Raw genomic sequence first — 127500 nt, 5'->3', positions numbered from 1 at the left:
TGCAATCATGTTCGTTATTTCCCAGCTTCTAATACAGTCTTTGGTGGCAGACTTATATTTCTCATATTACCTTGTTCCAAATGTGAGCTGGGGCAGCTGGCTCTTTTTCTTTCCTTACATTTTCATGATTTATATAAATACTTTTGCCGCTGTATTGTATTTTATTTTTATCCTTTGCATTTTATTGGTACCAAACTACTCGTGCATTTCCAGGGCTCCCATGCGAATATTCCTATTTATTCCATGATTATTTATTGAAAGCTATCTCATGCTCGGTTACTTTGCCACTTTCTTTTGCTTTAAACATTAAACAGATGCAGTATATTTTCAAAGAATTTAAACAATACTTGATGAGTGAATTTTCCCTTTTGCCCTAGCAGGATTTTGTTCCTTCTGGTCAAAATTGTAGCCTCTCTGTCTTTGCTGTCAGATTGGCTGCAGATTGAGAAACTCTCCCATCTCCCAGTTGCTTGCTGCTAATGAACCAAGCTCTGTTTTTGACCCAAAGAAAATTTCTGCACATGGAGAAAAAGGTGGAGCTGAGAGGAGGGCTCAGAATTGTCCAATAGAACTTTCGGAGGCAATGGAAATGCTGTATTATCCAATACAGTAGCCATCAGACACAAGTAGTTGGTGCAACTGAATTTTTAACTTGATTTCATTTTAATTACACATGGCCACGTGTAACCAGTGTTCATAATATTGACAGTACTGGTCTAGATGATCCTGCCGATTGGTTTGTTAGGCTCTGGGAGTAGTTTGGTGAGGAAAATGAACTTCGGATGCACACTGAAGATCCGAGGTGGCTCTGCTGGTGTAGAGGACACTGGGGTCATCGCCAGCTCCACCCCCTGCTGCCTTGGTGACCACAAGTAAGTTAAGGGACCTCTTGGAGCCCCAATTTCCTCATCAGTAAAATAGTTATAATAATTACAAACTCATAAAGTTACCATGAGGATAAAATGTGATTAACACACAAGTGAAAGTTCTTCAGAAGGGAAATAACAAAATATATTGAACACGTAGTATTTGCTGGGTAATTTACATGGATGATACCATTTAATCTTTATGAGGACCCTATGACAAAATTGCGCCTCTAATTATCATTATCACTGGTCCCATTTTAGAAATAAGGACACTGAGCTCTGAGGCCAGTGACGTTCCCAGTCTCCACAGCTAGCAAGTGGCAGTGCTGTCCCTCGGGCCTGTGGGCTTTGCCACTGTGCCAAATGACCTCAGCAGCAAACCCTTCAGATGTCAGGAATGATTAATCACAACAATCATTTCCAGTTGCCATAGCGCCTATTGTCTTGAAGGAGACAGGAACCAAATCCACCACTGGGGACGCTACAGCTCCTGGGGCGAACAGGGCTGCCAATGGCACCCACCGACCAAGTGCGGCACCAGGGCTGGAAAACCCCTCAGCAGAAACCCCCACCCCAGAGTCCTTCCTTCTGTTCCATCTCCCCTTCTGCTGGGAAAAGGGACCTCCTGCTTTCCGCTCCCAGGTTTCTTTCACTGGCCTATGGTCATATTTCAACAACAGCATTTCTGTAAACTGGATGGCTCTCCAGAGTGTCCAATAGGACTACGGTCTGTGTTCCCTCATGTCTCCAGTGGCCCCCGATCCCACTGAGTGGCATCTGAAGGAGTCTCTGGTAAGTTATGTCATTCCCCAAACAAGTTATCATTATTCACGCCAAAGAAGAAACAAGCTGCGTGCACAGCAGGGGAAGGTAATGGAACGTATGTAGAATCTGCAAATGATGGCTAGGTGACCGCAGCTCCGGAGCAACTCCAGGTGGCAGGTGGGTGGGCACCCGCTGATGGCAAAGAGGGCCATGGCCTGTATGCAGTGCCCCCTTTCTTTAAGGACAATGGCCCTGTCAATATGCATGCGTATATTAAACCCGAAATGATTCTGTGATGTCCGAGGCCACTGATAAATCCACGTGGGCTGAGAATTCCACGGCACGTTGAGAACAAGGCTCCTGACCGGAGACCCCTTGCGTGTTGTGACTGCTTGCAGTGTGGAACCTGAGATCCTGCCTTCTTCTCCAATAGGGGTCAGGCTCAGATTTAAAGAAGGAGGAGACATCCATGCAATTAGCAGTTTAAGATCTCTATTTATAGCAAATCTCTATTTAACTCCCTAACTGTTTTTCAAAATGGCTGTGGGTCAATCAGTTCATTCAAGAAATATGTACTGAAGGCTTATTATGTGACTATTATATAAAAGGTTTCACCAAAAGCCTTCGTGGTTGATTTCTATGAATCACCTACCATGTGACTGAATTTTGCCTTTAAATGAAACACAGAGGCTGGATTGTGCAGGTGGTGGCTCTGTGCCCCATGCATTGGGCTTTCTGAACTATCCATGTCACAGGTCTGCAGTCACTCACAAGAACTGAAAATGGAGATGTCACGATGTTTGTTCCGGGGGCCCTAGAGGGCAGTGAGGCTCCTGAAATGGGAGGAGGAGTGTTGGGGTGTTCAGGCAGAGGGCAGAATGGAATGCCTGCGGTGGAGGATTCAGCAGTCTCGGGCAACCAGGCTTTAAATCCTCCAGTTCATTCTCCAGGAGAGGCTGGGGCTCTCAGCAGTGTATCCGGCCCTTCTGGTTTGTAAAGGAGGTTTCCTTCCGTCATCTCATTTGATCCTCACAGCTGTGCTAGGAGGCTTATATTGTTGTTATCCCCATTTTACAGAGAGGGAAAACAAAACTCACGAGAAAACTGACTCACTCAAGACCACACTTCTGGTTAAGAAGCAGAGCCAGGACTCAAATCTAGGTTTCCTGACCCCAACCCACCCATGTGGAGTCAAGTAGGTGAATTTCCTTGTTCATTCTTGGGGGATAACAAAGAGAAGGGGTTGATGGGGGCCCCTGAAGGTGTACTTTGGGAGCTGCCGATCTTGTTGCTTTATGTAAGGTTTGTGTCTTCTTGGTGCGGTTCTGGTTGTGCTGAATTCAATTATTTGTGACGAAGCATTTTCCCAGCCCCTAGTAAAAATACGTGTAATTATGATGTGTAATGGTGTAAGAATCCCTGAAAGTCCTCGCAGTAGCCCCTTCTGTGGGAAGGCGAAACTTCCTGACTGAAGCAGCCCACTGCTTCTTTACCAAAACATTCCCCATAATTAGGTCACATTAAGGATGCAATGCCCGTAAAATTGGATTGTTTAAAAAGAATGAAACTTTAAGCAGCAAAAAAAGAGTTTTAACAATTAAAGATTTTCAGAGGGTGATTAAGGGAAGATTTCCTTCCAGTTCGAACTGACTAAAATGTCACAAAGGGAAGCAGAAGCTGGGAAGAAATGAAAGGGGCATCTTCATCCCTATGATGTGGGTGAGACTGTGGTGAGTTCCAGCTTCAGGAGAGGGCAGCCATGGTGAGTAGTGTGGATGGAGTCTCAAGCTTAGAGGCTGTTGGGCATCACCAGTTATGGTGGGATTATGGATTGAAATATGGCTGCCATTTTTTGAAAGAAGCCCAACTACATGCCTTTTGGGCTTTGATTTAGACACTGGAAAAAAACAGTGAAGTACACCCAAGATGCCCTATCCGGATCCATCTCTCCAGCCACCATCCTCCATGGCCCTGTGTGACCCCCCAGGCACAGCCAGTATCATAACCTGCCTTGCATTACAGTGGCATCTGAGTGGTCTCTCTTCCTGTGGATTTCAAGCTCGGGGTCCGAGAGAGAGAACCTTTCTCACTCCTCTGTTTTGGAAGCTTCTGGATAGCTCTCTAGAGAGTCCTGAAAACCAGTCCAATGAATGCTGAATCAGGAAGAAGGGGGGTCATGTCTGCTGGCTCAGGGAGGGGCTTCACTTTCTGGCTGAGGTTTCATCCTGATTTGGAGGTCTCCTTCTTGCCATCTGTGGAAGATTGTTCTGGGTCTTGAGCGCCCCTCTCATTCATTCACTCATCCACTCACTCACTCGTTCAGTCTTTGCTGAGGGGCTTCTCCGTGACAGAGACTAAACACTGCGGGCACAGCCTTGTGTCCTCCTTGAACTTACATTCTTACAGGCAGGGGCAGACAACAAACCAGGAAAAAATACATAATTTCGGGCCGTGATAAGTGCTGTGAAGAAAGTGAGTGAGGATGATGTGGGCGAGGGTGGGATCCAGGTTGGAGAGGACCAAGGAGGTAGGGGTGACAGAACCAGGAGAGGAGCCCAGGAGGTTTCCCTTTCTGAGAGCACAGGTGCATTCACAGTTAGAGTCTCCTTCACCAGGTTTGAAAACCTGTCTGTTTCCTGGTCGGAATTGCTCGCAGGGCTGGAGGCGAGCGGCGTCTGGAGCAGCCTGCTCCCCTGAGTGGGGGCTGCCCGGAGGCCCCTCTCGAGGATGAGGCCTCCCCACCTCCTGGCAAGCCCACCCATGTGCACACACCCCTCGCTCTCCCACTTTCCTTTTCCTTCCGGAGCCTCAGTCCCTCACAGGTGGGGGCCTTGGGCTGGAGAGAGCAATTCCTCCCCTGAATGGAGCTCTCAGGTGGGAGGGACATCAGTGCTGCTCATCACCTCGGGTGAGACCAGGGGACAGTTCTCTGGGGACAGGTCATTCAAGGCAGCCTGCAGCCTTTTGGAGGGGAAATACCGTTTTCATTCTTTCCTCCTGCCTCAGCAACATCTAATTGTCAGGGCCCTTCCAGGCCAGTGTTCCTGGGGCCTCCATGTCTATTATTGAATTGGGTGGAAGAAATGAGAAAGCCTGAGACTCTCTTTCTTGCCTTGTCCGGCTTCAGGCGGCTGCCACCGTTCCTTGGCTTGTGGCCACATCATTCCCATCTTCAAGCCTAGCATCTTCAAATCTTTCTCTTCTCTGTCTTCACATTGCCTTCTCTGTGGGTATAAAATCTCCCTCAGTCTCCCTCTTATAAGGGTACATGTAATTGCATTTAGGGCCCACTGGGATAATCCAGAATAATCTCCTCATCTCAAGATCACATCTGCAAAGACCCTTTTTCCTTCTAAGGACATTTTAGACATTCCAGGCATTAGCACCAGATATCTCTGGGGCTATTACTCAGCACAGTACACTCTCCCACACCACGGAGGCTGCAATGTCAGCTAAGAGCTTCCAAAACATCTTTCAACTTGACCTTGGATTTGAGCTTAGATCAATTTCCCCAGCAGTCATCCAGTCATATGGATTAGGGCCCACCCCAACGACCTCATTTAAAGTTAATCACCTCTTTAAAGACCCTCTCTCCAAATACAGTCACATTCTGAGGTACTGAGGGTTAGGACTTCAACACATGAATTTGAGGGGACACGATTCAGCTCATAACATGCCCATAACATGCCCTCCCTTTCCCGTGTGGCATTTTCCCACTTGTCTTTCAAGGCTCAGTTCCATCTGGGCACCTCTGTGAAGACTTCCTAGAATTCCTTTCCCCCCAGTAGAGGTCCTCATGGCAGAATAGTGTCCACACTGCTGACACGGTTCTTACAGTGCATCTCACAACTGGTCACATACCTGCCTGTTCTCCCCCTAAAGCTCGGGGACTGGGCCACTTCACCTTGGCCTCACCTCAGTGCTCCTGGCTCAGGTCTGGTGTGGAAGACATGCTCACGAGACATTTGACAAATGGAATTAAATGGCAGAATCCTCTCCTCTAGACTCCAGGCTCTGAAGTCTTTTTCCTTCCTGCTGGTGGTTCTGGGTGGAAGTTCTTACAACTTCCAGTCTCCGGTGTACCCCTGCGACCCTCCAGCTTGACCTTGGGTCACAGGGGATCTGAGAGCTAACAAAGAGTAGAACATTTAGGGGAACTCACCATCTTGTCTATCAGCTGCTTCTGTGTCGGGGCATTCTGATTCATTGATGATTCTGCTTAACTGAAAATTAATCACCACAGGTGCTTCAGTCTAATTGTTCTGAAAGAGGGGACACAGTGACATTCCCTTATGTGGAATAAAGCACCGACCAGACCCAAATCCTAATAATGTGATGATTCAGAAGGTTCTTTAGGGCCTGACAGCTCTGCAAGGCCACCGTGGTGCTCCCTGGTTATCACTGAAGCCAAGATGAGTCGACTTTTGTGCTAATGCACCTGCCTGGCAGGTAGAACGCCAGCCAAGTCCCATCTCCCTGCAGTGCTTGGACTTCCTACCCACCGCCTCCTTCCACTTCTCCTCCCAGTTAGTGGACAGTGACCTGGCTCTGCTCTTATGTCCTAAGTGACCTCAGGCCAGCCTAACCCTTCTGTGCCTGGAACATTTTCCAAATGGAGGTCATCAAACCTGCCTTGAGTCTCTCCTGGGCTTCTTGTGAAGGCCCAATGGCTAACACACGCAAAGAGCTTCGAAAATAGTTAAGTATGTAATTAAAAATCATCATGATTATTAAAAATCCCCACTTAGGATGAGCCACATGGTTGTGAAATGGAGGGGGATGGTCTGTGCTCACACCCCAGGGACACACAGGGTGCAGAAGAGAATCCTGCCCTCTGAGCCCGGGACCAGGCTGCAGGAAGATGTACTTCTGGCTTTCAGCCTCCCTGGCCACTTTGCACAGTCCATCCCGAGACGAGGGCTGGGCCAGGCAAGCTAGGACCAACTGTCACTTACCCGCAGGCCTGGAGCCGAGCTCTCGGGTAAGGCCATCTGCATGAGAGCCTGAGGACAGATGAGGCATTTAAATTTTACCAGCTCTCAGTTATGGGCTTGACATAGAGAAATGGCTGCAATTCTTTTTATCAGCTGAGAGAACAGACATTAAATGGCAAAATATTAGCCAGGGCCTAGATTCACGAAACCTGCAAGTTCTGAAGTGGCTTCATGAATTTAAACCTGGGACGAGGCCAGAGAGAGAGCGGGCTGGGCCTCGCTGTCCAGACAGGGCTCTTCAAGCCCCTTGCCTACTCTTATATTTATTGTTTCACACACCACTTTATTCATCCATCTGTTTGTCTGTGTCAGCCCATTTTTTAAAAATTTTAATTCTTATTTATAGACTGACCTTAATAAACTCTGTTCAAGTACCTCGGGTTTGTCACTGTCACGGATGAAAACATTATTAATGGCAGGCTGGTTGACTGGGGACAACAGCCGCCCTTTAAACTCCTTGCAGCTGATCAGACTGCAGAAACTGGGCTGGGGCCCTGGTCGATGAGGCCAGGGGTCAGCTGCATGACCCATCATTAACGCCCTTGCCCATTATCACAGCCAACCACACCCGCAGGTGGAGCGTTCTGCTCCCACACTCATGACCCGTCCCCAACTCTCAAATGCACCGGAAAATCCACAGCAGTGGCCCTGGCCTATTTGTTTAAAATAAAGACAAATAAATGGGACGGGAGGCAGCCAGTGAAGGAGAATGTGTCTGATGTCATCCAGGGGTGGGGAGCCATGGAGGAGGCACGGGGACCAATCTGGGCCAGGCTGGGGGAAGTGAGATGCTCGTCACCTAAGCCCCTCCAGTGAGCTGTCACGGCCAGGCTGTCCTGGCCTTAAACGAAAGAAACTCCCAGGGCCCGGCCCCATGGCTTAGTGGTTAAGTTCGACGTGCTCTGCTTTGGCAGCCCTGGGTTCCGTTTCCGGGTGTGGACCTACACCACTCGTCAGTGGCCATGTTGTGGCAGCAACCCACATACAAAATAGAGGAAGATTGGCACAGATGTTAGCTCAGGGCCAATCTTCCTCAGCAAAGAAAAAAAGAAACTCCTGGAAAAAGATTTGAAGCTTGGATCCTGCAGCCCAAGTCGGGGAAAACATACCCATAAGGTAGAGTGCCTGGGGCCCAGAGGAACATTTTAATTCTCATTTCTTTTAAAATCAGAAGGAAAATTGGGGCCGGCCCGGTGGCGCAAGCGGTTAAGTGCACACGTTCCACTGCGGTGGCCCAGGGTTCTCCGGTTCGAATCCTGGGCGCGCACAGACGCACTGCTTGGCAAGCCATGCTGTGGCAGCATCCCATATAAAGTGGAGGAAGATGGGCATGGATGTTAGCCCACAGCCAGTCTTCCTCAGCAAAAAGAGGAGGATTAGCAGATGTTAGCTCAGGGCCGATCTTCCTCACAAAAAAATAAATAAATAAATAAAATAAAATAAAATCAGAAGGAAAAAATTTAATATAACAGTAAAGACTAATAATGAATCCAGCCTAGATTTTATTTGTCTTAATATCAATGCATCATAAAATATAATTTAAAAAATATATAACATATATACTATATATTTCTTTATATATTTAAATTTTTATATATACGTGTATATTATTTTTTATGGAGGAAGGAGCCCACAAAGGCAAAGCACCCAGGACCCATGCAAGTCCCAGTGCAGCCACTGGTCCAGGCTCCCAGGTGGTTCTAAACTACATCCAATACTCTTCCCGTATGGACAATCCATAATTTCATTGAAAGGCACACCCAGGCTTTGTGGCCTTTTCTTGTTATCTGAGATAGCAAACATTCCATAGATGCTGGCTTTACAGGGTAGAAAATTATTACATCAAATTGTGAATTGAGGCTGCTCCCACTAACCTTAAAATTAGACATTTCTACATGAAATCTTGGTCTCATTCTTAGCAGACCATAGTCACCAGCCTGACCAGGAAACGGGCTGAGTCCTCTCTGTCGGTGGAGGACTAACCTGCCTGGAATACACAATTTTTTCCTGATGACTTAAAACAAGCTTAACAATTATTTGGCAGAGTATCTCAAACACTGTTTATTTTCACCTCAGGAGAGGCCTGCCACGTTCGAGGACATGGTTTGGGTGTTAAAGGCAGAGCTGAAGGGCCGAGGTGGCCACGGCTTCCCCAGGCACGAGGCCACTTGCAAGTGGGGAGTCCTCCCTGGCCACCGGGCCCAGAGCCGGCGAGGTAAATCACGACACGTCCCCATTAACGTCTTATGTTGTTGCAGGGCGGTAATTTTGACAGCAAAATAAGCCACAAAACTGCATATGCTATTGGGTGACATGTAATTTTAACTTCATTCAGGAGCGAGACTTTTGAGACATTGTTACCTGCGGGAGCAAGCAATAAAACAAGGATGTACAGGAATGTGTCAAATAGAGGACCTTCCTAAATTACGCTGCGAGGCCCAGATTAATACATTTAATATATTCTGGTCATGAGTGAAGTGCTCAGAGCAGAACAACTGCTCCTTCAGCGATATCATTCATGAGAATGAACTACAGTCGCACTGACAGGCTGGAAAAATGCCCCCACTTTTCAAACTGTACAAATGGTGGTTGGATACAGTAACTCAAAACTGGACACTTCATTTCAAGTTTAAAGCTAGTGGCCCAGCCACAAACTATTACTCCATCTTCTTTATTCGTGGTCCATGGTTTTGTACTCTTTAAGAATCAAATAAATACTGGTGTAATGGTTAGCAACTGCCAGTTCAACGAAAAATACTGCTAAATTCACCAATAAGTCTTTTTTCCACACACACAAATTTATGCCCCAAGAACAGAGCCCATTCCTGCCACAGGGCCTGGATAGTTTTTTAATGTAGAGGGAGACTCACTTTAGTGATAAGAGTTTAAACCTGAACTCCTTTTTCCTTTCTTCTCGCTCATAGATCTGGCGCTGGGAACAGAGGGAGGTAAACGATCAATATATGTAAGTGGAGGCGCATTAACTCCAGCCATTCACTGCTCCCCAGGAGCCAGGCAGGACTCTCCCCACCCCGTTCCAGCTGGACTCAGCATCTGGAATTCCAGTCCAGTCGATGTCAGGAATTTTCCAGGTTGGCAGACGCTGAGAGCTTCCTGGGCGTCCACAACACCATTGTCAACATGTTGTTGGTATTGTTGCCATTGATAAAAATATCTCCCATTTTCAGAGGGCTATTTTTTAAAACTTTTAAAAATAGCATTATTGAGATATAATTCTCGTATCATACAATTCACCCATTTAAAGTATACAGTTCATATCTGCAGATACGTGCAACCATCACCAGAGTCAATTTTAAAACACTTTGTCACCCCAAAAAGAAACCTCGTGCCCATTAACTGTCACCTGTCATTCCCCATTTCCCCTCAACCCTCCAGCCCTAGGCAATCACTTATCTGCTTTTTGTCTGTGTAGATTTGCCCATTCCGGATATTTCATGTAAATGGAAGCAAACAATATGTGGTCCTTTGGGACTGGCTTCTTTCGCTCAGCATAATATTCCCAAGGTTCATCCATGTTGTACCATATATCAGTACTTTATTCCTTTTTATGGCTGAATAATATTCCATGGCATGGCTATACCACATTTTATTTGTCCATTCATTAGTTGATGGACCAGAGTGCCTCCCAAGCCCCTGCCCCAAGTCTTCATAGCAGGCCTATGTGACAAGCATGCAGATCCAGCAAAGCATGTATTTATCCAAAGCTTCAATATCTTGTGACATACACTGAGCACTACACCAGGTACTGTTACTTTCTGGTTGGTTGACAGCTGGGGACACTGAGGCAGAAAGCCAAGCGAGCTGCCCCGTCATCTTATCTGAGACAGCAGCTCAGAATGTGTTCAAGGATCTTTCTTCCACACGGGTTGATACACCCTGGGTGGGGGCTAGCCCAGTGACTTGGGAAATGTAAGATCCTCTCTATGAGGGAGGGAAGGAGCTAGACTGTGTGTTGCTTAGAGAGGCGGCCTCAGAAGTCCAGGGGTTAAGCACCCTGGCAAAGACCATGCAGGGGTTCGGCGGGGCTCCTCTCAATACCCAGCCTTGGGTGAGGGGTTGACTGTGACTTACTCAGGGTTCTAAGGGTAGAAATCCCATCAGGAGGCTGAGTGAGACCAGGAGGGGCTGGTTCCAACAAGGAAGCCAAAGCAGAGCTTCAGGCACTGCAGCCTCTGCCTTTCTGTGTGCTGTGCGGAGAGAGCTGAGAAATCGTGCCCTGAGCAAAGGCTGTGAGTTCCTGCCTGGCATCCATGCTTTTCTTCCTCACTGACAGAACCTGATTATATGCAGGCATCAGTATGCCCAGCTCAAAGACTACATTTCCCAGCCTACCTTTCTGCAAAGGTTGGCCAATGAGAAGAAAGCCAAAGTTGTTGGGCAAGGATGATGGGAGATCTCTCCTTTAAAAAAAACAAACTTTTTATTAAGAACATTTTCAAGAATAAAGAAAGGTAGAGAGACTAGGGTAATGAACACCCATATATACCCATCACTTAGATTTAATAGTTGTTAACATTTTGTCATATTTGCTTCTTTTTTGTCCCAGAATAGTTAAAAATAATTAGGGACATGATGACATTTTATACCTAAATATTTTAGGATGCATGTCCAAAAAAGAAGGACATTTTCTTACATATCCACAATACCTATCATATCTAACAAAATAAACAATGACTCCTTGTTATTATCAAAGAACCAGCCCATATTTAAGCTAGGAAATTTCTTTAAAAGATTCTGACTCCTATGGGAGGCAGGTGTCTTTTTGATCCTCTTCCCTTTATCCTTCTGCTTTCCTAAATCACAAATATAAAGGCTGGAGCTCCAGCAGCCATCTTGTGACTCTGAAGTCATCATGAGGACAGAAGCCAGGGATAAGTATGGCACAGTGGAAAGAGCAAAGGGTAGGTTGCCAGATTAGCAAAAAACAAACCAAAAAAGCCTAACAAAATAAGATACAAAAAACAAAGACAAAGAGAAAGAAGCAAATAAATAAACAAAAACCCCAAAACACCAATTTAATTTGAATTCAAATAAACAACAAATAATAGGTTTAGGATAAGTATGTCTCATGCAATATTTGGGACATATTTATATTTAAAAATTACTCATAATTTATCTGAAATTCAAATTTAACTGGGCATCCTGCATTTTGTACAGCAACCCTGTAATGGGCCTAGGTCTCTGGTGCCTCTGGAGCTGCCATACGAGCACTGGACTGTCCATCCTCTTCCCTTCCCACCATACCAAATTAGCTCACTTAATGAGCATCTGTTTAAGCACCTACTATGTGCTCGGTCTTGGGAAAAGTCTTGTGGACACAGTCAGATGGGCACATGGGACTCACAGTCTGGTTCGTAATACAGATATTAAGGCAAATACTCAAGTACCAATGAGATGAGCAATGAAAAGGGGGCATAGGGTTTTCCCCGCTCCGACACTTGTCCATACTGATTACCCCGGGTCCCTGAAGACTAGGCTGTTTCCCACCTCGGGCCCTTGCCCACACTGCCCCTCATCCTGGAATGTCCTCGTCCCACACACCTGCTCATTTCACTTCTTCCACTCATTCAGCCATTCATTCATTCAGCAAACTTGGGTTAAGAGCCTGCTGTATTGTGTACTGGGAAACAGAGGGCCCTGCCCTCAGGGGCTTAGAGGCTCACTGCCCATTGATGAAGTCTTCCTCATGCAAGCATAGAGGTATGGACTGTGTGATGATGGTGGTGCAGGCACAGGAAGAGAAGGGCTTTATTCTCTGGGAGGGGGTGGTGGGCAGCAGGGGCAAGCCAACCACAGAGTGGGGTCTTGAGGGATAAATAGGAGCTACTAAGCACGTGAGGTATGAATGCAGCCATGAATGGGTAGACAAGTGTATGAAGTCGACCATGCATATGAGGCTGCCCCACTCCGTGACTGGTCCCAGCCACCGCCCCTCCTCTACTCTCAGTGGGGAGCAGGCCAGATCGAGGGAGGCTTCGGGGTCCCCAGAGGGTGGGCAGAGCACTGTCTGGGAGCCAGATGGCATTTCCCTGCCCCTGGTTACACTGCAGTCATGCCCTGAGCCTATTCCAGCAGGAGAAGCCCGCATCTGGGCATTTGAGTCACGTGGTCCTGCTTCCTCAGAGTATATGGACTCTGTAAGACGAGGCTGGAAGGCCCCTGAGTTGGCACATTCTCCAGTCCCCTCTGGCATTTTTGGAGTCCTCTAGGTCAAGGCTGGAAGGCTTCTTATCCATGATCTGGTTCAACCACTCATTTAACTGATTAATAAACCGAGCCCCAAAAGGGCAAAGAACTTGGCCAACGTCACATCCCTCAGCCTCGTCCAGTTCAGCTCTGCTGGAGCCCAATCTCCTGGCCTTCCTGGCCTGTCATGGGGCTTTCCTGTGCAATCGACAACAGAAATCATACCCAGTGAGAGTTATAAATAACACCTTGTGTTTGGAGCACCCTGGCCCTGGTCAAATGCCCTTACACGCAGACCCCAGCCCTCCCAGGCAGCTCAGCTTGGCAGCTGCCCACAAGCACCAGCCACCTTGCAGGATACAAGCTGCAGCTCCAGGAGTCGGCTGACCTCAGAGGGAGCCCCCTGGGGACCCCGTTACAAGGGCAGGGGGAGGATCCTTTTCCCAGCCTCCTCTCCCTTTCCTTCCCCTGGGGACTCTGCCCACACAGGGAGGAAGCCAAGGCCAATTTCTCCTACTGCATGAAGCAGGGAGGCTGCCAAGACTGAACAGATTCAGGATTGTAGCCTCCTAGGGCCAGAGTTTTCAATTACGTGTGGTGGGAGCCATGAGGGAGCCTGTAGGAGCCTGGGGTTGGGTTTGTGGCTGGTTCTCCCGGGCTGGGGGCGGTAAGGTAAGGACAGGGTTGGAAAAGGCTTTCTGGGAGGGCGGTCCTGGACCCAGGGCTTAGAGGACCTTTAAGACCTGCTGGGATGACCCCTGTTTTACTGATGGGGCCAAAGAGGACAAGAGACCCGCAGACAGCGCACAGAACCAGCGAGAGGCCAGGCCTCCTGACTCCAAACCCAGAGATCCTTCCTCACCCCTGTCTCCTCTTGGGGTCCACCTTTGCCCCAACCCCTCAGTAAACACCAGCTCCCCCAGACATGGTTGTGGCCTGCATGGCACACTGAGGATGCTCCAGGGTCTCATGACGTGGCCGTCCTAGGTAAGCATGTCTTCTCAGGAGTGTTGGCATTACCCTTCATGGACTCAAAGGTTAGGTGTCGATTCCACCTTGCCGTTGGTAATGAAGAACACAGAAGACAGATGGAGGCTGCTCTCACGCACAGTATGCTAATTCCGCTAACCAATGGACCAGGAAATGGCTGGTCATTTGTGCCGCCATCAAGACTCAGAGATGCTGCTTAAAGCTCACTTGTCTTTAACGCTGTCCCCCTGTTGAGGCTCCTCAAAGCGATCGCTCCAGCCAATTTCCAGAGTTGCAGTCAGCAGAGGAATGGGACAAGTGATGGATGTGCAGGCCTTCGAGGGAGCCCTCCGCATGCACTCAGACTGCCCTGGGTCCCAGCACCGACTGGATGCCCTTGAGCCAGTCCAGCACCTCTACCTCTGTTTCTGTGCTCACCGGGCCTTCCTCTTAGGGCTGTGGCCACAACCAAGAGGCAGAGGGGCTGCAAGAGGGCCATGAGGTTCCCAGAAGAGAACAGAATTGCTGTGTGGCTAACGGGCATTTCTAGACTCTCTGCTGACTCTCCATTGCTCAAGGGTGGTGGGTGGGGAGGGGGGCAAGAACGCTGCCCGATATTTGCAGAGCTAGGTGTTCAGATTTTGTGATGTGCCCAAGGCCAAACCTGGGGCTGCATCCTTGGCTGCCATTCAATTCCTCATGTCCCAGCTTTGCAGCCCCAGGACTTTGGACTCAAGTCCAATCCTCCTGAGCCCCTTTCCTTCCGACCACCAGCCATAGAGATTTATGCCCTGCTTAGCCATGGAAGCCCACCCAAACTGGGAAAGCTTTCCCTACGGGATAACACAGACCTGGAGAGCCTGGCCCCACCTAGAACCTGGAGGAGAAAGCTCAGGAGAACTAATTCCTCTGTGTGTGTGTGTGTGTGTGTGTAGGGGTGTGTGTGTGTGTGTGTGTGCGTGTGTCTCCCCCACTCATCACGGGCAAAGGTATGTGAGTGATGGAGCTCTGCAGCTCGGAGCCCCTAATACAAGAATGCACGCCTTTTGTCCTGAGAATTTCCAGATACCACCTGGGGTACACAAGGTCCATGTCATCCTAGGAAAATTGCTGCTGGAAAAAGCCCACTTTAAAAGGATCTGTTTAAAACAGGGACCTCTTTCCTAGTAAAGGATGGAAAATAAAAGAGGCTTGATGTGAAATTTGTCTTAAAACTTTGATTTGTCTTAAAACTTAAAATTTGTATTATAATTTATTAAAATAAATCAATCCTGTTTTTTAAGTTAAGGCTATAGTGCATCAATAATCTTAGGCTGAGCAAAGAATGAATCAAGTGTTGATTTGGGGGTACAAATTTTTCAACACGAAATTGTATGATGGCTCACTCTGTCGGCCATTTTTTTGTGGTTGATTTTCACAGCATGGTGTCACAAAGTGTCAATTTTTGCAAAATTATCTGAAGGCTTCATGCATTTTCACAGGGACGTTATCTTAATCCATGGCACTCAAATCACTCTCATTTTTTTCGTCAAATCAAGAATGGCCAGACCCTCATTTGTCAATGGCTTTGCATAGAATTTGAATGCTTCTCCAGCATTATTTTCACAACTCCATGAAGTCCTGCAACTTTGGCACAATTTGCAGTTTCACTTTGCAATCAATTTATACTTTGCAGTTGATTTATGTGGGTTTGCATAGGTGAGCAAAGACGGACACTATAGTTTAGCTGAAGGGGATGTTTGGGTGGGCACTACTTTTATAGATGGTCAGTTCTTTAGTGAATAGAGTGTTATGATGACTTTCGCTGCCCTAAGGAAGCTACATTATCAGGGGACTCAGGTACTGAATCCTAGGATAATGAGGACCTATGTGTGGTGGTTTTCCTTTTATGTATCCGGATCCTTCTCCTGACAAGGAGCAGCGGAGGCAACATGCTTCATCCTGTGTTGTCTCTGCTGGTTCTTTCTGGATCGTATCTGAGACTCAGATAGTGAACATGGGCCCCTGAAAAGGACCAGGCCAAGTCTGACACAGCAGAGCTCTGTCAAAAAGAGCTCCAGACCTAACTGTGACCTCCTTAAATCGAGTTCCGGTAGGCTTCTCATCTCTGGACAGGAGTCAATCTGAGACGACAGGTCCCGTCCCATTTTCCCAGGAGCAACAGGCTGCAGGACTCAGGGAGGTGGTGAGCGGTATTTTGGGAAACCCATTTCGTTAAACACCTGTGGTCTCCCCGGCCTTAAATAATAATAGTACTAAGTAAAATTTATTGAGTCTTACTGTGTGCCAGGTGTTGTTGTAAACATTTCACAAGTATTATCTTATTTAAGTCTCGCTACCCTTTTAGTGCTACCCCCATTTTACAGTTGAGGACATGAAGACAAGATGATTTTGTTCCAGGTCACACAAGTGGCAAATTGAGGGTTGAGATTTGAACCCAGGCAGTGTGACTCTAGACCTCATACTCATAACTGATGTTGTATCGGAAACTAATTTGACTTTTTTCTTCTGGGTTTGAATAATGTAGGGGGGCAGGATTGAGGTGTTATAGGGTCGTCTAACGCCTCACCCACATTTGATAAGTGAGGAAATAACTTGCCAAATGCAGCCTCCAAAATCAATAGCAAAGTGCAGTAAAAATCCAGGGTCCTCCTAAACTAACGAGGTACTTTGTTTAATCAGGAACTCATTTGGAATCACGCATAAGTCAAGAAACTGTCTGTCTTTTAGGAAAGAGGATCCCAGAAAAGCTGTTGTCACTCAGTCTCAACAGGCATGGGAAGTATTTTCTCAAAGATACCTCATTTCTTGAAACTAATAAAATAATTGGGTTGAACATGCTCAAATGCAGACTTTCCCCACCAGTGAGCTCTTTTATAGCCACTGAAAAGTCACTTTTTGGGGGGCTCATTATCCCTCAAGATCTTGTGCCGCTCATTTGCATATGAAAGAGGAAGTTCATAAAAGCCCTTTCTTATTTTTGAACACGAGTTCAAATCAGGGGCCATTATCACCCTATAGAAAGACCCAAATGGCATATGGATCATTCTGGAGAAGGGGGTGAGCGCCTTTTAAGAGAATTGTTTTAGTTTTTGCAGGAAATTAATCAGAGAGATGGGCTTTGTGGAGCGGGAGCAAATCTAATCTGTCCTTTGTTCGAATTTGCCTTGCTCCAATTCCTAGCAATTGTAGACAACATGCTCTTTTGTTCGGGAGACACTTGTTACATGCATAATTAGAGACTGCAGTAGCTGTGTTTAAAGAAAAACTGTTTTCCAATGTAATGTGTGATCTTGATAATAGTATTTTCATCAAAGGTAGCAATTACATTCATTAAGCTGGGACTGGCTTGTTGGCAAGGAAATTAAGTGGAAAGTGAATAAAAAGCTCCCCTCCCCCCTTTGTTATCTCCGTCTCTTTATAAGTTGAAATGCACCATGGTGAGATGGGACCAGGAAATACATAGTGAATATGAAAAAATAAAGTCCTCCTTAACCTTTCTGAATAATGACCCTGCAGATATCCTAGGGACGCAACTATAGACGCACTTTTCAAATTAAAGGGCTTTATTCTCCCTTAATTTCCTATGCAAGTTTTAAACGAGCTCAACATATGATTCAGGTCTTTAAAGGCTGCAGGGCCTTTCAGGATTAATTCACTGTTCTTTGCACACATAAATTAATAGTTTTGTGTTCTCAAAAAACCCACAACAAGGCATAAATCAACCAGTTTAGGAGAGAAATAAGGCCATTTGCTGATTTTTAATTACCCCTTTAACTATTCATTCAGGCTTCCTTATACTTTAATTTTGAGGATGTTGTAAATGAAGTCCACACACTAAGGTGGAAACCTAGCACAGGAAAAGAGCCTCCAGGTTCTTGAATCTCACTGTGCTGCTGTGAGAAATTTATTCTGGAAAACACACAGACACAAACATATATATGTGCGTGTCTCTCTCTCGATATATACATAGCTACAATTGCTATATATGCATATATATATGTACATGTGTGTGAGTGTGTGTGTATGTGTGTGTATCTCCTCCAGGCAGATGCTCTGTCCCCCCTCCCAGCCCCCCAGATTAAAAGTCCTGCTTGAAAAATGTCCTTGCAATGCCTCAAAGGGCTTGATGATTTCAATTTTATTCAACAGAGCACAATGATAGCCAGACATTTCTGGGCAAACGTAGATGGAAATATGCCAGCTCCTATCAGCACCCCAGCTCCGGCCAATGTTTGACCTGAAAAGCTTTCTGAGAAAATGAAACCAGTCCACAAAAATCAATCGGGGACCCCTATTTCTTGTGATTGGACATGCACGGCTCTGCGGCAAGAATCATTATCTCTAAATTGATTGACCCAAATGTCATGCAGATCATCTTGGAGCGGCAAAGCAAAGTGCTTGAACAGGCTCCGCATTTTCTGCTGGCTGCACAGCCAGATGCGGTAGTGGCCTTGACGGCCAACCTCTAACCGAGCGGGTCAAGGTATTTTACCCTTGGCCAAGGGAGTTGCTGTAATTTGAGAGAAAGTGGGACTTCAGAAGTTTTTCAACTTTACTTTCTGACCTGCTCATTAGCAGTTGGCTTGACTTTATGAGACGAGAACAATGAATGAGGAGCCAGGAGACTCAGCTTGTGGTCCCAGCTGGTAACAAGAGCTAACATTTATTGAGTGGCTTCCCATAGGCCTGGTACGTGGCTGGGGGTTTACTCCCATTGTATACTTCATTCCTTACAGCCAGCCTTTGAGGTGGACATTAGTATTATTATCATTTCCATTTTACAGTTAAGGAAATAAAACCTTAGAGAGGTCAAGGAAGTCAGCCCAGGTTGTACAATTAAGAAGGGGGGAGCAGACATCCATACTCTGGCAGTTTGATATCAAAGCCCAAGCTCTTGGTCATCTGCTGTGTGACCTTAGGAGCAAGGGCTTTTGCCTCTCTGGGCTCGAATTCCCTCGGCGTAAACTAGGGGGTAGCTGACAAGTCCCTAGTGTCCCAAGCAGCTCGACATTTCTGACCACAAGATCTTTCAGGATACCTTTCAGATTATCTTGTCGAAGCAGCTAGTTAGCTTTGGGGGCTTCTGTTGAAGAGCCATATGTAGCCCCCAGAACAGAGAGAGCCAGGCGCCCAAGGATCACAGGGAGCTGAAGATCCCAGGAGGTAGCCCAATGACAGGGTGGTGGGTATGGATCTCGGTCCACCAACACAGGTGACCAAGAAGGAAATAGTGTGTTTCTTTAGTTTTGGTTGCAACAAGCTTATTGAGTCACAGTGTTGGGAGATGTTTTCTAATAATCATCCCCAATTATCCTCTACCCAAGCCCTTTCTCCTGCTAGGTGGTGGCTCCCATGGCAATAATAGACCTCAGCTCCATATGACAGCTTCTTAGTCACCTTTGGCTCATCGAACAGCCTCAGTTCAGTTCTTAGGACTTAGTCCCATTCTTTTAAAAACTGCAGTCTCGGGCCGGCCCCGTGGCTTAGCGGTTAAGTGCGCGCGCTCCGCTGCTGGCGGCCCGGGTTGGATCCTTGGCGCGCACCGACACACCGCTTCTCCGGCCATGCTGAGGCCGCGTCCCACATACAGCAACTAGAAGGATGTGCAACTATGACACACAACTATCTACTGGGGCTTTGGGGGAAAAAATAAATAAATAAAATTATAAAAAAAAAACTGCAGTCTCATGTCCATTTTGAAGCTCCTCTGCCCCGACCCCCGGCCCTGGCCCTGCCTATCTCTGTGCAGCTTATAGGGTGTGTGTGTGTGTGTGTGTGTGTATGGGTGTGGTGGAGGGGGAACAATGCAGGGTCTCTGTTGACTTTTTCCTTTCTACCTTTGGTGTTGGGGCTGGTCGTGGGGGCGGAGAGGGAGGAGGGAGAGCAAAGAGACCTCTGCCTCCTTAAATGGCTGGGTGAGGTGCTGTTCCCTCCTCGACTTTATTGTTCTAGCTCCTTCCCTTTGCACACGTTATGAATGAGAGTTGGCTACAGCAAGTCCCACTATCAAGGGGACTTGCTTCCTGGGCCTTGGGGGTCTCTTGCCAGAGTGGCTACATTTTACTGCTGGCTCTTTGCATTCCTCTTCGGTGCGTACCTCTTGGTCTTCCAGATAAAAGATTCCTGGAAGATCATATGACACAGTCTCATCTACCTCCTGTGCCAACTCTCAAGCCTGTGAGCGCACACAGGACCCACCTTCCTTAAGTTTTTGAAACCAGGAATTCGAGATGGGATGGTCCTGGCCCCCTCTCTGGGAGTTCCCATGTCATCGTTTCCTGAGTCTCTTTCCCCCTGCTATTATGGGAAAAATCAACAATCCACTGGCTAAGTAAGGTGTCCAACTGGGAACAAAGTGCCAGACGGCCTTCCTCGTAGGATACTCAACCTTGGCTTCGGGAGGTAAAGCACCCCCTCCTCCACTCTGGTGGGTGGTGGTGAACTCTCATCTCAGCCCGTCCTCCCCCATGTTGAAGATGGTTTACTGAACTGGTGCCTCTCTGAGGCCTGTGGGGAGGTAGCTGGTCCTACTCCTGGTAGTTTTCTGAACTTAGAATATGAGATATTTAGGTATGGTGGCCTTATAATTTATTGCCCAAATTGGAAGGCCCTTTTGGAAGTGAAAGATGGAATTATTAATAATTATTCTGAGACAACAAGCATAAACTGGGGCTGTCTGGGGAAACTGAGACGTACAGTGCCCTGATCCTTGAGCACCTCTGGACTCTAGCTCCAGTTCTGCAAAATGGAAATATCATATCCTACACCCTCTATACCATCGATCAGCGTGAGCATTTCCAATAATGGAAATGCTCTATATCTGCGCCTGAATTCCATCCCAACAATGTGATGGGGTAACCAACTTTGTTCAGGGCTCCTTTTCCAAGGAGTTCTGTCTGGGTTCTGGGGTCTTACGCAGTGCCAGAGCGCCTCCATCCTCTACCACACTGCCTGCCTCCACTAGAGAGAGGTGGTCTCCTGGCCCCAGGCACTTCCTTCAGGTTGGCTTCTCTGCTTCATCTGGGACGTGCTTGAGGTTCAGCATCTTTTCAAGGCCAGAGGGCTCTGCCAGGATCCAGCCTCCTGGTGTCCCATACGCCTTTTCCTCTGGCACACCTTCCCAGGGTGCTAGTCTAGGTTACATGTGGGACATGAAGGCCTCTCTCTCTTCTCCCAACCCGGAGAAATCCCTCTTTAATTTGGGAAAATTCGCTTCCTCTCAAGCCTTGTTCTCTACATTGATCTTAGATTTCCCCTTTCCTTCAAACCCTGTTTTCAATGGAACAAAAGTCAGGAAGTGCTGGCACCAGCCTTGTGGGAGGCAAGGAGCACAGTGCTTGCTTGAACGGGGAGCAGAGAAAGGAGGAAAAGAAGAAAAAAAAGTAATAGGTCCAAAAATTAATCTTGTCATATTGCTTCAAAGCCAAACGTTCTTGGTCGCTTGCTTGGTCAAGTGCTCTGAGCACCACTTGTTCTCTTGAGGGAGCAGCTGCTGTTTCTTCTAGAGCAGCACAGACTTAAAGAACTTCTTGCAATAACGGAAATGCTCTATATCTGCACTGCCCCATATGGTAGCCACTAGCCAAACATGGCTAATGAGCACTTGAGACATGGCTAGGGCAACTGAGGAATTACATTTTTAATTTTATCTAATTTTAATTAATTTAAATAGCCACATGTGGCTAGTGGCTATCGTATTCGACAGCACAGTTCTAGAAAATCTTTGAGAGGAGTGATTTGATCCAACTTACATTTAAAAGAATGTCTCAGGCTGCTAGGTGGGAAATGGATTGAATAGCAGAAGAGTGGAAGCTGGAAACCAATTAGGAGGTGACTACACTGTTCCCAGAGAGAGATCATGCCTTACATCAGACTAAGGTGCTAGCAGAGACGGAGACATAGACACACACACATGAGGAATCACTTTGGAACAAAAAACAGCAAATGTTGGAGAGGATGTGGAGAAAAGGGAACCCTCATGCACTGCTGGTGGGAATGCAAACTTGTGCAGCCACTATGGAAAACAGTATGGAGATTTCTCAAAAAATTAAAAATAGAACTACCATATGATCCAGCTATCCCACTACTGGGTATTTTTCCAAAGAACTTTAAATAAATGATCCAAAGAGATTTATGCACCCCTATGTTCATTGCAGCTTTATTCACTATAGCCAAGACGTGGAAGCAACCCAAGTGCTCTGCTATAGATGAATGGATAAAGAAGATGTGGTATATATATACAATGGAACACTACTTAGCCACAAAAAAAGACAAAATCGTTCCATTTGCAACAACATGGATGGAACTTGAGGGTATGATGTTAAGTGAAATAAGCCAGACAGAGAAAGACAAATACTGTATGATTTCACTCATATGTGGAAGATAACAAATACATGGATAAAGAGAACAGATTAGTGGTTACTAGAGGGGAAGGGGGTTGGGGGGTGGGTGAAAGGGCTAAAGGGGCACATATGTATGATGATGGACAAAAATTAGACTATTGGTGATGATCACAATGAAGTTTATTCAGAAATTGATAAATAATAATGTACACCGAAATTACACGATGTTATAAATGATTATGATCTCAAAAAAATTACTGGAAAAAAAAAAGAATCACTTTGGAGGTAGAACCACTAAAGGAGGTCCACTGGTGACTGGGCTTCCACATGCCACTCTGAAAACCACATTTACAGTTAAACAGATCCACTCTCTTTAGAGGTCATTTTTGAACCATTCATTAGTCATCACAAGAGTCCCTTGACAGAAGATATGTCTTCTTTCAGTGGTGGACACATTTGGGTAGCACATGAACTGGGTTGAACAGTGTCCTTCAAAATTCATGTCCACCTGGAACCTGTGAATGTGTCCTCACTTAGAAATAAGATCTTTGCAGATGTGATCAAGTTAAGATGAGGTCGTACTGGATTAGGGTGGACCGAAATCCAATATGACTGGTGTCCTTATAAGAAGAGGGAAATTTGGATACAGAAACACATACACAGAGAGAAGACCCTGTGAGGATGGAGGCAGAGATTGGAGTTGTGCTGCCACAAGCCAAGGATTGTTGGCAACCACCAGAAGCTAGAAGAGGCAAGGAAGGATTCTTCCCTAGAGCCTTTGGAAGGAGTATGGACCTGCGAAACCTTGATTTCAGACTTCTAGCACCCATAACTGTGAGAGAGCACATCTCTGTTGTTTTAAGCCTCCCAGTTTATGGTGTTTTGTTATAGCAGCCCTAGGAAATGGACAAACCAAGGCAGCATCCACTCCCTATTTCCTTCCTGGCAGACCTAGACTTTGTTCTTGTAACTACCCCTCCTCCAGCAGCCATGTACCTAAGGAAGCTGACCTTTTCCTGCGTGGGTACTGTTGATGTAAAGATAATCCTAACCTCTTGCCAGGGATGATTTTGGAATGGGTGTATAACCTAAAATTGGCCAAGAAGATGTGAAGTCTGTGGAGGACATCTGGGAAAGGCTCCACTACTCTTGAGAAGCTCTTCTTCCCTTGGACATTACTGTGTCTATGGGTAACGCCTGCAGCTGCTGCAGCTCCTTGAGGCCCAGCCTGAGGATGACATCCGTGGACGGACGGCAGAGCACAGAGATGGAAAGAACCTGGGCCTGATGACCTTGCTAAGCTGCTGAATCAACCCTGAGGCCCCCAGCTATGTGAGGCAACTGAGACAAGGATTGTACCTCCTCCATCTAAATGGTTCACCAAACTACAAACCCACTGAGAGGAGTGTCAGCAAATAGCATTGTCACCATCTGGTTGATTTTCCAAATGATGTTTTAATGCACCCGAGCAACTCCCAGCTGGCCCCCACTTGAATGAAGACAATGAGTAAAAGAAAGGAGAAACATTTACTAAGATTCTACTCTTTTAAGAAAAAGCACCAACCAAACAGTGCTTCCTCTCTGGCTATCTATCCCATAGATACATTTTCTCAGCACCTGTTCTCAGCTTTTTTAGAGCCTGGGGCAGGAGTGGTGTCTTAGTTTGTTCAGGTTAAATTGGGTGGCTTATAAACAACAAACATTTATTTCTGGCTATCTCAAACGTTTTTCTCATCGAGAAAAAAAATACATCTCCTAATTTTCAGAAGTCCCCACAACCTACCTGGCTTTTAACTCCCGAACTCATTTTGATATATTTCCTCCTTTTTTCCTCCCTAATAAGAATAACTCAGTTCTCCTGTGGTCTAAATGTACTCAGCACCCTTATGAACTCAGGCTCAGCTGCAGGCAAACCTTCAGATCACTGCCTGGGGTCTCCCGCAGACCCTGCTCCCAGGGCCATTTTGCTTCTCCAGGGCCAGCACTGCTGGAGGCCTTCCCTTTGAATGTTTTTGCTTCCCTCTCACCTCACTGTCAGCATCACTGGGCATTTCCAGACTCTTGCTCGCTTTCTGAGGTTGCCTCCTTGCTTGTTCTTAAGATTTTGGTTCCCTTTTACCCCACACCTGGAAGCCAGTACCTAACAATCCTTGGCTCCAGGCCTCATCTCATCTTTCCCATGTCAAGAATAAAAATGTTTGACTCCTTTCCTGGGCTCACCTTCACCCCTCTCCAAAGGATATCAGCTGCTTTTAGGGTAAAGCTGGAAGGAAAAATCGGGCAGAGCCTCCCCCTCCTCTCCGGTCTTGACCCTGAGCACCCACTCCAGGCTGAGAAGCAGAAGCGTGCCTCTGTGCTGTAGACGTCACGTGTCTAGTTCACACATCGGGAATGGCCGGGGTGGCATCTAGCTCTGATTTCCTCGAGTCGGGAACCAAATCTTAATTCAGAACTAACAAGCTATATGAAGATGCGGCAACAGAAGCAATTTTAAAACTGGATAAAAGACAAGAGTTTAACTTATTTCATCACAGTTTCAAGAATTTGGCAAAGTGTCTCGGATCATTTCAGAATAACGTGTTCTGCAAGTGTTGTACGGATATTCTCAAAGTTAGCACTGCACTAGATCTATCTGGGCGCAGGGGCTGCTGCCCCGGGGCCTGCATTTCATGAACATACAACAATCCCGTATTCACTGGGACTCGGCACTCAGTGCTGGCAGTGTGGCCTGAGCTATCAGCATCTGCTCTCACAATCAACACCTTTCAAGCCACAGGAGACTTCTCCATCCCTTCTGCCCTAAGTGGCTGAAACCAAAGGAGCCTGCATGCAAATGCAGATAGTATCAGAGAAAGACAATATCAGAGAAAGACACTGCTCTGGAGGTGAGGAGGATTTGCTTAGGGAAAAGACAGATTCACTAACTTTTCAAATCCTTCCTCTCAGATAATAAGCGTGCGATAGATTCCTGCATAACCAGTGGTCATTTCCACAGTGCTGAGCTTCCCTTTTCTGGCTCCTCTTTGTGTTCCAGTGGGCAGTTCCAGAGGTTCCCATGAACTGACATCGCTTGCCGATGGTTTGACACGGTGGCTGACAAGACTTTGCAATATTAATAATTCACATGACTTTTAACTTTGACTATCTATGAAGGTCTAAGTGTACATGCATGGCATGTGATACCAATTCATTACATTAGCTGATGGACACTGAATGTTAGCATTGTGAATGGTCTTTTTTGTAAAAAGTATTTAATGACTAATTAAAATTTCAAAAATTAAAATTAAAAATTCAGTTTTATTTAATAACTTTAAAAATGTATAGTTAGAATTTGATTTTGCCTTTTAGTATTAATAATTTTGAAGATGTTAAAAGAAAAATAACTTTTAAAAACAGATGACAAACAATTTAATTTTAAAATTTTGCATTAACTTTAATTTGCATTTTTTTATGAAAATACATTCTACTTTTGTACAGTTTGAATAAAATCATTTTTAAAAATACTGTGGATCATAATAATGAGTACATATAAGCTCATAATAGATATAGAAAATGCAAACTTAAAGGTTAGAAAACAAAAAAGCTAGAAAGAAACAAGAAATAGAAAATCTTTAGAGAGGAGGTCCGCTTAAATTCTTAAGACTCCATAATAATCAACTGAGCACAAACATGACATTACACATTCTTTATTTAGTGAAGATTTAATTACCGATCAGAACAATGAAAATGTATATGACATCCATTCTCATCAAATTCACAACATGAGAAGGTTGAAATCCCCTAATTTCATCTCTTTATTAATTAAAAATATAATTACTGATCAAAACAATAAGACCATAGCTGGGCCTCAAGTTGTAGGCTAGCCCCAGGCCCAGGAACATCAGGGGCCAGTCTGTGCAAACTTCAGAGGGCATGTGCGGAGGTGCTGGAGGGTCTGGTGTTCTCCCTTATATAGGGCATGCTGAAATTATCGTAGGGTCTTAGAGAAGAAATCCACAAACTGAGATTGTAAAAATAGCAGGGGAACTAGACGACAAAAGATGTTAGAAGTTAAGGGCATAGGACAATTTCAGAAGAATACAAGAGGAATGAGTCTGGAGAGAAATAACACAAAAGCCTCAAAACCAACCAGCCAATCAGCCAACTAACCAACCAACCCTGAGAGCACTTTCCTCTGCTGGACATTAACAAGGAAGTACGAGGATTTTCTTTCTGGAGATTTTCCTTTTAGATGCCTGTGGAATATTCTGGCTCTTGCATAATAATGTGCAATTCTTTCCTCTAAGGGGCCGTGGTGAATGCTGCAGTATCTGATTTGGATTCAGGTTCTTCATCATCTATATTATTAGTCAGAGGTGATGAAGTAAACTTGTCGTGAAATTTTTATTCTTCTTGAGATTGCCCTGGATCACTGAGGCCCAGTAGAAATTTCACACCAAAAATCAGCTGGAATGAAGCAAGCATTTGTATAAACTTAGGGTCAACGAGGAGAGAAGTGTGTTAACTCAAAGACGGCATGAATGTCCATGCCAAACGGTGACCTGTCTCGTGAGAACATGACAGTAGGTGAACAGAGCCTATATTTTTTACATAATCACAAAAAAAAACAAAAAAAAGAACACCCACGCCTTTTTATACCTGGCAAGTGTTTTCGTATTGGTACATTCCACTCTGAGTGATCCCCAAGACTTTGTGCCCATTGGACAAGTGCAGGGTTGTTTTCGTCAAAAAATGCCCTTTATTACAAAATATACTTAAAATGAGCTTAGCAGCAATCAATAAGCATATCCTTAGTCTTCGTCTACTTGGAAAAATCAATTGGGTTGAAAAGATGGAGTATTAATGTGCAAAGGAACTACACATACATTACACAGTGATAGGTTTCTGTTATACAATCCACTGCAAAATAAAGCAAGATTCAAAGGGACTGCCCCCTCAACCAGATGGACTCCCTCAGACTCGCTAACCTGCCAAGGGTGCAAAACCTTACAACTCTGGTATTACTTTATTGTTAGAGGAAACAAATCCATTTCCCTCTATGAGAAATTACTAGATTTTTTTAGAGCATTTATTTTTTCCTTTTTTCTCAATATGCATTATTTTTTTATTAATTTTTAGACATTACTAGATTTTAAAACACTGAATCTAATTTATCTTATCAGCAGTTTCTTCATTAACTCTCTTGCTTATAATAAAGGGAAAATTTCATTAAAGCAAGCTCCACCCAGCCTCCTATTTTGGGGTGGGAGAATGGCAATGAACACATTGCTCTAAATTGCTTTTGGTTCCACAGAACTAGGAAAACAGCTGGCACACAGCTTCTCAATAGCACATCAGGAGAGTGAATGGTAATCCGCAATGAGCTCACCGCCTCTCACTCAGCAGAATGAAGGGGAAGGGGGACTGGGCACTCCACCTTCTGCTTCTCCGCCCCTCTAAGCAGGTGGGTGTTTAGGGAATTCCAGGGTTTACTTGGTTGGTCCTGCTATATTGGGGTGCTGAGGAAGTTGAAAAGAAACATGGACTTTGGGGCTGGAATCATTTGAACACTCAAGTTTTAGTGTGTGATGAAAATCCCCTGGGGGAATGTGAAACAGGCAAATTCCAGGCCCCAGGTCCAACGGTCTGACTGGATCAGGAAATTTGCCTTTTTACAAGGACCTCAGGTGATTTGCGGGTAGAAGGCCCAGGAGATGGCTGTTCACTCTTCCTGAGGACTTCATCTGTCTTTACACCATTAGTAACTATGTAAGACCCCCACATCTCTCTCCCCCACCCTAATCCTTCTCCTGCATTTGAGACATAAATTTCTAAGAGCCTGCAGGACATCCTGCTGGGGCAGATCTGAAAATAAACGTACCTAATGACTACGAAATTCTGGGACCGGTAGTCCACAGTCTGCACTTTTAAGACTATCAAAGTTATTCTAGGGTCAGCCCCGTGGCTTAGCGGTTAAGTGCGCGTGCTCTGCTACTGGCAGCACGGGTTTGGATCCCGTGTGTGCACCGACGCACCGCTTGTTGGGCCATGCTGAGGCCGCGTCTCACAAACAGCAACTAGAAGGATGTGCAACTATGACATACAACTATCTACTGGGGCTTTGGGGAGAAAAAAGGAAAAAAAGGAGGAGAATTGGCAACAGATATTAGCTCAGGGCCAGTCTTCCTCAGCAAAAAGAGGAGGATTGGCATGAATGTTAGCTCAGGGCTGATCTTCCTCACAAAAAAAAAAAAAAGTTATTCTAAAGCAGAGTGAAGACAGTGGTATAGAGAATAGAAGAGGTACGATGGTAGAATTTTGATAAATGGTAGAATTTCCATTTAAGGGAAAAGAAACCAGACGAGTCAACCAAAAGTAGGAGATATTTTGTCAAAAAGCAAAGGAAGCAGAGAGCCTTAAGAAGAAGAGGGGAGTCCAAAACTATAGAGTTTGGAACTGATATAATAGGCCACCAATTAAGGGCAAAAAGACAACTTTTGAGAATATTGTTTAAATCTACTGACAAAAGTGAACGCCAGGTAAAGAGATTAAAGGAGCAGGCTGTGAGGATGAGGGGATGCTGCAGACAGCGACCATTGTGCATCCTTTCAGTGGCTCACGGGATGTTTATTTTTTAAGGATGGGGAGACTTGAACACTTTCGTAGATTGAAGGAGGGAGCCAATCGGGCTAAGATAGGCTACAAATGAAGTTGAGAGAATAATGACCAAGTTCTTAGGAGATGTCTTCTCTCTCTGTCTTTTTTTTTTTTGGTGTGACACTCAGACTCACTAACCAATCTTCTCCATAAAATCTGATTTAAGGCAATAATTTAATAGGGTTGGAAAACTTTTTCCTAAAGGGCCAGATAGTAAATATTTTAGACTTTGTGGGCAAGAGGTAAAATTGAGAACGTTATGTACATATTTATATACCATTTAAAATGTAAAAAAAAAAAAATTTAGTTTGCAGGTCCTAACAAAAACAGGCAATGGGTTGGATCTGACCCACAGGCCATGGTTTGCCCATCCAATTTGAACCATGGACCTGGGTCCTTGGACCTGAGTAGAAGTTTTGAATTTTCTCTTTTCCTTGAAACAAGTGTTTCATGTCCAAGGAAATATTATGTTTGAATACCTCAGGTCAAATCACATAAAATCAAATTACAACTAAAGACAAGATGCTAATCCCAAGGCTATGCAGATGGCCCAGCTTGTGTCTGAATGCGAGAAACCCTCCTGGTGAAGCCCCGCTCGGCCAGGCAAGACACACGCTGCCTGTGGAGGACGGGATTCCAACTCGGTCAGTGCTCTTCACCCACGGAGGTCAACCTGTCAAGGGATTAGGTTTCAGCTCCCTTTTCAGGCCTCTCTGTGTCAATCTAGTCTCCCGTGTGGCTGAATGGAGCTGCCTACTTTGGCTGGGGCTATTTGAGAAAAGCAGAGAAATAAGTTAAAGGGAAAATAAAGTGAAGAATTTCAGTAACCTTATAGGTAGCTTTAATTTTACTTATTTTCAATCACGCAAGTAATATATTTATTTAATTACAATTACCCAAGTACTATGATATTCCATTATAGAAATTCGAACAGTATAAATGATGCCAGTGACCCCCATGGCCTTCTGCTTGACCCCTGTCCCAGCGCAGGCCCTCCATGCAGTTATCAGTGTGGCGACTATACTTTCTGAGTTTTTTCTAAGAATTCATATACATGCTTGTATGTACGGAAATATGTAGGTTTGTACGGTTCTGCATAAATATTATGCAATTTGTATTTTTTTGAAACAATATAACTTGGTGATGACACTCTCAGTATACGGTTCTGCCTTATTTGAACTGCTGCATAGGATTGTATAGTGTGTGTTTCCATGTTTTATTGATCTAGTCTCCTACTTAGCCATTTCTAATTTTCATTACTACAAACCACGTGCCCTGGCAGTCTCGGCCACGCCTTCTCGTCCATCCTCCCAGAAGCACCGAGCCACACAGCCTGGCTTCCCATGTCCTTGTTGACAACTCGTAATTTTTATTTTCTACTTAACCAGTTATTTAAAGTTATGGTTAGCTTTCTTATATCTTATCTTTTTGTTGTTTATTTACCTACCATTGTGTATAGTGAATGTTGCCTGTAAAATTTTATCTTTTGGAATTTGTAAATATTTCTTTTGTGGCAAAATTATAATGACAATTCATTTGCATTTGAAAAGACACAAAAAGTTCTTCCTATATCAAACTTGTTAATTATGCTATCCAAATCCTACCTGTTTGCTGGGCCGGCCCCCTGGTGTAGCGGTTAAGTGCGCGCACTCCGCTGCTGGTGGCCCGGGTTTGGATCCCGGGTGCGCACCAACGCACCGCTTGTCAGGCCATGCTGTGGTGGCATCCCATATAAAGTGGAGGAAGATGGGCAAAGATGTTAGCCCAGGGCCGGTCTTCCTCAGCAAAATGAGGAGGATTGGCATGGATGTTAGGTCAGGGCTGATCTTCCTCACACACAAAAAAACAAATCGTATCTGTTCTTATCTTTTCCTACTCGACTTGATGATTTCTAAGTCAGCACCTATGATTATGGCTTTGCCAGTGTTTCTGTGCAATATCTATTTGTTTTGCTCTATACACTTCCCAGTTATGTTGTTAGGGTCATACAGCTGATGACGATTGGACCTTCTTGGTGAACTCTTCCCGTTGTATTATGAGAGATCCATTTTTATCCTTTAAAATGATTTTTGCCTTTAATTCAGTTTTTTTAACCCCTTCTTTCCCCCTTTTCTTGGGGGGTGAGGAAGATTGGCCCTGAGCTAATATCTGTGCCCATCTTCCTCTATTTTGTATGTGGGACGCCGCCTCAGCATGGCTTGATGAGTGGTGTGTAGGTCCGCACCCGGGATCCAAACTCAGGAACCCTGGGCCGCTGATGTGGAGCAGCCAAACTTAACCACTATACCACCAGGCTGGCCCCTAACTCAGTTTTGATATTAACATTGCTATTCCTGCTTTCCTTTTTGTAGCGTTTGTATGGTCATCTCTTATCTCTTTATTTCAACTTTCCTGTGCTATTTTTTTAGGTGTTTCTAACTTTATGTAGCTGGGATTTAAATTTTTCTTTTGTTCCATCTTAACATCTTTTATTTGTAATAGGTGAGCTTAACCCATTTATACCTATAAGTACTATTATGTTTGGCTATATTCCTACCTTATTTTGTTTTCTATTTACCATAATTTATTTTAAAAAAACTTTTGTAAAGTTATTTTCCTTCATATTGTGAGCTACCCATACAAATAATTGCAAATCAAACACCTGTAGCCACCAGCTCAGATTTTTATCATGCTTTGTCATTCTTCCTACCTCAGGGTAGCTTTTCGCTAACTCTGAAGGAAGGAAATTTTTTTTGTTTCCTTAGTTCCCTTTTCAGTAGTTTTCTCATCCCTCTAACTGCATGTTTCTATTACTCTATCCCCTTACTTCCCCTTCTTTCTCCCAAAACACACAGGCTCCTACCACACCTGTGTGTTTCTCTTGCAGGCCATGTTCGCAGCTATCTTCTCTGCTTGAAAAGATCTGAAACATATCCCGGAAGAATTATTAGCTAATAAAGGGCTAGTTGGTAGTGGCATTTTGCTGGAAGGCTTCTGAAGATTAACAACCCTTAAAGACCCAAAGGAATGAATCTGGGAGGGCCAGTTTGAATCCTTTCTGTCATGTACCAATTAAGCATCTTATTTAACCTCTCCATGCCTCAGTCTCCTGGCCTGTAAAATGGGCTAACAAAAGCACCTACTGCATGGGGTTGTTGTGAGTTATTATGTGTCAGGAGTATAGAATAATGGCTGGCACATGCTAAGAGCTCAAGAGATGTTAGCGCTTATGTTATCATTCTAACAGATCTAAAGAAATACTTTTGCATAGGGTTGGCCTTGGTAGTTTTTCACTCAACCTTTGTGTGAGGATGCACTAATGAGAACAGAAAAAAGACACCTGAGATACACACACATTTCAATAAGAATCTGGTCTTCCTCATCTTTGCAGGGCAGCTTGGAGCCCACAGCACCTTGGACCCTTGGACACAGTGACTGCTCGGCACAGGTCACCGAACGACAAGAGAAAAAAGGTACTGATATCTTGATTTCCAAATTAATGTCGGAGATAATGGGGAACAGGCTGAAATCTCCTGTGGCATGAGACTACAGTGTATCACTGAGTAAAAGGTACAACAATACAAGCTTTCCAAGGGTAACACTGTGAAGCAGAGGCACACATATCACTAGATAAGATCTGTACCAAGAAGATGTGCTCAGAGGAGCTGACCTCTCTACTGAGGAGCTGCTTATTCTGCTTTTAAAAAAAAAGGTCCTCTGCTAAAATTTTCTTTAGCATTAAGAATTTAAACTTGGTCTGCATTATAAGACCTCTTCTCTGGAAACAAACTGGCTTACACGAGAGATAAGCTATCAGCTTGATCAACAGGTGTTACATCTATCTTGCAGGAAGATTACATTATTTCCTTGCTTCATGTGCAGGTATAACAAACAATTCTGCTTCATCAAAGTAGCAAAAGTCTCCAGTCAAGTTTGTCCTTTATTTTTTCATTCTCCATAGAATACTGATTTTATAACACTGAATACAGTCTGATATGTACCATTACAACAAAACTTGCACTTTATGAAAGATCAGTGAAAATATATCAGCAAGGATACAACCGGTACATTTACTAAAATACGTCATAATCACAAAACCAAATGATCACACATAATAACTTTCACATTTGACACACCAGCTCTACACCCTGGGAGAGCGAGTGCTTTTGGCAGGTGATTAATATATGTAAACAATGACACTGATCAATCTCAACATTTCTGAAATATTAATTATTTATCAATTAAACCTAAAATAAATCAATAAGAGTATTAAAATATATCAAGGATAAAATCCCAAATTTGTTGAACAGAGAGCAATGTTCAACAGTAGGAAGAGCACTGAATTGGGAGCCACTACATTTGGATCCTTGTCTTTTCCGTCCCTGGATGGATGACCTCGGGCAAGTATTCTGGGCTACGAATCCTTCACTTTTAAAATGAGAGTTAGCTGGATGGTTCTCTAAGGTCTTTCTAGGTTTAACTTTCCATAATTCTAAAATCTTTGACACGTTCATTTTCGTGTTGTAAAATGAAATTTCTAACAATACTAACTTAGCAGTTGGGTAGAGTCCTGCTCTGCCCACCAAATACGGGTGAGCGGTTCCTTGGTGCTTGTGTTCAAGTCTTACCTTCTGAGCCCCATGACAGCCCAAGCCCCAAATTAGCAAACAATAATGACAGGCTTTAGGAGGTGAACATGATCATCCTCCACTAAATACAAACTCAAGATAGATAGTTTTTAAGACTCCAAAGTCACGGTTATCAAGAAAAGCTATAATGGAAGAACTATAGGGAAAACCCACAATATCCTCTTTGGTAAATGGTAAAATAATACAATGATTCACCAATAGAAGAAGGTAGGTAGATATATTAACTATAATACATAATTTTCAACTGTTCTTTGTGAACATGCACAAAAAATATACACACAATTAGAACTGTATCAAGACCAAATATAAATTCAAGGCCCAGACGTACACAGGAGCCTCTCTAATGCTGCTCATTTGAACCCGAGGTTTATTGTAGTTTCACGTGTTTATAATTCTACAGGAGGAAGTTGGGATTCTTTTTACGAATGTTGGCTTCTGCTCCATGACCTATAAAGTCTACCTCTTTCACAGAATCACAGAAATTAAAGATGTTCAAGCCCCCTTTTAGGGCATTTCATCTATCCTCTACTTTCCTTATCAGACCACTGTCTTTCTGTTCTGAAAGACTAAATGAGTCAGTTTCCATCATCTCCCTATGTGAAAGTCAGATAGACTTTATCTCTTGATCCAGGGTCTAAATTTGTCCTCATTTCTTCCTAACATTTTAGTGTAATTCCTATCTCAATTGTACTTACATGACTCTGAATATTTACCTATGATTTGCATTACAGAAATTAATCCAATTCAATAAACATGAATGTGCAAAGCAAAGTTACTTTGAAAATGTCAAGTTTTCTTAAATAAACATTATCCTTTCATTTAAGTATTAAAGGGATTCCTATTCAACAGTAGTGATTATTTTAAGCAACTGTATGAGCCTTGAAATGTTTTTCAACATCTCTAACCCATGCCACGTAAGGGGACTCAGGATCTGTACCTTAGAGTGGTCTCTTCTCCTGACTGAGAATCACCAATACTGAAGAAATCACATCACCAGCTATATGTTTTGTCAAGCTTTGCCTTTCTATAATTTGTATAGTTAAGACAATATATTTATTTTTGCCTTCTGAGATATAAAATTATTTTTCTCATTACTCAATATGCTTTTTCAAACTCTAGAGCCACCTTCTATCCCTCATTCCTTACAAGACTTTGATGTCCTTCTTTATTGGGGCAAGAAATTTCTCGTGAGAATCACTGAACCAAAACATAATTTCTGAATGACTATTCATGATAAAGACCAATAACTAAGTTTGAGGAAACAGTATTCAATTTAAATATAGAAAGAAATTGTATTGTTGAAAAATAGTGCATGATAGGATGAATATTACAATATTGAATACATTCTGATTATTAAACCAAATTATTTAAACTTTACACTTGAAAACTAATGCACACTTGTTTCTAAAATGATCTGCTAAAACCATCATGAAATGCATCTTTTAAACAGGACAATTATAGTAACAAATTATATTGCTTTACTTTGTTAAAATAATGTTTTCTTCGGGGCCGGCCCGGTGGCACAGCAGTTAAGTGCGCACACGCCGCTGCGGTGGCCCGGGGTTCAGATCCTGGGCGCGCACCGACACACCGCTTGTCAAGCCCTGCTGTGGCAGCGTCCCATATAAAGCAGAGGAAGATGGGCACGGATGTTAGCCCAGGGCCAATCTTCCTCAGCAAAAAGAGGAGGATTGGCGACAGATGTTAGCTCAGAACTAATCTTTCTCACTAAAAAAAAACCCACAATGTTTTCTTCAATTATTTGACCTACAGAGTTATACTTTATTTTTCACCCATTCTTAGGTATTTAGAACCAGCATTTTAAGATTTTTCTAAATAAATTTTTTTCAGTTTCTACCTAGTTTAGCAACTTAGAATTGAATCTATCTATTCCATAGAATTGCCACCTATAGCAAAGGTTCCTCTGACTGATGCCACAAAATAAAGATTTAATAGGAATATAAAATAGCCATGTCTGTAACACTTCCAATGTCTTTATTTTTCCAAATGCTGATAGAGTGAAACTTCTGTACACCCTGAAGCTAGAATGATAATACTTATAGAACTTTAAAAATAGTTTTGTAGAAAATAGGGATGCATTTCTTCCCAAATTTTAAAAATGATTTCCCGTGCATAAGTTAAGCAGACTGGAAAGTGAAACAGAAAGGTCTACCCCAAGATCCGTGACTAAGGGCTTGGATCCCCCAAAGGCACAATAGTTTAAGATTCTACACCAGCAGCATCAGGGAGGGGTTCCATTCCTGTGGATGTCAGTATTCTGGATCAATGCACTTGGCAATGGTGTTCAGCTGAATATTTGAAGCTCCTTCATATATTGAACCTTAAACAAAAGGGAGCAAAAGAAACAATAAGGAACGGATCCATAGTTAAGTGTCTGTACAAGAAATAGCTCTACAAACATCACCTCTGCATTTGCTACAAAACTGTTACTGGTAACCTCATTCAACGGCCGCTGAATATGGTACTATTTAACAAAGTGATTTTGCCTTACAGATGATATTTTCCACTTGGAAACTGGATTCTGATGCCAGAATCAGTGTTAAACAGTTGAAGTTTTTCCTTCCTAAACTATTAATGCAGATGCCTGGACTGTTATTCAGGAACAGGTAACTTTCAGTAATGCTCTGTTTCCATCTTCCTATCTGGTAGTGGAGCATCGGAATGCTCAGACTTCATGAGGCACTTAGCTTCTGAAATCAGAAGCTTACTTAAGCTTCAAAGACAACATTAAACTAATGAAAATATTAACATTTTTAGTAAAAGAAAAATTAAGACAGCAGATTTTGTTGTGGTTTTACTAAAAGGCCTGTTGAGGCATTTAAAAAGGCAATTTAATATTTTTAAAAATATAAACCCATTTTTTTTGAAGCAAGACATGGGGAAAAACACCCAGGCACAGTAAAGAAGAGAGCCAATACACATAAAATTGCTTTTGCCAAGGTACCAGTGATACAAAATCAAACAACTACAACAGCCCACATAACTACAGAGGACAAAATCAAACAACTACAACAGCCCACACACCTACAGAGGCGAATAAAAGAAAACAAAATAAAATGTAAAAAATCTATTTACCAATCTTTGCATCTCGGAAGTACTTTTCCACAGGATAATCTTTGGTGTAGCCTACTCCTCCCATCCACTCCATGCATTTACTAGTTGTTAGTCCTGCAATCTACCAAAAAGCAGCAACAAATCACAAGCTGATACCATGTAACTTTTGCATTATAAGGAACACTCCTATGGAATATTTTTAGTAATACTGGATTCACTGTTATTGGCAAATGGAGATTAAAGTCATTTCATAAACTACTATTGTCTCTTTGGTCCCATTTTTTATACCGTTTATGTAAAATATCTTATTAATTCACAAAATTCCTATTTTCTTAAGAAAATGACGTATTGTTCAGACACATACACTTGCTGACAGGCATCATTTATTCAGCAAATATTTATCAAGGGCCTTCTTCATATCGCACACTCTGCCAGCCACTGGGTATACAATGGCAGAGGGTGGCCAATCACTGCCGTTTTGGTCCTGGTGCTCATTTGGAGAGACACACATTTAAAGCAACAATTACAGAAACTGATAAACTGTTTGGGGCAAAAGAAGACTTGCTAAGAAAGCTAACTTGATTTAGATGGGGAAGTATGTGAGGAAATTACAGCTTAGCTGAGATCTACAGGACGAGTTAGGGGGCATTTCAAGTTGAGGAACTCATGGAAAGGCTCCAAGGGGAAAACAGGTGTATCAGCCTCAAGGACCTGGGAGAGGGCCAATGGCTTGGGGTCAGGGCGAGCTGTGAAGAGAGGAGAGGCAGGTGGGCCTCATACGAGGGCGAGCAGTTTGAATATTGTAATGGCCCCCCAAAGATGTCCACATGCGAATCCCCAGAAACTGCAACTATGTTTGTTACCCTACATGGCAACAGGGATTTGCAAATGTGATTAAGTTGAGGACTCTGAGATGGGGGCTTATCCTGCATTCTCTGGGTGGGCCCAATGTAATCACAAGGATCCTTACAAGGGAAAGAGGGAGGTTAAGAGGGCGAGAGTTAGAGATTTGAACATGCTACACTGTTGGGTCTGAAGACAGAGGAAGGGGCTACAAGTTAAGGAATGCAATTAGCCTCTAAAAGCTGGAAACAGCAAGGAAATGGATTTTCCCCCAGAGCCTCCAGGAAGGCAGCTCCGCTGACACCTTGATTTTATCCCATTATACTCATTTCAAACCGCTGACCTCCAGAACTCTGAGATAATAAAATTATATTTTTAGGCCACTAAATTTTTGGTAATTTGTTAAAAGCAGCAATAGGAAATGAATACAAATATTGTTCCATTTGTTTTGAGAAGCCACTGAAGGGTTTAAAGCTGGAGACTGACATGGCCTCATGGGCATTTTGAAAAAGGAGACTGGATTGGAGGAAGCAACAGGGACCTTTGCAGAGGTCAGAAGGTGACTGCAGTAGTTTGGTCAAGAGATCATACAGCTGGGTCTAGAGAGGTGGCAGTGGAAAGGGAGAGAAATACACAAAATCAAGAAATATTTAGGGGGTATAATCCTCAGGAACATGATGGATTCCGTGTGGGGGATGAGGGACAGGAGGGTGTCAAGGTGACCTCAGGTTTCTGACTGGTGTAATGGGGTGGGTAAGTGAAGGGGAAATTGGGTCTAATAGCCTGGAACTCAGAAGGGAGGTTGAGTTAGGAGATTAAATTTTAGGGCTGAAGAGGTTAAATGAATATTTGAAGCCGCGGAATGAATAAGACATACTGCCGAGGCTGGGAAATAGCAGCCCAGTGATTTGGCTAAGTTCTCCAGCCAAGGTCTAATGTGTTAAATACAGAATGCGTATGTATGAGGAAAGCACTGAAAACATGGGCAATCTCTCCTTGGTGTTTTTATTTCATGTCATCTCCCCTGGCCTTCTCCTTGCTCAAACCTGAAAGCATGCATATGACGCCATCATTCAGATGAGGCTCATCCATTTATTTATTTATGACATATTATGATTTATGATGGGTGTTCTACCTGAATTGGGTGACTCGGTCTCCAGTTAAGATCCTGTGAAAACATCGAGACCTCACAGAATTAAAGCACTTTCCTATGGAAGCTTTACATTTTTGCTTTTCTGTTGTAGGAAATGGAAAGTCCATGTTATTTTACTTGAAAAACAAACAAATGCTCAACCAACATTCCTAAGTGCAAAGGTTAATAAATACACATCTGAAAAAAAAATGAAGGTTGAATTACTTTTTCTTTTTTTACCTCTGATGCATAGTATTTGGCCATAGATGCTTCTTTTATGAATGGCCTTCCAGCTTCTACAAACCTGGCAGCGTTGTATGTCAGTAACCTCGCGGCCTCCAGCTGGGTGGCCACTTGAGCCACTTGGTGTTGGAGACCCTGTAACATTCAGGCCCAAGTTAGAGAATGATGATCTCCGAAAACACAGCTTTTCCTCAAAGTCCTGCCTGGATATGGAGCACTACTGACTCAAAATATACCCCAAATGGGCTGGCCTGGTGGCATAGGGGTTAAGTTCATGCGCTCTGCTTCGGCAGCCTGGGGTTTGCAGGTTTGGATCCTGGGAGTGGACCTATGCGCCGCTTGTCAAGCCATGCTGTGGCGGTGTCCCAAATATAAAGCAGAGGAAGATGGGCAGAGATGTTAGCCCAGGGCCAATCTTCCTCAGCAAAAAGAGGAGGATTGGCAACAGATGTTAGCTCAGGGACAATCTTCCTCACATACACATAAATATATATATATACCCCAAAGGAAACTCACATTCATTTTGTAAAAATACTTTAAAATCTGCAATCTAAAACGAAATATGACACTACATGTACTGTTTCTTAGAAAAATTTCAAAGTTCATGTAATTCTTTATATCTTCAAGATTTAAAAAATAAACTATCACAAAATTAGGTTTGAAAATTTGACTGTTATATTTAATAATTATTTTCAACCCTTTTTAGGACCAAAATTCAGCTTAAACTAAATCCCAGCAAAGCAAAAATTTAAATATATTTTTTTTGCTTGCTTGAAGTAACAAAATTTTGATTCTGCATATAGCCTCAAGGCATTAAAAGATGTTAGCTGCAAAGTAATGAAGGAATATTTGAAGCACCAATTTTCTCTAAGTAACTTTATTGAAGTAACTGCACTGCAGTATTCATGAACACGTACCAGTTTCTTTAGGGCTATAGGAAACAGAAGAATAACTTAAAAAAGACAACACCCTAAAGAAATCACTACCACTCTGAAATTTTAGAGGGTGATTAGGCACACAGTAAATGTTAGTCAAAGAGAGAAATGAGTACACTAGTGAGAACATGAATATTAATAGTTTACAGTTATAAACAATTTCCTGGAAATATGGGCATAGATTGTTTATTACAAACTGAAATGTTTCTCATGCTTCACATACCCATCTGCCCAGACATGTACTGAGCACCTACAGTATGCCAGGCAGTGTGCTGAGCAATAGAGACACTGACAGCAACTGACTGACACTGAACGTTACAGTCAGAGTTCCTTGTGCTTATGACTTATCTAGCCCAGCAGGGAGAACAGATGGTTAAATAATGATGATATTGTGTGATGATTCCTAAGTCAGGAAACCTCAAGGCAATTACTCAATAATCCTAGGGATGGCCTTTCCTAAGCAAAAAAGAGGGATAAGCTGGAGAAAAACAATACTGCTCACAAATACCCGACAGATTCTTCTCCTCCTTCTATAATATTTGATATGCACAAAAAAGACTACGTTATACGTACATAGGTTATGCAGCATAATAAAAAATTGAACACCCACTAACCTATGTGTAGAGCAAATATTTTCTTCCTTATGATTTGTCTTTTTACTTTGTGGCATCTTTTGAGGAAAAGAAATTTGGTAGCCAAATTCACCATTCTCATTATCTTTTATAATCAGTCCTTTTGGTGTCTTGCTTACAAAACATTTTCCTACCATGAGATCAAAAAGATATTCTCCTATGTTTTCTCCTAAAACTTAAAATTTTGCTTTTTATGTTACATCTTTAATACATCTGAAATCTATTTTCTGTGTATGGTGTGAGGTAGGGATCCAGCTTCATTTTTTTCCGCAAGGAAAGAATATTCCCACTCAGTGATCTGCAATGCCATCTCTACCATATAAAGTTTCCACACATGCAGGGATCTATTTCTGACCTTTCTGTTTTGTGCCATTAGTCAATTTGTCTATTTATATGCCAACACACTATTCTAGAAATTGTTTATGGCTCGTTAGGTGGAATGCAGAGATTCTAATTATTTTTGAAAAGTACATTCGTTCAATTAAACTGATGGTCGCCATCAACTTGTCTACTCTAATGACCATATTAGGCACCATGAGAGACAGAAAAGCGAGCTTGGCATGTCTCCTGCCCTACAAGAACCCACCATCACGAATACTGGTTTCTTAACTACATTGTGAACACAGGGCCTGGCATGGAGAACATGCTCAATAAATCTGTGCTGAATAAACAACCAAAAGAAATAAGGATGAAGAGGCCTGGTCCCTACCCTCAAGGAGCTTATAGTCTAGAGGAGAGAAAGATACGAATGATGGCAGGCAAAGCAAAAAACAAACCACTATAATGAGATTAAAGCAGTTAGAAAAAAACTCTACTAACTTTTATCAAAGCTTCACAGAGACATATAAAATTAATAATGTTGCTTTTTAAGAGCAAATTTCTAAAAGTTTTAATTACCCTTACTAGGCATCTTTAGAAATATATCATGATTATACCTATTCGTACACCTGACCCCTTCTCCCTCCCTCTCCAACCCCATATACATGGAAACACTGTTTCCTGTGTACAAAGATCAAAAGACCCCCTCAAAACTGCCTTCACATTCTGTCCCTTTCCTTGCAATTTATGTGGTGGCTGGCTCTGAGAAAGTACTCTAGTATGACATGAAAATTAGACCCGAAGCCAAGACAAAAAACCTGTAATTTTGACACCTTACTAGCTTTAGCGTTACGACCTTGAGAACTTGCTTTCCATGTGCCTCAGTTTCCCACATACATGATGGCAATGATGGTATGGGCTGTGGTGGGCCCTGGCCAGGCCTGCCATGCTCAGTCTTTCTAGGCCTTGAACTGACTGTGCACACCCACAGCCTAGAATCTCTACATACGTGCAACTGGGGTGTGCTTGTGTGATGCCTAGACATTATTACAGAGCCGGAAGACAATGCTGCATGACAGAGCTGGTAATGTAATAAGAAACTGTATTCGGAGCCTAGAGCTGCTTAAAGGGAGGTTTTGCAAACATGTAAAGTAATTCTGGATTTTTAAGTAATGTGTTTGAGTAAGCTTGGTAAGCCGCCACTCCAGGCTTCCCCCAACCTGGCAAGATCTCAAAGTGGACAGGAAGAATGCATATTGCCACCAACAAATCCCCTGATTGCCTGGGGAGCCCTGAGAAGCCATGTCATTGGACCAGTCCAGTATTTCCCAAGACGCTTGACTGAGAGCATCTCATTCGCACTTATTGCAGCAAGCTGTGCCTTCTATAAGACGGATGTGTCAAAATGCAGTCTTCTGAGGAGTGCCACAGGGCTCTGGCCTGATTCTGAACAAGTGCTACATTTCCTGAGCACTTGTTAGACTCGGGCAATGTGTTTTACATATCTACCTGACTCAAAATCACCCTAGAGGGGAGGTCAGTACTATCTTCATTTTATAGACGAGGCACCTGGGACTTAGAGAGGGGAGGTAACTTGTCCAAGGGCTAAAGCTAGTGAGACAAGAACCAGGATTTGAACCCAGGAAGTCTGACTGCAGACCCCATGCCCTGGAACTTACGAAGTGGCGAGGAGACAGCTCCCAAGTGCTCACCACGATATCCCCAGTCGTGCCATAGCTGGGCCTCCAGGACTACTGCTCTGCCCTTGGAGAAGGTCCAGGCATTCACAAATACATGCCCTGCCTCCCCTACATCTCTCCTATCGAAATCCCCCGAGGAATTTATAACACAGCTCTTCATTCACAGCAAGATGGGAGAGTCCAGTACAGTAGAAACATGCCAATAATTCTATACCTGAAAATCAAATATTCTTTTGCCAAATTGTACCCTTTCTTTAATATATGGAATAGTGAAGTCAAAACATCCTTGAGCCAGTCCCAGCATCTGTTAAAAAAAAAAGATCAGAATTTCTTATTTTGTTATAAGTTTATGCATTATTTTAATCATTTAAGTTATAAATTCCTTTTACAGGCAGACTGAATATTTGGGGTAGGGGAAGAACTAGAGATACTGAGGTGGTGAGGTGTATGTTAATAACCTTCACCCACTGCATTTGCAGAACATAACTTCCAGCAATTGGGAGACAATGTGAGAGATGTCATATGAATATGAGGATATTGAATTCCAGCATAGAAGTAAATCTCCTGGCACAGCTGTGTTCATACAAGCAGAATACTTTTCAGGAAACTTCTCCCTTAAGCTCTGAGTCTCCAGGCATAAAATGAACCTCAGAAAATTTTGCTCAAAACTGGCCTCAAAGACTGTAAAGTAGCTCCCTCTAGTCCTAGAAGTCAAATGCAGAAGGTCACTTCTTAACCTTCTATCTTCCTGTCCATTCTGTATATAATGAGGATTAATAAGAGCTTTGGTGGAAAGGGCATTAGAATATAAAAGAGCGTTGTTTCTCAACCCTGGCTGCATATTAGAACCACTTGAGGGAACCTGATAAAAAAAAAATACTGATGTGGGGGTCTACCAACCGAATCCCAAGCTTGTGAGTGGAGAGGGATGAGTATGGCCTGAACATTAGCATTTCAAAAATTCCTTAGATGATTTAACACAGAGCTAGAGTTGAGAACAACTGATAGAGAGAGCATCTGGTAAAAACATTAATTTACACACTTGAAGAACAAATCAGGACGTGGTGACAATTTTAGCTGAACTGTCTCATTGCTAACCAATCTCCATAGCTATTGAACAATTCAAGCTTAAAAATGGTTTCTAAATTTCAACATTAGGTAGCCATTAAATCACTATCTAATTATGTCAAACTATGTAGGTTTTAGAAAAAGGAAAAAAAAATCAATAGTTAAAGCTCTAGGGGGAAATGCTCACAAACTTATCAATATTTCATTAGTGTTCATTCACATTTTCCTTTAGCCTTTTATTTTGAACTTTCTGGAGAATAGAATATTATGCTAAAAATTAGAAGACAAAAAACAAAAACAAAAAACCAAATTAAAGTGAGGCAGCGACTCATTGCACTTTTGGCTTTGAGATAAGATGATGACATTATACCCTTATAACTAAAGTTATACTATAAAGTTTATACTAAAGTTTGTTGATAATATCCTATAGTGACATGAAAATTGAAATGATCAGTGGTCAATCAAAATAGGCTTTTCCATCTTGATAAAATGTTTTCACTATAAATACTAAAAAACTAAATTCTCTTTGACTGCAGAGTTTTGAGGATGGATGTCTTCAGTTCATTGTTATATGTGCCTCTTTCTCTAAAAGGCATCCATAGCATTAACCAAGAAATAATAACTACCTGACCTTAACTTTTAATTAGGTTATAAGATAACTTGGAGTAATAGACTAAAGCCCAGGCTGTGTATTTTACTGCCAGAACATCTATATTATTTATATGTCTGGGAACAAGGAGATCCAGTACTATAGTTTTTAATGCCCTTTCTGATGAAATTGCATCACAGAAAAACTTTAAAAAGAACAGATAAGCCAATTCTCTTTAGTAACATATTATCTAGCTTTGTGGGAAACATGGGTTAAGTTTTTATCTAAGAATATTTTGTTAGCAAATTAACAGTGTAAAAAAACTAGAGGAATACCACAACATTTAAGTACTCCAACAGCTAATATATATGTAACACCTTCAAAATCCAAAAGCCGTAAGTTTTTGAATTTTGGATACTCACTGATTAAAAATAAGTAAACATATTCTATAAAAATGACATAATTTATAATAAAACCAAAGACTTTATTCATTTTGTTAATCTAGAAAATAACTGATTATCACTTAATAGAAAAAAGTAATATGCACCAAAAGGGCAAATTTGGTAAAAAATTGAATAGTTCTCATCTTATACCTCTATTTAATTGTGGTTATTTTATTTCAAGTGCCACACACACACAAAATTGACTGATTTTCATATGCAAAACACTAAGCAATAAACCTTTCATTATAGATTAGAGGCTTTTATTACGCAGTAGATTATTATTTACTCTTAATTTAAAACATTTCTTCCAGAATGAATTTCATGCTTTGAAAGGTTGATTTTTTTAAAAATGCCATATTTAATTTACAATATATTTTAGAAGTTATTGATTCAGGTACTGGATAATACTTTAATGTTCTCAAAGGAGGACATCACCACGAAGCCATTGTTTGGGTCTCAGGATATTATATAATTGACCAAAGTGAAACTTGAAGGAAATCACAGTCAGAAGCCATTCTTTCACCTCATGGAAGGGAAGGGAGCCATCTCGTGGTCACAGGCTTCCAAATACTGGTTTTAGGGCATTTTTTCTTTCCACATTTCAATTGACCCACACCGTGGAAGAGTTAAGTTAAATTGGTAAAATTTGACTAACCTGTGCAGCAATTCCTATTCTGCCTTTATTAAGGACTCCTATGGCATACTTATAGCCATGTCCAATTTGTCCCAGGACATTGGCTTCTGGAACCTGAAAAGAAATGTGTGCAGTTATTTCTCAATTTAATTTGACATAATTCATTCTGATAATATATTTTCAAATGCACATATATTTCCAATTTGTGTGATATTACTGTAGCACAGTATTTATTAAACTCCAAGGAAATTATCAGCTACGTCTCTTTATTTTGTGTGTGTGTGAGGAAGATCAGCCCTAAGCTAACATCTGATGCCAATCCTCCTCTTTTTTCTGAGTGAGACTGGCCCTGAGCTAACATCCGTGCCCATCTTTCTCTACTTTATATGGGACGCCGCCACAGCATGGCTCGACAAGCAGTGCTTTGGTGCGCGCCTGGGATCCGAACTGGCAAACCCAGGCCGCCACAGTGGAGCGCGCACACTTAACTGCTTGCGACACCAGGCCGGCCCCATCAGCTACGTCTCTGTCTCCCTCTAAACTGTTTCCCACACAGCTCTTGGAGAGACAGGACTCAAGTTCACGCTGTTCACTACTACATTCTGTGTGCTATAGTACGAGATAACATATTAGGAATGACAGAAAATATGTAAGTACTTGCTAAAGTAAGGGTAGTAAACCTTTCTTCTGTTGAGACAATTATTCCCATAAAAATCAAGTGAGGGGTGTGTGTTCACACGCATGTGTGTACAAGAGCGAGGAGGAGAAAGGAGAGAAGAAATAGATTAAAATGTTTATTCATGACTGAAAACAAATCTAGACTAGGAACAATAAAGAAATACACTTAGCTCTATAATATGAGCAGTTAGGAGAGAGAGGAGGCAGAATGGAGAAAGAAAAAGGAAAGTAGAAGAAGGAAGACAGTTGGGATGAAGTATGAGGCTCAAATGACATCTGTGAAGACCCTCCATGAGTAAAAAGATCAAGTTCTACCCTGAGAGGGAGAAAGTCCATCCTAACCTGTTCTATCTCTGTAAACTTCTCAAGCATAAGTATTTTGGCAATCTTCTCTATCTCATTTTCAACAGACACAACACTAAACTGTGGGGCACTGTCTGGTTGTTTTCCACTCTCACTGAGCAATATCCCCATCTTGTGGCCCTTCGTGTACAGACACCACACTTCCTTTTCTGAAGCCATGTTTGGTTCACAAGTGTCAAGTTTTTTAAGTATAAACAGGATTAATTCTCGGCACTGGCCCTTGAGGCCAGCTGCTGGGCAGAAAGGTTTCCACTCTTGGCCTAAACGCTTGGGAAAAGTACACTTAGTCATTACCCAACCTAAGAACATTGTTCAAGAGTCTTACAAAATACTCCCGTACACATGCTTAATATCTCGACACTTTTTTTGCATATCTATAGTTCCATGCAAAGCTTATTTCACATCGGTCTTTTACTGGAAATTCTAAGATACCCACCTTGACGTTTCCAAATGTTAACGGACAGGTGGAGGAAGCTCTGATTCCCAATTTGTTTTCTGCTTTCCCTATATGAAGGCCTTCAGTATCACGATCCACTAAGAAGCAGGTAATTCCTTTATAGCCCTAAAAAGAAGATTTAAAACGCTATTACCACTTGGACTGATAAGATCTTCTGTTTCCAAAGAGTTGAAAGTAAACAGAAAACTAAAAATGGACTTGAGCAATAAATACGAAAGGCCTCACAACGGCAACATGTGCATTACGAAACGAGAAGGATTGAAGGGCATTAGATTCAAACTCAAGAACTTCACCATTTCTATTACTTTCTCAGAAACCATTACGATTATTAAAATTACTAAGTTACACTAAAGTATTATATGATCATGAGAACATCTTTTAAATTTAAATTTATTAAATAAAGTTTTAAATTTTAATTCAATTACATGTTACATTAGAGAAAACAGAAAAGATAAAATGTATTTATTTTGCTTGTATGTCTATCTTCCAACTCAATAAGATATTCTTAAAAATAAACTGTATTAAATAGATACTTAAATTATTCATTATTAAAAAAAATTTAAAATTCTAAAAAATCAGATATTATCTTCCTATATAATACATTAGGAGATAATTAATAATGGGTCCTCCATGTAATAATTACATCAACAATATTTATTTTAGAAGATTAGTAAATAAGAAGATGAAAAGATGTCAGTTGTATAACATTTTCAGTACTGATGAGAATGAAGAATTTTAAGACTAAGTCCTAAAAAGTAAATGGAAGTAGGAAAAGATTTAAAGAAAAAAGATGAGGGAGGAAAAGGGAAAGATTTTGTTTCCAAACTTACCAGGGTAGAGTCAACATTTGCCATCACCAGGAAGAGCCCTGCGTACTCGGCACTGGTAACCCACATCTTTGACCCACTGATGACGTAATAATCTCCCTTTTTATCAGCTCTGGTCTTTAAACTAAAGGAATCGCTACCTGCTTCAGCCTCTGAAAGGCAGAAACTTCCTATCTACACATGGAAGGAAAAAAATTCCAAATTAATAACTGTATTTATACTCTGTATAACAAAAACTTATGGCAAAATAAACATTTATAAATCAAATGTTCAGCTACTTTTAAAAGCCTGTACTTTTCAAAATAGTAATGGCATTCTGATAGTATTATTTTCCAATATATACTCTATTATTTGTCTGAGATTTAAAGACAAGCACACACATCTGATGTTATGTTAAATTGGTTTTAATGATTGCGGTAAAAGACATCTCAATGTAAATGAAACCACCATCAAAGGTATTAGAAAATATAATTGGGACAAAAAAATAATTTTTTGTCTTATGATTATTCTCTAAATTTCCAAGTGGCAAATGAGAGGCAGAGTGTGTTTTTCTAGTAGAATTAATTTATTGAGCAATGCTTGATGAATTAATGGTGCTGCATTGTAGTCCTGGATAGTGAAGTCAACACTGCAGCTACTCTTCTCCTGAAAATGTCCTAACTCTAGAAAAGATCAGATCAACAACTCATCTCAACTCACTTTTTCTGTAGCCAGCTTGGTCAAGTAGGTAGCCTTTTGCTCTTCTGTTCCATGTTTCATAATCAGCGGGTTAATTACCGTGTTCTGGAGGTCACATAACAAAGCCACAGATGCATCAACTTTGGCTAATTCCTCTACCACCAGGACAGAGGAAAAAAACGAAGCTCCTGTTCCTCCGTAGTTGGTGTCAATTTCAATACCCATCAACTAAAAGAAAAACAAGGAAACAGATTAAGAAAGCTATTTTTATATGGGAAAATTTCTTACAAGAACAAGTTCAAAAATAAACTGCAACCATATAAGTTCTTAATTTTAAAATTTTGTATGTATATTTTAATTTCGTCTGGCTATTTCGCTGTTATAGTAACAAAAAAAATCTATAACAAACTACATATATTTGAAAAGGATGAAATTATATGCTAGAATCATCATTTGTTTCTGTTTGAGACCTAAAAAACAAAAATAAGAGAGGTAAAATGCTTTGAAGGATAACAGAATAGAATAATGAGAAAATATCTTAAATAATATAAATATATCTCTGATAACCTTTATTGCTAAGAACTGTTGCTGCCTGCTTAAAAACTAAGTGGTGTTTTGGTTTGGTCTCTCAACACGGCCCCCTTTAATACTGATTTCAGTGTAATAAGGAAACTGAAGAAAGCAAACTTGTCCACGGTGGGAAGATCTACAGTTTCATTTGGCATAATCTCTTCTAGCCAGGCTCCTCCACCTTGACTCTTTCAGCCAAGATATTAATTAAACAACCACTCCTCGTGGGCCATTTTAGCAAATCCAGATGATTAGCAGACACCATTTGGTAGTGTTTCCTACTAGACAAGGCCCAGATGCCTGGTAGACACAACCAAATGCTGGCCAAGGCCTTCCAGTGACCGTCTGACGGTTCAGTAACTATGCCTAAGTCTGGAACAGGAAACTTCCACAGTCCTCCATTTGTGTTTATTTGTTTTTGGTGAGGAAGATTGGCCCTGAGCTAACATCTGTTGCCAATCTTCCTCTTTTTGCTGAGGAACATTGTCCCTAAGCTAACATCCGTGCCAATCTTCCTCCATATTGTATGTGGGACACTGCCACAGCATGGCTTGATGAGTGGTGTAGGTCCACGCCTGGGAAATGGGCCCGCGAACCCGGGCCGCCAAAGTGGAGCCTGCCAAACTTAACCACTGTGCCACCGGGCTGGCCCCGCAGTCCTCCGCTTCTCCGTGTCCTCATTTCAGGAAGAGAACGTGTGTACATGTGATTCAAGACCCAGAGCTGTTAACCAATGAAAGGATAACCCTTCTTTCTACTCTCTCCACACACTTCCAGAATCACACCACGCTGTCATCTGGGTGCAGCTCTTATGTTTTAAGATGACAGGAAACTTTGCTGCTATGAAGGTAGAATCGCAAAGGTGCAGGATTGAAATGGCTAGAGAACCAGCAACGATGCTCTATGAGGAAGAACTGAAGGATGCCTGAAGACTGAGGAGGGCATAGTCCCTGTCTGATGATATCTTGAACAGCTGTCAGAGACACTGCATCTCTAAAAAAGTCACCAATTTCTCCTACATTGGAAATACTGTTTTTGTGGGCTACTACAGCAGGTGACCAGAGAACTGAGACAGCAGGAGTCAGGAGTCAGGTGAGGCCGAAAATAGCCGGTGCAGGAAAATAGCTGTGCAACCAACCAGACCCTCCAGGGGATGCTGCATCTAAGCAAGAGCAGGTTGCGGGGTAGCAGGCAGACAACTAATTGCTGCAACGACCCCATCTGTAAGAACTACACCCTCAGGAGAGTGATGCCCAAACTGTGGAACCCTAGACTTCGCGGAGAAGCCTAGAGGTTGTGCTAACAATGAGGATGAAACCTGGCTGAGAAACGGACTGAGATGCTGTCTGACGCACTGTGGCTGCAGATATGATTCCATGTTCCCAAGAGTTTCACTGCTAAGAGAAAGTTGGAAAAATCACTACCATACGTGGTATAAAAAAGCTGGTCTCGGGGCGGCCGGCGGCGCAAGTGGTTAAGTGCGCACGCTCCACTGCGGCGGCCTGGGGTTCACCGGTTCAGATCCCGGGTAAGCACTGACGCACCGCTTGTCAAGCCAGGCTGTGGCGGTGTCCCATATAAAGTAGAGGAAGGTGGGCACGGATGTTAGCCCAGGGCCAGTCTTCCTCAGCAAAAAGAGGAGGATTGGCAGATGTTAGCTCAGGGCCGATCTTCCTCACAAAAAAAAAAAAAAAGAAGAAAAGCTGGTCTCCTTAAAATGGGTAGAAAATAAAACTAGTTAGGTGGAAAGGGCTATTTTTCAAAAAGGATAACAGTTAAGATGTAAGCCAATGGCTCTGAATAGGAGCTATTAGTTCTGGGATATCCTCAGTATTCAAAACAAAACATAAGGATCACGTTACACCTATGGAGAAGGCACAGAGGCGAAGAGTAAGCGCAGTGACTTTGAAAATGTTCTCCTCGGAGCCCCCATGCTGATAACCTCCCCCTCCACCCACAGCCAGAGGAGTTCTACTCTTATCTGTTATACAGATTGTGCTTCCATTAAAGGCCTGTGTGACTCGAAAAGTTGGAAATCGGCTGCCCTGGTTAATGTGGAATACAGGTATCGCCTCTGCTCTAAGTTCCCCACATCCACAGGGAGGATTCTGGAGGAATACATGCTCTACTATGACGTTTTACTGACTGAGGTACTGTTTCTTAACCTCGGCACTATCAAGCTGGGTAAGCGATGTCGTGGCAGGCTGTCCTGCGCGCTGAAGGATGTTTAGCAGCATTGCTGGCCTCTATCCCACTAGGTGCCAGTAGCACCCCAAAGTTATGACAACCAAAAAGGTCTCCTGGAGGACAAAATAGCCCTTGGTCGAGTACCACTGGTCTAAAGAAGTTACTCTTGTTTCTAACCTTTTACTTAAAAAGCACAGTATTTCTAATTTAGAATGATAATTTAAAAAAATCTTTAACTAGTATCTCAATGTAGAAGAGAACACAGATAATTTTGACTAGGAAGTGAAGAGTTCATTATGCTATCATACAGTTCCTAAATTTAAAAGTAAGCATACATTTTAACACTGTAAGGTATTTATAAAAATTTGAAATTGGAAGAATTATGAATTATATACCCCTTGTTGAAATAATCCTTGTATTACTGATTTTTCCATTTTTGCATTTTCATCCATTGTTGAAACCAAAGGAGCAATTTGTTCCTCAGCAAATTTTTTAACTGTAGGAAAAAAAAAATACTCATAAGTCTTTATTTTCAAAAAAATTTTTTTAATTAATGTAAAAAAATCCCATTCACAAACTTAGATGAACATATCCCCTAATCATGTCATATGTCACATAATTTCATATTGTAGACCCAACTCAAGACCAGAGGAAAATGAGGTAAAATTGAGAAGTTTACTCACCTGTGCTCTTTATCATCGTCTCCTGATCCGTGAATATTTGCAGGGGGGCGCAGGGGAGTCCATTATTTGTTATATTGAGTAGAGCTTCTGACTGGGAAGATTTTGGGATGCAAGGAGGCGTTTTCCAAGAAGACAGGCAAGTCAGGAAGTTTCTTCTTAGCTATAGGAAGAGTCCGCATTGAACAGGGAACACACACACAAAAGTATGTGAACATCAGTTTCTTTGGGAAAAACTTTATAACCCATTCTTGTATCTTGTATCACCAAAAGGGAGCTTAACCTGGCACATTTTAAAATTCACTGTCTTATGAAAAAAAACACAAATTGGTTTGTTAATATGTATCTCCTTTATCCGGCAATGAGCTGTTCTAAAGAAACAAATTTCCCAGATAATTAACTTTTACCTTCAAGGAAACAGAACTTTCTAGATGGAACTCATTCTTAAAACTTCGCATTTCACTGACTTCTCGGGTAGGGAAACCTGAAGACAGCACTATGACAGACCAGCGTAAAGCTCACTCTCTCCCGGGGCAGGAATACCTGAGGGCACAGGGACAACTGAGGGGGCAACTGTGCTTTTCTGGTTTCTGTGGCTAGTTTTGCTTTTTCCGTTTCGCATCAGTAAGAGACAGTGCGGCATAGGGTTAAGAAAACAGGCTCTGGGGTCTGAAAGAACTAGTCTCTAACACTAGCATTTGATATTTACTAACTATGTGATCTCGGGCAAGTGATTTTTAACCTCTCAGTTAAAACCAGTCTTAGTCTCCTTCCCTGTAAAAAGTGGATAACAACCTCTTGGAGTTTTGTGAGGATTAATGCGACAATCTACATAAGGGTTTATGTAGTATCTACCATACAGTAAGAGATCAATAAAGAGTACTATTTCTACTACAACTCCTAAGAAGACAGCAGTGGAGGTCACAGCAGAAGTCATGGAAACATAGTCAAACTGCGGCCTCGCTTTTCTTCCATTAGTGTGTCTCCCTGTCGCAGTGTCCCAAACCCTTCAACTTGCTGATTCCACTCAGCACTGGATTTGTTATAATTTTGTTGAAAAAAAGAGACTATCCAATTTTAAATGCTTGTTATAGCTTTCCAATTTATTTTGTTAAACTCTAGTACAGGGGAAACAAATAAGGAATTAGTCTTTTCCCAAATCTAAAAACATGCTAAGTTAAAGAGGCCAGCCACAAGATCACATATTATACGATACTATTTACATGAAATTTCCAGAATAGGCAAATCCATAGAGACAGAAAGTAGAGCAGTGGTGGCCTGCAGCTGGCACTAGAGGGTAAGAATGAGAAGTGATTACAAAAGTGCACGATTATCTTTTCAGGGTGATGGAAATGTTCCAGAACTGGATTGTGGTGATGGTGGCACAAGTGTAAATTTATGAAAAATTACTGCATTATACACTTAAGAGTGAATTTTATGGTTTGTAAATTATACCTCAATAAAGCTGTTAAAAAAAGTATTAGTGCTTCCTTTTATTCAACAAAAATTAAGAGAGACTGTATTCAGTATCTGCCAAATGCTTGAGAGCACACAGAAGGTTCAAGGGGAAATAGAAAGTTCAGCAGCTTCTGAGAAGTTTATGGTGCATTAGGGCAACAGGATACAGTTCATGGAACAGGCAAGATACAAAGCTAAGCTTTGCAGGATTAAAAAGCAAATGTAGTAACACACTGCAATATAGTTTCTCAATACTTTTGATTATGCACTGAATAGATTATTGATAAAAAGAGAAAAAAGAAACAAGAGTCACCATGTTTGAAATCGTTGTTAAATCTTTCCTATGTATCAGTCAATTTTTGCAGTTATGTGCCTAGGAGTACAGGTATTCAGCTCTGGATTCACCTGGGAAAAAGAAACATTGGCCAGACAGAAGAAAAATGTATATGTCTCAATTTTTCTAGTTAATTTTCTTTTGTTTTCTTTTCAGAATTAGGAGACAGAGAATTTGTAACAGTGGGCCCTCCAGGAGCAGTTCAACTGACACCATCTTATCAGCAGAGCAATTAAGAATTGCTCTTCAGAAAATTTGCAAAGTCACATAGCCAGAGCACGCGCAGAAGAAGAAATCTTGATCGTAAATTGAGCTAGGTAGCTAGGTAGACATGAGCGGGGGATCATAGCTAGAGACCTTGCCACATCAGTGGAGTGTCTTGCTGGCATCCAGACACGAGCGGGGAATCACAGCTGGAGACCTCGCTACATCAAAGAAGCATCTTGCTGGCATCCCACAAGATACAGATAAAGGGGAACTAAGACCCACCTGGCACCGCCACTGGAGTCTGAGACCTTCAACCACGAAGATAAAGATAATAAGTGCACAAACAACACATACAAAGCTTTCTACTATACACCTCTAGAGGACAGTGTCCTTTCTTGAATTTACATACAAATTCCATATGCATTAGCCCCCCTGCCACAGGGGATGACTGCCATGACAGTTTTGGAGATTCCCCTAGAAGGTCAAGAACTCCCCCTCCCAACGTGTGGGTGGAGGAAAGACCATTATTGGCGGATGATGAGATAATGCTAATTCCCTTCAAAACAGCCCAAATGAAAATAAAACTAACCCAAGACATGGGGCAGATGCGTTCTCTGGCACTGCCGGCTTCTCACTTGGAGTGTATCTGACCTTTCCTCTAGTAAATCTTTGCTTGCTTGCTGTTGCCGTTGTGTCGGTGTCTGAATTCCTCTCTTAGGCTGACCAAGAACCTGGGCAATTGGACTCTTCACTCCGGTTACAAAATGACCACAGAACCAAAGATTCTCCTCCCCACAGAACCAATGGACGGGGACGTGATCGGAATTCAAAAGCTGGACTCTTATCAGAAGCAGGGAGTCCGTCATTCGTTCCTCCCCCACCTTACCATAAATGTTTAAAATCTTACCATACAAGTTTAGAACCTTATCATAAATGTTTAGAACCTTACCATAAATACTTAAAGCCCATCAATCAAAACTCCTCCTGCCAGCATTTCCATGTGCCAGCTTGTTCTCCCTAACCTCTTAAATTTCACCCCAAATCCTGAATCGGGGAGATAGATCTGAGGGCACAAGCCCCGCCTTCCTGCAGATCCATCTTGCAGAATAAAGCTGATTTCTTTCCCAAAGCCTAATGCCATAATTAATTGGCTTGTTCACGTACATCGTGAGAACCCCAATTTTGTGCAGTAACAAATTTAGGGCAGAGTTGCATGGAACATTTTTTTCTCTTAAAAGACACAGTTGGGACAGGAAAACTTTGGACTAGAAAGAAGGAAGGGGGATACATAAAGTATTGTCTTCTTCGTGATGAAACAGGTGCGAAGAATTAAAAAGAAGGGCAAGGAGAAGTGAGGTAAGAAATGGAAGTGCAGAGCGGCTCAGAAAGGGGAGGAGTGTTGCTGAGCAGCAGCAGGCACAAAGAAAGAAGGAAGAACTGAGGAAAAGGAGGAGAGGTAAGTGCGGGTGCAATTTTGCGCAAAGGCTGGTAGTGAAGTCATGGATGGGACCCTCAATATATACTTAAATGAATGAAAGCATGAGCCAACTAGTCTTCCACAAAATGATCTTGAAACTTGCCTATTATATTTCAAAAACTGCAGTACATTGCCCACATTTCTTATTTCTAGGGGAGACTATTTACTTCACTAAACCCACTACAGAATTCTTTGTGTCTTAGTCAATATCAATATATCACCTTTCTACCTAAGTTTATCTGTAACAGAAAGCCCACCGTTGAGAAACTTAAGAAGCCAGTGGGTCTTACAATAATACTCATTTTTTCCCCGCAGATACAACTGTGACCTCCTTAGTCCCAATATTGCTACTGACAAAGTATATTACTGTTCAACATAGCAATTCTTTTAGATTCGCAAGATGAGATAACAGAGGCAAATGCATTTTAAAAAGTGTGAAGTTGTTGGGGCCCACAGCAGGCCACCCCAAAATATCCCACAATAGCATATTGATTATTTTGAATTAAAGCTACTTGAGAAGCAAAAAGGGCATTCTGACCCTCCTGTCTCTGTTCCCCGGGAAAGCAGGAAATACATCTCCCACGTGAAAGGTGCTCTCCCTGCATCCTTATCACCAGAGCTAGGGGATTCAGGGCCAAGAAGCCTGCATAAACAAACCTTCCCAATTTACTTCCTCAAGCCTAAACTCTGCTTAAATTCCTCACTAATTACATACCCCAAATCTAAGTTTCTTTGTCCTGTCAATTTTTCACAAATTTACTGTTTCTTTGTGTAATGTTATATATGCTGCCTACTTTGTTCACTCTCCGAGCATCATTTCTTTATGATCTCCAATACATACATACTAAACTGGGTTTTTCTCCTGTTAATCTAGTCTTGTGTCAATTTTATTTTAGTCCAACCATAAGAACACAAGAAGGGAAGAAAGGGGATTTCCCCCCACCCCAACAAAGTGGTATACAAATGTAGGGTCAGATTATTGAAGACGCTCATCATAAAATACAATGGCTATATGCCAAGTGAATGGAATCCATTTTTAACTAAAGCACTGAGATATTACCTATCCTTTTTGGCAGAAAAAAATTTCCCTTTAATATGACAGTCTTTAATAAAGGAAATGTTTCCTTTAACCGTACAGCCCAAGATTTCGATGATGATTTTCAACTGTGCCCTGCCCTTCAGTGTTGACCTCAGCCTCTGCAGCTTTGGTGTCCACTCCATCAAAATGATTTTCCACAGTTATAACCCATTGCACCACATCATCACATTTTTTTGTATAGAGCAGCAATTGCTACTTGAATGGAATAATGGTTATTTATGCCTTGCCAAATGCTTTTCAGAGCTTGAGTCTGATCTTTTCCTACTCAACTGACCAGAGTCCTGTTGCACTTAGAAGTACTGATGATCAAACCCCGAGTCTTAGATTTCTGTGAACAGAACAATGAATTCCATGAACTTGGATGGGGGAAAAATTATATCTTTATTTTAATAACCTCTAACTTCTAACTCCTTCAATTATGAATGTAGGCAACAAGTTACAGTAATATTAGGAATTATCTGTGACTCTGTCACCAAAAGAAATCACAGATATTTTTATATCACATAACGGTGCAAATATCTTGAAATATTGTTGGTGCTCATCACTACTTCAAAATTACAGTAGTTATTCGAAATGCTGCCAGATCTTATTTAAGAATCACATATTACTATATCACTATATTTTTATAACTTTTATTATAATTTATTTCCTTTATAAATCCTATATATTTTATTTTACGCATTTTAAAACATTTTGAGAAAAGGTCTATAAACTTTACTACATCACTGTATACCTTTCCTCCATGGCACAAAAATGGTTAAGAACCCCTGACTGCTGAATATTCTGGTCAATCTTTTGCTAGCCTCATTAAGTTTAGCCATTATGTTAGTCATAATTCTTCTCCGATATGCTCCAGCGTAATGAAGTATTATTCCAAACATTCTTACAGTGTCTCAAATCTAGAAGCCTTTACAATGCATGAAAGGCAAAGAACAACATGTGGGAGAAGTTGTGCTAACCTTTAAAGACCCACTTAGACTTTTCCAAAGGAAATGTTTTGATGTAACCCAAGAGTGCTTCACCTTAAATCCCTATATGCATTGGTTCCCACCAAATGTGCCCTTCTGGCTCTTTTTCCTGCAGGTGTGCATGAGTATGAGTGTACATGTGTATTTTTTTCATATTTTGATTCCATTCCAGCACCACAGAGCTCACACAGTTCATGTTAGCCTTCTCCTTTTTTTTTTTTTGTAAGGAAGATTAGCCCTGAACTAACATCCGATACTAATCCTCCTCTTTTTGCTGAGGAAGATTGGCCCTGGGCTAACATCCGTGCACATCTTCCTCTACTTTATATGGGGCACCACCACAGCATGGCTTGACAAGCGGTGCATTGGTGTGCAGCCCAGATCCAAACCTGTGAACCCCGGGCCTCGGAAGCGGAGCATGCAACCTTAACTGCTACGCCACTGCCCCAGCCTTCTCCTTTTCTTATTGGTAACTTCTGACAGTGAGAACCTGGCTCCCATGATCTAGGATGAATTTACTTATTCAAACCTAGTACATACCTAATGTAGTTTCAGAACTCCTAACCCATACCCCTATGAGAAACAAATTTATCCAAGTACAGTGCTTGTGTACACTTCTTTTTGTCTTTAGCCTAACAAGTAGCTCTAGTCAAAAGACTGTTTCTGAAACTTCTTTCTTCCCCACCTCCTTCAGTGTGGTTGTGTGATTCAGTCATAATGATTCTGGAACTGATAAATAAATGAAAAGCAATAGGATATATTGGAGTATTTGAGGAAGCCATTTGGTTTAAAACTAATTCGGCCTGACCTTGTTTTTCCAAAAGGGCCTGTTGTGGCCTGTGGAGCAGGCATTGTACATCTGCTTTAAACATTTACTACATCCCTGCAGGGGAAGAGGGAGAATCCTACCCGCCCCTGGCCCGTCCCTTTCCCTTAAGGTTCTTATAGCTGGCCAAATAATTGAAAAGGCAGGTTAGCAGGAGAAAATAAAACAAAGTTTAATAACGTGTATACATGGGACAGACCCAGGAAGAACGCGGTAACTCGCCAAAACAGCGGAGGTTCTCATCTTAGATACTATCTTCAGTTAAAGACCAAGCAGGATGTTGGGGGTGGGGGTTTGGGATTTCAGAGGGGAGGAAGGCAATTCACATGGAGATGGAAAAGCAAATGTCTGAGAATGCAGCCCGAGAGACAGAATTTCCATAAGATGGGCTTGTTGGTGCCTTTCTGATCACACCTATTTTACCTTATACTATAGTTATATCTCATGGTATTAGCTCCTTCCTGGAACAGGCCTTCTGTCTTAAATTCTTTTAGGCAGTTAGGGGGAAGGCCAAAGTTTCTTTCAGTCTTTTGTCCTTAAAAATAATCAAGGCAAAAAGACACATTTTGGGTGGCTAATTCTGATCCCCCACATCCCAAAGACAAGAAGGATGCCCTTAAAGATATGGATGTAGCTTCCCCCCATATCAGCATTTCCTTAAGGATAAGCATCTCTTCCTGGGAACTAAGGATTAATTACAGACCTGCTGTGCTCACCTGTGAGCATTGACCTGCTTGCTGACCACTGACCTGCTGCTCTAGCTCAGCATCTCGTGACAGTAGTAAAAGAGATATTCCCGTCATATGTGATGTGTGCTCTTTGTTCCAAGATGGTATATAACCGCTCTGTACACCCCACTTCTTTGATGCCCTTCCTTCCTTGGGGAGGAAGGCCCTGGGCTGTAGTCCTCAAACCTGGCTCATAATAAACTCATCCCAATTCTGAGTTATAGATTGATTATGGATTATGTGCGTTAACAGGACCAATTCCAATGTGTGGGGGTTTCTCCCACACCAACAACTAATTCTCCAACATTGGCTGGGCATCCTACAATTCAGCTCAATTCTGACATTATCATAGTGTCAGATCCCACAGGTTAAGGGCTCAGTCCTATAAGACTGCTCCACCCCAACCCCTTCCGGCACCAATCGCAAGTCCAGATTGTCACCTGTGCTTCTGACCCCACTGCCTATAGACTGGAGGTTCCCACCACCCCCTCCTTGGGTTAGTTTAATTTGCTAGAGTGGCTCATTGAGCTCAAAGGAACATTTTACTTACTGGATTACTGGTCTATTATAAAAGGATATAACTCAAGAACAGCCAGATGGAAGAGATGCACAGGGCAAGATATGGGGAAAGGGTTTGAAGCTTCCTTGCCCTCTCCCTGAATTTCCATGTCCTCACCAACCTGGAAGCTCTCCAAACCCTGTCCTTTGGGTTTTTATGGAGGCTTCATTACACAGACATGACTGATTAAATCATTGGCCATTGATAATTGATTCAATCTCTAGCACCTCTCCCCTCCCAGGAGGTTGAGGGATGGGATTGAAAGTTCCAACCCTCTAAAGACATGATTGGTTCCCCTGGCAACCAGCCCCCATTCTCAAGTGCTTTCCAAAAGTTACCTCATTAACATAAACTTAAGTGTGGTTGAAAGGGATTTGTTATGAATAACAAGACACCCACTGCACCTTATGGTTCTGAAGGGATTTCAGGAACTGAGGACAAGAGACCAAATATACAACAAAAGATGCCCCCATTGCTCTTACTGCTTAGGAAATTCTAGGAGTTTTAAAAACTGTGAGCCAAGAACCTCAGAGGAAAGACCAAAATATGTATTTATTATAAATCACAATATCATAACTTGTAATAGAGTTACATTTGCCCCAACTTGCATTCCATCTTTCCCCTATGTCCTCTGTTTAAATTTATATATATTAACAAGAGATTTTCACCTATTGAGGTATATAGGGTAACTATCTGGGTTCAAAACTGATTCAGCTTGAGCTAAAAAGCCTGACTTATGACCTATCAAACATACATTGTACATTTGCTTAACCATTAAAGAATACACTCTCTTAAGATAAGAATGCAGGGCTGGCCCCGTGGCTTAGCGGTTAGGTGCGCATGCTCCACTACTGGTGGCCCGGGTTCGGATGCCAGGCATGCACTCATGCACCGCTTCTCCGGCCATGCTGAGGCCGCGTCCCACATACAGCAACTAGAAGGACGTGCAACTATGACATACAACTATCTACTGGGGCTTTGGGGAAAAAAAAGGAGGAGGATTGGCAATAGATGTTAGCTCAGAGCTGGTGTTCCTCAGCAAAAAGAGGATTAGCATGGATGTTAGCTCGGGGCTGATCTTCCTCACGAAAAAAAAAAAAAGATAAGAATGCATACTTCCCCTCCTGTGCCCTGTTGGTAACACCTGGATTAGTCCCTTTCCTGACATCACAGTCACAATGACCTGGTAATTTGCAACTAAATATCTTTGAAATTTTGATGAAAATGTATCCTGGGTGTGTTTATAAGTATGTTCTGTGTTAAAAAGATATAAGACTGTACTGAAAACCATGCTTCTCCGGAATGCTTTCTAAGGCCTTCCCGGGTTATAATCCTCACTCTGGCTCAAGTAAACTCACCTATTTCTCTTATCTTCTCTTATCTATAGAATGGTCATTGGTTATTTTGCGTCAACAATATATAGTTTACATATTGTGGTGTATGGTTTTGACAAATCTAGAGAGTCATGTATCCACCACTAGTTCCTCACAGAACAGTTCCATCACCTCCAAAATTCCCTCATGCTGCCTCTTTGTAGTCCTGTCTATTTTCCTGAACTTCCCAATCAAAACCCTAACCATGAATGAATCGAAACGTCGAAGCAAAATAACCCATAACCATTTTATAGATAAGGGAAATAAGGTGAGTTTCCTTGAGCCAGACTGAGGATTATAACCCGGGAAGGCCTCAGAAAGCGTTCCAGAGAAGCGTGGTCTTCAGTACAATCTTATATCTTTTTAGAACAAAGAACATGCATTAAACACACCCAGGATACATTTTCATCAATTTTTTAAAGAGGTGTTTGGTTGCAAATTAGCAGCTCAGCATGACCCTGATGTGGGGAAAGGGACTAATAAGGGCGTTACCAATAGGGCGTGGGAGGGAAAGTATGCATTTTTATCTTCAGGGACTACATTCTTTACTCTAACAGTTAAAGTCGATGTACAATGTATGTTTGACAGGACATGAAGTCAGGCTTCTTTAGTTCAAACTGAATCAGTTTTGAACCCGAAGAGTTACCCCATATACCTCAATATGTGAAAATCTCTTGTCACAAGCTGCCTTTTCGGTGCCTGCATCCAGGGAGCCTAGCACAGTCAGAAGACACACAAACAGGTGGCCTCATTCAACTGTAAATTCATAGTCTCTAACTTCAATTTAGTCCCTTTCCCATCCCCACAGTGAGTATCTCAAACCCCACAGTCTCCTCAAACCTTCACCCCTTACTGCCAGCTTATGACGTCTACTTCTACCAGAGAAAATAAATGCCGACAAATGGGAACTACCTCAACTTTTTACCACCAAACCCATACATTGCCCTGCATCTGCACCCATCTTTTCCTTCTTCCCTCCTCTTACAATGTAAATGTACCTCTCTTTTTGTGATAGGGGAAACTGCTCATGATGTAATATTAAGTTTTTTTTAATTGAAGTATAATTGACATACAATATTATATTAGTTTTTGGTGTACAACATCACCAAATCACTATTCCATGTTTTTACACATTACGAAATGATCACCACAATATGTCTAGTTACCATCTGTCACAATACAAAGTTATTATAATATTATTGACCAAATTCCCTATGCTGTACATTACATCCTCATGGATGTCCCTCCACCTCTTCTCTGAATCCCATTCTTCCTATCTTTGCAGGATCCTTAGGCATCACTTTTGTCTTCTCATGTTTTTCCCATTTCTCCCTGCTCTAATTCTTACCACGTTAACCATCCTTGAACCTTGCATCCACCTCCAGCTACCACCCATTCTCTCTCCTCCCCTACACGGCCAAACATCACCAAAGAGTTGCCTGACTTGCTGCCTCTACCTCCTCACTCCCCATTCACTCCTTAGCTCACCCCAACATGGCTTTGCCCCCCACCAATCACCAGAATCTCCTCCCTACAAGGTCACCAAACATCTCCACGCTTTTCAGGCTTCAACTTAATTACCCTCAGCAGATTCGGTTCAGTTGAGCACACCCTCCTCCCTCCAAATGCTCTTATCTCAGATTCCCATGATGCTTGGCTCTCCTCTCATTTTCTTCTCATTCTTCCCTGACCAATCTTTCTCAGTCTCCTGCTCTTGCTTCTCTCCCCCACTCCCCACCTGACCCTTAAGGGTTACGAAAGTTTGAAAATATAATATTGAGTAAAAAAAAAAGCAATTTGCAAAAGGATTTGTTCAGGATGATAGCATTTATGTACACTTTAAAAATACACCAAGTGAGGGGACGGCTCCGTGGTGTAGCGGTTAAGTACGTGCGCTCTGCTGCTGGCGGCCCGGGTTCGGATCCTAGGCGCGCACCGATGCACCGCTTGTCAGGCCATGCTGTGGCAGCGTCCCACATAAAGTGGAGGAAGGTGAGCACGGATGTTAGCTCAGGGCCAGTCTTCATGGCATGGAAGATCGGCATGGATGTCAGCTCAGGGCTGATCTTCCTCACAAAAACAAAACAAAACAAAAATACACCAAATGACAGTATATATTCTTATGGATACAAACAGATGAAGTAAAAGTTTAAAAACATGAACAGGAAGCATACACAGCAGCTTCAGGATTGTGGTTATCTCCACAGAGAGGGTGAAGTGCAGAGTTTGTGTCAGAATTGCTTTATTTCTTAAAAAAAAAAAAAAATGTAGCAAAAGAGGTCTGTGTGTCTATGTGTGCCAGTTATACTATTTCCTGCACTTTCCTATATATTAGAAATATTTACTAATAAAAATTTTAATGTTAAGACTTTTTAAAAGTATGTATAATTGCCTAAACCACGTATTATTTGGGTTGTCAAAGTAGGTTTGCCTTTAAAATGTTAGATGTAGACTTTGGATAACGTGCTCAGCATCACACTACAGAACAACTTTATGGCTTTCCTAAGAATCTAACTGCCAGGGGCTGGCCCCATGGACTAGTGGTTAAGTTCCGCATGCTCTGCTTTGGTGGCCCAGGTTTGGGTCCTGAGTGTGGACCTATACCACTCATCAGCAGCCATGTTGTGGTGGTGACCCACATACAAAATACAGGAAGACTGGCACAGATGTTAACTCAGGGTGAACCTTCCTCAGCAAAAAAAAAAAAGAATCTAACTGCCAAATATAGTGACACATAATTAAACTAAGGAAACCTGTTTATTATGGGAATATTTACCAAGGTCTCTTAGAGTCTTTGAAACAAGTGCCCCTGAGATTTAAACTAGGAGTTGCCATTCTTGGCTACATACCCAGATCGCTTGGGGAGCTTACAGGAAAAAAGAGAGATTTTGCCCCACCAATTAAGACTCTGATTCAACAGACTCAGAATGAAGACTGAGCTTCTGTATTTCTAAAAAGCTCCTGCAAATGATTCTAATGTGTAGCCTGGGCTGGAATCTGTAGTTTACATGCATGACGTTGGAGAGTAAAAACACCATCCCTCTTACAACTGTTAAAAAAGAGATAACAGGCCCAAAATGAAGTTACTTATGCTAAGTGCCACCTCACCAAACCGAAACTTAATACCTAACTAATGACAGTTTCAGCCTCTCTCAGGAATAGAATCTTGCACCAGTCAATTTGGAATTACCTTGTCAGCACTAGTTAGGTAATCTGCCTGATAAACCCCTGCTGTCTCCTAAAGAAAGGTGACCTTGCCTCAACCAATCCACTTTTTGCTAGTACAACTTCCTTGTCTTGCTCCTTTCTGCCTCTAAAAGTCTTTCATTTGGTACAGCTCCTCAGAGCTCCTTTCTGCCTGCTAGATGGGATGCTTCCTGGCTCATGAATCATTGGACAAAGCCAATAAGATCTTTAAAGTTTACTCAGTTGAATTTTGTTTTTTAACAGATTTGGGGGGCCGGCACCGTGGCTTAGCAGTTAAGTGCGCATGCTCCGCTACTGGCGGCCCGGGTTCGGATCCCGGGTGCGCACCGACGCACCGCTTCTCCGGCCTTGCTGAGGCCGCGTCCCACATACAGCAACTAGAAGGATGTGCAACTATGACGTACAACTATCTACTGGGGCTTTGGGGAAAACAAAAAGGAGGAGGATTGGCAATAGATGTTAGCTGAGAGAAAAGAGGAGGATTAGCACAGATGTTAGCTCAAGGCTGATCTTCCTCACAAAACAAAAAAAACAGATTTGGTGGCAGTGGTGGGATCTGAAGAAAACTTCTGACAGCTTCAGGGACAAAGAGAAAACCAGGCGCTGGTACCCACGAACCCTTTGAGTTCTCTGTCTTTCTCACTGTTTCCGAGGGCCGTGGGTAAGTTCCTCTCAGTTCTGAGCTCAGATCTCTTTGCAACAAGCTCCCGATCTAATTGGCTTTCCAATCTAGGGCAGGTCACCTTGAGCTAGCAGATGATTCCACCTGGAACCAAAGCCCCTAACCCTAGGTTCAGTGCACAGTTCCCCATTTGATTGGAATCCCAGTCCACAGTCCTCATTTGTTGGGGTCTGCTGATTCAGTCCTTTCCCTAGTCCCCTGTTGCACAATGGGAATCGCTGGTGGTGCGCACAAGGCCTTCTCTTGGCCAGTCCACAGTAATATCTCACTAACTGCTCATGTGTTAATGTGCACACAAGGTAAAGGCTATTGCTAATGGGAATCTCGAAAGCCAAAAGTCACAAAATTGGTGGGCACAGAACAAGTACTTAAAAGCTATTAGAGCGCTTGCCACCTAACTCTAAGACTCTGGTGTTAGGATAAGTTGGTCATAGAATGGGTTAAATTGGCACTATGTCAACCACCAACCTCGAGAAAATTTCTGTGCAACGAGGTACACTGTAAAACACTACATAATCCCCAACCCAGAGACAGATCTCTCTTAGGTGTTAATTTGGTTCTGAGAGACCCAAGGCTTAAGGAAATGGGATCCTTAAATTCCAAAGAGTTGAGAGCACCACCTTCCAGCACACTTGCTTATTTTATGTCTAAGAATTACAGTCCTGGGAGCTGTAGACATCTAAAAAATGGCAAAATCTTACTAAAGACAGCCTAGAATTACAGTGACCGTTATGGGGAATGTTCCAAGTAGACAAGATTGTTCATTTAAGAAGTGCACTTGAAAGCAAGGGTTCCCAAATCAAACAGAATGGGATACCTATTTTAATTGGTATGTAGAAGCTTCCAAAAGCCTTCAAGATTCCAAAATAGCTTCACTGAAACATCCATTGCAAAAGGCTAATGAAAAATTAAAGACACAAGAGGTACCTAAAACAAAAGACAATAAGACTGATGTCACTCCTACTGTTCTCCTCTATCCTTCTTTACCTGAGTACTCAAGTTCTCCTAATTCTCTATCTGAACTGCCTTTCCACTCTGAAGAGACTACTAAACAGTTACCTTTTAAAGTAAGACCACCCGAGGCTGTAGGCAATCCTCTTCAGGTATCTTTCACTCCTTGGTCAAAGACTGAACTAAAGGCTATAGTTAAAGAATTTCCCAAACCCAGGGAGGATCCCCAAAAGTTTTCCAAAGAGTCCTCATCAGGGACTGTGACCTCAAGCTGCCAGATCTTTATCAGCTTATACACATGCTGGTGGGACCTGGTAAAGCCAAAAATGAATGCAGGAAGTAGAATGCATAAACCTGAGGATGATATTCGGAGCCTTGATCTTCAAGATGGTCTGCTTATGGACCAGAAAAATCTCACAAAATAGCAACCAATCTTTTAAAAGCAATTGCTAGAGTCTTCCCTGCCCCCACTGATTGGTCTTTTATTCAAACACGCAAACAAATGAAAGATGAATCTGTGGCAGAGTTTAAAGCCCACCTGGAAGCTCTCTTCCTACGGCATTCTGGGTTCCATACAATAAATGATGTTATCCAACCTGCTCTAGCTGCCCTATTTGTAAATGGATTATCTCCTGAGATCAGTGGATTGACAAAAAGGCAGAAAACAGGATGGGAGGCCACTGGTCTGACTGAACTTGTGACCATAGCTAAGCACTTTGTAAGGACTTTGGAACAAGACGATAAACAAAAGTCCGCCCAGCTATTAGCCTTACAGTTGCAACAGCTCCAAGGCCAGAAACCTAAAATAACACTGGGCCTCCCCCATTACACCCTTCAAGAGGTCCATCATCAAAACACTCGCCCAGAGATCAATGTCTCAACTGAGACACTGGAAAATGACAGTCCTCAAAGGTCTTATGCTAATCCTTCAACAGCAATTTGAATGCCCCCATATCTATCCCCAAAGGAGGGCCCCCATATGGACCCCTCCCGGGGTTGATGGGACTCTGAGGGATTTTGTGGTACACTGCTATATTATTCCCTTAAACAGCCAAGGAGAAACTAAAATTAAAATTAATGGAAAACCTTGCGAAATTCTGGTAGTTACCAGAGCCTGCAGTTGGGATCCCGGGAAAACTGGCAGAAGCTAGCAAAGGGTGAGAATTCTTGCTAGATCCAGCTCTCACAGATCTCTGTCTGTAGCGCCTGGTTGAGAGAGGAAAATAAAACTTCAAGTGTCCCTTCCTTTCTAAACCCAGACCCGTTGATAACTGATCCTTTCTCTCCCAGGGACAGCTGTTACACTGTTTGTCTTTTGTGTCCTGAGAACTCGGCTTGGTAGCTGTCAGGCTTGGGGCCCCAAATATAGCTGGACAGAAATATGGGTTGCAGTCCATTTGTGGCTAGATGTTGCTGGACAGAAATGTGGGTTCAACTCAATTTGTGCCTAAGGTCTATTGCCAGGCTCAGGTGAACGTCTAAGTCTACCTTTTGGCTGCCTTTGGGAGTGGCTCTGGATCTTGGCGGATAATATCTTCTGCACCCTCTCTGGGAACGCCTCATGTGTCACAGAGTTGTTCAGTACTGCCAGGACTATTTACTGTTTGTTCTGGCTGACACCTGACAAGATATGTGAAAACATTTTTGGTTTTTTTCGGCTCTGTGGTCAGAGGTTTGCCAAAATGCAAGCTGATATTCAGAGCCTGATAAAAACTTTTAGGCCTTCTCCCATAAGTTAAAATGTACGTAGAGGGGGAAAAAAAACATGCCAAAGATAAACTTCTAAATCTAAAACACAGAAATCTTTTGATTTCCATCCTAGTAGAACATCTCCCCGATAGAAACAGGCAAATTGAAGGTAATGTGGTTGGATGGATGGCTCGGCCCTTTGAAGTCATTTAGGTCGTAAACCAATTCTTTGAGGAATTAACAACAACTATCTTTGTCTTATAAATTGAGTCTTTACAAGAACAGAAATGCAGCTCTAGAAGCAATTCAAAGCCTACCTATGCTTTTTACCAATCCCCAAATGTTCCTTATTCATGTCAAAAGGCTTGTAAATATTGTAACAATTCTAGCATTAGGAAACAAAAGTTCTTCCTGGAGGAACTTGCACTCATTCTCTGTGCCTCCAACATGTAAATATTCTACCTGGTCTTCTCCAAAAACTCTTATCTAGGCCACCTCTTTGAAAGGCCAACTTCAGAGAGGTGATTCTTATCAGAAGGAGAAAAAAAAGGGGAGGAAACGCTATTTGGAATTTGGGTGAATGAAATATCTGAAGTGTCTTCTCCATAAATATTAATAAAACACTTCAGCCATCTGAGCAGGTAACCTTAATTTATTCCATCTGCCAGAAACACGATTTGGATTCAACTGCCCTTTTATAAACTAGTGAGTTTTGCATTATCATACCCGTCTCATGGGCTAAAATTTTAGAACAAAAGTTATAACGTCTCTGTGTGTCTGTCTGCATGTTTATATGCGTCTCTATATGTACACTGTAAATGTGTGATATTTTTTCTACCTCCAGATGGTATTGCTAACTTACTGTGTAAATGAGTTCTATTTAATTGGCTTAAAACACAAGTGTTTATATGAATTAAAAACTACTAAAACTCTCAGAAATATAGAAACTAATCCAAATGTTTTTCAAGTCCATGTGATCTGAGATAATCTTTGGCAAATAAAATTAGTTCATGTTATCTCTGTTACAAAATTTGTCAGCAAGAAAAATAGCTTGGGATGATGGCTGACTTTGTGTAATGTCTCATAAAGTTTTTGTGGGTAGGCTGAACATAATTGTTGGGAGCAAATAAATTAAATAGATGTAAGTGGGACAAAAGTTTCTAGGTGAGCTTTTCAGCAGTAATTGTTTTATAGTAGGTCTACTTAAATTGTTTCTCCAAATCTTTTTGCTAACTTGAAACCTTAGAGTTTTTCTAAATTAAATTAAATGCTAGATAGTCAATGAATATCTAGATCACTACCAAATAAAATAAAATAATGAAACAGTTACTGAACATACTTTTATCTACTTTTGGCTTCTTAATACCAATAAACTTAAGATATTTGGGTTTATTAGTAAACACGTTTTGTGCCACATTGAAAAATTCACTATGAGTAAGAATACACTTCAAGAAATTATGAAATGTATTTCTAAGTCTGCCAATCCACAGAATGCTAGTGTAAAAGACAGTCCACAATTGCTTACTTCTTAGTTTTCACTAGGAATTAAGGATTCTAAAGGTTAAGAATTCTAATAATATATGTAATTAAAACTACTTAGAAATAATAAAAGTGAAAGGAAACAACTATGTATGAAAAGCAGGTAAGGAAAGCAGAATGACTGATTGCTCGAGAATGAGAAAGAGGGAAAAAACCATAGCACAAAATTGTAGAAGGTTTGTGGAAAAGAAATCTTTGGAAAGGAATTTTATGTGTGGTCAAGCTGGCTAAGATTGAAATGAATCTATTTAAGTTAAAAAAAATGAGTTTTTATATCAAAAGTACACTTGTGCAAAATTAGGATTTGATTCTCTCTGTTAAAAGGACAAAGTGTTCTCAGACTTTGGGTCTGCTTTTGACAACAGATTGTGAAAGTTTCTCTACCTTGTAAGTAATCTGCCTGGACAGCAAAGATTTTGTCCTACCAAAGTAATTTATTGTGCTTCACATTGTCTTTATCAGGTTTTTGATTACATAGGAAAACCCAATCTTCTCAATATTAAAAGAGCCAAGTTTTGTTCACAACTGTGTATCCTTCTGTATTTGCCTTTACCATCTTTTATTGCCACTTTGGTTTAACAGATAATTAAGTATTATTTCACAATGATCTGTGATCCTATTTAGTCAAATGTTCAAACCTTTTGACATTTTGACAACTTCCTAAAATCAATTTCTAAGTGAAGTCTTTCTGACCTTGAACTAACTTTGGTATTTTCCAGAGGGCCCCTGGAACATCTCAAAAGATTTGTTCTCTGGCCTTAAAAAAAAAAAAGGAGATGTCAAACTAATTAGGCTTATTTGATATGTTAAATTTCATGGGAAGCATTGTTAGATAAGAAGTAATACTAAGCCTTCTTGATGTTGTATTTGTACAGGTATATGTTATAAATGTTCCAGAAATTGTATGAAATTCCTAAAGTCTGATATCTCCTGGTGTAATGTTATCAGTGGTAATTCCAGTTATCTTACAATGTTGTATGGCACAGAAATAACCAAATCTCCTTGTCAATTCCCTTATGTTGAACTCGCATCAGATCTGTAACCACGGGCATTTTTAAGTCTTCTGTCATTTACAGACAGTTATTGTTTTACTCAGATGCTTTGCAAAGGTGAGATTCATGGAAAGGACCCTACTAAAAACTCTGACACTGCTGCCAAACTACAAGGTGCTGAAACTTAAGTGCATATTTCACAACTAAAGAAGGCTCCACCTGACATCTGGTCCTGTGCAAATACTAGAGACCTCAGAATCAAACTGACTAGGAAGAGAAGTAGCTGACATCAAGGTAGACTGCTTCCACCCAAGACGCTGGATCAAGACTTCATACTCTAACTAAACACGAAACTTTTTCTTCTTCTCTTTCTACCCTTTACTCTGGCATTGGCCTAGAAAGAATGCCATCATCCATATCTCTCAGGCCCTTGCTAAGGGGGGTAACCTTTCAGACTGCTGGATTGGTCATCAAAAACTCTGACCCGTCCATGATGCTAGAGACCCCCTGGTCCTCCTTGTGACCCATTTTTTTTCTATTCCCAATGTCATCATAAACTACAATTGACCCCCTTAGAAGTCACACAGAGTCTGACTTTTACAGCCAGAACATCCAGTGCCTTGTTTTTACCTTTCTCCAATTATAACTGTACTTGACCAATTAGACACAAATACCTATGCAAATCATAGTACATTTGCACCCCGATATTCTTATGATTATCTAAATCACATCAGCCCCCAATTATGAAAAGATGTCAACAGCAGCACTCATCTTTGCAAGGAATTTAGAACAACTTTTTATTTCAGGCTAGATTTACTTCCCAAATGTGCTTAAAACCTAATTGACCCCTGGCTTGAATGGGCAAATGCAACAATCTCTGTGAATGAATGCTTTAATAGTGTGCTGCCTTAGTAGAAGTCGTTTGTGCCTCAACAAGATTTATCTTTGTCTGTGGTGGTTATCATTCTCCTTGGGCCTACGAATGCCTAGATGGCGAGGCATAACCAGGCAATGCGTCTTAGGTTACCTAACTGTGCCCCTAACTGTCCACAATCAAAATGAGACAACTCATTTTGAGATCAACTCCCCTGAATTTACATTGCTGAGTTAGAAAGGACCAAGCAGGAGGCATTCATGATTCCGGATTTTTTGCTTCCCTTGGCAGGTCTCTGGGTAGGAGTGAGTGTGAATGAGGCTACGATCAGGAAGCTCTACTTAACTCTTGAAGACAATGCAGAATCCACTGCTAAATCAATAGCTGCCCAACAAAATCCTTAGACTCTTTGGCTAAAGTTGTTCTTGATAATAGGATAGCTCTTGATTATCTTTTAGCTGAGCAAGGAGGTGTTGTTGCTGTGGTCAACACCACTTGCTGCACCTGGATCAACACTTCTGGGAAAGTTGAAACTCAATTACAGGGCCGGCCCCGTGGCTTAGCAGTTGGGTGCGCGCACTCCGCTGCTGGCGGCCTGGGTTCGGATCCCGGGCGCACACCGACATACCGCTTCTCTGGCCATGCTGAGGCCGCGTCCCACATACAGCAACTAGAAGGATGTGCAACTATGACATACAACTGTCTACTGGGGCTTTGGGGGAAAAATAAATGAATAAATAAAATTATAGAAACTCAATTACATAAGATCACTGAGCAAGCCACTTGGCTTAAGAAAGTGACTCCTTCAACAGGGTCTTTCTCTGACTTATTTGATTCTGATTGGTTTGGGTTTGGGGTACCTTGGCTCCAAAGCACACTCCAGACATCGGGAATTATCTCGCCTAAATTATCATAGTGGTCCCCCTGGTGCACCGTATTCTCTCAAAAGCTTTAAATGCATATTCACAGCCAGTAACCACCAAGCAAATGATCTCCCTAAGACTGGAACATCAGAAAAGGAACGAAGAGAATGACTGACTTAAAAAATGTGAACCTGAAGTCATGACCTGTGAATATCACAGAGACTCAGCAAAAAGATGTCATGACTTGTGAATACCACACAGAGGATCCGTAAAAACTGCAAGAACTTTGGAGCGGTAGCTGGGAGTGGTGCTAATACCTTAAATTTTGGTCACATCTCTCAGGCTGAGAGTCTGACCAAAAGGGGCGAATTGTTAAAAAAAAAAAGAGACAACGAGCCCAAAATGGAGTCACTTATGCCAAGCACCACATCACCAAACTGAGACTTAATACCTAACTTACTTACAGTTTCAGTTCCAGGAAGGGAACCAGTCAATCTGGAATTACCTAGTGAGGTAACCTGCCTGATAGACCCCTGCTGCCCCTTAAAGGAAAGTGACCTTGCCACAACCAATCTGCTTTTTGCTAGTATAACATCCTTGTCCCCACTCCCTTCTGCCTATAAAAGTCTTTCATTTTGTACAGCTCCTTGGAGCTCCTTTCTACCTGCTACACAGGATGCTGCCTGATTCATGAATCACTGAAGAAAGCTAATGGAATCTTTAAAATTTACTCAGTTGAATTTTGTCTTTTAACACAACTTTCAAAAGCCAAACTATTCACTTGTCCAAGATAATGATCCATGAGTGTGACCCCCTCCCCACCCGCCGGTCTCCTCCTGCCCCAGATGTCCAGCTTTAAAATTTTTCTTTTGTTTTGAACAGGTAACAAGGTTCAAAAAAGCTGTTGCCCCATTCCCATCCAGCCCACTTCTCTATTATCAACCCATAGGAAACCACTTTGATTAGCTTCTTATGTACCCTTGTAGTATTCTTTATGTACAGTCAATCATCACATAACGTTGTTTCAGTCAATGACGGGCCACATATATGATGGTGGTCCCATAAGATTAGTACTATATAGCCTAGGTAGGCAGTAGGCTCTACCATCTAGGTTTGTGTAAGCACACTCTATTATGTTTGCACAATGACGAATCGCCTACCACAACATTGCTCAGAACACATCCTTGTCATTAAGCAACATTTGACTGTACAAATATAAGAAAATATACTTTCTTATTTTCCTCCCTGTCCTCTCTAAAAGGTAGCACGCTATGTACCCTCTTCTGCACCTTCCTTTTAATCATGTAGCAATATATTCTGGAGACTGAAGCCAGGTACCTGAGGGTTACTGTAAATATTCAACAAGAACATGATTATCCCTCAACCTTGTTCCCAACACAGACACAGATGAAAAGTTAATCTTGTTTATTTGCTGTTTTCTTGTTTAACCTGAGGGGTGACTCAAGGATCACAAAGATTTACGAGCCTGTTTTTCGAAGAAAAAGAATGTGTTTAAGGAGGTTACTATCACCAGATAACCAGCCTCCAGCTTCGGTTGATGCCCAGAAGTCTGACTGCCCGAGGGCTTATCTGGAGTGAAACAAACATGGATTTCCCCTTTGTTTCCCCAAAACTCCTCCTCCCAAGCCCCTTAGCTCTATAAAACCTCCTGCTTTCTTCTTTTGTTAAGGTGGATTTCAGAGAACCTATCCTCCAGCCTTCTCATTTTGGCCAATTCGAATAAACCTTTCTTCATCTCCAAGCACCTGTGTCTCAGTGATGGGCTTATTGTGCAACAGGCACACGAACTTGAGACTAAGAGGTTCAGTATCAAGATATTTTCACATTTGTACCTAGAGAGTATCTTCATTCTGTTTTTTTATAGTTGCAAGACAGTCCACTGTGTATAAGAATGCTTGTTTTTTTTTTAAACCAAGTCCCACTTTAGGAAGCATAAAAAACTAATTAAAGTCACTATCTAAGTGGCAGGGCAAGGAATGGGTTAGATGGTCCAGGGTCTCACATGCTCAGCAATAAACTGCGAGCCCTTTAAGAGCCATGTGTCCTTCTGGTCTCCCTCTAGGCAGGATGCCAACCGTCTGGGCAAGACACCCAGCTGCTGGGATTTGTAATGATCCAAGGTTTGGCCAGCCTGGATCTTAACTGATCTCACTCAAAGAACATCACGAAGGAACATACAGCTCCTCCACATGAGCTCCACATGTTCCTGGGAATGCTGGCGATACCAAGGACAGCCTCTCTTGGCAAGTACATAGCCTTTGTGCTCCCTGCCTATACAAGCAACCCCCTCCCTGCCCATGATAGCAGTGTGCAACTCTGTTCAGCTGGATGCCCCTGGACACTCCCTGTATGGAAGTCCCAATAAACCTTATGTCTTGCATGCCGTCTCCGGGTCTTTTCTTTGCTATCTCTGCAACCTATCCCACACTGTCTGCACAACTGGGCGTGCGGCCAGACAGATGGTACTGATATAACAGGATTCCTTTTGTTATTATATACAGTGGGATAATGGGATTTGTTCTTTAGCCAACTGCATTTTGTTGGGACTGACTTTAGTAATGAGCACTAATGGAAAGTAGACACTGCTTTCGAGCCACCACTCTACCAAAGCCCTGGACTACACTACACCTTGTTTTTAATATTATTTCTTTTTCTGTTTGTTTATTCATGTTCTTTGCCCATTTTCCTATTCAATTTCTTTCACTGTTTTTCTTTCCTATTGATTTCCAGGAGTACTATACAAATCAAGGAAAGGACTCTTTGGTGACAGGAATTGAGAATTTCTTTAACTAGTTTGTCATTTGTCTTTTGACCTTGCTTATATAGTTTTTTTGTTTTTTGTCATGCAGAAGTTTTTGATTTTTATGTTGTCAAAATTATTCTTTCTTTGGGTGATGGCATCTGGTTTTTAATTAGAATGACCTTCCTTACTTTAAGATAATGAAGAGATTTGCCCATGTTTATTTTTAGTATTCTTTATATTCAATTTTTACATTTAATGTGCATATTTATTTTGGCTAAAGATAATAGATGCATGAACAAATCTAATTTTTTTCTAAGTCTTTTTTGACTTATAAGTCCACAAAGATCATATAATGATTCTAGAGATAGATAATTAGAGTGTCACACTTGATAAACAAATTTTGATGGTATTTGTAATGTCCTTTTGCACTGGTTCAACTTTATGGATCAAGGAAAGATAAAATAATATAATTTTATGATATAATTAAATGTGTATAATACCTAAAAGAAGGATCTCTTAACTATCAACTAACCAGAATATCTCCTTCTCCAATCTAGCTGGAAACTAAAAGATATTTTAAAACTAAACACAGTGAACTGCTGGCAAGGATGAGGAGAAACTGGAACTTGCATACTTTGCTGGTAGGAATGGAAAATGGGCACAGCCACTCTGGAAAACTGTTTAGCAGTTTCTTATAAACATGCAATTACCACATGATCCAGCAATTGTACTCTTGGGTCTTTATCCTAGAGAAATGAAAACTAAGTTTAAACAAAAACTTACACACAAATGATCATAGCAGCTTTATTCATAATAGTCAAAAACTGGAAACAATCTAGATGTCTGTCAACGCGTGAATGGGTAAGCACCCGTCGTATATCCCTCATGGTGTAGGGACTCACTTGGAACTCCAGAGTTAGCACAAAAATTGTGTTAAGCTAAAGACATTTGAGATTCAACAGATGCAGAAAAGTCTTCCTGGAGCTTCCCCTACTGACTAACAGTAGCAACTTTTGGGAAATGAAGCTACCATAAACCCCCTCTCAGAGGGTTTTATGGAAAGACCACTTACCCCCATATAGATAAACATTATCACCAACTTTCTTATCTCCTACCTAAAAAACCATTTATCTTTTCTAAAGAACCCTATTTGTTTTTCCCATAGACTCAATTTCTCCCCCCTTCCTTTTCCCTACTCAGTTATATATGCCTTTAACCATTTAAAGAGCCAGCTACTTCTTTTGTTGGCTCCCCTATGCATATGAAATAAACCTTTTCCTCCAGTTAATGTCTTTTGTCAGTTTATTCCCAGATTCCAGCCACTGAACCCAAGAGAGTAGAGGAAAAGTTTTTTCCTCCTCTTCAATGGAACAATATTCAGCAATAAAAAGGAACAAATTATTGATTTGAGCAACAACTTGTTTGAATCTCATGAGAATTATGCTGAGTGCAAAAAGCCAATTCCAAAAGGTTACAATGTATGATTTCATTTATCTAACATTCTTGAAATGATAAAATTATATAGATGGAGAAGAGATGAGGGGTTAGGGACGGGTGGGGCGGGGGGGTGGTGGCAGAGGTGGCTAGGGATGTCATGAGGCAGGTGGTTACACAAGGGTAACACAAGGGATCCTTGTACTGATGGAACTGTCCTGTAGCTTTACTGTGGTGGTGGATACACAAACATACATGTGATAAAACTGCACAGAACTAAATATACAAATTTACACATAAAACTGGAGATAGCTGAGTACGTTTGATGGACTGCATCAACATCAATACCCTGGTTGTGATACTGTATTATAGTTTTGTAAGATGTTACCATTGGGGCAAATTGGATAAAAAGTATGCAGGATCTCTTTGTATTATGTCTTACAACTGCATGAGAATCTACAATTATCTACTGAAAATAAAGTAAAAAAATTCAATTACCCACTTGCCCCAAAAAGGTAAATTAAAAAAAATCCTTTAAAATTAGAGAAACCAAATGTTATTGCTTTAAAATTACAGGAATCGGTATGGCTTGTGAGAATTAAGTCAATTTAGAAGAATTTAATGAATAAATATTTAAACATTGTATCTCTATGCCAAATAATTTGTACCTGTTGTTTAAAACACCTAAATTTAAGAGGTATTCCAACAGGAAGTAACAGTAGAGAGGGGAAGTTCCACCATGCAGAGTTTTTATCTAATAAATAAAAAGTTAGGGCCGGCCCCGGGGCTTGGTGGTTAAGTGCATACGCTCCGCTACTGGCGGCCCGGGGTTCGGATCCCAGGCGTGCACCAATGCACCGCTTCTCCAGCCATGCTGAGGCCACGTCCCACATACAGCAACTAGAAGGATGTGCAGCTATGACAGACAACTATCTACTGGGGCTGTGGGTGAAAAAAAAGAGGAGGAGGATTGGCAATAGATGTTAGCTCAGAGCCGGTCTTCCTCAGCAAAAAGAGGAGGATTAGCATGGATGTTAGCTCAGGGCTGATCTTCCTCACAAAAAAAAAAAAAAGTTAAATGCCAATGTGCTTAATTAAGCTCATTGCTCGTTATTGCTTTAGGTTAATTAACCTAATCAAAATCAGAACAGTGGGCCAGCCTGGTGGCATAGTGGTTAAGTTCTCGCACTCTGCTTCAGCGGTCTGGGGTTCACAGGTTCGAGTCCCGGGTGCGGACCTACGCATCGCTATCAAGCCATGCTGTGGCAGGCTTCTCATACATAAAGCAGGGGAAGATGGGCACGGATATTGGCCCAGAAACAATCTTCCTCAGCAAAAAGAGGAGAACTGGCAACAGATGCTAGCTCAGGGCTACTCTTCCTCACCGAAAAAAAAAAAATCTGGACAGTGATTTTCATGCCTTTACGCTCCTTGGGATGTAAGGATCAATATGGTATATACATATTTCTGCAGGTTTATGGGACAATATTTACATATTTCTGCAGGTTTATGGGACAATATTTAATAAAGAATTTGGACTTGACATAGATATGGCCCAATTAGGTAATAAGTCAGTTGTAACTACAGTAGCCACATTTTACCTACAGCCTTAGGCTCTGTGGTAAGTAGAGGCAGAGTCCTGACAAGGCAGCAAGTTTCTCTTAGAGCAAAGTGTGAAGAGGAGGACAAGGCAGTACGAGAATTTGCTTATTAACGTCATTTTATCCTTCAGGGTTCATATGTTCTTTAGGAAAGTAAATTATGCAATGTTTGTTGCTATACTTTCTAATAGTTCAAGGATTCCCAATCTTCTTCCAGATAGATCTTTTACTGAATTCTGACTTAACATCAGGGTATCTATTCTAAGATTTAAGTACTGCATATCTCATTTTAGGTTTTAAGTTGATCTTTCTCTGCTTTCATTTCCCCAAGCCAGAACTTCTACACCAGAAATCTCTCTAGTCTCTGTTTGCTTTCTCCATAAACAGTAGCTTTTGCTCTAGGTATTCTCAAAAACTACTAAAAATGTAAACCTCTCCCTTCCACTGGTCTTGGGCTCTTCATTCCAGTATCTAGTAGTTCCTAACATGCCACCACCTTCTAGAAGAATAAGAGCGACTTCCTCAGGAGAGGGCTAAATAAACCAAGACAGGGCACAGTGCCAGGGAATCAGCATAAAAGGGACCTGTTTGCCTTCTGTGTGACATTCGCCAAGTCAACAAGTGCTCTTTCCCAAACTACCAGAATACAAAAACAAAACCAGACCCTAACTTCCCTCTATTTCCAAAGAAATCTTAAAAGATGGAATTATTAATGAACTTAAATTTTTTTTTAGTTGTCAATTAACTTGGGTCCATCGTCTTAGCAGGTACACTCATGTGCATCACTTAATGACAGGGATGTGTTCTAAAAAATGCATCATTAGGCAATTTCGTCATTGTCGAACATCATAGAGTGGACTTACACAAACCTAGACGGTACAGCCTACTACACACCTAGGCTGTATGGTGCTATTCTTATGGGACCACCGTCGTCTATGTGGTCTGTGTTGAGAAGAAACGTCGTCATGCAGTGCATGACCGTACTGGGAATTTCTCTGACCCATCCTCCTTTTCAGGGAACCAGGTTGATAGCAGAAAGAACAATTAAAATAACAGTTAACATAGAAGTCAGGAGACCTGAGTTCCAGACCAGGAGTTGCACAAATACCTCCACGGGCCAGGTGGATACCAAACTGAACGAAGGGAGCTTGTGAACCCAGAGCAGTTCTCCATAGTTAAATGGACAGAGTTCACATCCTGCATCAATTTGCATTCCAGCATTTCCGTAAACTGTCCCTGGGTTACTTACTCTGTGTTTTGCACTTCTCAAAACATTCGCCTCTTTCGCTGGGTTGTTTTCTTTACGCTATACAGCCCAAATTCTGTTTGTACTTTTGCTCTTAAGACTGGACTTAAATATCCTTTTCCTTCTTTTGCTCCAGTTCTGAATAAAGCATATTTGCTGCAAAGCCTCCTATAACTGACATCCTACATTAATTCTCCTTTTGCTTTGCCTTTCTTCAACATTCACCCAAAATGGTCTGTAACGTACTTCAAAGGCTCAGACCTGTATCTCTAGCTCTGATTTTTCTGCTAGTTTCCAGATCCATCTCCTGCTTAGCTTCCAAAACACTTCCAGTTATAAGTTGAACTGACACTTTTTAAAGTATAAAGTCTAGGGCCGGCCCTGTGGCTTAGCGGTTAAGTGCACGCAATCCGCCACTGGCGGCCCAGGTTCGGATCCCGGGCGCGCACCGACGCACCGCTTCTCCAGCCATGCTGAGGCCACATCCCACATACAGCAACTAGAAGGATGTGCAACTACGACATACAACTACCTACTGGGGCTTTGGGGAAAACAAAAAGGAGGAGGATTGGCAATAGATGTTAGCTCAGAGCCGGTCTTCCTCAGCAAAAAAAAAAAAAAAAGAGGAGGATTAGCACTGATGTTAGCTCAGGGCTGATCTTCCTCACACACACACACAAAAGATAAATAAATAAAGTATGAAGTCTAAAAGAGAACGGATCACTTTCCTTCTGTTCCCCCTAAACTACTTTTCCTCTGGATGCCCCAGTCTTTGCCCATCACTAAACCACTCCATTTGGAAATGTGGAGTCCATCTAATTCCTCCATTTCCAGGTAATTACCAAATCTTCCCAGGTCTTCCTTTATTAATATGTCTTGCTTTCCAACCATCAGTGGTATCACCCTAGTTGAGGGCCTTGTCACACCACAGGTGAACTTCTAAAATTGTCTAAGTGGTGCCTATGCTTCTGGGTTCCTTCTGCAAGCTACTGACCATTTTATCTTGTAAAACCCTTTGGCAAACAGCACCTCAGAATCTCAATGGCTCCTGATGGTATCTTGAAGATCAATTTCTATAGTCAACAAACTGGGTGTGGCAAATAGTAGATTGAGAGAGTGCTTTCTACCAGGTTATAAGGAGAAAGGCCACCTTTTCCCACTGTCATGGAGCACAGGTCTATCAACTGGGGGGTGTGATTTTGCTCCTAGAGGACATTTGGCAATGTATGGACACATTTTTGGTTGTCACAGGGGTCAGAGGTGCTAAACATCCTACAACGCACAGGACAGCCTCCTACAATAGAAAATTATCTGGCCTCAAATGTCAACAGTGCAAAACTGACAAACCCTGGTCTAGCACTTACGAAAAAAAGGAATCAAGACGTATATAAGCCCAAGGTAGGGCTAGTATGCAAGGATCCTGAGAGAAAGGAGAAAGAATCTTATGGCTGCCAGAGATCTTCATGGTCACTTAGTCTTCCTGGCACCAGAGAGAAAGAATAGTGGGAAACAAAGATATAATCACATTTGCAAAGAAACACTGCCATTTCTATACTGATAAGTAACACTCACCGCTGCAGGAACAAGAACAGACACAATTCCTTAACAAGATAAGGACCTGCCATTTGGATCTACTCCATCCCTCTGAAAACTTACCACATTAGCTATCCTGGAATAATTCTTTCTTAAAGAAGCTTAGTATATTCCTACCTCTACACATTTGCTTACACAGCTCCTTGGCCTGGAATCTCGACCCCTTGGCTGCTTTACCTAAACCGAAGTCATACCTTCTTTTGATCCTCAGTTCAAGTCCCACCACCTATAAGCCCATCTGTCCATGCTATTTATTTGGCACCGGCAATATGCTGTTTTCTACTGTCCTAATATGCATTTCCTAATACATATACTCTGTCTCCCCAAGTCAGGGCTGGGGAGACAGCCCTTTGTGGGGCTGGCCCAGTGGTGTAATGGTTAAATCCTTGCGCTCCACTTCGGCGGCCCAGGGTTCACAGGTTCAGACTTCGGGCACTGACCTATGCACCGCTTATCAAGCCATGCTGTGGCAGGCGTCCCACATATAAAGTAGAGGAAGATGGGCATGTATGTTAGCCCAGGGCCAATCTTCCTCAGCAAAAAGAGGAGGATTGGCCACAGATGGTAGCTCAGGGCTGATCTTCCTCACCAAAAAAAAAAAAAAAAAAAGGAATTTTCTTGAGGTCAAGGACCCAGTCATAAACTTAAAGATCCCTAAGACTGTTCAGAGTACTTTGCCTAGGGCAAAGGCACACAACCCCCTCCTTCCGAAATTATTGGGAGGATGAGCCACAATAAACCAACAAATCCAAACAAATTAGGGAGGCAGCCGAGAATGAAGGTCAAGTTTAGAATCAAACCAGCTCTATCACTTTCTAGCTGAGTGACTTTGCGTAAGTCATTCAATCTTTTTCAGTGTTAGCCTCTGCAGCTGAAAGATTAAACTACTTTTTAGGACGGTTGTGAGGATGGAATGAGATGATGCAGATAGAGCACCAAGAACACTCCTGCCACACAGTATGCGGGCAGTAAGTGCTGGCTCTGAAACAAGAGTCAAACCATAAATGGCAAGACCCAGGGAATTTTCTTTGCTAAACTATTAACAACAATTATAAAACAGTCCTAAACAGTAACCATGAATTTGTTTCTTTGGGACAACATACTAACATGACTTTAATCATTTTCTTAATATCCTAAGCCTGTAAAAATCAACATTAATGATCTCTAATAAAAAAGAGTCCTCCCTCCAAGCATAAGACTGAAGCAGCAGTTGAAAAGCCCTTAGGGCCACCCCGTGGCTTAGCGGTTAAGTACACGCGCTCCGTTGCTGGCAGCCCGGGTTCAGATCCCAGGCGCGCATCGCTTCTCCAGCGATGCTGGGGCCGCGTCCCACATACAGCAACTGGAAGGATGTGCAGCTATGACATACAACTATCTACTGGGGCTTTGGGGGGAAAAATAAATAAATGAAATCTTTAAAAAAAAGAAAGAAAGAAAAGCCTTTAACTCATTAAAGCAAATGCAAATAAATATAAAACGTAATTAGGTACAACAGGTGGATATTCCCGGTTTCAGCTCAAGTTCGAAGAAGGGGGACGGGAATGGGGACGGGAATGGGTCCACTGTGCCGCAGTGAGCTCACCCATGGAAGATGCTCGGGCCCCAGCCACGAGGGAATTCTCCTAGTCGTTAAGTCCGAAGTCCCTTCTTTACTTTGGAGCAGGGACGCGGAAGGGAGGACACGGATACACTCTGCTCTGAATGAGACTGTGCCTCTATTTTGACAATCTTTTTGGGGGGGAAGGGATGAAATGTAATCGCTAGGGAAAGGCGACATCGGAGAGGTGACATCTCTGCAAAATGCCTCCAAAGACCCAAGAGTCGGTGGCTCCCAGGGCCCAACGGCCTGCAAAGGAGATCTTGCAGCCGTGGCTCTGCGACCCCACACCAGGTGCTCGTTCCGCCAAAGAAGCTTCTAGACCAGACCCCAGACCCCTTCTCACCAGCTGCCACACCCAGCCCTCCTTACAGAAACGGAGCCGGCTCGGCCGGAGGCCTGGAGGGACGTCGGGGTCGTGGTCGGCCCGCGGTGAAGGGTCTGAAATGGACCTGGCGGAGGCAGGGAGGCGCGGACCCAGGATGTGGAGCGGGCGTCCCGGTCCCGTTAGGATAAGACCCCATCGCCGGGGCCAAGGTCATCCCGGACCCCCAGGACGGCCGCCGCGAGTGCACTCACCAGCGCGCTGCCGCGCAACAGCCGAACCGCCGCTCCCTCCATCCCTGCCGCAGGCCCGGTGGCGTAGCGGATCCCTCAGAATCGCTCCTTCTCGCCAGGGCTCAGCAATTCAAGACCTGGGGGCGGGCAAAGCCAGGGCTCCGCCCACTTCGCCACACCTCTCAACCTTGACCACGCCCCCCTCGTGCTTACGGAAACCCGAGAGAGACATACAGTCTCACGCGAGACTTGCGCAAGGCAGTGGGGCGGGAAGGGAACCGGAGACACAACAAACATGGCGGCGGCGGCGGCTGGGACGGTGACGAAGACGGCGGCGGCGACGGCAGCGGCGTTGAACAAGGCGGTGGGGGTTACTCGGTGCGGTTGTCAGGTGGTAAGTAGCAGGCTCCTGGCTCGGACGGCGGCGACATGGCTGAGCAGGACCGTTAAGAAGGAGCAGCGGGAGGCGAGAGCGAGGTTCGCGGCGGGCCGGCTCACCCTGCCTGGGACTCAGCCTCAGTGGAGGGTCGGGCGTGGGCGGTCGGTCGGCCGGCAAGGTCACGACCCGGGATGTTCCTGGCCCGAGGGCGGAGGGTGCGGTGCCTGTGGCCCCGGGAGCCCCAAAGGAGCGGCGCCTGCTGTGGGGGCGCCGTTGGGCAGGGGCTTGGAGGCTCCGGGGAAGGGGATTGCCTCTCGCTCTGACAGGTGGTCGTGTGGGGGGCGTCCCGAGGGTTGCTCTTCACGGAGTCTCGGGGTTTGGGGGTCAGCCGAGGTGCGGTCTCCTAGGTGTTCCGAATCCTGGTGAGGATGCCGCCCCAACGCCAGTCCCCTGCCCCTCATTGGGATAAGGACTTTTAAAACCTTCGTCTTTTATTTAGTGATACTGCTGTGATCTATTTGTGCACTTTGTTTGGGGGAGATGTGGGGTTGGGGGAGGACTTGGCAGCAAATAACTGTTCAATTTCACGCAGGGTTTAAGTCTCTTAATAAACTGCCTGGAGTGGGAGTAGCCCAGCCGTGCATCTGCTAAGTGCTCGGTAACTTTGTGACTCGGAATTGAAGTTAAACTGGTTCCAGCTGCTACTAACCACGGCCCATTTAGTGTCCCTTTAATGTGCTGTTGAGAACCTGAATGAAGAGTGACGAGCGGGAGAAGAAATAAAGGCGTTTTAAATTGTGAGATCTAAGGAAAGTCAGTTTAGAAGAAACAAAAACCTTCTGTAAAACAACTTTTTAAACGTCTGGATTAACAATTTTTAAATTCTGTTTAATTTTTATTTATGTCCTGCCTTCAACACAGCTACAGATTAGTATATTCTTGGGAATTTGTTACAGCGAATTGAGATATTTGGTGCTTTTTGCCCCTGGGGGTCCAAAGTGTTTCCTAGAAAGCCCTAAGTGTTTGGGATAATAAAAATGGGAGTCAGATGTGCCCATTGGGTGTGCATGGTGGGTTTTTTTTGTTAATCCTTTCCCGCAAATGTTTTCCTGTACGGCTGGTGCATTGTTTTTATGCAGCTATAGCTGTTCAGCAGTACTAAGCCTGACCCTTTTAAAGTATATTAAGAACAAATGAAATTGATAACTTGAATTTAGAGACATTGAAAATTTGCCAAAAATGAAGTCTTAAGAAATCCAGCTATGGAAAAAACCAATAGTCAGTCATACTAGTGCATGTTATTCTTTGGTGATTCTTTGAACTTTTGTTAAAGTGAACCTGTTGCTTTCTTCTTTATCTGTTAGCTTAATTTCTTTTCTGGTAAGGGTAAAATGGGCACAAGTTATTTTACTAGTTTATTAAGCCTGTAGATGCTAATTAAGTTTTTGTCATAAAGATTTTGATTTGTGGTGTGCTTTTCTTTGCAGACCTCTGTATGGCTTTTCAATTTTAGTTGAAATTTCCCTCCATGGCCTTTTGGAGTCCCTTGGTGTGTCTCCAGAGTAAATTTTTATTACTCTACATTTCATCAATATTGGAATGGCAAGAAAAAGGAGGAACTGATTTGGGGTGAAAAGGTTAGATTGTGACTCTTCTTTTGGATTTCTTCTAACTTGTATCAAAAATGTCCCTTTTTGACTTCAAAAATTTGGCTTTTGACAGTTCTGTAATCAGAGGAAATGTGTTCTAATTCTTTTTGAACGTCCATGTTATTCTCTATACAAACCAAGCCTCATTTGTCAGACCTCTCCATTGATATGTATTCTATGACAGAGTAAACCTTTCAGTGATCATAATTATTAGGCTATCGAAGTAAACTGAGCTGCAATCACTTTATGTGTAGAGGCCTGCCTAACCCCCAAATTAAGATAAGTTAGTTGCTAAGTATTCTACCTTATGTTAGTAACCCTTCTCAAAAATGGTAGGTAAATAAAATAGATCCTACCATTCACTAATCATGCTGTTCTCAAAATTCTCCCATAGCTTATAAAAAAGATACACTTTGGGTGGAAGGTAGGGAAAAGAGCCTCTTCTGGTTCTTATGTTACCTCTGTTTCACAGTCATGGTTGTTTTCTTTTTTTTTTTTTTTTTTTTTTTTTTTTAAAGATTTTATTTATTCAGTTTTTCCCCCCAAAGCCCCAGTAGATAGTTGTATGTCATAGGTTCACATCCTTCTAGTTGCTGTACGTGGGACTCGGCCTCACGTTGGACGGAGAAGTGGTGCCTCGGGGCGCGCCCAGGATCCGAACCCGGGCCGCCAGCATCAGAGCGCACGCACTTAACCGCTAAGCCACGGAGCCGGCCCCATGGTTGTTTTCTAATTCGCATCCTGATGCCTTTGTTTTGTTAGCTCCTGGTTAAGAGGTTGTGTGTGTGCATGTGTGTGTATTGATCAGCAACTTCCCATTTATAACATGAGACTGAAGAAGAAAGATCAGAGGATGTCATACAAATAAATCCTTTATCAGAAACCAAGGAACATCAGAGAGTAGTTTAAGTTACCTGTTTAAAAGTAAAGAGGTTTTCATGTTTTTTTTGGGATATCAAAGCTTATTTCTCAAATAACTTCTTTCCTTCACTAGCTTGGGTAGCTCTGGTTGTTTTGTAAGAACCTTATTTTTGAGCTTTGAACGGATAATTTGGGAAAAGCTATTGGCATAAAAATAATTTAGGTACGTTCTAGCTAGCTTCTATATAGACATGTAGCCCATGGAATACTGTACTAGACCCAGCTTAACTTTAATCAGAGTAATCACAGGGAGGACTCAGAATTTTTGCTGTATCTTGAGGAATGATAATCATAAAGTGTGGGAATAATTCTTCTCTTTGGTTGATATAATTAGATATCAGTTAGCAGAAAGAGTAGATCAGACTTGGAATACACCACCAGAATCTGTAACAAAATTGGAGAACTATTAAATATGTTTCTTTTTCTGATGACATGATTTTACATGGTGAAATTTTGCGTAAGTAACTTTTTGGCTAACAAGCTCTATGGTGTTGAATTCATGGCTAGTAGGAAAGATATTTTTAATAAAAACATTATAGTTTGCTGATTTCCAAAGGTAGATTTTTATGTTATGTTTGCAAAGGTTTTTAAATTTATCAGTGCCTTATAGGCATCTCCAGATAGCAGTTAATTTGTGCAGTTCTTAGATTAAACTTTCAGTCCTGAGACTGATGATTACTTTATTAAAGATAGGATAGGACAGGTTTGGATATAAAACCTTAATTTCTTTCAATATCAGGAAGTCTTCTGTAGTTTCAGAATTATTTTTCTTTTTCTGTTTATTGTGCTTAGAAATACTGACTGGAGATGGAGAAAGCTGGGTTTTGAACCAAAGACTCAGTTCAGATTTGGGCACCTTTCATTCATACTCCTCTGTTCCACAGACTAGAGCTCTGCAGGGGTTTGTCTGTGCATGTGTGTGTGTGTTTGTGTGTGTGTGTGTTTGTGTGTGTGTGTGAGGGAGAGGGAGAGGAGGGAGAGAGAGAAAGTGATGTAGGTGAGGTGGGCACAAAAATGCTTAGGGATGGAATGACACTTTTTAAATCATTGCACAATGTCTGAGGTTATAAACCATAAATCAATATATTTAAAAGTCTAAGAATAGTTTTCTTTCATGTTTACAATGTTATCTTCTCTTTTTGCACTGACATCATTTGTTTTTGTTTTTCTTTTTTTAGTTCATCATACATTATGATTGAAAATCACACAATTTATGGCAGGGAACACAGTGAAATTTATAATGTGACAATGTGATAATAGCCAATACAAAATATGCCAGCCATCCTCTGTAATTAGGTTCATTTGTGTTCTTAAAACTTGAGATGCATGTATAAAAATATCATTTCCTTCTGCCTGCTTACTGGCAATCTGGTGCATTTTCTACATTGTCACAAACTGAAGCAGTGTTATGCTTTCTAGTCAGGATTTGGTAAGATTTATCTTGCTTATTGAAGCCTATCAAAATATATTCAGATATTTTCCAAAGGAAACATATCAATTTTCATATGAACCGATTGGCAAGAAATGATGCTAGGTTGCAGTATAAATACTCAGTTGTCTTTCTTAATTATAACTTTTATAATTAGAACATAGACAATCTATAGGGCCTTACAGCTTTTACAATTTAAAAAAAAAACACTTTCCCAGATCTTTTTTTTCTTTTTGTTTTTTTTTTTTGGTCTTAATATTCCCCCAATCCTCATACCTTTTACCTTTTATTTTCTTTTTTCCTTTTTTATTGTGGAGGGCCTCCAGTACTATGTTGAATAGCAGTGGTAATAGCAAGCATTCTTGTCTTGTTCTTGATTCTAAAGAGAATGCATCTAAATTTTCTCCATTGTGATGTAGATTTTGGGAGATATCCTTTATCAGCTTGAGGGAGTTAAAACATTCTAAATTTGAATAAACGATTCCTGTGTAGTTTTCTTGCACCTAGTGTTTCCAGTAATCCTCCCGTATCCATCTGATTGTTTTCTTCTGTGGGTGGGCTACCTTTTCTCTCCAGAAAGTTTTATCTTCTCTTTGTCTTTGAGGTTTTTAAATTTCACAATAATGTGTCTAAGTATTGTTTTATTATCATATGTTCTGTTTTGCATTCTGTGATTCCTTTCAATCTGAAAGGGATCTTTAATTCTGGAAATTTCTTGATCATTATTTTTTATTTTTTTATTGTATTTATTAATTTTTTTTTTGGTGAGTAAGTTTGGCCCTGAACTAACATCTGTGCCCGTCTTCCTCTATTTTGTATGTGAGATGCCACCACAGCATGGCTGGATGAGTGGTGTCTAGGTTCACACCCAGGATCCAAACCTTCGAACCCCAGGCCGCTGAAGCAGAGCATGCGAATTTAACCACTATGCCACCGGGCCAGCCCCAATCATTATTTTTTTAAAAAACATTTCTTCGTTTATTTTTCTCTGTCTTTCTGGAGTTCATGCTACACCTCTGTCTGCTATATTTCTTACCTTTTCACATATGTATTTTTACATTGCTCCCTAATCCTGTGTGTTTTGAATTATCCTTTTTTTTCTTTCAGCTTTATTGAGAGATAATCTTATTATAGATTATTTTGATCTAATTCTTACTAATCTTTTTCATTGGAGCTGACTAGCTCACTTTTTTTTTCCCCTAACCAGAGGGCTAATTTTAAAGGACAAATAATCAGCAGAATCAACTATAATCACAAAACAAATAGTACTACAATGATTAGGAAACATAGAGAACCAGTTAAAGTAAACATGGTAAGATGGGAAAAAGCAACTGAAACAAACTTATTCAGAAACCAGCAATAATCCTTAAGATTGAGAAACTTGAGCCAGACTAAAGCAAGTGATTTAAAGAGGTGGCCTAAAAGAGTAAAATAAGAAGAGATGAATTTGGGAAATTGCAAATTGATTTGGGAGATTGCAAATAGGATATATGAATTAACCAGACTGAGGTGAACCATGTTTGTTTCATTGTAACTAAGGAACAGATGTATAAAATGATAAGATGCTCAGTTGATGAACTGATAGAAAAAGGAAAAACACTTTGAATCTGGGATAGTGAGGAATTTCTTAATCCAAAGTATAACCATTTTTTGCTACAAAAATAGCTACTCTTGTCTGAGAACATGCCATATGCTACACATGTGAGATACTTTACGAGATACTTTATGCATACATACCTGTAAAACTTAAAACAGCACTGCAAGTTGGTACTATTATCCCATTTTACAAAATAAGCTAAAGCTGAGAGAAGTCCCTGTTCAGAGCCTTAAAGCTAGTAAGTTTGACCTAATACCATAATATTCTGTTTATCCAGAGGATAGACTTTCAGTAGCCTTAACTTTCTAGAAAACAGTGAAAAGAGGTAGTAAAACTAATACCTTTTTGAAACCTCTAGGTCGCTTCTAAGAAGGGAGGAAAGGAACTATTCACAAATGTTGCGTTAAGAAAAGTGAGTATTTGGAGACCTGCATGTCCTTATTTGGCTCAATGTGTTCAGTTTTAAGAACAAATTAGATGTAAGGAGAGAGGAAGACAAGAAATAAAAAAATAAAATATATCAGTCTGGACCAGTAAACAGGGGAAACCAAAAACAGCCCTGTGTTCTTCATTAGTTCCTAAGGATATCAGTGCATTGTTGTACAGTACAATAATCGATAGTAGTAACATAGTCAAGGGTTAGTCTATTTCCAGTAGATTTCCAGTTAAGTCAATTAAAATAGAAGTTTTGGTTCTTAAAACGTTGGTCAAGCTTTTGTTAATTGGAAAATGTGCTTTTATGGAACCCTCTCATTTCACAGCCTTGCAGTTAGTTCTATCATTGAAAAACTTAGGCTCAGAAGGACCCAGAGTAGTCCAAACATTCTTGAAAAAGAAAAATATAACTGGTAGACTTAAATTACTGAGATAGTAAGATTTTTATTAAGACCATGTGGTATTAATGTGAGGATAGACAAAAATAGACCAATGGAACAGAATAGAGAATCTAGAAATAGAATCACATATGTATAATCACCTGATTTAGAAAGGTGATAATCGAGTCTGATGGAGAAAGGCTGGTCTGTTAAAGTCATGTTGCTAGAACGATTGGATAGCTCCTTGGGAAAAAGTATATTTTGACTCTTACCTCACATCATACACAAAGCTCAATTTCAGATAAAAATATGAAAGGTAAAAAAAGTCATAAAGCTTTTAGAAGAAAATACAGGAGAACATCTTCAAGTAAGATGCTGGCAAGGACACAAACCCTAAATGTAAAGGAAAAAAATGGGTAAATTAGACTATATTAAGAACTGTTCATTGAAAGTTACCATTAAGAAAGTGAAAAGGCAACCACAGAGTTGGAGAATATACTTAAAATATACATATCTAATAAAGAACTCATATCCAGAATGTTGTAAAATACTGTAACAAATTAATGAGAAAAAGACAAACAACCTGATAGAAAAATGAGCAAAAGACTTGAACAGATACTTCGCTGGATATGAAATAGAGGGTATCTAAGTGGCTAATTAACATCAAAAGCCACAACTTCATTAATTATCAAGGAAAACAGATTAAAACCAGTGCAATACCCCATACACCCACCAGAATGGCTAAAATGAACAAGACAAAAAAGACCCGAGTTTGGCAAGGCTATGGAGCAATAGAACCCTTGTTCACAGCTGGTGGGAGTGTAAATTGGTATAATCACTTTGAAAAGCTAACCGGCGTTATCTCTGGTTGAATATATGCATACCCTATGACCTAGCAGTTTCAGAGCCCTTGGGGCACAGGCAGACTAGTACTGGAAGGTGCACAAGGGGGGCTCCTGGGATGCACGTAGCCTTCTGTTTCTTGATGTTGGTGCTGATTTCATGGGTGTGTTCGCTTTGTGACAATTCATCCAGCTCTACCCTTAGGATTTATGTGCTTTTCTGTGTGTATGCTATGTTTCGAGAAAAAGTTAAGCATACATGCTGAGAAGTGACTAATCTTTAGCTTTAGATGCCTGCTACTGGCTATTAAAGAGGAGAACTTTTTTAGATAGAAAATCACTCATTATATAGAGTTTAGGAAAAGAAATTTTTAGCATAAGACATATTCAAGAAGACTGTACATTTGCATAAAAATATTTTTACTGGAAGAAAAGATATTTTGTATCCTAGATGTTAGACTCCCTCATCTTGTTCTTACTAGAAAACTTTTTGGTTATTTGATTTGTGAAGTTGGGCCATAAACCTACATGAGGACCAGTTTAGTTTATAATTACAAAATCTCACGTGACATTTCCCCTCTCTAGATCAGCCTCAGGGATTTTTTCTTTTCTTTCTTAATTATTTTTCCCCCATTCTTAGAGTGAGTAGGATGATGGGTGGTGGTAGAGGTGGTGATTTGGATTTTGAGGGCAGGGATTGGTAAACCGTGGCGTATAGGCCAAACCAAACAATGAAAGTTTTGCTTATTGGAACACAGCAATACTCATTCACTTACATGTTGTCTGTGGCTGTTTTTAGCTACAATCACAGAATTGAGTAGTTGTGACAGAGACTGCATAACCTGTAAAGGCTAAAATATTTACTATCTATCTGGCCTTTTACAGAAAAGTTTTGCCACACCATGTTCTAGATCACCTATTTCTAGACTTTTCATTCATGTGAACCCTGTGATTTAAGAGCCTTTGCTGTTCAATATGGTAGTCACTGGCTATATGTAGCTATTCCAATTTAAATTAATAAGTAAAAATTAAAAACTCAGGTCATTTATATTAGCCACATTTCAAGTGTTCAGTAGCTATATGTGGCTAGTAGCAACAGTATTGGACAACACAGATGTGCAACATGTCCATCATCCAGAAAATTCTCTCCTACAGCCCTGATTAAGTCACTTGGTTTCTTTACTGTCTCCTTCATTGATAATCCCTGCTGATGTGCAGTTTCTTTCATCTGGACTTATTTTCTCCTTTTTCTGTCTTTGTAATTTCTTTCCATCCTCTAAGACTAAGTTTGAATCCAGTTTATTTAAATATTAAATATATTAATGTTTCGCCATTTTGTGTATGTCTTATTTAGTTCACCAGGAAGATTATAAGATATTTAAAGGCAAGGACTATGTTCTGTTGCTTTTAGTGCCTTGTACATGTCTTTGTTACTGTTGTTTTAATATATACTGGATCTCCCTAAATAGTGTAAAATTATTTCATTGTTTTTCCTCTTAGGTATAACAAACTGTAAACTTAAAAAAAAAAGCAAAGATGGGTGAAAAGAAACCAGAGCCTTTGGATTTTGTGAAAGATTTCCAGGAATACCTGACTCAGCAGACCCATCACGTGAACATGATTTCTGGATCAGTTAGTGGGGACAAAGAAGCAGAGGCTCTTCAGGGAGGTAGGCTCATCTTAATACTATGAAATAATTCACTTTTCAGAAATATGTTAATGTTTAGGTATAGTTATCCGTATTACGAAGGCCACTATTCACTAATGTGAATCATTCCATTTTTTCCTAGAAAGATACAGGGCAATTTTTTCCCCTTCTCTAAACATGTCAGATTTTCGCTGAGGGAGAGTGAAGCTCCCCGAGGACTTCACATAGTCTCGAGATGCATTATAGTCTTGTTGGAAGGTAGGGATTCTAAATACCCTTCCCTTCCTCCATATTCTGTTAGCTAACAATAGACACCCAAAGGAACCCAAAGGGAGTCAGGCGTCAGCTTCACTGCACAATGGATTCTGCCGTTAGGAAATCTGCATTAGATCTGAGACAAAATAGGAATTTCTGTTTCTTCTCTCTTAAGTGAAGGAAGGGCTGACTGTGTTTACCCATCTAGGAGGGGAAACTAGAATAGAGAAAGCAGCGACCCATGTGAGCCTGCTGCAGATAGACTTTGTCTAGTTTGCTTACCACACAGGCTGGAATCTGTTCCTGAACCTACTTCACAGGTCAGCAAACTGCAGCCTGTGGGCCCCGTCTGGACTGCTAACAGTTTTTGAGTTAACTACAAGCTAAGAGCGGTTTCTACATTTAAAAATGGTTAAAAAAAAATCAAAAGAAGAAGAATGTCATTACGTGTGAAAATTATATGAAATGCACACTTCAGCATCCATAAAATTCTATTGAAACCTAGTCACACTTGCTTGTTTACGTATTTTCTGTAGCTGTTTTTGTGCTACCACAGCAGAGTTGAGTAGTTGTGATAGAGACTGTGGTAGCCCACAAAGCCTAAAGTATTTATTATCTGACCCTTATAGGAAAAGTTTGCTGACCTCTGACGTAGATGTTCTATGGCCTTGTAGTCCAGGGACTAGCAACAGAGAGCAGGTATCACCAGGGAGCTTGTCAGAAGTGCAAGATGTCAGGCCCCACCCCAGATCTGCTGAATCAGAATCTGTATTTTAATAAGCTCCCCAAGTGAGTAATATACACATTAAATTTTAAGAGTCACTGCCTTGGGAAAGCAATGGGAGAGAGGGGGACACTGAGCCTTGTTGTCCCTCCAATATGCAATAGCATTGTTGGATATTAGATTTGCACCAAGCAGCGAAATCACTTCTCTTCTCCTGATGAGGGGTGGAGGAAACACTGGAGCAGGGTCCTTGAATTTTTCACACCAGCACTGCTGCCTCCTGGAGATGGGATAGAATTGCTTTTCCCATGAAGCTGTAGGAATAAAAATGTTCCTCCTAACACTCTAGTGTACAGATTCCTGGACTGGGATTCAGGAGACCAGAGTTGTAGTCCCCACTGTTGGCTAGTTTTCCTGATGATGAGCACTTGCCCCTTTAGTTTCTTTATGCAAACAAAGAAGTCATCAGATTAGATTAAAAGCAAAGAGCCAAACAAACATCTTTTAGCTCTCAAATTCTTGATTTCTAACATTCAGAGGTATCAGATACAATATTTTCTTTTGTGTGCTTAATTGGAATTTTAAGATCCTAAATGCAACCCAGAATTTAGAACATATGTATAAACTGAGTGGAACAGTGCAGAACTCAACATTAATTGCTTTAGACTAAAGTAAATAGAGTTAGGATTCTGGGAGATTATCATGACTGCCAATTATAATATTTGTGGAAGTAAGTAACTTGAGATCCCCTATAAAAGCTTCTCAAAAACAGAGTATAATACTGCTTTTGTATAAAGTTAACCCCAGTTCAGAAACTGAGGTTATTTTATGAATTTAACTTTTGTGCTAAGTAAACTATCAATTTATGAAAGATTTTCCACCACTCAAGACTAAAATGCTACATGGAGTTGATTCTGAGATGCATAATTTCTTTTGCTATACTCTGTTTATAGCTGGAACAGATGGTGATCAAAATGGACTTGATCACCCATCTGTTGAAGTTTCCCTGGATGAAAACTCAGGAATGTTAGTAGACGGGTTTGAAAGGACCTTTGATGGGAAGCTCAAGTGTCGGTACTGCAACTATGCCAGCAAAGGAACAGCCCGGCTTATCGAACATATTAGAATCCACACAGGTAACGGAGAAATGGCTGGAGAAGGCATGTCTTTGGGGGCAGGAGAGGGGCCAAGGAGGGCAGGTTGATCTGTCATATAAGTAGTTAGAGAGTTTCAAAATGGAAGTTGACACAAGGTTTGAATAAATGGGGAAGTTACTCGATTTTTATAAAGTAATAGTGTAACAACATATAAACAGGAAGTGAGGCCCTTGTAGAACTTCTCCTTCCTTAGCCGTCTTTCTTCTTGATCCAAATAATCTCTCAACATCTGTCTGCTTCTCAGGCAGGGCAGGTTAATGCTGAAGGCAGTATGAAGTGATAAAATGTTTTTTTCTTTATCCTTACTAATTACGTTTCAATTGCAGACTGGGGAAAAGTTTCTATACAGTTGCAGACAACACTGCTAATCCTCAGGTCTCACCTTAGCCAGCCCTTCTTCTGTGAACAGGGTAACTACACCTGTAGTCACCTAACTCTACCCTGCTCTGGCCCAAGACCAGGTCAGGTGTCCCTCCTGTGTGGCCCGTGGTTTCCCCTGTTGAGTTGTGGTGGCGTGAAAACCTCCTGAGGACAGGGATTGTGTCAGGGCCATCTTTGTGCCCTCAGAGCTTAACAGAGCATCCGACACGGGTACACAGTACTTGTTCAGTAAATGACTCCAAATCTCATATTCCAAATGTGTATTTTACATATTTGGGCCATCTTCAGCTAACAGCACTAGCTAGACTTGTCCCTTCTGGCAACTGAAGAAGAGAGGAAGGTAGAGGTGAAGTGCTGGCAATTTTGAAAGGACACTTTGCGTGTAACTCATACTTGGAAGCCCATTTCAATTTTGAGCTTTTTATTTAATATAAGGACAGTTTTTAAAAGGTTTTTTGTATTTTGTTTTCCTGAGGAAGGGGTATTTGTGTGTGTGTGTGTGTGTGTGTGTGTATGAATAAGTGTTTGTGCATAGATATGTACATGAACATATAACTAGGGCTTTTTTTTGTGTGTGTGAGGAAGATCAGCCCTGAGCTAACATCCGATGCCAATCCTCCTTTTTTTGCTGAGGAAGATTGGCTCTGAGCTAACATCCATGCCCATCTTCCTCTACTTTATATGGGACGCTGCCGCAGCATGGCCTGACAGGCGGTGTATCTTTGCGCGCCCAGGGTTCCAAAGCTCCGAACCCCAGGCTGCCAAAGCGGAGCACGTGCACTTAACTGCTGCGCCACCGGGCCAGCCCCTAGGGCATATTTTTCATAAAATCATTATTAATGTAGAAAATATTGTCAGTTGTGCTGTTTCTTCTTTCCCCAAATGCCAGTTGAAACCATAACAATTTTTACACTGTATTGATGAATAGGTTATATCTGTATGTCTCAAATTGTTGCTAATGAGTTTTTAAGCATTATTTAAGCTTGCAGATTTCTTTACAAATTTTAATAATCTTTTGTGCAAATGTGAATTTCTGAAAGGCATTTTATTTTTGATCAATTTCTAAATCTAATGAATGGACAAAACAAAACTTATAAATGAGCTACACTTGCAGTTTTTTCCCCATTTTTCTTTTTAAACAGGAGAGAAACCTCATAGATGTCATTTATGTCCATTTGCATCTGCTTACGAGCGTCATCTGGAAGCCCATATGCGTTCCCATACAGGAGAAAAACCATACAAATGTGAATTATGTTCCTTCCGCTGCAGTGATCGAAGTAACCTGTCCCATCATCGAAGGCGCAAGCATAAAATGGTACCAATTAAAGGTACTAGGTCTTCCTTAAGCAGCAAGAAAATGTGGGGAGTTTTACAAAAGAAAACAAGCAATCTGGGCTATAGCAGAAGAGCACTAATCAACCTAAGTCCACCTTCCATGGTGGTTCAGAAGCCAGACTACCTTAATGATTTTTCCCATGAAATCCCAACTATCCAGACTGACTCCTATGAAAGTATGGCGAAAACCACATCTACTGGTGGCCTGCCAAGGGACCCCCAAGAACTCATGGTTGACAACCCTTTAAATCAGCTCTCAACTCTAGCAGGACAGTTGTCCAGTTTGCCACCTGAAAACCAAAACCCCGCATCCCCTGATGTAGTTCCCTGCCCCGATGAGAAGCCTTTCATGATGCAGCAGCCCTCTGCCCAAGCAGTAGTTTCTGCCGTGTCAGCAAGTATTCCTCAGAGCTCCTCTCCCGCGAGCCCCGAACCTCGGCCATCACATAGTCAGAGGAACTATAGTCCCGTGGCAGGTCCAAGCAGTGAGCCAAGTGCCCACACAAGTACTCCTAGCATAGGAAACAGCCAGCCAAGCACTCCAGCTCCGACCCTGCCCGTCCAGGACCCGCAGCTTCTGCACCACTGCCAGCACTGTGACATGTACTTTGCCGACAACATTCTTTACACTATTCATATGGGATGTCATGGGTATGAAAATCCTTTTCAGTGCAACATATGTGGATGCAAATGTAAAAACAAGTATGATTTTGCCTGTCATTTTGCAAGAGGGCAACATAACCAACACTGATTGAAAACAATCACATTATGCTTTACTTGTTTTGCCTTTTTGTGTTTTGTAGTTTTGCTTATTGGTTTTTTCAGCAGGGGGGGTCATCCCTAATAAGATGTCTGCTAATTTAAAGTTTAATGTATTTATAGAATATAAATTTGACAGTGGAAACAAAATTTTCTCCTTCATAAAAATCTGTCAGTCATTTATGTATTAGAACAGTTAGACACGTTGGTGTCTATTTTTCCCTTTCATTTAGACATTTGAGAATTTGAGTGCAATCACAATCTTAAAGGGGTTCATTTAAATTTCCCACATTTATGGTCCATAAAAACTTCAAGGCTTATCAATACTCTTGATATTTCAATATACATTGCAGCTAGATGTTATTTCTACCGTATTTCAAAATGGTAGGATAAATTACTTTCTCTTACAAAATCTGTTACAACTTATTTCAATGTTTAGCAGAGGAATTGCCTTTAAAATTGCTCTTAATTGAAATACCATTTAGTTCACATAGCTTAAGTTGAATCAGTAGTTTCATTTCAACTGATAATAGTAAAGCTATTTCAGTGTAGTAAATATTTTTCCATAAGGGGAAATGTAAGACAGTTAATTCTTTTTAAAGTTATAAAAATACAAGGTAAAAGTCCTGAAAAGAAATGAAACCTAAGACTTTAAACTGAAAATGGGGTTTAATATTTTACTAAAATACCTGTTTATTCAATTTCTAATTTAAACACATGGTAATTGTCCATTGGATTCCTTTTATTATACTTCTAGTTTTTTGTAAAAACCAGAGGTAAATACATGAGAATGCTACACAAATCAGTGGAGTATCTATGAAGATGCCTTTCTTGCTTTTAATTTGAACCTTTCATTTAAATCCTTCATTCTGATGCTATTAGTGTCAGATGAGGTTGATAACTATACTGGGAAGCTGTTATTCCTCCTATTCCTTTGATGACCAAAGAGGTACAGTGGAAGTCATCCATCTTATTCCTAGGAAATGTAGTACTTCAAAAAACATCCCTGAAGTTTCCTTTTCCTGCCTTCTATCCACTTGTTGGCCGTAATTGCCAAGAAAAGGTGGGTCTAGAAACACATGGAAAAATGTGATGGTAAAGTAATATTTACAAAAATGAGAACATATGTCCAGAGTGAATTCTGGTCTCCTCTTCAGAATTGGCCATTTAAAATATTTTCTGTGAATTCAAGTTGTAATGCTTATTTGCAGTTTTACCAGTTTTTCATGTACAGTGACAAAACTATATGGAAACTGTGATTGAATTTGTCGCCTTAGTAGGAAAGGATAAAAAAGTGTGAAAATAGTTTTGAAATGCATTTAAACATGCTATTTAATTTGTTTATAAAAGTAAGATGCTGAATAAATCTAGAGTAATTCATTTTGAATAGGAGGCTATTGTTTTTTATTGTGTGATAATAGCTTATTCTGAAGAGAGCTTGGTCAAACAATAAAATATATTGTTACTAACTGTTGGTTTCTGTGTACTTTGCAAAAATTTTATTTTTAATTTGGTTCAAATCTTGAAAATGTTACTAATTGGCTTCTTAAGGAGAAGTTATCCTAACTATTAAGCAAAAAGGACCTCTACTCTTATAGTACAGAAAAGGGAAATATTGATGGTATATGTCCACAAAAACCCCCAAGTGCCAAGTTAATGGATCTTCTCCCCTTCCTTCCAAATGCTGGAACGCCCTTAAAATGAGTTCTTATGGTTTAATATCCAGTCTAAACTAGTCTCAATGGCATTCTTCAAAGAGCAGCATCAGGGAGTTTCTCCAAAGAACTATAACTCTCTTCCTTGTCAGTTCCCAGGCTTCTGAATCTACAATTCTACAATTCTGTTTCTCTGTTGCTTAGGTTGCTCACTGCTCAGATAGTTTTAATGCAGCCATTTTCAAATGTATAACTTGGCCCTAGTATTTATTTACTGCCAGAAGGAAACAGGTTGCTGTCATTTGGAAGCTTTTGTGATTATTTTCTTCCCTCTCACTTCTATTTTATTCTTCAAATAAAAGCAATACCCCAAAATAGAAAATGAAAGTTTTCATTAAACAAAGAGGAAGAACTCTCTTATTAAATCAGTTTATTAACATTATATTCTCGGCCAAATAGTGACAAATACATTTTTTATGACAACTAAAGATAGATGTGTTTTGAAGGTGCATTTTAATTTAAACATAGAAAAGATTTTTTTTCATAATTGCAAACTAGGATGTATAATTCTAATTTTCCTATGACTTAAAGAGCACAATTGGTATTCCAAAGGTGTCGATGCTTGAAAGCTACAATTAATTCTAAATGCACTAAAATTTTTGAAGCATATCTACCTTACAAACTTTTTTTAGTATTGTATTTTTTAAAAGATTTAGGATTTTATTTAAATTTTCTGTGAGTTCTGTATTTGGAGAGATGTTAGTATCTTCCATTAAGTATTGCATATGTTTCTCCCATTTTAATCAAATATTTTATAGAAATGAGTTGTTGGGGAAAGTTTAACGTGCACTATTTATAGTACTTTGCTGTTAACAGGCAATGTTATGAAACTAAATTTATTTTTGTTCAGTGAACATAAGTTTAGATTTTTAAAGTTGGTAGATAATTTATCTCCACTAATATTTTTTTAAGAAACTGTGAAGAGATTAACAGGGAATAATTTTATTTCTACTAATATAATAACTTCTTGAAATTCAAGTAAAGGCTAGATTTTTACTTTGAAAAAATTCCATTGGATATCTTCCAGTGCTGTTTCATTTTAGAAATAAGTGTTTGCCATTTATCTGCAGAATTGTTTGACAAAGGGAATATTACTAAAAAAAAGTTCAGAGATAAACCTCATTTTAAGTTCTACAAAAATATTTATCAAATGGATGTATTTAAAAAAAAATTCCCTGCTAAGGACTTTTTCATTAACTAGTCTTAGAGGGTATGTGATTTCTGGAATTTGTTTTTGTTAATGTGTACTTTGATGTCAAGAAGATATTTTGTATGCGAAACATAAAACTTGAGTGTGGCTGCAAAACACTATTGTTGAGGGATTCCAGAAAGCAGTTTAATGCTGAAATAACTGTAGTATGTAGTTCATATTGTGAATGAAGCTTTGCTTTTGTAATATATGAATAAAAACTAACACTTTCTAATGATCTCGATTTTTCTTTTTTGAAAACTAGGATCCAGTTAGTCTTTTAGCAAGTTTCTAGTACATAAAATGTTAATTAAAAAAACGAAGGTTTTGGGCTGGCCCCGTGGCGTATAGGTTAAGTGTGAGCACTCCGCTGCTGGCGGCCCCAGTTTGGATCCTGGGCGTGCACCGATGCACCGCTTGTCAGGCCATGCTGTGGCAGCGTCCCACATAAAGTGGAGGAAGATCAGCACAGGTGTTAGCTCAAGGCCAGTCTTCCTCAGCAAAAAGCAGAGGATTGGCATGGATGTTAGCTCAGGGCTGATCTTGCTCACAAAAAAAATGGAAATAAAAAAACCCCAAAGGTTTTTTGGCTAGATTTGTTTGAATTTGTAGAATGCCTTATCCAGGAGAAGATCTGTCACATGAGTTAAAAAGAAAAACTGCTCCATACATCTGCTCTTTGCATTGTCTTTCTTACCTACATACAAAAACATTGTCTCCTTCCTAGTTTCTTTGCTTTAAGATCCATTCAACATGACTCCTGCCCCTGCCAACCCCACCCTAAGGGTTCTGGCACATAAATGAGGAAGGCTGCCTCTGAATCTTAATTATCCATTGTCACATCTGACAAGTGAGTACTGGACAATAATTTCTGTTAACGACGAATGGATCTTTTAGAATGGACTAATTTTTTTAAAAAATAAATCTTTGGCAATTCACATCATTGGCCTAGAAAACATTCAGTAATATAAAATTGTTTTAGTTTGCAAAATCTTAATGAAAATCAGACATTGGATTGGAAAATCAGAAGTTTTAATGCTGCTTTGAGAAATATTTCTGTACAATGTTATCTTTCTCATAATGAAAAAAAGAAATAACATCTGCTATGTCAATGGTTTGTTGAAAGCACAGGTATTTTTTGTTTCCTTGTCTTAGGTCTTCCAAAAACTCGGCTTTGAGCTTGTTAAGTTCTTCTGCTAGAAGCTTCAAGTTGTAAGGAAGCACTTGTTCATCTAAAAATAAAAAGATATTCTCAAATTATTTGTGTAAATTAAATCAAGCTAGGCTGTCCAATGACATTAGGAAATTAATTTGAATAGACAAACCAATTATTCTTCTGTAAATAATCACAATCGAGTTGGTGTAATTTATAGACAAAAAGTCACAATGTTATACAAGCAAACTTTAAATAACTTGCTATGAAATGTGTGAGCAGAAAAAACAAGCCTGAAAGGGATCTTTTTGTTGTTGACAAGATAGTTGACTTAGAGTCTTATTAGAGGTAGTAAAGCAAAAAAGCAGAAATAGAAAAAATGACAATTTGAGTTTGAAACTGATAATATCTAGAACAGTTGTCTAATACAACTTTCTACAATGATGGAAATGTTCTCTATCTGCTCTATTCAGTGCAGCAGCCACTAGCCATATGGGTAGTGTGACCGAGGAACTGAATTTTTTTGTTAAACAGCTTTGTTGTCAGCCAGCCCTGGTGGTCTAGTGGTTAAGATTCAGCGCTCTCACCACCACACCCGGGTTCATTTCCCCGGTCAGAGAACCACACCACCTGTCTGTCACTTGTCATACTGTGGCAGCTGCGTGTTGCTGTGATGCTGAAAGCTATGTCACTGGTATTTCAAATACGACCAGGGTCACCCACGGTGGACACGTTTCAGCAGAGCCTCTAGACTCAGCCTAGGAAGCAGGACCCGGCCACCCAGTTCAGAAAAAAATGGCCATGAAAACCCTATGATTAGCACCGGAAGGTGAGAGGATGAAGCAAAGACCTGGCAGGGTTCTGCGCTGCTGTACACTGGGTCGTTAGCAGTCAGAATTGACTCAGCAGCACTAACAACAAAAACAGATTTATTGAGATAAAATTCACATACCGTACAATTTATCCATTCAAACAACAATTCAGTGGTTTTAGTATATTCACAGAATATGTGCAACTGTCACCACAGTCTATTTTAGAACATTTTCATCATCTCAAAAACCTGCGCCCTCTAGCTATCACCCTCCTACTCTATCCCCCCCACAACCCCTAAGCAACCACTAACCTACTTTGTGTCTCTAGATCTCCCTGTTCGGGACATTCCACATTACTGGACTCATACAGTATGTGGCCTTTTGTGACTGGCTTCTTTCACTTTGCATAATGTTTTCAAGGTTCATCCTTGGTGTAGCATGCATTGGTACTTCATTCCTTTTTATGACTGAATAATTCATTGGATATACCATATTTTGTTTATCCATTTGTCAGCTGATGGACATTTGGGCTGCTTCCACATTTTGGCTATTATGAATAATGCTGCTATAAACATTTGTGTACAAATTTTTATATGAACATATGTTTTCATTTCTCTTGTGAATACACCTGGGAGTGGAATTGCTAGGTCCCACGGTAACTGCATTTAATCATGTGAGGAACTGCTAGGCTGTTTTCCAAAGCAGCTGCAGCCTTTTACACTCCCACCAGTAGTGTATGAGGGTTCTGATTTCTGCATATCCTCTCCAACACTTGAACTTTTGATTCTAGCTGTCCTAGTGGGTATCTCACTGTAGTGGTATCTCACTGTGGTTTTGATTTGCATTTCCCTGATGACTAATGATGTCAAGTTTGTTATCATGGTTATTGGCAATTTGTATATCTTCCTTGGAGAAAAGTCTATTCAGATCCTTTGCCCATTTTTAAAATTGGGTTATTTGTCTTTATTATTGAGTGGTAAGAGTCCTTTATATATTTTGGATACAAGTCCCTTATGGGATACATGATTTGCAAATATTTTCTCCCATTCTGTGGGTTGTCTTTTCACTTTCTTGATGGTAGAACTGAATTTTTAATTTTACTTAAGCACAGATCTAGAAGCTAGTACTACTTCCCTTACCAAAAAAAAAAAATCTATTTTTTTAATGGGTGGGAAATGAGTCAAGAGTGATTTGGGCATAACCCTTTTCCCCTTTCCCTTCATTTTATAGACAGAACAGAAGAAAGGCAAATGGGGAAAGACAACTCCTGCAACTATTTTGTTGTTATTCTAATTATGCTGCCATTTCTGTTCCAGTCCTCTGGTTTTCAAACTTTGAATTCTAACTTATAAATGAGTTGCAAGAGGCCGGCCCTGTGGCTTGGTGGTTAAGTGCGCGCGCTGCGATGCTGGTGGCCCGGGTTCGGATCCCGGGTGCGCATCGAGGCACCACTTCTCCGTCCATCCTGAGGCCGAGTCCCACATACAGCAACTAGAAGGATGTGCAGCTATGATATACAACTATCTACTGGGGCTTTGGGGGGAAAAAATAAAATAAATAAAATCTTTAAAAAAAATAAATAAAAATAAAATAAAAAAATAAATGAGTTGCAAGTGCAACCAGTGTTCCTCTAACATGGAATCAAATAGGACATAGTAGAGTTCATTACACATGTGAGGGTTTTGTGACACTTGTTTCTATGCATGTGTGTGTTTATGTACCAGGCTACACACTAGGTTACAATATAAAACCTACTTATTTATCATGGTAAAAAAAGTTTGAAAAACACAATATGGTTAGTATATTGTTTCTTTTTATCTTTTTTTTCTTTTTTTGCTGAGGAAGATTGGCCCTGAGCTAACATCTGTGCCCATCTTCCTCTGTTTTGTATATGGGACACTGCCACAGCATGGCCTGATGAGCAGTGCTTAGGTCCGTGCCCAGGATCCGAACCTGTGAACCCCAAGCCGCTGAAGCGGAGCGTGCAGACTTAACCACTATGCCACCGGGCCGGCCCCAGGGAATTATTTTATAAAACTACAGTTATCACATATTTCACCTAAGTTCAGACTGACAATACACTGAGCTTGCTCAAACTCCATGCTGATTTTACATCTGGCCCCTGACTACCTCTCCCTGTTCCTTACTTCACTCCAGACTCAATGGACTCTTTTCTGTTCTAGAACATACCAAACAACTTGACCTCTGGGCTTCTGCACTTGATGTGTCCACGGCGTGGAATGATTTTCCTCCAGGTATCTGCAGGGCTTGCTCCTTCCTTTCATTCACATCTCTGCTTAAATGTCATCTCCTCTGAGAAGCCTTCCTGATTACCCTTTTAAAAATAAGTCGTCCCATCACTCTCCACTGCCTCACCCTACTTTACTTTTCTTCAGAACACTGGCAGACAGGCATAGATTTGTGTTTTTGTCTGTCCCCTCACTGTCGTGTTCTGCTCCCTCCTGACTCCTCAGTGTCTACAATAAGGCCTAGTCCAGAGTAGCCACTCAATAAAAAGTTATTGGCTGGATGAATACCCAGTTCCAGGGGTAGAAGTTTTAGTTTTCTATAACGAAGTTGCATATTTAAACTGAAAACATGATGTAAACTCTATGACTGAAAGCTAATAAACCACCCAAGTGTCAAGGGACCAGGAGCAGCAGCAGAGAGTCATTCAACTACACAGCACATAACTACCCAACATACCTTTTGCTTCCTTCATCGTCTGAGAGACAATTCGTCGGAGTGTCTGATCAGCTTGATGGAGAATGTTAGTTGAACAAATAATTCTGTCTGTTTCCTATGTAACACAGACATTGTTACTGGAAGTTACACAGTTTTATAAAAGAAATGGCTAAAGTGTACGTGATGCATATTTGAAGAGACTAAAAGAAAAGTTAAAGTGGTTTCTCTGTTTCAGTTATTTTTCCCTAGGAGGGGGTCTAAATGAAATACGTCCAGTTGTAAACTGGGTTCCATCTAGGCAGTGGTGTGCTGGCAAATGTCCAATGATGGGCTCTCTCCAGGAGAAAAAACCAAAAACATTATCTTTATTGTTTGTCAATTTCTGTGGTGTAAATATTCCCATCCTTGCCCATTTCAAGCTACCAACATAACGTCAACAGGCTCCAACATTTCTGAAAATTTAACAATCTGCTTTGACCAGCCGGTGCAAGCTGCCACCAGTGCACACTGCATCCAGGTGTCAGAAGCCAAATGCTGCTGAGATGCCAATGCAGGGACAAAGCATTTTTCATAGTTTACTCATATTTTACACTTAGGTCAAAAAGATCTTCCTACAAAATTTGTCTCTTCTCATTTATACTAAAGCTATACTGGAAGACTTACCTTTTGTTCCACATTGTCCTCAACATATTTCACTGGATTTTCCAAAGCAGTAAGCAATAAATCAGTCAACTGCAGGCTATAAGAGAAGTTGAGATAAAATAAATCCTTATATCAAACATGTGTTTTTAAAGATCTTGTGTTTATGAACACTAAATTGAATTCTAGAGGAATAAAATTGCTATAGTCCAAGATCCTAAACAAAAGGGGGGCACAAAATGATTTGGAAGCTACCTTCTACTTGCAAAATCCAAATGTGGAAACTTAAAACAAATTATAAGCCAAAAAAATCCCCTCATTTAAAAAATATTAATTTCCTAAGACTCATATCGATAAGCTTTGAAAAGACATTCTTTCTTTCCCCTCATTAAGTGCTGAACTTCAGGCTACAAGAACTCTCCTTTATTCCCTAAAGATGCTTAGTCTCTACTTTCTGGCTTCTGCTTATTTACTGGATATGGATTAGCAAATTTCCTCACTGGTCAAGGGGCCATGGAGGGTGGAATTCATTCACTCATTCAACAGTTATTTATTGAGCATCTTCTTTTTCTTGTGAGGAAAACTGGCCCTGAGCTAACATCCGTTGCCAATCTTCCTCTTTTTGCTTGAGGAAGATTGTCACCGAGCTAAGATCTGTGCCAGTCTTCCTCCATTTTGTATGTGGGATGCCACCACAGCACAGCTTAACGAGTGGTGTGTAGCTCCATGCCCGGGATCTGAAGCCACGAACCCCGGGCTGCCAAAGCACAGCGTGTGAACTTCACCAGTATGCCACCGGGCCAGCCCCTTGAGCATCTTCTTATATGAAAAATATTGTACAACTATGTATGTGACACAATGTGCTAAGCTGAAGGCACAGCAAGATCCCTACTCTCTGTAAGCCTGACAATGTAATGGAGACAGACAGAAAGTAAATTAATTAAATAAGCAGAAAATAATAATTTCAGACGGTGCCAAGTGGATAAATGAGTGAAGACAGTAAACAAAGTGATAATGATAAGAGAGTGACGGGGTAGTCCAACTAACATTCTTCATGTCAGTTAGGATGGTCACGGAAGCCAGTCAAGTACAGACTTGTGGGAGGGGTGGAGGGGCCGCAGGCGCAAAGGCAAGAACATGCTTCTTATGTTCATGACAGAGAAGGCCAGCTTGGTTGAAAAACAGCAAGGGGGGAAAGTGGTAGGATACGAGGTTGGGGAGTTAATCAGGGTTAGAACATGTAGGGCCTGGGCCTTGCTTGCTCGGCAAGAGCCCACAAGCCCACTGCAACCATGTGCCCTTCTGGCTCCCTCTGGGCAGGACGCCTAGCTGCTGGGATTAGTAACGATGAAGGGCCTGGCCAGCCCAGACCTTACCTTGTCTCACTTGAAGAACACCCCGTCTTAAAGGGACACAGAGCCCCTCCACGTGAGCTACTGTTCCTGGGAACACCGGTCGTACGAGGGACAGCCCCTTGGCAAGCATATAGCCTTTGTGTCCCCTGCCTATATAAGCAAACCCCTCCCCCCCGCCCGCGGTTGCTGGTGCACATTGCTGTCCAGTCAGCCGCCACTGGACCTCCCTGTAAGTAACTCCCAATAAACCCATGTCTCGTTCGCCATCTCCAGGTCTTTTCTTTGGTCTCTCAGCAACCTATCCCGCACTGCTCTCCCAACTGCGTGTGTGGCCAGACAGAACATGTACGTTATGGTAAGGAGTTTGAATTTTCCTCAGAGTACAGGGAGTAGCACTGAAAAAATCTGAGCCAGTGAACGCACTGAGTTCCTCTCAACCTCAAAATGACCTTTCTCACACTGAAAAGAGCCCAGCTTCTAGAATGAGTGAGATCACACTGGGTCTAAATCTTGGCTCTGCCACTTACTACCTGGATTGTGACTTTACCTACTTGGGCCTCAGTTATCCCATCTATAAAACGGGGATAATTATATTTACCCTCAAGGGTTGTTGTGAGGATTGAATGAAATTATACAGATAAAGTGTTCAGAACATGCCCAATATGTAGTATCTGCTCCATAGCTGTTACTGCTAGTAGCAGGAGTATTTCACAGAAGGCTGGGAAAGGAACATTTGTCAGGTCATCTTTCAACTTCCAACACAGGGCCTCCAGACTTCAAATAACCCCTTCACAGTTATGCTGTGACTATTCTGGATATGTGAGAACAGGTGACCAGTTCTGAAAACCCAAGACAAAACTGAGATTATGCTCACGGCTGGCCCTGGCACTGGACAAGTTCATCTTCCTCCTTGCTTCTAGCAAGAACTGGCCCTCACTGGTCTCAAAGCACTGAGATAACCTTATGCCACTCTCCCGGAATATCTCAATGCCTCAACCAGCCACTCGTTTCCAAAGGAAGAAATTTTAAGTATTCTAGAATAAGTAGCAATCAATTGGTTATGTGCCTGCTCAAAGTTTCAGGATATTATGACAAGCTAAAATTAGAAACCTCAGCAGAAGCTTATTTCATAAACCCTATAAACAATAGCCACACAAATCCAATTTTGGGTTTTGTTTCTTTTTTTTTGGTAGATTAAAGTATATATTATAAAATGCATAGAAACTGTATCCTGGGAACTAAACATTTTGAGGGATGAGTTTAAAAAATTAGCCTTTTAAAAACTGCTGATACCCTCTGGACAACAGTTAGGCAGGAGCTAAGGTAATACATCTCGAGAACTGCGTTGTCTGATACAACAGCCACTAGCCACATGAGGCTACTTAAGTTTAAAGTAACTGAAATAAAATTTAAAATTCAGGTTGTCAATTGCACTGGCTATATTTCAAGTGCTCAGTGGTTGCATGTGGCTAGCAGCTACCATACGGGACAGTGCAAATACAGAACATTTCCATCATCAGTGAAATTTCTATTAGAAATGCTGCTCTAGAACTCTCAAGACATGTATCATGAATGAAGCCTTACGGCCCCAGTCTGCAAGCCCCGCATATACACGGCAGTGCAACTGTACCAAGGCTGAAGGCAAAACTGGGATGCAGTACCCGTTCCACTCTCTCTCTTTCTGTGAGGAAGTTCCTGGGCAACCCATTGAGACTACGCTACTTTAGCAAGAGTACCAAAGATGTGTCCTCCTCTGAGTTCCCCACTCTGACCTCTGGGAGAGTATAATCTTAACAAGAGTATATGTTTGCAAACCAACTTGGGTTCACATCTCAGTGGGCACAAGCTCGGTGACTCCGGACAAACTAAATGTTCTCATTCAGCTGCCTCTTCTACACAAAGGGGGAAATAACAGTACCTCTCCAAGGCTTGTGTAAGGACTAACCAAGAGGATGCAAGTAAGGCATTTAGCACAGCGTCTAGCTCAGGGAGGCACCCACTGAAGGACGGCTTTGAGTAGGATACCTGGCCTCAGCAGAACATGATGGACTCTGAATTGTGAGGCTGTTGTGTTCCCAAGCATTTTTCTCAGGGTTGGGCTTTTCTATCTTTCTTCCCATCAGGTGGATGGTCTCGGCAGGCAGTGTCCGTGGTCTCTGGTCATTCCTCTGTAAACAGGTCTCGAGAGAACAATCTAAAAAGAGCTGGCAAAAGCCTAATGAATCTGAAAGCAATTTGAAACCACAAAATTATTGGTGTACTAATTTTCCAAAATGTGAAATAAACATATTAGACAAATTATCCCAGCTGCAGCAGGAAAAACCATTTGCAACACTGAAATCTTGCTTTGAAAATTAAGTAAATCCATATAAACCACCAAATCCAATTAAATTCTCATTAAAGACAGTAGTGAGTTTGATATGTGAATAAATGTCTCTGTGTGTAAGAAAAAAATGTCTTAATTACATTTCCGAGCCAGTTGGTAGACTTCATATCTCATACTTTGATAATAAAAGTTGTCATCTAAAATCAAAAACAAAGGTCTAGAAACAGCAGTCTTTGTTAAGAGGTAGCAAGACTGGGCCTCAAGCGCTGCAGAAGATATCAGATCTTGATTCTTTAAGCAGGTTATAAAATCTTTCCACATGGCTTCAGTCCTGTTGGGTGGCGCAGACATCTGACACCCGTTAATGACAGCCATCAGGAAGTATTCTAGGTACTTCAAGAGTTCCTGTCGAAGCAATTTCCATTGGGATGGCTACAAAAGACCAAGAATTACAATTTATATTAGGCTTTGGCCAGTAGAGTGGTCATGCCTCATTGCCACCCTGCCCCATATGAAAATATGAGCCCACAATACTGAACCATTTGGAGTTCTCTAAACACAATTTGTTTTCTTATGCCTCCATGTCTTCATACATACTGTTCCCTCTGCCTGGAAAACTCCTACTCAATGATGTCAGTCCTCTGTGACGTTTTCTCAGACTCAACATGGAGAAGGCAGCTCAGACCCTCCCTTGCCTATCATAACACCCTGTTCTGCACATATTGGGTCTCCACTCCAGCAGGGTTTACACTGTTTAGTCATTTATTCGCACATCTCTATGTCCCTGCTAGATTAACAGTCTATTGTATACCCAGCCTCCAGCAGTGAGTGTGGCACTTATTAGCTGCTCCAGAAATGTATATTAAATAATTGAATGACTGAATGAGTGAATAAATGAAAGAATGAAAAGCTGTTACCATCCAGGAGAAAGGAGGAGCCTAAATCAATATCCTGCCAAAATAAAAGTCTGGCTAAGATATAGCAATGCTGGTTTGCCCTGGAAATGAGAAAAGCTCTGGACAGCAAGATCAGCTGAAAGGTCTGTGGGTCAAGATAAAAAGACCTCAAGCTAACAACAGAGTTGGAATGGGATGGGGAAAGACAGAGAAAGCAGATTGAGGGAAAGAATAAATAGCTTCAGAATACAAGTAATCTTGTGCTGCTCAAGGGCTGTGGGGAGCACTGCCACTGTCATAGTTATGAAGTCAAGGCTGGAGGGAAAACACAAGGACAGATTGGGGTCCCTCTCCTGCCTATCCGTCCCTTACCACCTCACTGAGATTACAGCACATACAAACACATCAGCTAAACCCATTAAAAAGGAAACACGGACCACTTCCTAAAAAATGAGACATCCTACCTACAGTGACTAGATGAGTCTCACAGCCTTTGCCTGTAGGAGGAGAGTGTAAAAAATATAATAATAAAAGTGAGGGAAAAGCCCAGGAAATACAACAATCCCTATCAACAACTTTCAGCTTTCTCCAGAGTGGTGAAAATACTATCATCCAAGTAAATCTGTTGCTACCAGGGGCCCGATACTGTATTTAGCTCACAATTAACCAAGAATGAGGAAGTACATAGTTTTGCTGGAGCAGTCCAAAATTTTCCCATATGCCAAACATACTGTATTTCTGCATACATACTGGTAGGGTGCAATCACATCATATTTGCATTTTATTTATGTGAATTAATCTACACTTGGGCAATAAACGACAAAAGTAACTATTTAAAATTTTCAGAATATTCCAATCAGAGTATTTACTCTAGAATGAGCACGAGATGGGAGACATGAATCTACTCTTCCCCCCGAGGTCTGTTTTCATATGCTTCTCCAAGGGTATGCATCTCACTGTACTGAGTGTGACTGGAGGGCTTAAAGAGATGTACGTACCTGGAACACATAAGTTGGTCCCTAAATACAAGCCCATTACTTCATCCGCTGATCAATTAAGAAACAGCCATTTTTCCTATGCTGGCAGAGGCAACTTTACCGTGAACGGAGCTTCAGCGGCCAGGCCCTTCATTTGTACAGCCTCCTCCTATCATTGTGGGAGGGACGCTAGCAATTTACTTATGATTTTGTATTCTTTTTCTTAAAAACGGTTCTCCAAATTGTATAAACTTCAATCCCCACAAAACCCGGATTCACCCGTGGCTGGATGTTAAACCGGCTGTGTTGGAATTTGTGAGAGATTCTGTCCCTCTCCTAAGAACAATCTTCCCAAAGGATTTTCAAAAAGAGTATATTTGACCACAGGGGATTTCCACCTTGCACCCTGCCTTCAGAACCTAACCCTGTCTTAAGACTCCGCTGTATAGAATATACAATACATATATGCCCCAAATACACATATAAACCTCTACAATGAACTCTTCTAAGATGCAGTCAATTCATTGTGTTAAACCAGCTCCACTTTCCTCGAAGCCCGGCCTCCTCCTCGCTCAGGTTTCGCCCGCCATACCACGTATTGTAGAGTGGGGCCTGCACACTTCCTTCTGCGTCCTCAGTCTAGGCCCCGCCCCTCCGTACTGACCAATGGCCGTGCGCTCGCCTCCTCGAGGAACGCGTCCGGCATGACGTCATCATAGGCGACGACGCACACGGCCCAGCCCCGCTCTTGCCGTAGCTGGTGGCTGAGAGCCCGCGCGAAGGTCGATTTTCCTGCTGCTGGCAGGCCGCAGAGGACGCAGAGTCCTAGCTTCCGCGGTCCCGCGCTGCCCTCTCCTCTGGCGTCCTCGCCGGTCTTCATGTTGCCCAGGGAGCCCGCAGGCGGCTGGGAGCGTTGTCTCCGGAACCGTCCGCTAACTGCGCACGCGCACTCTCCCACCGCCCTACTGCGCCGCCTGGCGCCGCGGTGGAGAAATGGGCCAGTCTTGGAATTCAAAAACGATGCGTGGTCCTGGCTGTTTGCGAGGTGCTCCAGTGGTCACTTGAAGCGCTGGTGCCAGCTGTTTGCGAGGCGAGCCTTGCAGGCTGGGGAGACCACGGCGATGCGTTTCCTAACTCCTGGACATTTCCCAAAGCGTCAGAGAGTTGGACTTAATCCTCAGTTAGAATCAGCCTCCCTGGCGGAAACTTGTAAGCCATTAGGATTTGCGCCTCCGTTTCGTTAGGATGAAGTTCCCTGCCCTGGAAAATCCCGGAAGAGACTTTGAGCCTCTTCTTCCAGCGGTCTTGGGAATGTCAGTTAGTGAAATCAAATAGGAGGCGTAGCTGACAGTCCAATGACCGCGCTCCGCTGCCCCTCCTGGATGTGATAGGTGGAAAGACAAAGTAAATATTAGTTATTGCGCCCTAACGCCATGAGTCGGCAGCAAGTGTGAGAAAATAAGGGCAGGAAAGGAACATTCCTAGACCCCCGTTTCGATGCATTCATGCAGAGGACGGTAGGTATTTCATGTTAAAAAAGAAATACTAAGCTGTAGAGAGGAATAAAACAAATTGCTTGTGTGGGGATGTGGTGTAGAAAAGTTGAATTCAGATTCTAGCTTTCGCCTTATTTTAGAGGATTACTTCTTAGTCATAAGGGGGTATGTTCAAAATCTGGTGAACAAGTGAGGTTAGAATCAATGTATAGGGGCAGAATACAACCAATAATCCAATGTTAAAACTGATACAATTCGTGATTACAGAGCACGTACGCATACATTATCTCTTTCTTTTGGAGCACTGTGTTAAACATACTCTTCATTTCATAACATTTTATTGTCATTGGCCCAGTGCAAGATCCTTCTTCTTAATTTATTATTCTCTTTTATCCCCTGTCTTCCACACTCACACCTATTTCCTCCCTCTTCCCCAGGCAACCTTTTTTTTTCTTTTTAACATGGTTTTGTTTCAGTTTTTTTTTTTTTTTAAGATTTTTAGAGCAGTTTTAGGTTCACAGCAAAATTGAGCAGAAGATACAGAGAGTTCCCATATACCTCACCCCCTCACCCCCAGTCTCCCCCACTGTCAACATCCCCCACCAGAGTGGTACATTGTTACAATCAATGAGCCTACACATCATTATCACCCAAAATCCATAGTTTATATTAGGTTCGCTCTTGGTATTATACATTCTGTGAGTTTTGATAAATCTATATGACATGTATTTACCATTATAGTGTCATACAGAATAGTTTCACTGCCCTAAAAATCCTCTGTGCTCTACCTGTTTATCCCTCCCTATCACCTAACTAACCCTTGGCAACTGCTGATCTTTTTATTGTCCACAGTTTTTGCCTGTTCTGGAATGTCATACAGTTGGAATCATACAGCCTTTTCAGATTTGCTTCTCTCACTTAGTAATGTGTATTTAGGGTTCCTCTATGTCTTTTCATAGCTTGATAGCTCATGTCTTTTCAGTGCTGAATAACATTCCATTGTCTGGACGAACCACGGATTATTCATCCATTCACCTATTGAAGGACATCTTGGTTGCTTCCAAGTTTTGGCAGTTATGAATAAAGCTGCTATAAACATCTGTGTGCAGACTTTTGTGTGGACATAAGTTTTCAACTTATTTGGGTAAATCCAGAGGAGCATGAGTGCTGGATCTTATGGTAAGAGTATGTTTAGTTTTGTAAGAAACTGCCAAACTGTCTTCCAAAGTGGATGTACCATTTTGCATTCCCACAAGCAATGAATGAGAGTTCCTGTTACTTTACATTCTTGCTCAGCACTTGGCGGTGTCAGTGTTTTAGATTTTAACCTTAACTTGCAATTTCCTAATAACGTAGGATGTTGAGCATCTTTCTTTCTTTTCTTTTTTTTGTAAGGAAGACTGGCTCTAAGCTAACAGCCATTGCTAATCCTCCTCCTTTTGCTGAGGAAGATTATTGCTGAGCTAACATCTGTTCCCATCTTCTTCCATTTTGTATGTGGGATGTTGCCACAGCATGGCTTGATGAACAGTGCATAGGTCCACATCTGGACCTGAACATTGGGCCGCTGAAGCGGAGCACGCAAACTTAACCACCATGCTACCAGGCCAGCCCTGTTGAACATCTTTTTGTATGTTTACTTGCCAGCTGTATATCTTCTTTAGAGGTATCTGTTCATATCTTTTGCCCATTTTTAAACTGAGTTTTTCATTATTGTTGAGTTTTAAGTGTTCTTTGTGCACTTTGGGTCACAGTCTTTTCTAAGATACGTCTTTTGCAATATTTTCTCCCAGTGTGTGGCTTGTCTTCTCATTCTCTTGACAGTGCCATTCACAGAGCAGAAGTTTTCATTTTAATGAAGCCCAGCTTACTAATTACTTCTTTCATGGATTGCGTCTTCAAAGTTGTATCTAGAATGTCATCACCACGCCAAATTCATCTAGATTTTATCCTATGTTATCTTCTAGAAATTTTATAGTTTTGTGTTTTACTTTTAGGTCTATGATTCATTTTGCTTTAATTTTTGTGAAAGATATAAATTGTCTAAATTTTTTTTCTTTTACATATGGATATCCTGTTGTTTCAGCTCCATTTGTTGAAAAGACTATCTTTTCTCCATTGCATTGCCTTTGCTCCTTTGTCAGAGATCAGTTGACTATATTTGTGTGGTCTGTTTCTGGGCTCTCGATTCTGTCCATTGATCTATTTGGTTACTTTCTTGCCAATACTACACTGTCTTGATTACTGTAGCATTACAGTAAGTTGGGTAGTGTCAGTCCTCTGACTTTGTTCTCCTTCAATACTGTGTTGGCTATTCTGGGTCTTTTGCCTCGCCATTTAAACTTTACCATCAGTTTGTCAATATCCACAAAATAACTTGCTGGGATTTTGATTGGGATTGTGTTAAATCTATAGATCAAGTTGGGAAGAATTGACGTCTTGACAATATTAAGGCTTCCTATCCATGAACATGAAATATCTCCTTTTATTTAATTCTTTGATTTCTTTGATCAGAGTTTTGTAGTTTTCCTCATATAGATATTGTACGTATTTTATTAGATTTATATCAAGTATTTCATTTTTGGGGGTGGTAATGTAAATGTTATTGTGTTTTAAATTTCAAATTCCACTTGTTCATTGCTAGTATTAGGAAAGCAACTGACTTGTGTATGTTAACCTTGTATCCTGCAACCTTGCTTATTAGTTCCAGGAGTTTTGGGTTGATTCTTTTGGACTTTCTACATAGACAATCATGTCATCTGCAGAGAGAGAGAGTTTTATTTCTTCCTTCTCAATCTATATACCTTTTATTTCCTTTGTCTTATTGCATTAGCTAGAACTTCCAGTATGATGTTGAAAAGGATTGGTGAGAGGGACATCCTTGCTTTGTTCCTGATCTTAGTGGGAAAGCTTCTAGTTTCTCACCATTAAGTATGATGTTAGCTGTAGATTTTTTGTAGATGTTCTTTATCAAGTTGTGGAAGTTCCTCTCTAGTCCTAGTTTGCTAAGAGTTTTTATCATGAATGGGTGTTGGATTTTGTCAAATGCTTTTTCTGCATCTGTTGATATGCTTATGTGATTTTTTTTTCTTTAACCTGTTGATATGATAGGTTACATTAATTGATTTTCAAAGGTTGAACCAGCTTTGCCTACCTGTAGTAAATCTCACTTATTCATGGTGTATAAATTCTTTTTATACATTGTTGGATTCAATTCACTAATATTTTGTTGATGATTTTTGCATACGTGTTCATGCAAAAACACATATGTTCTTTTCTTGTAATGTCTTTGTCTGCTTTTGGTATTTTGGTAACGCTGGCTTCATAGAATGAGTTAGGAAATATTCCCTCTGCTTTTATCTTCTGGAAGAAGATATAATTTCCTCCTTAAATATTTGGTAGAATTCACCAGTGAGCCCATCGGGGACCAGTTATCTTTTTTAACAATGTATTTTGGAAAAATGATTTTTAAAATTTTTTATAAAAACATTGTTCTGTCTTTAAGAATTCCAAAAATGAACTATTGTGGCTTCAAGTTTAGGTGTCCACTATCTAAAAAGACATGCTTTTTAAAGGATGGGTTAAAAAATAAGCATGTGATGTTGGCATCCAGCCATAATTAGAGTATGCCATTGAGGTTGTAAAGCTTTCACAGACCTCAGTCTCACCTGAGGCCAGAAAAAGACTGTAGTATGATGAGATATTTTCTGAATATGTGGTTCTCTTAAATCAGCAGGGTGCCGAAGTGGTAACATTGCATTTAGTACTGAGATAGAATATTGGGTCCAGCTGGGTGGATTTCGGTCTAATAATGGGGCCCAGACCACTTGGGTATGTGAATTTATGTCCTGCTCCACACACTCCATTCTTCCCCCAGCCCCAGAGCTGCCCACTTTACCCTATTGGAAAGGGAGCTACTCTTGGCTGTACTTCAAGCTCCTCTCACCCCAGCTTGGGACACCCAGAAGTCATTCTTTTGCAATGAATGTTCTGTATGCCTGACTTCTGTGGTCTACTTGTTCCTGCATACAGTGGGGCCAGAACTGGGTGCTTGATACAACTTGGGGTGATAAAATAGTGATGTAGGAAAAATTCTCCTGAATTATGTTTAGATTGTCATCTCCATCACTCCTTGTTAACAAGGATTTTTCTCCCAGGCCAGCACCTATCATGGTTCACAGTGTTCTCTCTGAGCTCTGTGTAGGTTTGGTGGATTGAGTCTGCCAAAAACTTTGTGTCAGAAGCCTGGTAGGCACATCAAGTAGGAACAACAAAGTGGGTTGGTTAAGAGTGGAAGAGGTTAAGGAGTACCCATTTCCTGCCAAGAGAATCTGGAAACAAAGGAGCAGCTGGGCCAGGAATTAGGGACCAGGTCTGTCCAGAGAAGGAAAATGGGTCCGAGACAGACAGGCTTCTCCTGGAGAATTGCAGCTAGGAAGGAATAAACAAGGCAGTGGCATCTGGAAATTACATCAAAATCAATCTAACTGCAACTGTTACAGATTTAAACATTTATTGATACCAGATCAATTTTATTACCTTACTAAACCTAGGTAGTCTACTTTCCTCTTCCTCATTTTAATAAAGAACACTACCTCCAACCAGCTAACCTAGGAATCATCCTTGATTCTTCCCTTTCCTTCACCCCAAAATCCAGTTCATCTGCAATTCTCCATTTTCCCTTCAAAATGTATCTCCATTTTCATTGCCACATTTCATTCCAAGCTGCTACCGACTGACAGTCCTTTAGCTGGAACCATTGCATCCAGATGTCTTCTGAAATTCAGAATTTTGGGGATTTTAGATAGCCGGTACATTTAACATGGAACAACCTCAGCAGGGGTCTAAGATAGTACCATATAGTCAAATACATTAATATTTCCACAATGAAACTTATGAATATGTATCCAACCCAACGTAACCATCTTTTGGAATCCCATGTTCACCTCTTTTTTGTATGTTATCCTGAAAATTATATGATTTATTTTTAGGGTTTTTTAAATTATAAAAATGTTGTCATGCTATTTGTAATCTTCTGGGGCATAATTTTTTCACTTATTATATTGCTAAGAGTCATCTATAGTATTGTATATTGATGTTCATTCATTTTGACTACTGAATAATATTTCATTATGTAAATATATCACAGTTTATTCATCTGTTGATGGGCATTAGAGTTGTTTCAACATTTTGCTGTTGTGAATGGTGCTATGAAGATTCTTGTGTATGACCCCAGTTGTATATACGCAACAATTACTGAGTGTATATCTAGGTAGACTTTTACTAGACTTTTGCAGTTTAGAAGATAATGCCAGGGCCGGCCCTGTGGCTTAGCAGTTAAGTGCGCGCGCTCCGCTACTGGCAGCCCGGGTTTGGATCCAGGGCGCGTACCAACGCACTGCTTGTACGGCCATGCTGCGGCCGCGTCCCACATACAGCAACTAGAAGGATGTGCAACTATGACATACAACTATCTACTGGGGCTTTGGGGAGAAAAAGGGAAAAAAAGGAGGAGGATTGGCAATAGATGTTAGCTCAGGACTGGTCGTCCTCAGCAAAAAGAGGAGGATTGGCATGGATGTTAGCTCAGGGCTGATCTTCCTCACAAAAAAAAAAAAAAAAGAAGATAATGCCAAACTCTTTTCAAAGTGATTGCATCAATGTATATTCCTGTTAGCATTTTATAAGAAATCCAGTGGATCTACATCTTCTCTAACATTTGGTATTGATTTTTATAAATTGAATGGACATAAAATGATAACTCTTTGTGGTCTTTATTTGCATTTTCCTGATCACTGATGAGGTTGAATATCTTTTCATTTGTTTGTTCAGTTTTTGGGCCACGAGTATTTACTCTTCTGTGAAATGCGTGTTGATGTATTTTGACATTTTTCTCTTGGGTTGTTGTGTTTTTCTTATTGTTGGAGTTCTTTATCTGTCTCAATACTAATTCTTTGTCAGTTGTATATATTGTGAATATTTTCTCCCACTTTGTAACTTGTCTTCTCACTTTTCTCCCTTTATTGTCTTTTCTCTTAGGAATGGGTCACACTTTTCCTGTTTCTTTGTATGTCTATAATTTTAGATTATATCCTCAAAATTGTGGATGATTATACTGTAGAGATTCTAGATTCTTTTATGTTCCAGACAATTAAGTTGACATAACTAAAACCGCAAACATGCTCTGCCTTACCTGAAGTGAGCAGCCATTCAAATTTCAATTGATTCTTTCAGCTTTAACTGAACTGTCTCTTCTCTGCATGCATGACTAGGGTCAGTCAGAGATTTGAGCAGAATGTATACACAGAATTTGGGGCTACCTTTCTCTGGCTTTCTTCTTTCTGGGATTTTCTTCCCAGGAAGGCATTTTGAAGTGGCTATTATTTCCCCAAAGCCTCTCCTATGGTTCTTCACATCATTAAGATTACATATTTTTAGCCACCCCATATGGCACAGTCATGACCTACCCTTAGGCTAAAAGCCATAAAAATGGAAAACTCACCTAGTACTGTTCCCTTCATCCAAATGTTGATCTCTCTCCAAGGTCTACCTGTTTTTAGTTGTTCTTATATTTTGTCCAGGGTTTATAGTTTTTGCTTGTTGGAGACTTGGTCTGTTAGGCACTACTTAATTTTAAATAAATAGATTATCAATCTTTCATTTTGTAGTTAATGTTTTTTATGCCTTATTAGGAAACATTTCCCAGTGTCTAAAAGATACTCACCTATGTTTTCTACTAAGTGTTTTAAATTTTTTTAAAATAATTAAGTCCTTAATCCATTTTGAGGTTTTAAACTCAGTGTAAGGTAGGAACATTTCAACATTTTCATATGGATAACCATTTTTTCCAGCACCATTTATTGAACAGTCCCTCCTTTCCCTACTGATCTGACATGTTACCTCTGTTACATATGCATATGTTTGGGGTCTGTTTTATTCCATCAGTTAGTTTGTCCCAGCAACAACTCCACACTGGCTTAATCACTATAGCTTCATAATAAGTTCTGATAGTAGTTGGACAAGTCTTCTCCCTGTTCTTATTCAGAATTGTCTTCTCCATTCATGTAGATTTTAGAATCATCACATTTCATTAAAATGTCTTTGGGATTTTGATTGGAATTTTATTGAACCTGTAACTCACTCCATTTACAACATTAAGGTCCAATTAGTTATCTCCTAATAGTTTTATAATTTTTCCTATAGATGCCCTAGATTTCTTTTTAATATTTTAGTTCCTACTTAATATTCTCTGATAATATTGTAAATTGTATTGTCTCACCAATTATGTTTTCTATTTCCTGTTCTTGTAAGGAAATGCAACTTTTGTACATTAATCTTATATGCAGCTGCCTTTCTAGCTCTTCCTATTGTTCGTACACACCAATTATTTTGTAGAGTGTCTCTTATTTTGAGTGTGTCTGATGTTTCCTCATGATTAGATTTAGGTTATGTATTTTTTTTAGCAAGAGTACCACAGCAGTGATTTATTCTTCTCAAATGAAACACAGAATGTTGGTTTTCCCCATTATTAGTGATGTTAAGATTAATCAGTTGATTAAGGTGGTGTCTGCCAGGTTTCTCCACTGTAATACAAATTATGATTTTTCCTTTTGTAATTAACATCTTGTGGAGAGATACCTGGAGACCATGGAAATATCTGGTTTCTCATGAAGCTCTCACCACTTTCTTGTCTGATCAATTACATGCATATCTTGTTTTATTGTGCTTTGCTTTATTATGCTTCACAGATACTGCGTTTTTTACAAATTGAAGGTTTGTGGCAACCCTGCATTGAACAAGTCTATTGGTGCCATTTTTCCAACAGCATTTGCTCACTTTGTGTCTCTATGTCACATTTTGGTAATTCTCACAATATTTCAAACTTTTTCATTATTATTATATTTGTTATAGTGATCTGTGATCCTTGATGCTACTATTGTAATGGTTTTGGGGCACCACAAACTGTGCCCATATACAATGGCAAACTTAATAAATGTATGTGTTCTGACTGCTCCACCAACAAGCTGTTCCCCCATTTCTGTTCTTCTCCTTGGGCCTCCCTATTCCCCAAGACACAACAATATTAAAATTAGGCCAATTAATAACCCTACAATGGCCTCTAGGTGTTCAATTGAAAGGAAAAGTTGCATGTCTTTCACTTTGAATCAAAAGCTGGAAATGATTAAGCTTAGTAAGGAAGGCATGTTGAAAGCCCAGATAGGCCAAAAGGTAGCCCTCTTGCACCAAACAGTTAGCAACTTGTGAATGCAAAGGAAAAGTTCTTGAAGGAAATTAAAAGTGCTACTCCAGTGAACACATGAATGATAAGAAAGCAATATCAGCCTTATTGCTGATATGGAGAAAGTTTTAGTGGTCTGGATAGATCAAACCAGCCACACCATTCCCTTAAGCCAAAGCCTAATCCAGAGCAAGGCCCTAAATCTCTTCAATTCTATGAAGCCTAAGAGAAGTGAGGAAGCTGCACAAGAAAAGCTTGAAGCTAGCAGAGGTTGGTTCATGAGGTTTAACGAAAGAAGCCATCTCCATAACATAAAAGTGCAAGGTGAAGCAGCAAGTGCTGATGTAGAAGCTGCAGCAAGTTATCCAGAAGATCTAGCTAGGATAATTAATTAAGCTGGCTACACTAAACAACATATTTTCAATGTAGATGAAACAGCCTTATATTGGAAGAAGATGCCATCTAGGGTTTTCATAGCTAGAGAGGAGAAGTCTCTCCTCTCTTCTTGCTTCAAAGGACAGGCTGACTTTCTTGTTAAGGGCTAATGCAGCTGGTGACTTTAAGTTGAAGCCAATGCTCATTTACCATTCTGAAAATTCTAGAGCCCTTAAGAATTATGCTAAATCTACTCTGCCTGTGCTCTACAAATGGAACAACAAAGCAGCCTGGATGACAGCACATTTGTTTACAACATGGTTTACTGAATATTTTAAGCCCACTGTTGAGACCTATTGCTCAGAAAAAAAGATTCCTTTCAAAATATTACTGCTCATTGACAATGTACCTGGTCACTCAAGAGCTCTGATGGAGATGTACAATGAGATTGATGTTGTTTTCATGCCTGATAACACAACATCCATTCTTCAGCCCATGGATCAAGGAGTAATTTCAACTTTCAAGTCTTATTATTTAAGAAATACATTTCATAAGGCTATAGCTGTCATAGATAGTGATTCCTCTGATGGATCTAGGAAAAGTAAATTGAAAACTTTCTGGAAAGAATTCACCATTCTAGATGCCATTAAGAACATTCATGATTCACGGGAAGAGGTCAAATTATCAACATTAACAAGAGTTTGGAAGAAGCTGATTCCAACCCTCATGGATGACTTTGAGGGGTTCAAGACTTTAGTGGAAGAGGTAACTGCAGATGTGGTGGAAACAGCAAAAGAATTAGCATTAGAAGTGGATCCTGAAGATGTGACTGAATTTCTGCAATCTTATGATAAAACTTGAACGAATGAGGAGTTGCTTCTTATAGATGAGCAAAGAAAGTGGTTTCTCGAGATGGAATCTACTCCTGGTAAAGAAGCTATGAAGATTGTTGAAATGACAACAAAGGATTTGGAATATTACATAAATTTAGTTGATAAACTAGTGGCAAGGTTTGAGAAAACTGACTCAAATTTTGAAAGAAGTTCTACTGTAGGTAAAATACTATCAAACAGCATTGCATGATAGAGAGAAATAATTCGTAAAAGAGTCAGTCAGTGCAGCAAACGTAATTGCTGTCTTATTTTAAGAAATTGCCACAACTACCCCAACCTGCAGCAAAGACCACCCTGATCAGTCAACGCCATCACCATGAAGGCAAGATCCTCTACAGCAAAAAGATAACTTGCTGAGGGCTTAGATGATGGTTAGCATTTTTTAGCAATATTTTAAAATCAAGGTATGTACATTTTTTTTTTAGGCATAATGCTATTGCACACTTAATAGACTATAGTGTAAACATACGCATTGGGAAACCAATTTGTGTGACTTTCTTTATTGCAATATTCACTAGATTGCTGTGGTCTGGAACCGAACCCGCAATATCTTCAAGGTATGCCTGTATAACTGTGATGGTTGTCAAATGGTGATTTCCTAACTCTATCCTTTCTTCTACATTTGTTAATTAGGATTCAACTGAAAGGAAGACTGTATTCAATAGTTATGGTTTTTTTATCAGAATAAATTTATAGATTATTCTGATAAAGTGGATTATAATCTGTTACTATGAGTATTTGGTGCTCAAATTGTCTCAGAGATGCAAAGTGGGAGGCCCTTCAAGCTGACTCCTGTGACCTTTTGTCATGCCTCATCATTCGTTTGTGCATTTCTTTATTTTATGGCACACCAATATGTTCCAAGTCCATCTTGTCCTTTCCCTGCTCTACTCCTGGAATCAGCCATTTCTCCAAGAAGCTCTCGTTCCTTTTAGTGGAGAATGGTATTTAGAAATCAAGATCTGGGTATTAAGTGTGCTCATTGTTACTGGTGTGTCATTGCTTCTTACTATCTCAGCAGAGAGAGCTGGAAAATGTTTATTTATTATCCACCCATCCATCCATCCGTCATGAGATCACACCCATGAACCTTCAATTCCAATCCAACAACACAGAGTTCATTTTAGAGTTTCTCTTTTCCATATTTGTAACTCCTTTCTCTATCAGTAAGAAACCTGGTTCTTATTATCCTCAAAATATACACTTATTTGTTCAGTTCTGAAATACATAAAATCCCTTTTAAATCACTATTCAATGCCACTGAGAAAAATCTACCAACTAAAGTTAAATATAACTCTTTTTAATCTTAAGTATGAGGATACACAGCCAAAATATTGCATTCAGAAGTTGCTTGAGTTAGTTTTCCCCCATATTTGTTAATTTTTGTTATATTTTTGAGTATTTTTTGGTTTTCCCTGATCCTGTCTACTCCATTCCCACCCAATTCCTGTAGGTAACAATCACGTTTTTATCTTTCCTGTATTTCTTTTTGCAAAAATAGGCATATGTATATTTTATTTCCTCCTCCTTCTTATACAAAAGGTTGCATAGTATAAATTCTCTTTTGCACTTTGCTTTTTTCCTACTTAACAATATATCCTGGAAATCACTTTATTTCACTTCATTCTATTTTGTGGCAACACAGTACTCAATTGTGTGGATGTACCATATTTTATTCAACCACTATCCTCTGTATGGACAGTTAGATTTCCAATATTTTTAAATTACAAACAATTCTGATATGAATAACCTTGGGCATAAATATTTCTGTATTATTTGACATGTATCTTCAGTAAATTCTTAGAAATAGGATTGCGGAGTCAAATGGTAAATGCATATGTAGTTTTGTTAGATATTGCTACATTCCCCTCCATAGAGTTGTACCTGTTGAGAGAAGCAATCTGCTATATGCCCTTAGTGTCCCTGCATATTCTTGTTGAGTATGCCAAGATTACAAGGCCCTGACTGCTCTTTATCTGAGTCATTTCTCAGGGTTATGTTGGAGTGAGCAACCTTGCAAGATGGAGTAATGTCTTCCTCCAGATAGAGAGCAAGCTTGCTTCTGTTTGCTACAAAAGCACTGAATCCTGCAAGTTCAGTGTTCTTGTTTTGTTATGCAACCCACTGTGTGTACAGGCATCCATCATGGGCCCCTTATGTCATCCCTATGGGACTGGAGGGGAATGGGAAAGTGACACAATCCAATATGAAGCTCTGGCAACTGCTTTTGTTATGAGTAATAAAGTCCTTTTTCTCTGACCCAGTAGTCTTGTGTCTTCTGCCAGCAACCATGAAAAGTAACAACCTTTAGCTTACTAGCTTGTAAGTAGGGTAAAATCTCAGACCCTACACACTTCATGATAGTTTTGGTGATGAAGGTAATGAAGATTAAATGCAGAGAGAGACATTGCTTTTTGGAAAAGGAAGGATAAAAGGACTCTGCAGGCCAGGTTAGAGGGTATGAGGAGACTTCCCAGGATCTGAAAGCAAATTCTTTATCCAAGTGGGGGTTGCCAAGGGTCCCCCAGTGTCCTGACTGTTGAATCTTTAGAGGCTGAGTGGTGAGGGGCAGGATTGAAACAAGCTGCTCAAATGGTACCTTGGTTGTTGCTCTTTCAGGTGGGAGGAGGAAGGAATGTTATCATGACAATGGGGCAGCAAGCCATAGGTCCTCAGCTGAAAGGCAATATGGCTGTGGCTGCTGAGTCATGGAGTGACCAAAGCTCAAATAAGTGGTGATGGAATAAATGAAAAGCAATTAAGAAAAGTGAATATATATTGAGATATATAAGGAAGCCATTTTGGATTAAAACTGATTTGGTCTGATCTTGTTTTTCCAGAATGGCCTGACATGGCTTGTCAAGCCTGCATTGGACATCTGCTTTAAACATTTACAGTATCCCAAAGCAAACAATGTTGCCTTTAAAGATAGGGATGAATGCCTCCCTCTCATATCAGCATTTCTTTAAAGCATTCCTTCCCAGAAAACAGGGTCAGGATAACCTGCTGTGTACATCTTGTGACTACTGACCTGCTGTATGTAGCAAAACATCTGGTAACTGCAGTGAAAACAAAAAGTATTCCTGTCATATTTGATGTATGTTCCTTGTTCCAAAACTGTTACTGCACAAAATTGGGGTTCTCTGCCTGATGTGCATAAATAAGCCAATTAATTATGGCACCAGCCTTCGAGGGGAGAAATTACCTTTTATTCTGCAAGATCAATCTCCCGGGAGACAGGGGGCATGTGCCCTCAGATCTGTCTCCCTGATTCAGGATTTGGGACAAAATTTAAGAAGTTAGGGAGAACAGGTTTGCACGTGGCAATGCTGGTGGGATGGGTTTTGACTGGTGGGCTTCAGGTATCTACGGTAAGGTTTTAAACATTTATGACGAGGTTCTAAACATTTATGATGAGGTTCTAAATATTTTGCATGAGGTGGGGAAGGAATTTTAACACCAGATCTTCCTGAATGAGGGACCCCTCGCTTCTGATAAGACTCTGGCTTTCAAGTTCCAGTCACATGCTGGTCCTTGGGTTCCATAGAAGGAGGATCTTTGGTTCCAAGGTCATTTCAGGTCACAAGTTCTTCTTTTGCACATGCCCTGGCTGCATGACTTTGCAGTTTTTCTGAAAGACAATCCTTAATCACTTTGTTGATAAGAGATGGGGTCTGTTTGAACTGGCCCTATGTGGGCCCATGGTTAGAAAATGGTATGTAACCATGCTGTACACCTTGCTTCTCCAGAGTGCTTCCTTCCCTGGTAGAGGTTGCTCTCCTGGGCTATAGTCTTCAGAACTGGCTCACATAATACACTTACCCCATTTTTAATCTATAGATTGATTATTGGTTACTTGTGTTGCCATTTCTTGGCATAGTGTGGCAGGATTTCAGAGAAACCCACTGGAGATCATCTGGAATCTACATTGAACTGGCGCTCAGTATCAGCACAGGCCCACTGAGCCCCCTCTGGGTTCACTGCACTCTTTGGGTGCCCCTGATGAGTTCTCCTGAAACCTGGACCTCCTGACTTAAGTCAAAGGTCCAGAGTTTTATATGAGCTGTTTTAAGCCTTAAGACCAGGTATCTTAAGGGAGTACCAGTATATATCTTAGGTAAGAAGAACCTAGGGGGAATTTCCTAGGCCAGGGGAGCCTAACAGGAACTTTGGAGTGAAGTGGGCAGGCTGACCTTTTTTTATTTGGCTTTAAATTGGAAAGAATTGTGTCTATAAAGTCTGAACAAACTGATAGTGAAATGAGACTGAAACTCATTCAGTTCCGAAGAGAAGGGACACCAGTTCCTTCCAGCTGAAAGGCATTCTCCAGTGACTGAGAACCTAGTGGAAGTGATGGAGGATTGATCCTCTCGATGTGCAGTGGTCCCATAGGGAACTCCATTGTAATCATTCACATTAATTAATTAAAGTTAATTAATTAAAATTAGTCCCTCGCCTGGGAATGCACACATGAGGATTGGTTGTCGGGCACTTTGAGACCCCATGGAGGTTTCAAACTGCCAGTGGGAGAAACCAAGGCACGTAAGAGAGTATTCATGACCTTTTTTAGGGAGTTACACTCACAAACAGCACACTTCTGCCACACTACACTGTACTTAGCAATTGTTCAGATTTTATAGAAAACAGAACTAAAAGAACATGGGAAATCGTGCTTCTAAAAGCCGACCAGTTCCTGAACATGCAGCCTCCCCTTGGGACTCCAGCTGTCTTCATGTACAACACGTATGGAGCTGACACTTGCAAGTGCTTAACAAAATGGCGATAACTGTAAATGGCTGGATCTTTGGATCAAGGTAACCTGGGATAATTTAAAATTACAGTGGCCACTGTAAGCTTCCAAAACTTGTCTTTTGCACATCAGATTTAAGAGCCATGGAACAAAGATTAAATTCAATCTTTAAAGAGTCAAGCGTACCACCGTCCAGCACAATTGCTCAAAAACTAAAGGTTCCAGAAGATGTAAATATTTACAAAGAACAGCAAAATCTTACTAAGCTTGTTTGGTGTCCTGAGAGCTAGGCTTGAAAATCGTCAGGTTGGGGGCCCCAAAATATGGTTGGTCAAAAATGCTATTGCCCTCCAAGTGCAGTCAGAGATGGCTGGACAGGGCCGGCCCCATGGCTTAGCGGTTGGGTGCGCGCGCTCCGCTGCTGGCGGCCCGGGTTCGGATCCCAGGTGTGCACCGACGCACCGCTCCTCCAGCCATGCTGAGGCTGCGTCCCACGTACAGCAACTAGAAGGATGTGCAACTATGACATACAACTATCTACTGGGGCTTTGGGGGAAAAAATAAATAAATAAAAATTATTAAAAAAAAAAGAGATGGCTGGACAGAAATGGGTTGCGCTCCATTTGTGGCTAGAGTCCTACCAAACTACCACCAGCCTCAGGGGAATTACATTGGCCATTTGAAGGAACATTCCAATTAGATAAGATCATTTAAGAAGTGCACTTAAAAACAAAGGCTTCGAAATTCCAAAATAGCCTTATTGAAAGTTTTGTTGCAAAAAGCTAATAAAAAAATTAAGTTATAAGAAGTACCTAAAAGAAATGTCTATTGAGCCATGGTTTTATAGACACCCCCATAATCTACCTTCAAAGGGGGGCTCAATATGAGTCCCTCCCAGAGTTAACAAGACTCTGAGAGATTTTTTGAGACACTGCTACATTATTCCCTTAAACAGTCAAGGATAAACTAAAATTAAAAATTAATGGAGTTGTCTAACACTGCCAGGTACAGTTACTGTTTGTCTCAGCTGAAACCTGATAAGATATTTGAAAGGATTTAGCAACCTATAAGAAGTTTGCCCAAATTGGAAGCTGATATTCAGAGCCTGATAGGAATTTTTTATAGGCCTTCTTCCCTAAGTTAAAATAAAACCAAGTACCCAGAGGGAAAGAAGCAAATTAGAGATGATGTAGTTGGACAGGTGGATCAACCTATAATGTTATTTAAGTTACAACCCAATTTCTGAGGAATTAGGAACAATTGTCCTCTTCTTACAAATCCTTGTAAAACTTGAAATGCAACTCTAGAGGCAGTTCAGATTCCACCCATTTCCTTCATCACAAAAAGGTTATAACCTCTCAGGGAACAGTTATCTAAACCACCACCAATTCCTAAGATTGAAAGAAAACAAGAGGGAAAAAAAGAAAAACTGTTATAGAAGTGCCCTTGCCCCAAATCTAGCATATTAAATGTCTTCTCCACAAATATTAGTAGAAAAAAAGTTTAGCCATCATAACAAATAAGCTTCATTTACTCCATCTGCCAGAAACAAAATGTGGATTCAATTATTCTTTCATAACTAGTGAACTTTGTATTACTGTACACAATTCATGGCAGTAATTTTAAAACAATAGCTGTGGAGTGTCTATGTATGTGTGTGTCTATATATATATATGTTATATATATGTGATATTTTTCTACCTCCACACGGCATAATTTCTAAAAGAGCTCTATTTAATTGGCTTAAAGTAAGCACTTATATAAATGTAATAGAAACTAACCCAATGTCTTTCAGGTTAATGTGATATAAAACAATCTTTGGTAAATGAAAGCTTATTTAAGTTTGTTGGTTTGATTGAAATAAACATTTCCAGAGTTATCAGCATTGGCTATGATACACACTTGTTATCTCTGTTACAAAATTTGTCAGCAAAAAAATAACTTAGAATAATAGCAGATTTTGCCTAGTGTCTCAAGAAGTTTTGTAGGCAATCTAAATATAATTATTGGGAACAAGTAAACTAAATA

At 41.1% G+C, this 127500-nt stretch overlaps 3 protein-coding genes across 9 annotated transcripts in view; 1 reads left to right on the top strand and 2 right to left on the bottom strand.

The window, feature by feature from the left end:
- Positions 1–32683: 32683 nt before the first annotated feature.
- On the bottom strand, positions 32684–82239 carry ACADSB (acyl-CoA dehydrogenase short/branched chain). 2 transcript variants are annotated; one of them, XM_014794086.2, is made up of 11 exons: positions 82103–82239; positions 51466–51625; positions 51178–51278; positions 48047–48253; positions 47351–47521; positions 46500–46625; positions 45044–45136; positions 42503–42592; positions 38701–38838; positions 36507–36606; positions 32684–35751 (listed from the first exon to the last, which is right to left on the bottom strand). In XM_014794086.2, the coding sequence occupies exons 1-11, from the start codon at positions 82142–82144 to the stop codon at positions 35681–35683; spliced, it is 1299 nt and encodes a 432-aa protein (XP_014649572.2). In that variant the 5' UTR covers positions 82145–82239; the 3' UTR covers positions 32684–35680. The 2 variants fall into 2 exon arrangements, with proteins under 2 accessions (XP_014649572.2, XP_087288886.1); XM_087432760.1 differs by lacking the exon at positions 82103–82239 and adding an exon at positions 53234–53301.
- A 106-nt stretch (positions 82240–82345) lies between these two features.
- Positions 82346–97446, top strand: IKZF5 (IKAROS family zinc finger 5). Of its 5 annotated transcripts, none has more exons than XM_087432763.1 (6): positions 82346–82475; positions 83948–84097; positions 88415–88468; positions 91214–91382; positions 93294–93476; positions 95021–97446. In XM_087432763.1, exons 4-6 carry the CDS (start codon positions 91250–91252, stop codon positions 95962–95964), a joined length of 1260 nt encoding a protein of 419 aa, XP_087288889.1. In that variant the 5' UTR covers positions 82346–82475; positions 83948–84097; positions 88415–88468; positions 91214–91249; the 3' UTR covers positions 95965–97446. The 5 variants fall into 5 exon arrangements, with proteins under 5 accessions (XP_087288889.1, XP_014649559.1, XP_004438954.1 ...); XM_087432761.1 differs by lacking the exon at positions 88415–88468 and adding an exon at positions 83053–83257 and having other exon boundaries at positions 82379–82475; XM_014794073.2 differs by lacking the exon at positions 88415–88468.
- Positions 97447–99891: 2445 nt separating this feature from the next.
- The window catches only part of PSTK (phosphoseryl-tRNA kinase), a 43760-nt gene continuing 16151 nt past the window's right edge, over positions 99892–127500 (bottom strand). Inside the window, exons 1-6 of one of the 2 annotated variants that reach the window (XM_014794074.2) lie at positions 110384–111043; positions 107987–108278; positions 107546–107744; positions 104190–104265; positions 103548–103641; positions 99892–100108 (exon numbers count right to left, since the gene is read on the bottom strand). In XM_014794074.2, coding sequence (XP_014649560.1) covers positions 99909–100108; positions 103548–103641; positions 104190–104265; positions 107546–107744; positions 107987–108278; positions 110384–110599 — 1077 coding nt within the window. In that variant the 5' untranslated portion in view covers positions 110600–111043 and the 3' untranslated portion in view covers positions 99892–99908. Of the gene's footprint in view, positions 100109–103547; positions 103642–104189; positions 104266–107545; positions 107745–107986; positions 108279–110383; positions 111044–127500 lie in introns of those variants that run through there. The other variant, XM_087432765.1, reaches the window with a different exon arrangement.

This window comes from Ceratotherium simum, chromosome 6 (genome assembly GCF_057802395.1).
Source record: "Ceratotherium simum simum isolate JZ-2026a chromosome 6, ASM5780239v1, whole genome shotgun sequence".
Classification (NCBI taxonomy): domain Eukaryota; kingdom Metazoa; phylum Chordata; class Mammalia; order Perissodactyla; family Rhinocerotidae; genus Ceratotherium; species Ceratotherium simum.
This window is presented reverse-complemented; position numbering and strand designations above follow the sequence as displayed.

Bases quoted from the DNA above. Each gene is read 5' to 3' on its own strand.
- ACADSB (XM_014794086.2), bottom strand. From the start codon at position 82,144: ATGGAGGGAGCGGCGGTTCGGCTGTTGCGCGGCAGCGCGCTG. The intron at 42,593-45,043 runs GTTAGTCAAATT...TTTTTTTAACAG, and splicing joins GAATAGGAATTGCTGCACAG to ATGCTGGGACTGGCTCAAGG. The intron at 38,839-42,502 runs GTATAGAATTAT...TGAATGTTACAG, and splicing joins AAAGAATATTTGATTTTCAG to GGTCTCCAACACCAAGTGGC.
- IKZF5 (XM_014794073.2), top strand. From the start codon at position 91,250: ATGGGTGAAAAGAAACCAGAGCCTTTGGATTTTGTGAAAGATTTCCAG. The intron at 91,383-93,293 runs GTAGGCTCATCT...CTCTGTTTATAG, and splicing joins AGCAGAGGCTCTTCAGGGAG to CTGGAACAGATGGTGATCAA. The intron at 93,477-95,020 runs GTAACGGAGAAA...CTTTTTAAACAG, and splicing joins ACATATTAGAATCCACACAG to GAGAGAAACCTCATAGATGT.